Source organism: Labrus bergylta, chromosome 24 (genome assembly GCF_963930695.1).
Source record: "Labrus bergylta chromosome 24, fLabBer1.1, whole genome shotgun sequence".
Lineage (NCBI taxonomy): Eukaryota > Metazoa > Chordata > Actinopteri > Labriformes > Labridae > Labrus > Labrus bergylta.
The window spans coordinates 9,740,293-9,860,861 of record NC_089218.1 but is presented as its reverse complement, the minus strand read 5'-3'; the positions used below and the strand labels follow the sequence as shown (position 1 = coordinate 9,860,861).

Genomic DNA, 120,569 nt, shown 5'->3' with positions numbered 1-120,569 from the left:
CCTTGTAGTAGTTACAAAAAAAGATGTCTTAGCTGCATATTTAATCCACTATTTCAATGTTTCTATATGCATCTGTGTCTGTGAGCGCATGCAAAAAAAATAGGAGCGCTAGAGAGAGGGAGAGAAAAGGCGTTCTTACAGGAAGAAAAGGAGCCAAAGTTCAGGCTGCACATGTTTCTGGGTCGACCTCTCCTCTGTGTAAGCGGCGAAAGACGTGACACTCTCACCATTTCCTGCAGCCCGGGCTCACTCCACATCTGTGGAGGTGGTCATTTTTAGCCGGGCTGGTTATTTTCATGTCTGGCATGGAAAGATTTAACAAAGCGAGAAGCTGTGGGTGAAGATATTCAGTTGGCCTTAACACCGTTAAGACAAACACTAAACTACATAAAATACAAAACCAGTGCTCGAGTTTCCATTTTATATACTTCTATTTTTGTGTCTCGGCTTATGAGATTGATATCTTTAATGTTTCCCGAGACAATTTCCTGAAAGCCCTAACCTGATCTAACAGTTTGTTTTCAACAAAAAGCCTTTAAATCCAAGTGTTCTCCTATTATTTCTTTAAGGATCAAATTATTTTGGAGCTTTAAAAAAGAATCAACAGCCATGCTAACAGCTTGGTGATGCTATGTTGAGGCAAAGTGGTGTTTTCAGCTAATATGAATAAACACCGTATAATTGTTTTGAGATAAAAGGGACATTAGGGGACGCTGGTTTACAAAAACAGGCCGCATAGCTTTCATAATCCTCCTTCTTATCTCAAGAGAGGAAGAAGTCATCCCTTCTTTCCTGAGGAAATATATGAGCACAAAGGCTGGACACTCCTGTTTCTCTTCCTTTCATCTCCTCCTGCATACATTTAGATTTCTGTATACATGGCTCCACGCACAAGAAATGTGCGTGGAAGAACCTGCTTCACCCAGAGTCTACGACCCTGAGATGACTTAGCAGCGACGCCCAGATCCTGACGGGTGTCTCTTGTTCGCTGAGGAGCCTCGATGAGCTTTCCCAGCTACTCCTTTTCCTTCCTGTTCACCCTCCAACCCCACCTCGCTGACGCCCCCCCCCCCCCCAAAACACTTAAAAACTCTGGTAAAAGATCATGAGAAAGATGCCAACTATTGGCCTTAATTACATACTTAATTAGGTTTTATGGAAATACCCACATAGATACGCCATTTTGAACAATTTACATGTAGATTCAACACTCTTGTGCATCACTGGTTTGTGGATTTAATGAGTGTCTTTGCAAAATATCTGGTCCTGCAAAAGTGGCAACAATTGTCTTGAAGGTAAACTAACCTAGCCTGCAAGCAAATAAATAAAACTCTACTTTAGTCAGTTACAATAACTCCTTAACTTTACTATTTTTCAGGCCCAACACAGTTTCGGCAGGTGTCCGTCGTCATGAGTGATGGGTGGGTGACTGGGGATTGATTGTGTTTAATACAGAACATGATTCAGAAAAATTGATTACATATAAGTTTGCACCAAAAGTCAGTTTTACTTCAGATGGGTGCGACCTTTTTACCTATATACACACACACACACACACTCTTAAACCCACCCATCCTCCATCAGCTAAGGTCGAAGCTGATCGAAAAGGAAATGAGCCGCTTTAACATCCCACCTTTTCCCAGATCCTAAGAGGAGCCTGGGCCTGGTGGCAGCGGGGAGAACAATGGCAGGAAACTGGGAGAGGAGCGAGGGAGTTCCTGTTGGCACGACGATGCTGAAGAAGAGAGCGGCGAAGCACCTCGTACGAGTGGATTCAGGCAAGCCGCCCTGCGCTGTAGGAACTGGGCTCTTTAAAACTCGAATAGACTTATCGTTCGAGAGATTTTCTAGAATTTGGTTCCAAATGTCTGCTGGCTTGTCAAGTACATTTTGTGTTCACACTTTCAAATGGACCATCTTTTCAGCTCTTTAAATTATAATTCTGGTTTAAAAAAAACTTGGATCCATTTTCCAAGGGTTTAATGTTTTTATAGGTAAAGCTGTAAGTAGTTTGAAAGTAGTTTCAACCTTAACACCAGAAAAATTCCTAGAACAGTCTTCAAAAGTTTTCTTTTTAGGGTCATTTTTAGTCATTCATGGTCCCAAGAGGATGAATCCCACTGACTTTGATTTGGTGTCAGTAGCATCATCAGTGTGCAGCTGAGGTTGCCATGGCCGTCAGCAGTGGTGTCCATGTGCATAAGAAAAGAAAGAAAAAAGAGGAGGTATAGAAAAATGTGGACACGGTCATGGTGAGACCAAATTGGGTTGCAAGTGTTGCAAGGTGGGCGTGAGATAAGTTATGTTGGTTTGGACAGCTTTGGTGCCTGTTTTTAGCATATAGCTTAGAAACACCTTTAAAGGCTTAGATGTAAGCCATGGGGGCCCCTACTGGCCCCCCAAGCAGATGCCTCCCTGACCTGGAGGGAGTTCTACAGTCTATCAATCAATCATCAATCAAACTTTATTTATATAGCACCTTTCAGACAAATTAAATTGCAGTTCAAAGTGCTTAACAAGAGTGCAGAAAAGTTATTGACAGAAAGTAGTTTATAAAATCATTGAGAGACCAATGCACACCAATAAGAATTAAAAATAAAATATATGTATAAAAATAAAATACAATAAAATAAAATCAGACACATAAAAGCAACAAGATATTAAAATAAATATATAAGAGGGAAATATTTAAAATTGTAGTAGGATAAAAAGACAATACAGTAATGTTAAGATTTGAATTGATATAAAACACTATATAAAAGCCAGACTGAATAAATGAGTTTTAAGACTGCGTTTAAAAATCTCAATATTCTGGGCTCCTCTCAGACCCTCAGGAAGGTTGTCGAGATGTTTGTTTGCAAAACAGGTAAGCTCCTAAGAAGCGAAAGAGTGCTAAAAATTCAAGCAGTCACTATTTCAAAGTTTGTGTGTGCGAACCCTGGTTGACTATGCTTTTCTTAATTCTGACCTTTTTTCGTTGAGATTATGCCCCAAACTATGGGAATAAGTCCATGTTGTTGTGAATTTTCAGAAACTATAGTGTCTAATTTTCACACTTTGATGTGTTCGTAAACTGGCCCGTGATTCAAGCTGCTCAAGTTCAAGGTTATGACATGTATGATGACCAACTGCTGCAAAGAACAGAAAAAGTGTTGCGGCCCTGTTTAACAGTCTGGAAATTAACTGATGACATCTTCACATATTTGATCATAACATCCACCAAACCACCAACCAGCAACCAGCCAACCAAGTGCTGACATCACTCCGCGATGAGCTGCTCAGATAATTCACGACCCCGCAGCGGTTTAAGAGGGCCGTGCAGCGAGCCGCAGACTTCCTGTGAGCACACCCAGACCCGGGTCACGTCCATACAGCCGGGCCAAATAGCTCACCCCAACCTCTGTACTGTACGCCCTCCACACCCTCGAGCACAGCCAAGAATTCATTCCATTGTTCTCAAGAGTGATACATCCCCACGCACAAGTGGCGGCTCACGCAGAGAGCCAGATGTGATTATTTGCAACACAATGTCTGAATAACCATAAATTTCTGGTTTGCATTGAAGTGAAAATCCTGGAAACGGCTTCAGCTTGTTGTTTGAAGTGTGTTAGTCTTCCCTAGAAGAAGTCAAAGTGCATCAGAATCCACAGACAGAAAGTGATTGTGTGGTGATTGTTCGCTTCGATTTCTAAAAATCACCCGAAAATCAAACCATGTCACATCACTATGACATCTTGTTTCTCAAATTTCCTTTACTAATGGTTTAAACTGAACTGGGGAGGGTCTTTTGCATTCTTAACATTCCACTTCTGTGAATGTGAGCAGCATCTCTTATGCATCATTTTTTCCTGCACTCGTGACGAGTGGGCCTTTCCAAGGAAGGAAAACTCAAATCTCCACGCCCCCCGACCTGGAGTGAATACCTTCTTTAGTGCCATTAGTTAATTTGTTTGTATCACCTGATCTCCCGGTTTTTTTGGCGGGTTTGTTTTTTGTCTAACTAAGAAAATCAAGTTCTCTAATTTAAGTCTGAGTTGTGCTTAATGCTATTGTCAAATTAAGAGTGAAATGTACGTAACAGATTGTACAGTAAATGCATAAATGTTGGCAAGAGTACCAGAAGGAACATAACACAACAGGAAGTGATGGACTTTTTTTTTTTGCAGGCACACACTGAAATTCAAACGGAAAAGATGGGTAAAGTTTTAACACCGCATCACTATCACACATGCTACTTTAAGCTTCGATTAAGAAATATAATGTCAAATAAAATGTCAAATGACAGAAAATGTATACATATGACACTACAAGTATGCACCTTAATGATATTACTACATTTTAAAACTGGCTTGTTATGTTATTTTCTACTGTCATGTCTGCACTCCAACATCTGCAGGAGACACATTCAGTAATATCCTGTGGAAATGTCACTGAAAAATACACAGAGCGGCTATAAACATGCATGTCCTAAACACAAAACATCAGCTAAACGCTTTAAGTTTCAACATGAAGCATGTGGAAGTGAAGGCAGTAAACAAGAGTTAGTCATGAGACAGAGGAAGTGTTTGCTTGCAGCGCACAAGAGCCGGTAGATCAAGAGTTCAATGGCGATTTATTCTTAGAAACAGGAAGCGTGCAATGCATCCACTGCTCTGACTTCTACAGAAGAGGGAGGTGGGACTTTTTACGGGTAGTGTCTTGATTAGAAAACAAAAAAAAATTTTTTTTTCCCCAAAACTGTTTTCACTTTGATGCAACAGGGTGCAACTTACATTTGTTATGTTGTAAAAACATCAGATATTTCATGCACTACATCGCACTTATCATGCATCATCCAAAACCGCATTTACCAGAATTCTTTGTGGACTGAAAGGCAGGCAAAGGGCTCGTAAATATTACTTGCAATGATCAACAGTCACGCACAATGTACACATGCTTCGGATTACCCTGTGCTCTTTTTTTTTTTACAGATCTTTCAAAGATAAATGTTAAATGCTTTTACAGCCTGTGTTTGATGAATGATGCACAGAAAGCACAGATATAGCACTTTTCCGCTGGGACTACCTAATTGCCCCTGGTCGCTTCACGTTTTGGATGAGGAACAGAGAGCAACACGCCCTGCTTTGTCTGGAAACAACATTAATTTTAGTGGGTAGTGTTGTCTAAGGTCATACGAGGAAATCCCACCCTGGATTAAATATCTGGGAAAGAAAATAAACTTACAGATTGTCTTGCATTTGTCTTGGAGGGGAATGAAACATGAACGGAAGACATTAGGGAAAGAAACACAACAACAGCGAATCCTTTCTAGGAACCTCATCTGGAAGCAGCTTGTTTTTATTTACAGCATTTTGTCTTCAGTACAAACAAGCACTGGTGGGAATTGTTGACAAAGCTATGTTACAAAGATGGAAATGAGATTCAGACCCAAGAGAATAATCCTCAAAAACACACATCTGGTTTTAATATGCATCAACTGTTAACATAAAGATTGTTTGTTGTAATGGGAAAATATATTAGAGATAAAATATTTGTGCGTGAGGTTCAATGACGAGATATTTGAAGATATTTTAATTTAATAAGAAGATTGAGATCACTTTTCTATTTGTTCTGTCAAAATGAACTTAACGCCATAGCCAGAAGTTCTTCAGCTTAGCTTACCATAATGACTTGAAAATGGCGGGAAACAACCAGTTAGCTTTAATGCTAAATGCTAATGCTAAAATCAAAATTATACTTATGGACATAATGTGGCAATTGGAGAGCTTTCGAGCCAATCTAGCAATCTTAACAGACAGTGTTTTTTTTCTAAAACTTCCTATTTTTGCTTTAGACATTAATGCTAGCACAAAGAAAAACAAATTTGTCCAGTGTAAGAGAGCACGTACAAAATGATCGTCAGCTTTGTTTGGAGGTAATAGTTAAGGGTTAAGTGCTGTACATAGCAGGAATAGTACGACATTTTTAAAATACTTCACGATATTTTGTGTTTACAAGTAAGCGCAAAGGTTTTTTTTGCACTGACGCAAAGGTTGGCTAGCCGTTCACCGCTGGAGTCTTATGCTAAGCTTTGAGAAGCTCTTGGCTGTAGCTTCAAGTCGAACTATTACTTTACATCAGGGCTGACCGAAAAAACATGCAGTGACATGCAATACAGTTTTTTGATACCATGATAATGAGATGAAGCGAGATAAATAAACTTATACTAAAGAGTCCATGTTAGCTTTAGCTTTAGCAACATGTTTCTCATGAACCTAAAATAAATAAATCATTTTTGTTACCGCTCAATTTGCGACAATCACTCTGAGGGAATCTGGTAGCCTGCTTGAGTTTCGTAAAACTGCATGAATATGTTGAGAGCATGTCAAATGTTCACATGTTGAGTGAGGAAGCAGTGCTTGTTTGCAAAGATACATTTTCTTATTTACTAAATTCAGACCTTTGTGATGTGTTTCTTGTGATAGTGATAATGAGAGATAATGAGGATTTATTTTGCTGCCCCACTTTAAATGTATTTTTTAATTGGTGGATTACATAAAGCCACAGGAAGTTTTTTGTTCCTGAGACGCTGATCTGTAACTCTCTGTTTTTTGAAGCTGAAACCAGCAGCTCTTCACTTATCAGAGTTTGTAACAGGAAATTAAATCTTTAATCTTACTTCAGCAGGGTGTCACGTGGGAGACTATCTTCACTCAAGTTGTGGAGTTCCTGAATTTTACGAAAAAGGGCGCTACTAATGATAATCATAAGTTTCATTTATCAACATGACTCAGTTCCTGCTGAATCTGTTTCCTGGACACCAATATCTTTACAGGATTCATCTCTTAACGTTTAATTAACTATTTTATATGAATAGATAATAATAATGAATGATAATTAACCAGGCTGGATAGCATCGTGTTCTGAATGAAAGCATATACAAAGGCTGTCTAAACACAAAGTTGTATGTATACTTAATGTCTTGATATATGTCGTATTCTTACACAAACAAATATATGTACAAACACACACACACACACATACTTTTCAGTAACAGTTTCCTCTGTGACAATCACATCATCATGTCTCCAGCATTTTTGAACAATATGTTTTAAGGATAAAATAACAGTCAGGCTGAAAAGTGTGTTCACAAGGACTTGAGTATCCCCGATTATATCCCCGGTTTGGATCTTCAGGATATGGTGTTTACATGCACACAGAGAAACCTGATATTCATATCCCTTACATGATAAATAGTAGTATCCATGTTTTTGATTACTGCATGTTTTTTTGTGCAGGTGTCTTTTTTACAACACAAGCCGACATCAACACCACCGTCTGCAGTAGTGGCCAGCGGACAATGGCCAAGCAACTTGCCAAAGATTTAGTTAAATATTAAAGTTGCTGGATCAGAGCCACTTCATTGTTCTGATGTTTGGCCATGAAGTAAAGTGTTTCTTCCGTATTTTCCAACTTGCTCCGCCATACATGTACGTGGGAACCCGGCGTCCTGTAGCCTGTTCTCTACAAACTATGATAGGTAAGCAGTTTGTTGCCTTCTCCCGTCTTATCCAATTATATTAAGTTATACCATGGTCTTGGTGAATACTCGATTCTGATTGGCTGAAGGGTGTCACGTGGGTGTCCATCAACTTTTGTTATTTGGACACCGATGAAAGTAGTTCCAGGTAAACAGTCTGTTCACAGTTCCAAATTAATGCCTCTGCAGAAGGTATCTAAGATGAGTAACCATAGCAACATAACTAGCCTATATCTTTTCTGGCCTATAAAACTCTGCTGGCATTGGCCTCAGCTGGCCACAAACGCTGCACAGGTAATCTGCAGCTGTTACAAACAAGGGTAAGACGTATACATGCCACAGTATCCTGTTTTCTTTTGGAGTTCTCCAGGTAGCAAAAATGGGGATTCTCAAAATCCCATTTCCTGAATTTGTGATATGATGTTTATATGCAAATCAAAAGCAGGATACTCAAGTCTATGTAAGTTTATGTGCCTGAAAACTTTTCACTGTGAACTTCATTATTACTTTTCACTGTAGCTTTATAGAGAACCCTTGTAGGGCGCTTTGAGCCTAAATGTTGAGTTTGCATGTTGCTAAGCAAGAGCAGCACTTAGCATACAGCAAGCTACTGCTCATTTGTATTCACTTGTGTGAGTGTACTAGTTTTACTCACCACAGAAAACATACTTTACGTTCTCTGTAGCTATTTATCACTTCTCAATCTTTACATTTTTTATGTCTTATTCTGGTGACTGACACCTCCTCCTATATTATTTAAGCTAGCAAAGGGCTAACTCTAACTGTAAGTGCCTTTAGTTTTGCTACACATGAGATTTATGTGCCTACAACTAAAACCTGAAATGCATTTTGTTCCAGTGGAAGTTTCAGAAATTTCACTTAATTCTTGTCGAAAAACCCGTTTCAATACCCTTAAAAATATCCAGGAAATCTCCTCGCTCCACACGATCCAATAGCAGTACTTCCTTGTGCTAATGTTTTGCAGTGACACATGTTGCTGACTCAGCGGGTCTTGCCACCAGACATGAGGACACTTAAATATTTGTGGGAAGTAAATAACGATGTAGAAACAGTTTCTTCCATCTTGAGCTCCTCCATTTAGGTTATAGTTGTAGGGAAAAAAATAAAAGGTGTTGTTTTCAGCTGGTAGATGGAAAAACATCAAAAGAAGGAAAGTTTGTTCTTTGTCCTTGGTCAAAGTAATCCAAGAAAACTTTGACTTCAAAACATCTTGGGAAAAGTCAAAGAAGCAGTAAACTCTGAACATCTCTGTCCACCTTCACACGAAAGGGCTTTCCGATCTGAATATGTCCGAGTAGCTCTTTCCGTTCATGTGCTCTGTGTGGCTCTCGATGCTGTAGCAGCGGTGGACCTCTGTGAGCGACGACGCCACGTAGGAGGCCGAGCGGAAGAAGTCGGCGTTGCCGAACGTGCCGGCGAACTGCATCCGCTGCTGATTCCAGTGTCTCCGAAGAACGCTCTGGACCTGAAGGAAGACACAGAAAGAAGAACTCGTCTTTTTGTTGGGTAAACGGCAACTAGAAAGACCAAGGCAGTCATTTTGACAGTTTTTTAATTTTGCAATGTAATAACTTACTTAAAATAAAACCTATGTAACTACAGGACCATGACTTTTCCTAAATGTGTCTATATTTTATTCTAGCATTGTTATTTTATCAAAAACACAAAACACAAAAGAGTTTTGAGTATTTCTACCTTGAAAGTCCATAGCGGTCATATTGACTGCATGCATTATAGCCAGTGTATCATTTCAGTTTTCGCTACTTTTTCCCGCTCTTGAAGGTAGAGGTGGGCGATATGGGAAAAATATCATATCACGATTTTTTTTTGGCAAAATCACGATCACGATTTTATCACAATTTTTTTCATACTGTTCTTTAGACAAATTTGTAAGTTGCTGACCAGTTCAACCAAACTTATTTCCCTGTATAATGATTTTAAATGAACAAAAACTGCGCTGACAAGTTTAATCTATTTGAAAAAAATATTTGTAGGAGGTCTGGAGGTCTCTCACCCAGAACATCTTTAGCATCAGAAATGTCTTTCCCCTGATTAGATCAATATTTATGCACAATTTGAAGGGTTTCCTCCCCACTTTGAAATTATGATTTAGTTATGTGTCATCTTTTTATGTTCATCAGGAACATTTTCACGCAGTGATGCATTCATTTAAAAACATGTAGACTTCGAGTTCTTGTGTTTCTGTTCTATTTTAGCCCTGCAGAGTTCCTACAGCTGTAGCTTCATACAGGCTCTGCAGCCTTTGTTGTTTTTTATGACATCATTTAGTTTAGTTTATATATAATCAAATGTAATACAGAATGTGTTCATTCTGTGACACATGATCAAAGTAAGTTTTACTGAAAGAAGAGTTTAATTCATAGAGGGGGTGGGACATTGTTGATTGACAGACAGACAGTCACCATGGTTACTCACTCTCACCTGCCTGCTGCTTTGTAACATTGTTTAGCCTAATCCCTATAAATTCAGTTATCACAACAGGTGAGCTTCAGGTGGAGAGGCTTGATACTAACTTTTAAAAACTCCCCTGTCTGTCTGAGCTCCGCCCTGTCTGTCTCTGACTGTTAATGTCTCTCCGTGTCGCTATCTGAGATGTAATCTTAACTGTGCACTCAAGGAGGAAAGAAAGTTTACCCGCCTAAAACCATATAGAAAGAATAGAAGACATTCATTTGAATTAATTAACATTGAAAATGCTAAATAGAGTAAATTAGGATCTGATTTAGAACAGAATAGAACGAAATGTCAGGAAGGAGGAGGATTGCTGCCACAGAGGCTTTAGCCCTGCTCCAGAGCCTTGATGAGGCAGAGTCTGATGGAGGCGCAGGTTCGGATACGGAAAGTGATGTCTCCTGGTCTCTCGAAACTTCATCTGACTCTGGCTCTGAGATTGAACCTGAGAATGATACAGAGATCATTCCCATTCGCAACAAGCGCCGGCTGCTGTTCCTGTGGTTGTCGATAAACTATTCAAATTTCAAATTCATTAGAATTTAATGTTTGTGTCCTGAAGTTTATTATACCTTTCACAACATTACAGATCCATTTATTCTTATATTTGATATTGATTATTGAAATGATATGCAAATAATTCGTAAACAGTCAAAATGACCGCTATGGACTTTCTAGTAGTGATAGAATACCGGTCATTCTTGTGTTAAGGAGGCTAAAAGAAAGGTCATGAATAATTGTTTTTTTTTTAATTAAGTGTGTATCTAATTGAGCCTTAATTAGATTTAGAGGGCACTAAATCTAAATGGTCTTCAGTGGAGAGAAGGTCCCTTTGTTCTGACATAAAAATGCTTCCTCCCCCTCAATTTACAGGACCTCAATTAATCTTTGATGTAGTTTTGTGTTTTTATGTTGATATTTTCAGGCCAAATCTGACTAAAAATATACATACAAATCAAAGAGGGGACTAAAATCTATGAAATCACAAGTGAAAAAGTGACTAAGGGCTTCAAAATGAATGATTTTTCTGATTTGTTAGTTGTTCAAATAGGTTGAGAGGGTCTTTCATGGGTATTTGTGGATCAAAAATTGAAAATCCAATCTTAAAATATAAGATGCTGCAAAAAACAATCTGCTATTACTCACCTCCCCGTTGAAGAAGCAGAATATTGTAGAAACCAAGAGACCCTGCACGTGAAAAAAAAAGTTCCATGAGGAAAATAAACAACATTAGGAAATCCTTTAAGTCCAAACAGCTGCATGACAGTGTGTAAAAATATGCCCTATAGCAACACATGTGCATGTTGTTATTGTAGGAATTTTTGTAATTTTAAACCACTGTTGCAAAGTTTTCGAGGATAATGTCATTTGAAAGTTATGCAACCAATCTGTAGCCAAATAAGGTTTAAATATTCTGTTCTGGTGATTCTTGTTTATTGTCATTGCTGGCAGTGCTCACAGACCTGGTAGTGCATGAGGATCTCCATGACGTACAGGTAGATCTCAGAGACCCAGTGGTCCTGGGGTTTGTAGGGCAGCAGGACAAACTGGATGCCGAGCAGAGGGATGAGGATCAGTGTGGCTCTCACCGCCCGCATGTAAAGGCTCGACTCGGCCTGGTGCGTCACCCTCAGCTTGGTGATGAGAACCCGGACGATGTTCAGCAGGAAGAAGAGATTCACCTGGAGTCAAAAAGGGCAAAGGGAAGATAATGCTTACATTGCAACAGTGTGGATCAAGACTGCTTAATCGCCACCAAGATCTCCGTATTTATTCACAAGAATGATTGACATGAAAGAGATGATGGAGTTTTCTTTGCTTACCACTAATGCAGCACAGATAGGTCCGTGGATTATGTACAGCAGGGACGTACCTGAGCTCACCCAACATCTGTGAAAGTAACGATTAGATCATTTCATTATGCAGAAAAGAGACACGTGATTCAGGTGAAGTTACATCTTTACAAAACACTCACTTGTCATTGTAGTAGAAGTGACGTGCTATTGAATGGATCACTGCTGGTATGAGTGGAAATCCTGCAAATCAAAGCAGGATTTCCATGAGAATTAAGTGAAAGAGAGTGAAATGTGCGTCATCAAACATGTTCTTTTCTTACCCCAACCCAGCAGATAATACCACACGAGGTGCTGCTTCTCTGCGAACACCGCCACCACGATCAGAGTGTGCAGGTAGATCCCCTCGCAGAGCATCCAGAAGTAGTTACAGCTCAGCAGGTACAGGTGGACAAACATGAGCAGTTTACAGCTGTCCTGCAAAGACAAGTCACTGTGAGCTGTGATGTGTAAATAGAAATCTTTTCATTCTAACCAGTGTCAGGATAGTTTCACTCACAGAATCGTTGTAAGTGTGTCCCTGTTTTTTTACAACTGTCGTGAGCCAGACGACGGTGATGACTGAGTTCAGCACGAATGAGAGGAAGAGGTTTTTGTGGAGCGTTATTCTCTGGCAGCTCAGACTCCTGAGGGCAGAGGAAGAAAGTTCAGAACGTTAGACACATACAATCTGACCTTTCAATCGTTTAATTCATGAATTTTCCATTAAATCAGCTCAAAATATCGAATATAACGCTGATTCCAAATCTAAAAATTGCATCTGTGCATTGTTAATACAGTGAAGAAATATCTACAAGCCTATAAAGGCAACCAAAGGTCCAAAGACATGACGTATTAATGCTCCATTCTGTAAAAATGCAAAATAAGAGGTCCTTAACATCACTTTCCTACCCTCCCAGTATGGAAGAGAAAATAAAGTATGAAAGAACATCAGAGTAATCGTATTCTCTGACAACTTGTCAATAAAATAACGTCACATTTTATGGATTATTATCTCACCAGTACCCTTCATTATCAATTTTTAAAGCATCTGTTGCTGCAGCAGCCCTTTAAAACACGGTGTGAAAGTGAATACGTCTGGATAAAACATACCTGAAGTTGTTGTTTTTTCTAATCAGTCATCCCTCATAGCTTTATAAATGTTAATTGATTTGATTTCTAAATGAGTCTGCAGTTTATGTTGTGTGCTTTCTCATTATGTCTTGTTGAATAAAACATGTTTCCCTGCAGCTATCGTGGTAATTATGCACAATATCAACACAGATTAATCTCCACTTATCAGCTTAAACATCTTAAACCTCTCAACTTTGTAAAACTCTGCACACCAGGATTTTGTTCCCTCTGATGATTTTGATATCATCCACATTATTTATAGTTTGTTTGAATACAAATGGGAAACAAAGAAGACTGACTTACTTAAAATGGAAGAATATTGTGAGTGATATCAGCAGTGAAACCAGCGACAGGCCGTGACCAATCATCACCATGTAGAAGTGAGTCATCGCCGCCTGTAGTCAGTTAAACAATGTCAGTAAAAGCTGATTGATTAATACTTATAAATGAATAATTAATAAATATTTGACGACTGTTTTTATTCGTCCTTACTGCCCCGTGATGTGTCATGTTTGCTTTGCAGTTTGTGAAGTTTGTCCACGTCCTGTTGCTCTCCGGGTGTCGTCCCCACTCGCCCGTCTCTGAGCACACTTTGGACGCCATCGCTGTTGACAAAAAGTAGGTTTTAACTAAATAGCCTTTGTTGCATCAAAGAAGTACCTCGTACAATACCGCTGCAAAAAAAAAAAGAAAATCGGACCTGTCCTTCTAAGATATTGTTTCTGAACTGAAACAAATGTCTCGTGTTGCAGAAGTTTACCGTTAGGATCAAAGTCTTTGAAGTAGTCTGGACAGCCCTGCACCGTCATCACTCCGGCGACAGTCTCATCCCAGCACAGCCAGCCGTCCCACGTCGTGTTGCACTCTAAACCTGCAGACGACAAAACACACACACACGCTGCTGTCAGAGTGACTTCGTATTACTCCACAAATGTTCAAACGCGGTCTCTTCTCACCTATTGCGTTGCGTTTGCGTTGCGACTGTGTCACGATTCGTTGGAAACATTCGTACTGAGCCGTCGCGATCTGGTTTCGTGTCGCCTGATGTTCACCTTGATGATATAGATGCTCCTGGTAGTTATCTTCATTAGGACTCGCCACCACGAGCAGCTGGGGTTATGGAAATAAAGCATGCAAACACACACAAACATACAAAATCAGATGCGTGATGAAGATAGATAGATACATTTTAGCATTAAACTGTCACTATTATAACGTCTTCTGCAACTGTTTGGAGCTAAAAGCCTGGATCTATCACACAGGTTGACTTGAGATGAGGACAGGAGGCTAAGGAGACACATTCTTCTGTTGCATTATGGGAAATGTAGGATCAAGTTGTGACCCATATCAGGACCTTCAGGTTGGTATATCTCAGCCTTTGCTTCTTCGATTTTGACGATTCTTTTTTTCTTCTGTTTTTCACAAGTCAATCGACTTCCTGGAAGTGTTACAGGAATTGATTTATGTGCAGCTTTAAGGACTGCAACATCAGGGTTCGAGTATTCAACCAATCAAATACAGAGCTCTGTAGAGATTAGGCTGTGGATCAAACTATATAAAACACAAGAGATCAAACACAGATTTAGTGCTTGGATCATATTTGATGTAATGTCACCAGTGTGTGCTCATTATTTCAGGAGTTAAAGAAACATAAATTACAACAACTATTAGATTTGAAATTTAATGATATAAAATAAAAAATGTAGTGGAAAGTTGAAAAAACGTAATCTGTAGTGGTTTCCAACAGTTTATCATGAATTTTGTACTTCTCACTTCAGCTCAGGGACATTTCCGTCAATTCTGATCAAATTAACATGCTTTAAAACTAAAAAAATCACCTTGATATTTAAGTTGAATCGACAAAAGATTCCAAAAAACAACAGCAAAGTAATTCATAAAACACCACCAAAGCTACCTTGTTGAGTGAAATCAGGACCAGGGAAAACATCAAGAAGTGGAGATCCATCTGTCTTCTGATCACCTCCAGTAATCTGAGGGAGGTTGGCAAAACTTTGTTGTTAGATTTCACAGAAGTTATCTTTATGCATTTTGGAGGAACATGTTAAAGTGTTGGCACAGTCCAAAATATTTTCCCTCTGAGCTCAATGATAAAAATGCTTCCTGAGCTGCAGCAGCTGGATACAAACTCTGGTTCACGTGCTCTACACCGCGTCACATACAAGCTATATGTTGCATGTAAATAAAGTGTTTCTTTGTTCTTTTTGTCTTATACTTCATTCCTACTGGAAAACAATGCCCATCCGTGCCCAAAAACCTTTTTAAATAAATAAAAATATATTTTAAACACATTAGAAAAGGCAGCTCTCCCCCTTATTTTAGATGTTGCGGTTACAGATTTGGCCTTTTACTTCCTCTGTTCCCCACAGCTTCTTTCCTGCATGCTTATCATGCATGTTGAGCAAGTTAAACCAAAGATTAGCCAATAAATGCATCAATATGGAAAATGTAGGGAGAGCATGTGCAGCAAACACTCTTATTCACAATAAAGAACTTAAAATCAATGTTAACATAACAATAAAAAGGATGAATGCAACTTCTTTCATTGCAATCTAATTCAATTCATCATAGTAAAAGATAAGCAGTGTTGCAGCATATTTCTGAGGTCATCTTTTCCACAATGATTAGATGTGTGTTTAGTATGTGCAGTGCACAGACTGTGTTAAGAAAGGTGTTCCAGTCATATTGAAAACAGTGGAAAGTATGACAGTTAAGTTATGTTGTAGAAATAGTAAAAGCAGTAAAAGAAAAAGTAGCCGTAGACATCTTGTTTCAGTAGCTCTAGTTTTTGTAAGTACAACAGTTTCAACTTTCCCTGACACATTTTCTGTCATATTCTTTCTGCACAGTCATACTATCCACTGTTGTTAAAGGTACAAGGGATGTACTACAAGGGATGTACTGTAATAGATAAGATTTATTGTGCATGGAAACCTTCCTTTCAAATAGAGTCTAAAGGAAAAGCTGCACAATAATAATGTAATCGATAGAAAATATAAAACATGATGTTTAAATTGACTTCAAATGGAGAGACAAGCAGGTAGTTGTTGCAAGAACATGATCCAAGACGGGATTGTGTTTGTTTGGAAAGGGTAAATATTGACATTTGCTGAAGGAAAAGTTCTTCAAAATATATGATTGTATTTTTTTTTTACATTTAAAAGTATTATAATGTATCTGCATGCCACCTGCCTTAAACAATAGTTTCCATTTCCCATCCTTATTAATTAGGTTATAAGAACTTTACATATAAATCCCTCACAAATTGAAAGACAACCTAAAACGAGGTTTTAAATAAGCACTGATTTAGTCTCAAGTATTTCATATATTTAGTTTGAAATGTCTATAATGATGAACCACCACTACTTATCATTCATCTGTCTCACTTCTTATGAAATATTTTATTCACTGCTTATTCAGGAAATCTTTGTCAGTTTGTTAGATTAACATCTCAAACACCCAAACCCAAATATTGTATCTCCCTGACAGCCTGCAAAGACACTTTATAACTCGAAGGGACATTACTCCCTTGTGTGGGCCATTTGTATGAGAAGAAAAGGATATGCACACTTTAATATGCAAAGTGTTCTTTATTAGAAACACATTGGTCTAGAAAAACACATTAAAACATATCTCATCACCTGCCATGTGAGCAGATTTTGCTGTGAGATGGGACAGAATTGCAGGTGGGATAAGTTTTTTGATAGTATCGAAGAATGCATTTTGAATAAAATCCCTTATTTACTATCTGGACTATTTAGAATCTATAGGAAATCAGAACCCACTGGAAAAAATATTACTTTTTTATGGGATAAAACCCTTGAATTTCACTCAATATAACACATTTGGGTTGATTGTCACCACTTTTGACCCTGCTACAGCAAAGTTAAGATGTCTTCTTTATAATTTTATCAGATACATCTTAACCTATGTGATTCTAACCAATAACATCTTTTGGTTTTCCTTGTATTGCCTTTCAAAATGACATTTTTAAGCATTTTGCATTAAAATAAAATCATTTGAATATGGATCTGTAATCACATTTTTTCATGCTGAAAACAATATTGATACTTACCTTTGCAGGAGCAGAAAACCAACAAACACAGTGTTTGCTTCTTCTTGAAGATTAATCCTCTTCTGAGAGTTTAGAAAAGGACAAAAGAAAATTCTGTTGTTGGGATTTCTTCAAGAGTAGTCCTCCGGAGTGTGTTTCACAGCGGTGTCTGAGGCGATACTGAGCTGTCCTGAGGAAAACTGAAAAAGGCTGGCGATGACGTCACATCACGGAGGGCCATCCTACAATAAAATGGACATCATACCATACTCATATTATTAATAACTTTTAAGTTTCATATTCTATATTATTAATAGTAAAAAAGTACACATACAAATATAATGCTTTTTGTGATAAATATGGCTTTAGGTCGCTATTAATTTTACTAATATTTACTCAAATATTCATGGAAATAGCTGAAAAAAAGACCACAAATAATTCTATGCGATAAATAATTGTACCATACATATAAGTGCTGATTGGCTGTGAAATATATTAGACACATGGAATAAAAGATATCCTTTTTTATCAAAACAGTAAAACGAGAGTTGAGGTAATTTCCATTAGCAATGACGCCCTCTACTGGTCAAAATCTCCTAGGCAACAGGTTACCATGACTACGGTAGCAATTGTCCTGGAGCCTTCCTCTTGTCAAGTATGCTGGTGCAGTAAAAGTTGAGGCTGGTTTTAGGAGAATATGTCGACAAATACCTCTGAGGTAGGTTTTTGAAACGAGTTAAAAGAGTTTTCACTATTTTCAACTCGTGCCTGAATAAATTGAGACATCAAACGAGCACGCTAACGGGAAGTAGTGGCCAGGTGTGTCTACCCTTAATTAGCTGAATGAGCTAATGTTTGGCTAGCTAGCAACGTCAACACTTTTACAGTCTATGGTCCACACCGTCGGTTGCATTCTTTCAAATTGTTTTACATGCGGCTATGTTAAAACCGGGGAGTAAACAAGGTAGAATAAACAAAATACTCCGAGAACAGTTTTATAAATAAGTAAAAATTTGTGCAGTTGTACATTTGTATGCTTAAAACATTATGTGTAGGCTATATCTTGCATTAATGTAACAATTAATTTCATACAATCATATTTATTTTGATGTTGATTTCTGCGTGGAAAGGAAGCTGATGGTTTCACTTTTGTTACTTGTAGCCTGGTAGTCTATATTGCTTTTATTTCAATCCCAATTTAGCGTTAATTAGGATTATTTCACCGGCAAGAAGGCACAGGGGAAAGTTTTTTAGACGCGCTTTTTGTAGTCCATTTACGGAACATTGTAGTTTCAACACGGCGGACCCACGTCATTAACCTCCGCCGGCCCGTCGCATTTAATTAGGTGGCCTAGTGGAAATGTGGTCGGATTGTCAGAGCAACGCGATCGCCTTTCCCTAAGTCCTTTATGAATTCTCCTTACATCTTTCCTTAACCTCATGACGTTTTCCCCGGGGTTAAGGTAAAGTGGATAGTGATAGGAGATAGGAGGGAAAATTCGAACGCACCCTGTCTCGGTTTCCTCTCAAAGTTGGTGAGCACGAAAAAAACACCACTACAAATAAAAGTCCTCGATTAAAAATGTTCCCAGAAGTACTCATTTTGCCATATTGCTCATTTCATAATGTTTACGGTATATATCGTGCAGATTTAAAACTAAGAAAACACGAAAGAGGAATTTAATGTCTTAGTATGTAACACAGTAGAGGGTACATTTGTAATAAAGGACGTATATGATTCTTTTGGAAAGCAAATGTCCTTTACAAAAATGTAAATACTTTAGCGATGAAAAAAAATAATGGAAATTTTCGCTTGAAATTAAGTAAAGTAAAAGTTTTGCCTAGTATAAAATAGAAACACTGTACAAAGAACTGTACTTTTTAACTGTACAAAGTGAAGCATCTGCCACACTAATTGTGTCCGGTGTTATCAATCCATCATCTGCCTACAAGCAGTTCTAGATCATCTGCATCCTGCTTTTCATTATCACATGTTCAATAAATGATGAGCATCTGTATTCTACAGTGACACAATGTTCAGGAAAATCACCTGGAGGAACACAGTTAGCAATGCAGTGAGTTTCCACCAAGACCAAGCCCTGAACACAACTATATTTCTCCTGAAGTCCTTCGGACCTACAGGATTCCTGCTCAGAGAGGAGGGAGAGGCCAAAAACTTCAAGGTGAATCATTCTGTGATTCAGGATGGTCATGATAAAAAAAGAAAAAAATAAAGTTTTGTGTCTTTACTCCAAGATAATATTGTCCTGTTTATGTTTCAGGTGTGCTTGGGTAACCCACATAACTGCACATGTCCTGTGTTTACAAGGGAGCAGGAGCCATGCAAACACATCTGCTGGTACGAATAACGCAGACAGAGACATTTTGTGTAAAATGTATCATTAAGACTAAAGCATGTAAAAACAGCAAAAAAATTAATAAAACTTATCCTTCATCTTCAATCTGACAGTTAATGCACTCGGACAAGCAAGTACAGAAATGTTATTTAATATGATATATTATAACGTGCTAAACCATATGTTCTGGAAAAATATTGATGTTTTTCAGGAATTTGGTTTCTAGTTTCTGTTCAACCTGCACCAAATAGTGTCTGCTGTTCAGGGATTGATACTGAAAAATAATAGTTAGTTAGGGTTTTTGACCTGGTGTACTGTTTAGTTGTTTTGATCTTGGACGTATTTGGTTATAATACAATACGTATTTAAGTTAAGGCAAATACACTTAAAAAGTTACTGAATATAAGATCCTTTTAAAAGACAGAAATTATGTTAATGTGTATGTGATATTAATTTCTAAGCAAGCCATAATAGACCTGGAATGAAAATGTCAATTACATTTTTACAGGGTTTTACTACGGAAATTCAGGCTGCCCAGAGAACATGAATGTGAGTTGCTTTAATGAAGTGAGAAAAAACATTGCATTTTCTTCTTATAGTGCAGCTGCATTATTCAAACTTTGAAAAGAGACTTGAAAAAGTGATTTAGAACTGTATTTGGTTTATTAGAGCTTGTACTTTAAGTTCATTGAAAGTTCCAAAGAACTGACCTTGCCTTGTCCATGTTCTTCTGTTGACATGCAGTCTTAAAAATAACTCTGCTCCAGATTCATTCCAGCCTGGACTTGTGGAGAGACAGATCTTGGAGGTGCTCCATGGTTTACACCAAGCCAAAGCCCACCGGATGGAAAATGATCCGTTTGCTGCTTCGGGAACCCTGAGCCAACCTGCCACGGGCGGGGATGCTGGAAGTGTGTGCCGGAAAGTTATCGAAGGCCAGGATGTGTGTCCTATCTGCCAAGAGGAGCTGCTGGAGAAAAAACAGCCTGTGTGTTACTGCAGGTGTGTGGGCGATTTTGGACGGGGATTTACACTGTCATTGTATTATTTAGTCATTGTTCAGGCTGACATAAGCTGTTTTAGTCAACTTTTGTTGCACTACTGGCCAGAACATAACCTCATAGTATTATGAGTTCCAATAAAGCACATCCAACCGTTGACATACGGCACGTGTTTGAAGGAAAGAACAAGCACAGATTTTCGGATGTTCAAATCTCCTGATATTTAAAAACAGGACATTTCATTCAATAACAAAGTAGTGCTCTGGGCAATGTTTATTTTCAGCATTGTGCAGATGCATTTTTTTTTTGTTTTCCTTGTCTCTCTCAGGTTTGGTTGTGGCAACAACATCCACATCTCCTGCATGAAGGTGTGGGCAGATCACCAGAGACTCTCAGATGAAGAGGAAACAGTGAAGTGCCCGCTGTGCAGGGAGGATTTCAGCTCTTTGAAGCTGCTCCAGGAGCAGGTGAGAAACACAGCCCAGCTCTTCATTGCTGCAGAAAGAGAGAAGCCAGAGAGACACCTGGGAGTTCTCTGTAACAGCTGTCTGGTCTGCCCAGTCATCGGCAAATGTTTCAAGTAAGCAAGTAGCTGCCATAACTCATTTTGTGATAATAAAAATAATAAATAAACTTTCCCTGATAATTTTACTTCATTGTTCATTGTTGCTAGTCCTATGACTGACTTTATTCACAACATTTCAACTTTTCCTTCAAATGCAAAATGAATAAGAAAACCTTTGTGCTCTCCCAATGTCCTATTCCTGTACTCTCCTGTAAATTTCAGTGTATTTTTGTAAGCTGAATATGTGATTAATATAAGTCATATTGGGCTCTAATATCTTCTTTTAATCTTTTATCATTTATCATTATTTCAGATGTACAGTCTGCAGTTACTTCTATCTCTGTGAAGACTGTATAAAGAAGGGCTGTCACCAACAGCATCTATTCACCTCTCGAGCAGTAAGCTTTAAAATAAAACTTGTACAAAATTAACTATTCTCCAAGGCTTCAGTCTTCTGTAGTCTTCTTTGATGATAAACGTAAGTAATAAGGATTCAGATAAGGCTAAACTTTGATGTGATCTTTGTACCACTTGTGGCATTTATTAAACATTCTTTAAGATAAAAACCCTGATTTAACCATAAACAGAAAAGGAAAGAAATGTGGCACCTTGTGGAAGACTTGAGTGACGAACCAACCGGCGCAAGCTGTCCTTCATTAAATGACAGGTAAATTATTAAATACAGATTTAAAATTTCAAAGCTCTGATTCAAAATCTGTTCACTCTTTATACCTTTATAAAAAAAACTCACTGAGTACAGAAAAATTACCATCAGTGTATGCTTCATCCTATCCTCTTACATAGCGTCATCCCAGTAGCTGCGGACCTTCTTCCAGAAAACATCCTGGCCTGTCTTCCTACAGTCAAGGTGAGACCCAGGTCTCGGCTCTTAGATGTAGGGCTGCAGTGTCGCATCTGCCTGCAAGACTTTAACCTGGGCCAGCATGTCCGAACTCTGCCCTGCCATCACAAGGTAAACATACTCTGTTTGTGTTTGAATACACCAAAAGTATAAATGTAAACAATGCTGAAAGTGTTGGTACTAAATCCGAGGATTTGGATTATTTATTTTTTAACATGAGAGAAAAACTTCTGTTCCTTCCAACCTGAACTAAAAAAAACAACAACAACTCAGTCTGAGATGATTAAACATAACAACATAATGATTTAAAGAAATGTGACGCAAATCAGAACCACCTCCTCTCTCACCCCCCCCCCCATGCCTCAGTTTCACATCGATTGTGTGGACAGGATCCTGCTGAAGACCAACTGCTGCCCCTTGGATGGATTTGTCATTTATAATCCTTTGACTTGGAGAAGTAGTGAAAGGAAGACTCCAGCTAAGTTGGCCTCCTGCCTTTACAGTGAGCATGCAAAACCAGCAGAAAATAACTTAAAGGACCTGTTTGTTCCTGGAGTGGCACTTAGAAATTCAAACACCAAAGTCTCTCCTACTCATGGTTCTCTGAACCTAGTGGTGCGTTTACTTACTTTAAACACAACGACACAGAAGGAGTCAATTGACAGAAAAAGTGATTTGCAGAGAAAACAAACTCCTGAGAACAGCCCCTTTTCTGTAGGTAAATGTGACTCAAAATCATCATCAAAAACAAAACACACTCTTGTTTCACCCAATCAGTGTCCTGCAGTGACAAATATCAGAGATCAACCTGGGCCAAACCTTTTTGTAGGATTATGCAGACCAGAGTTAGATCTCACAGCTGCAGTGGGCTCTCCTGCAAGGCGAACGAGGCTGCAGCCCAAAAGGACAAGCGCAGCAAATATTAAAGATACTAACAGGCAAATGTCAGAGCTAAGAATGACTGGAGTCCTGATAAAAACACAGCAGCAATGAAAGACAGAAACATCGTTTTTTTAATGTCTAATCTTGGATAGGAAGAATTTAACGGGTTAAAGCTGCACTGATTTATATATGTAAACATTCATAAAAAATCAATATACATGTGTGACTGTTAATTCAAAAATTTGCAAATCTGTGATATAGATTTTTTTGTGTGAAGTTTGTTGCTAAAATTATATTCTTATGATTCGATACATGAAAGTTGGAAAAATAAAAAAACAACCTCTGATCAATGATTGGTATCAAGTAAGTTTATTAATTCAGTGCACAAAAAGGCAAGACTAATAACACAACTATTGTTACAGAGGTAAACACAAGAGGTGCCCAATTTAAAAGAAACTAAAGCTCATGAGGTTAAATGGCTAGACACAAAAGGAGCACACTATAAAACACATGAAAATCAATACAAATACATTCAGCGATATCACTTTAAAACGGGAGTGGCAGTAGGTTTGAGTTGCTTGTAAAGAGTTATCAGCACAAAGTGTAGCTGGATAAGATGATGCTAAAAAGCAAACTGAATGATTAATTGCTCAAAAATTGTTGCTACATTTAAAACTACAAAGCTCAGGTTTGTTGTACACCCCTTTAAACAGACACTCACTAAATAACATAAAATGTTGCTCTCCTATGTACAGACAAAAGAATGTCAGGTATTGGCTGCAGAATTGAGTCAATAAATACAAAGTAAACTCATTCATGAAACATTTTACAATACATACCATGACGGAAGACTAAACATGGCAAAATTGTTGCTGCAAAATTCAATTTTTATTTTTTGATTTATGGCAACTATTGCTATCTATATTTTGTTTTTGCTGAACTTATTATGGATGACCAATGATACCAGCATCATACTATGTTGTTGCGATTGTTATTTTAGTGTTTATAACCTCAGAAGGTTTGTGGGATTGATGTGTGCCACTGTGACAACAGGGCACATATTAAAGTGTGGCGTGCTTGATTTGACTGAAGTAAAAAGCTGCAAAGTTAATGAGTATGGAACAGACATGAAGAAGAGGCATTCACTCTACTTTGTTCTTTCACATTTTCCTGAAGTAAAATACTTCTGAATACATTTTAAGGTACATTTTAAGGTTGTCAAAATTTTGGATACTTCAAAAATGTTCAATACTGTTTGATACCACATGTTTTAAAACGATACAATGTCCATTATTTCAATGATGGATAGTATCAAAACTACAGACCCTTTATAAAACTACAGATCAGAAAAGCTACCACAAGCCAAAGAGTGTCTAAACTGCACAAATACATTTTGTGCCAGCTTTTACAATTACCCAATATTGTGCAGCCATGACTTTATTTTAGTTGCCGTGGTGTTGAAACAGGTATTGATATCATTTGATTTCTAATAGAATCATATCAAAATTTAAAAATCTGGTATTGTACTAATATGGTGTTATGCAGTATATTGAAAATGGTTAAACCCAGACAAAATTAGGAACCTGCAGTCTTGTTAACCATAAGCTAAATGCTAATGTCTGAAGCTCACTAACATGCTAACAAAAAGTGCTAGCTTGGTGATTTTTAGCAGGTGTAAAGTTGATATTTTTCCCTTTCTTTACTCAGCATGTTAGCATGCTAACACCTACTAATTAGCACTAAAACGAATTACAAAAGTTTACATTTTTGAATTGGTGAAAATGTAAGAGATCACTGATGCTGTTAAAGAGTTGTAGAGATTCACATAAAGCCACGATTATCAATCATATTGTGGAAGAGGGATCACCAAAGTAACAAAGTGTCATCTTGAATAAAATATGGCAGTCCATGTATTTTAGTTTGGATCAAAGTGATGGACCAACATTCAGAATAAGTCGTCAACCAATGATCAACAATCAACGTCGCTACCCCCAGAGCCTTAAGCACTCTGTGTACTATACGTTGAGCACCATTATTGTTATACTTTCATTGAATATCAAATGAAAACTGAATTTCTTTCTCCAATACAAAACAAGTACTAGGTAATTAGTAACAAGTCAATATAGTTTTAAATGTTTTGGAGTAGTTTTGAAATTTTAACTCTTAAGGCACCAAAAAATCTATCTGCAAGAAAAAAGGTTTCTGAATATATTCAAAAATATAAGAAAGCAGCAATAATAAAAACGATGAATCATAACTTCAGGGCCTAGGTAAAAGGGTTTGAACTTCTTAACCTCAAAATACAAATTGTAGTTTTTAACTCCGAGCTGTGCACTTTTAACAACTATACAAACACAATCCGATCAGAAATGTCCTATTCTCAGAGTGTTCAAGTAAGCTGATTTTAACATGGGTCACCCAAATTGTCAAACACTTTCCAGCCACATATAGAAATCAAGTAAAATGATGAAATGATATTAAACCCATGGATGTGGTTTCAAACTGTAGTTACTGGGCCTGCGTAATATGTAATAGTTCCTGAAAGTAGTTATAGTTGGCAGCACAACAGTCTCTGTTCAAGACTAGACAATGAAAGAAATGATTCAGTCAACAAGTAATCTAACAGCTACTATGGCGTTAAGTTAGCTCTAAAGTAAAGCCATTTTCATACACTCAAAGGAAACATTCATTTTCATGCATTCTAAAATTATTGTGGGCTTAAAACCTTAAATATCAGGTCATAACTTGAAAATGTCAGCTTAGTTTTTCAATGTACATCAGTGTTTTTTTCCCCATGTGAAGGAATATTTTGTGTCATGAGATTAAAAGTTGAATTTTTGTGACCAAGCTGCTTCCAATCATAAACCCCAGAGTTTTTTTTACTCAAGTTAAATGATTCAGGATGATCTAAACAAGGTGTCGGGAAAGCTTCTATTTCGTATTTAATTAACAGCAGGCATTTTCGGTGAGGATAAGTGCACTACACATAGACCTGTATCCATGTCCATCCTGTTTTCTCACCCGATTGATCAACAAATGCTGTGCCCTTTGTAATCATAGTGAATAATTACAGGCAGTAAGAAGGCACCCTCTTTAATGCCAGTACTGTGGGATTATGGGATATCGTGTTCACATGGACGTTTTGCTGTGAAGAATCTCGCTGGTGTTCTTCAGATTCAGGAAAAATTCAGCGTGGTGCATGACATGGTGCACAAACGTTTCTACAGTAACAGCAGCTACATGAAGCTTCAACATGACATAGATCCTGCGTTGTTTCTTGAGCTAGCTTAGCATTCTTTGGCAAAGTTGTACAATCACATAAATTAACAACAACGATGCCTGTGTGAGCACAAGTGGTAAAGACTCATTTAAATCAGTCGGCACTGATGACACAATGTGGTGAGGGTAGTTCATTTCACCGTATTCACACGACGACCTTTTTTATCTGACAGTGTGCCAGGGTTGGAAGCTCGAATTCAGTTCTAATGTTTTAGCACTGTATGGTCTTTCTCATTTTGTTATTGATAAAAAACAATTAATAGTGATAATCTCAAGGGACACTTGGCCATATTTGTTTAAAAATGTTAGCTTTCAGTAGCTTCCAAGATTTCCTACATTGATACGACTTATAGTCTGAAACACAGCAGTGTGATTTTAACAGGGATTGAGCTCCACAACCTGAGCGTAATGTCAGAGAAAAATGGCAGCTGTATGAATATAGTTATTGTAGGCTACATGGGTAATGGGACATCAAAATTAAGCACTGATGAAGGAATTTTTGTGTTAGCCGTCCTCTAGTTTCGCTTGGCGAGAGGACGCCCTTCTCGAACATGTTTGGCACTCCTCTTTTCTGTCTTGCCCTTCTCTCTCACCTTCCTGAGGCGCCGTGGAGGTGGCGTTCCTCTTGACTCACTGTCTTCCTGAGCGCTGGACGTATCCATCCCATCTCGCTCTTCAGGAATGTTGGGTATAGCCCCGCTGCTTCCATCTAAAATGTTCCTTAGAGAAGGGTCCTCTGGTGTGCATGTGGCGGTTGTGCCACTCTCGCTACTGCTCAGGTCTTGCTCTTCGACATACCGTCCCCCTCGGCTGTGGTGCGGCAGGGACGAGGCTCGGAATGAACGCCTGTCACGCTCCGTCTCACGCAAACTATGCTGAGGCTCGTTCATGTCCACACCAGAGTCCAGGCTGGTGTCGTTGCTGCTCGGTGGGCGGTGGCGGTTCTGGAGCTCGATGATGGAGTGGCGAACTTGTGCGGCTGGCTTTCCATCCAAGGAGACGAACCAGGCTCTTGGGTGAGATGACAAGGGCTTTCCCCGGGTCAACTCCAACAAGGTACGCTCTGAAATCCCCTGCAGCTCACTGGGTACGCCATGCCCACTGCTGAAGCCCTGCATCCCAGCTGCCTCATTAAGAGTCCCGGGCACGGAGACGGAGGATTCCAGGAGGTTACTGTAACGTCCCCACACGCTGGGGTTTGGGCCTTGGCCTTGGGGAGGAGTCTCCAGAGGCTGTGGCTCATCCTGGCTGCTCTGCTGTGGACTGTTGCCGCTTTGGGAGTGTTTGGGTAGCGTCTGGGTGTAGCTGTCTTTACTAGCTGGTTCTGTGTCATACTCTGCTCCGTTGCGGGGAAAAGTGGCAGACTTACACCCTGACAGTTGCTGCTCTTGATTACTGAAAAGCTCAGACGCCTGAATAATCGCCACTGGCTGGTTGTACAGATGAACCAGCTTATCTTGAAAGAAGTTGTCAGTGTTCATGTTCTTGTTCTGCTCTGACTTCTCTCGAATTCGAGCCACCTCATCATTGTTGATGTAGTGAGACGACTGTTGGGAACCTTTGATTCGATCCAAAGTGATGTTCTCGTAAAAAGGAGCAGCCAGGCAACTCCCTGGATCCTCCACGTAGATGTTGTAGTTGGCCTTGTGACGCGGCGTGGACAAGGGTTCACACTGGACGCTGCAGGAGGCAAGGCTGTTTTCACCGGATCTGAAAAGCAAACCCTCTTCCATATGGGTGGAGGTGGTTTGGTCTTTTTTCACCACGGTGAGTTTGGAGAAGCGTGCTCTCCTCCTCCTGGGTTCTCGGTGAGAAGTTCTGTACACGAAAGAAACAGAAGTGAATCACGATGGAATACAGTCTCATTGGGTTTGTAAAGCCAGAATATGAAACATGGAAACCAGCAAGAGCAAGAGAGAAGGAGAGTCCAACTGGATGAACTTGATTAAACTATTATCAAATAAAATAAAGTTGAAGATTTTGTAATAGCAATATTTTTTATGATCAATTAATTCTTACTAGATCTAAAATAAGCACTGCAGTTAAAAGAATTATGTTCTGTTAACTGTTATTTGATTGTGACTGACGATGTGTCTGAGCAGATTTCTTACCCGCAGTGACACAGCAGCAAGGACAGAATTCCGATCACTACAGCCAGCGTTCCACCCAGAATTCCCACCAACAGGTAAGTGTGGTACGATAAGAAATCCAGAGAGCTACCATGTCCCAGGTAATCTACACGGTCACAATATAGATAGACATTACATTGTTACGAGTACAGAGCCTGTACACCGTTTACATGATTTTAAAGAAGGTAGAAGAGTTGTATACTGTTTGTTGAGGGAAGGGGAGCAGCGATCCAGTGGCCCAGATGTGAAGCGGTGTAGGTCCACACCAACTCATCACTGACTCTTTTCACGATCCCCAGACCCTGATTCTCCCAGGCACCTTCCAACAGAATAAAAATAAGCATCAGTGAATAAATCGATTATTTTGATTCTATTTATTTGCTGTAAAGAGTGGGGCATGTCATCGAAAAAACAACAAGCAGCAGGTAGCTTATTCTTTGAATAATTCTTTGAATAATTCTTCAACAACATGTAAATCTTTATTTTTCCCTAAGTTAAGCATGTGTAAAATTCAGTGATTTCTTACCTGTCTTTATGTTAAAGGCCCAGGCTGGTACTGTATCAGCAGCCCTGAGGTGCGTGTTGTGTCTCAGGGGGAGACTGATCTGAATCGGCCCTCTGACCTGCAGCTCCTCACCACCAGAGTACAGCAGGACGTTAATGGCTGCCACGGCCTTCAGCTCGATGCTCCTGAACACTGCACACACCAGGAGGAATAAATATGTAAGAACTTTAGTGGTTGAAACATTGACTTATAACTATTCTGCAGAAAATTGCCGTAAAACACTAAACTAGCTGCTTTCATTTCTTCCAGTTAGTGTATTTTCAGATATTTATTTCATTAAGATGAGCATGTATGACATATCAGAAGCATTGATCACTCAAGAGTAATTGCAGACTGCTTTAAACATTCATGAGGCCTTATTTAACACTTACCTGATTTGCTGCTGATGATGCCTGGAGTGCAGTTAGCACAGTCTTTAGCTAGGTGGTGCTGTGGTACAGTTAGGTACACCGTCAGTGAGGAGATGTTGCTCTTATCAGACACTGTGAGGAGGTTTTTGGGGAACTTAACCTTAGGTTGAGATGAGCTGTCTGTAAAGACAAGATGACATTTTATTCGTCTTAATCACATACTTATTACTGAGCGCAATGTTTAACACCAGAAGTTGAGGGCTTAGATGTGTTTAATTATTTTAAGGGACAAACTCTCTGCTTTGCTGATTAAATTTATCATGTCAGTCAACCGGGTCTTTAGTCTAAGTTTTAAATTGTGGAATCAAAAACTTAAACTCTACTGAGCTTAATTGGACAAAACTGTCACTTTAAGTTTGGTTAATTCTCGAAAAAAGCATTATTTTTACGTATTGAAATTTAAGATGCAATCTAAAAAGAAAGAGATTTAGGGTGAAAGTTATGCTGTAGTTAATGTATTTCCAATAAAGGTTTACTAAGAAGTGTATAAACTTACCAGGTAGCTTCCCAGTGATGATGACGGAGTCTTCAAACAACCAGATGTTGCCCTGAGTGTGAGGGAGCAGCAGCAGCGTCACAGCCGAGAAAACTGCAGGAAGGCAAAGTTCAGGTAAAAACACCAATCATCATACCTATATATATATATATGTACATATGTGTGTGTTTGTTCTGTTTTTTTGCATATTCCCCAGTTATGGCCCCTGAAAAATTTTCAATTTTCAAATGCACACTAAATAAGAGATTACAGAAATGCCTTATTCTCCTAACAAAACCCTGCTTATGGATTTGTGTAGTTCCACCAGCAGGTGGCATTATTACTTCAAGCCTTCTTTTAGGGTTCAGCTGTCTGGCTCAGCAGCACAAAAGGGAGGCGCCTCTCTTAATGCAGAGCAAAGCAGGTCCCGACAGATGACACTCTGATTTTATCCCTCATGACACCTGCTCCATGTTTGCTTTAAAACACCACCTCCCTGCTTTCATTCACACCAGAGGAAACACATAATAGAGTCAGACCTAAGCCCCATTCCTTTTTTTTTCCTTTTCAACAACATGATACCGCTGTAGCTGAAGAGCCCCCACCCCCCTCTGCATTTGACTCGGTGGAGGACAAAGACAGTTTGCTGAGGCAGGGATATATTTCTCTACGTGTAGCTGCAGGGACAATCAATACATCGAGGATAGGAGATGGCGTTCAGTTACAGAACACTGGGAACATAAAGTGCTTCATCATGAAGACATCGCAGTGACAAGTTGTATGTTGTCGCAGACACTTCATTAATCTGTAATGACTGTAAATAATGCAGGTGTGTGAAGTGAACTGCGTGGTTGGTGTTGTAAAGCAGAAGCATGCTTGATTTCCCCAGTTTATGTAGTCATTTTTAACCTTAACCAGCATCCACATCATAAGTTTCCTTTTTTGTCTTTACGCAGCCAAAACAGTAAATCTATGAAGAAAAATGTGTCTGTAAACATGGCACTGGGTTGGGTGAAGTATGAGCTAAATGTCTTTATTATGTTTGCTCTTTATGCTGCGATCAATCCTTGTTGTTAAATCCTCTTTAGCTTCACTAAAAGGGGAGGTCAGGTTCAGGGTCAGCTGTGACCCTGGAGCAGGTCAGGTGAACATCCAGCAGAGAGGATGTTAACCACAAGATATTTGCTATCCTGCTGTCTGTGAACATGATGAATAGAAACTACTTCTAGCATGTTTATGTCACTTTTTCATTTTGTTTCAGGGTACATCCCTTTGACCAGACAATAAAAAACTTCCTGAGTGATGCAAAGAAGAGCCAGAGGTTGAACTTTACTCTGAAGCTGTCTTTTGTTCAATAGCACATCGATACCGTCTCTCACAGACTTTTTAATTTTGGTAATTCAAATCTAACACAAAAACTGAAAGAACAGAAAGAAACCTAAAAACATCTCTAATTAAATGTTATGGCATATACGGTAGATCTAAAAAAATAAAATAAAATAAAAAAAGCACATGAAAGATGTAGTAGCTACAGAATAGTTTGAATGTTTTACGGTGATGTTTGACACAGACTAAATCAGCAGTCTGCTAAGATGTAAGATTATAAAATGAAATGTAAGTTAAACCTTTTCCCAACCCTTAATTAGTGCATTGAGCATGGCGCATAGATGTCGTGTTTAATTCCCTCAAAAAATGTTGTTCTTGAAAATAATCTAGGTTGTGGTTACATTGAAACCGCAATGTAGCCTTAAAAATAATTTAGATGTTTTACAAATTTAACTTTTAAGATGGCTGCAAGCGCTGTCATAAAAATGAATGCTCAGTTTACAAAATAGTAATTGAAACAAAATGCAATATAATATATATGTTGTCTGTGGTTGTGTAAACTTTTTTAAGAAGTTGTCCTTACATCAGGGAAGCCATGCTTAGGAAATGCAGTTCTAAATAAAGAAAGCTGAGAAAATACATGTTTCCCCTCAACTTTACAGTATATATGGATATATAGACATAAAGCTACAGATAAAGACGTCAGCTGACGAAAAGCTTAAATGTCGTTGTGGTTGTTACTCACGGGGTCTCTTGTTGGTGCTCCAGGGCACAGGGGTGGGGACGTAGCCCTCCATGTTTCCCAGCAGAGTCAAACTGAGACCTGGACTGTAATCCACCCAGAGCAGAACATCACCTGTATCTCCTGTTTGTGCTGAGCTCTTTATTGTGTGGTTTATGTAAACATCCACAGAAGCCCCCTGCAGCGGCTGTCGGGTCACCATGTCTCTCACTAGGACTTTCAGGGCGAACGGGGACTCTGGTGAGAAAACACAATCACAATCATTAAAACACAACCTCTCAATGTCCCAGTTTGTGTTAAAATTTTAAGAAAATCCAACCAAGTGTATTCATCCTCTTATTTCTTTAACCCTCCCTGTATGAAATCACTGTATTACATGTGTCTCTGCATGTGCTTCCTCTCAGCAGTCGTCACTAACCTTTCTCTCACCATGAAAAAGTGATGAGGCATGCACGGCTGAAATCGCTGGCTGAATGAAAAATACATCAAAACAGACTGCAATGTGGCACGTTCCTTCCCCTGCCTTTCATCTAACCCTCCACTTTGACTTACATGCACATTTGAGAATGTTAAAAGGGACACTCTGCACACACAGGCTCATATTTCAGCAACCTTTCCTTCTTATCTTTCAGTAAAAATAAATCCAGATTCATATTTTGCCACTTAAATAAATCGTTTCTAGTCAAACACTTGGAATGAAAAGGCAAGATTTAATGCAATGCTGTATTCCTAGACATTTGTATTTGTTAAAATATATTTATAAACATCCTTTACTCTGGAAATATCAAAGATAAATGCAGCAAAAACAACTGCCATGTTGCACGTTTTACCCTTCATACACAACCTCTACATCTGATTCTGAGTTGGCACAAATGGCGGCTGGACTGGACTTCCTAGCGAGCATTAATATATGCTGTCGATGTTTACTTTGGTGATTACAGTGTGTAAACCCGGCATCCAGAGGCCATTGCTGTAACAGCAACCAAGCTCCACTTTAACACCTCAAATCCCTCAAACCTGCAAATTATACTCCTTAATCCTATTATGGTGTTGGCCAGACTGCTTTTGAATTATAGATTTTTTATAAAACTAGCCGATTAGTCAGACAAATAGCTCAGAGTAATATAAAAGTGGAAGGAAACGGAAATTGCTCATGTTGTAGAAAATGTCCCTTCTAATTTTGGGAAAATAATATATCTAGAATTCTACCTACATGAATATGTCTCTTCATTTAAGTGCAGAAAATGCAAAACTATGTAGTTAAAGATGGAATTTACTTAAATTTGAGCAACATTTCCCTTTTCTCTTCAAGCATATTATATAAATCCTGAAATATGATATGATTATTTACACAGTTTTCATTCAATCTATCATTTTTGAAATGTCAGTTTTATTGCAGCGTTGTATTTTGTTATTTTATTTTGAAATGTATGTTTACATCCATATAGCATGTATATTGTTTAATAAGAAACTGCAGAGAACATCATTTGAATATAGAAATCCTTAATGATAAGGAGATTATACAAGTAATATGGACAGGTTGAGATCAAATTTTATTTAAAATATGTTTAAACCATGTTATGTACAAAGACACATACTTGAACAGCTTCCAGTTTAAATCTTTAATCACTCTATTGAAAATGCTTTTAAGACTCCTAAATACGTTTGCATTCAATCAATCATCTTTGAAGAGTCAGGTTGAATGAAATTGTATTATCTGTGATACAAAAAGAAGGGGTGTGTAAAAATCCAAACAACAGCTAACTTGATTTGATTGTGATGTCCTTAATAACAAGGCACTGTTGTGTACTATGAAGAAAACAAACAATCTATGCCGAGATGAACAGCTACCTTAAAGGTGTAACCTGCACAAAATAGCTCATATTTCAGTTCATATCAATTTGTCCTGTATAAAGAATTTGTTTTTTTTCTTCACTTAAATTATGCATTGTACCAAATTTCTTAACATCATCTAATTAAATGCCCTTCTGATATTTTGTTTGTGTACATTTTGCACTGTAAAGACAGATTTAAAGTGCAGGACCCCTTATTTTATTGTACATATGCACAGGTAATTTACATAGATTATTATGACAAAACAGATGACATCACGTTTTGGCTCCAGCTAAATAAAAACAAAAACATAAGCATGAGATGCTCAGCTACTCTCTTCACTTATGAGTCACAGTGTGTTGCAGCTTATTTCAATTTTCTCAAACAATGACTGACTCTTTCTGTTTTTGTTTACCTGCTGTTACATCGGAGGGGCTCGCAGATCTCCCCGGGGTGGACGGGTCGATGCCGGACTGGTCTCCTACCACGACGTTGAGGCTATTGTCCCCGGGCGACGAGGAGGAAGGCAGGCCGCCGCCCTCCTCCGCTGCTCCCACCGCTCCATCCAGGCACGAAATCAGTAGCAGCGACGGAAGAAAGAGCAGCAGAAGCGGCGGCGGCAGGTGGCGTTCAGCAGAGGGCATGGCGAGAGGGGAAGCAGGCTCAAAGACATACCGGACCAGGGCAGGAGAACGAGGTCCACCGGCGTCAGTCTCTTGATCACGAAGGCCTCGTGCTTTTCATGGTTTCTTGAAACGACGGTGCGCACATAACGGGGGAAAGCCCCGTGAAGAAAGGATGAGCTGGTGCTGAGGCTGGGCGTGTGTAGCCAAAGATCGTGTATAAAAGTAGGATGTGTCACTCACAAATCAGTTTCTTCTCAAAGTCTGGCAACCTTTGTGTTTATCATGAAAGTACAGAGTTTAAAAGGAGTAAAAGCACTGCTGGGTCGTTGATGTAATGAAATGTGCTCTTCTGGCTTGCTCTGCTTAATTAATCTCGTGTAGGGGTAGCATGGGTAAGAAATGCCCCTCAACTAATAATTAAAGGTAAGCTGTGGGATTCATGTAGATTTAAATGCCTTAATATACTCAGGTAAATAAATATATAATTAGAAAATATGTCAGGTTCAGGTGACTTAATTTGTACCAGTAAATAGCCTAGATTTGTTTTGAAGTCAATCAATTATGATACCCAAATTACAAAACAGATGTAACAAGAAACAACACATTAGAAAGAAGGAGAAGTAAAAACCTACTGAAACATGATTAAAAATGGTAGATAAAAATGATAAAAGGGCTAAAGATTCCATACATCACAGGATATAAGCGAAAAATATATATATTTATGTAAAAATATATGCGATGAGTATTTTTTGATATATAATTAATTCTTACATAATTTGTCGAGCAAAACTTAGAAATTAGAAATTAGTCTTTATTTCTCTGCTTTAATGTATTGTAAATATTGCTGGTTAGTATTGCTTCTGGACACTGGATATATTTTCTTTATTTTTTTATCACTAGAAAACAAAACAGAATCAATAATAGGTAATACTTAATCAAAAAACATTTTAAAAAATGACGTGTTTTTTGTTATATAACTCAGAAGATAACAGAGAAAGAGTGGGACGTCTTTCTGTCATGAAGATCTTGGGTTAGATGGGGGACGCTGTTACATCATAGGGGGTCTGCGTGGCCCTCTGTTGGTCAACTGAGATTCCTGCGTGTCTATTTATATCTCCAGTGCTTTGTGGAAATGGGAAAATAAATTTTGCAATTCGCAGTAAGAAAACAATTTTGAATTATTTAAGGAAACGATCTTATTCAAGTTATTGCGTCTTGAATTATGTTTAAAAAAAACACACATTTGTTTGTCCGCGACATGTAAAATAAAAAAAAGACCACCAGTGGGCGCTGTTTCCCCAAAAGCATGCAGAACCACATCCGTATCTCTTCGCCACACACACAATAAGGTTACATTAAGTCAACATTTCTTTAAATATGTGATGCATTCAGGTGCACATGTGTTACTTTTGCTTGATTTAATCATTTGTAGACTCTATGCATCTTTTCCAAAGGTAAGGTGTCATCTCTCAAAACAAACCAGTCCTCTGGCAGAAGAGCTGCAGATCAAGATGGTAAAGATACGTTTTAGGAGAAAGTGTATAAAGTATGCATTTTGAGTTCTGCAGAAACACACAGATTGTTTGCACCAGCATTAAACCAAAACAAACAACAATATGCCCAGATAGGTCGTGCTGTGCTGACTCCAAAACTTTTCACTCAGTATCTGACATTGTCTGATATTTAAATTGAAGAACAGTTTCCTACTCCCTCTCTCTGCAGACAAGCCGCTCTTTCACTCTGTGGAGCCGTACACGAAGAAGGAGCTGTCAGCCGTCTCTCTGCCCGACATCATCTCTACCTACTAAGTGACGGCTGCCGAGAACATCCCTCTCCGCTTCCTCTACCCCAACATCCCAAAAGACAAGGCCTCGGGAAATACTACCCCAAACCCACAGAGAGTAAGTGTTCTGGTTCCACAGTAACACCATATGATCTGTTTATAAAATATGATGCTGTCTTAAATTTCAAAAACTGTGTATTAAGTTTTAATGCTTCTTTTAAGAGTGTTTATTAAACTAACAATCTGCAGGTGCCATAAAAACATTCAACCTTTTATACAAACGAGCTGATGAGAGGTTTTTTATTACCTGTAATTTCAGCAAAGTATCTTATTGCAAACTGTTCGTTTATTTAATGCTTATTGGGGACTAAATGCTGTTAAAGTTGAATCTGTGTTTATTTGACTTTTAGCTCAGGAGCCTATGAATGTGGAGAACAAAGACAGAGAGGAGCGGCTACATGCAGACAGAGCTCATTTCTGTCTCTGAAGTGTGAGCAGAGAATGTCACTTTTTAAACACATGTCAAATATTTTATTGGTAATGCATTGAGCAGATTTAATGTGGATTTGCTTTCTGTTCAGACATCCGTCCAGACTGCAGGACAACATGTTGCCCATGTCTCCTGATGACTACAGAGACATTGATGCTGTAGTGAGTATTTTGATAAGCTGCTGAACTAGCTTCTGTGTGCACCTCTTTAAATACTGCTGTTGACAGTCTGCACAGGTTTTTTTTTTTTACAGGTGAAGATTTCTGTTAATTCATCACCTGTAAAGAAACAACACCTCAGATGAATGTAGACGAGTAAACTGCACGATATGTCCATCTGAGATGAACCAGTAGATGTGTAGAAATTTAAACCCAGCTTTACTCTGTCTGTATTTATCTGTTATTTTGTCCTTATTGATCTTAAATGCAGTTGCTTTAAGTATTGTTGTGTCACAAACCAGTAACCAAAGCTTAAATTTGGAGATGTTTTTATGAGGTTTGGCCAGTAATGGGAGCTAAGTTTTGCTGTGTGTTTTTTCTTCCTCTTGCTCTGCTCAGACCAACAATCTGCTTGGATTTGAAGAGTTTGATGTTCAGGTAGAGGCAGCCTCAGTTTGTTTCTCTACACTGAATAGTGCATCAGCTTAAGAGTCATTTTCTTTATGTGTTGTTGCATGCATGACATCTAACATACAGAGAAAGAAATATGAATCAGAAAGTATAAAAATCTAAACATGTCCTCCAGTTGCATGAATTTAACTGTTCTACATGCAAAGGTGTGGATTTAAGTCGTTTTCACATCTGCACTCCTGAAAATATCTAGATCATTTCAGGAGGACTGCTCCAGAGATTCACCTGATCTGGTTGTTCACATATCCACCTCACAGCTGGGGACTACAACTGTCAGATGGGAGGGGGGGCGGCGAGGGGTCTCCTGAGGTATACGATGCTATAATGAGAATATTTGTCTTTAAATCAATGCTACGTGTAGTTGAACAGAATCACAATGTGAACTAAAGAGTGGAGAAGAACAAACTGGAGAACAGGAAACATGCAGCAGCAGGTTCATTAGAGCACGGAGATGGTAGAGGTGGCGTGCAGACAGTCTGTGGTCGAGCAGCAGTCACAGGATATAAACGTCACTCCCCCTCCCATTGGCCCGAGGTGAATATTCCAGATAATATTCTGCTGCGTTCTCACATCAGCTCACTCTGACTAACTGCTGAAAAGAATACTACAGTAGGGTTCTGGCAGGAGAAACTCCGGGTGAAGTCCAAACGAAAAGTTTGCATTCACACATACAGCTCCTCCTGCAAATATCAGGAGTTTTCTGCAAGTGTGAAACCCCTTTAGTCTGTCTTCTAAAGGGGTCTGTCTAAGACAGACTAAGACAGAATAACCTGTCCTCTGATTGTAAGCAACACTCTCTTTTCTTTTTTTTCTTCTGAAGAAAGCAAATTAATTCTGCTCTGCTTTTCTTCTTTCTGAGTGCAGACTTGGAGTGAGACCAAAACTGTCAACTGAGAAGTTTCTTCATTTCATCCAAGTCTTCTTTCTGTACTCTCTTTCAGTGTCTTTGTTTCGTCAGTGGTTGAACTCTGATGATCATTTTATCTGCTCTTAGAGGTGTGGTAAAAACCCTCACTACTTTTAAGTTAGATACAGGTCAGTGCAGTAACCAGTCACCTTGTAGACACATTTGAGTGATTACATTCACTCTACTTGGAAGTCAAATAATTTATATTTTTGCCCGATAATTACGAGGCAGAAAAGGCTTAAAAAGACGTGGATTCAAAACAAAAACCCTTATCTGCCAGCTGTGTTTTATTTAGTTATAGTAGTTTACAGCTTTCATTGTCTGTTTTCTTTGATTTTGAGGAAACTTGTTTATTGTAGTCTTTAATTATCTACCACTGATAAGAAAATAAGAAAAATATATTGCCTAATATGTCATGGGAACACAACACCTCAGTAGTTGTAATGCTCCAACGTACACAAGAATATGTAATCAATGAAGTTACACTTCAGATTCTTTGAGAGACTAACATGCATGTGTGATTAACAGACAATGGATTTTAATTAACATAAGCAGTAAACAGTTGCTTTTTTATAATTAAAAAAATATTTTATCTGTGATTAAGTCAAGTCACATTTATTTATAAAGAAATAAAACAAAGAAAGCAGTTTGAATTTGTTGTATCTAGAACAAGAAAGGTGAAAAAAACAAAACTTCCAAATGCAGTAATTCACAGAGTGACCACAGGAGGGCGCAGTTTCACCTTTAAACTCCATCTTTACACATTAGTATCTCAAACTAAGTTCGGAGCTTCAGTACAAAGTTTTCACTCATCCCGTGTCTTCATTTATCTGCTTCTTAGACACTTTGGAGAACGACAGGGAGAGGAAGAGAGAAACTGGAGGTAAACATCATTCAGCAGTGAATTTATCTGTGAGTAAGAATTCAGTCAGTGTCCTAAAGACCGGAAAACAGGTTAGCTTCGTCCCCTGCTAACGAATGCAGTTAGTTACCATGGTGACCCGAGTTTGACTTTCTCATGTAATAAAAACAAGTAAATTACATTAATAAATATTTTTTATCAATAAAACATTTGATTTTTGACTTAGTCTTGTTTTTGTGTCCTCTTATTTATAACTTTTTCGTTTCTTCCATAGAAACTTTCTGCGACACTTCCTGTTGGAGCTTCCGGTAATCACGCCCAGGTGTGTTCAGGTGTTCTCGGGTGTATTTATCATTGTTTCGAGCAGGTAAGCGGTGCGGACCTCGGGCAGCCTGGCTGTGGATCAAAGCGGTGGAAGAAGAAGGAGCCGGGGAAGGAGAGATGAAGTCTAGATACTCAGTGAGTCTTTAAAAGTTCAGTTTTGTGTGAAAAGCCTCAAAATAGAAACACGTGGGGCTGTATGCTAATGCTAACACGTGGGCTAATGCTCATGCTAAATGTTTGTTAAGAGGAAACATCGTCAAAGTAAGATGATGATAACATTTATCAACATTATGAAGGTCACTTTTGAACTTGTTTTCTCCTGTTACACTAATTGTTTAAACACCGGGTAAAAGTAAACTTTAAAAACAAAACTTATAATTTAAACTAATATCAGATTGAAGCGTTTAAATAAAACAATAACCTCAATTTAAGTTTATTGACTAATATGTAAATTAGTTAATCCGAGGTAAAATGATTTTCTAAACATTACTGTTCACAAAGCTCAGAGATTAAATGTTCATCTTGATAAAGTAATATGAATAAACTTCTTTATTTAATTTAAAAGTAAAAGCTCTTAATCCAGTTTTCTGTGTTTAATTTACTCAAAGAAACAAAAGTCTGATTAATTTATTTTAAACCTTTAACTTTAATTAGAGTCTTTGTTCTTGTGACAGTTAATGTATGGTAAAGATGTTTCTAAAGACCTTATACTTAATGTTTCTATATTATATTCTACATTTAAACTTTAAATTTAAGTTTGCTTCAGTCTCATCCAAAACCCTTTAAAGTGAAGTTAAACACAGACAATTCACAGTGAATGATGAAACTCAGGTTTATTCCAATCATCGTAATGTTTTATAATCACAAACATTTTGAGTTTTATTAACTTGATGAACTAAAATGTGTTTTTCTTCAACAGGAACTCTGTCGACGTCTTCCAGGAGGATCCCCGGTCGGTGACCGTCTTCCTGCTCAGGTAGGAGACTGAAAGCTTTCTTAATGTTGTTTTATTATGTTCCATGTTTTAGGTCTTATAGATTTTTAGACTCAGTTATTTTAATCATTTCATCCTTTTTGGAGTGGAGGATCATCAGGTGTTTAATGAAATACTACATTTTTATAATCCTTATTTCGTTAAACACCTGATGTTCCTCCACTCCAAAAAGGATCAAATAACTGAGTCTAAACATTTATACGACCTAAACCTGGAACATAATACAACATTAAGAAAGCTTTGAGCTCCTACCCAATGGGGACGCCTGTGACGCCTTATTGTATTGTGCTTATGTAACATGTACAAAAAAAGAGGTTGTCTGGTCAATATTTTAATAAAACTACTGCTGTGTCCATTCTGCATCATCATGACTTCTGTATCTGTGAGGCTCTGGTTATCTGCCAGGTGTGTTTTATTTATTGTAGTCTTCAAACAAATCTAACAGCTCAAGTTCACAGCTGTGAAAGAAGGTAACTACTACAAAACATCTATTAGGAATTAAAGATGCTGACAACACAAACATCAGACAAATTAAGACTTTTTTATCAAAGTGTGTTAACAGAAAACTGCAAATGAAAAAGAAAGAAAACAGACTTTAAACTAAATCTATAGCTTAAAGATAAAAACAGCTAACAAGTTAACTTTAATCTAAAGAAAATCCTTCCAGCTGCAGCACAGATCCTACTCTTCAGAGTTCACACCTGGAATACAAGAAACAAAGACATCAGGGTTGAAAGTTCATTTCAGGTTGCATCTATGGGTAATTTACAGCTAGGATTGTAAAATGTGCCATTCTGATACATTACTAATTTTTAATCATTTAAGTCAAAAGAATCTCTACATCTACATCAGAGAGAGTGTTAAGATTAACATTTAAAAGTTTATAGCATCATGTACATTTTGACAAATAAAATGAAGTACATGACTATATCTGACTCAAACTGTTAAAATAAACTCAAGAGCCAAGAAAAATACTCACCAAATGTTGAAGGCAGCAGGTGAGGCAGCGTGGTGTAGCATACATGTTAACAGCTCTTTGTCTTGTTTTGGTCAGGCTGCCCCTAAAAGTTACAACAACAAAAAAACACATCACAATTAGTTTAAACTTCAAAATGTTTGTTATTGTAAAGTGTTTGGAGACAAGTGAATAAACATGGACTGATTCATGAAAGTTAACATTACTTTTTTTGGAAAGTAACTACTGCGGTGTCCATTCTGCATCACATTGACTTCTGTGTCTGTGGAGGAGAGAGAGATAAAGAGAGAGGTGTTACATCTGTGATCAGGTTCAGCTGTAGTGCATTAGTCCTTAATGTCGTTGGTTATCTGCCAGCTGTGTTTTATTTAGTTATAGTAGTTTACATGTTTATTGTTAGCCAATAAATCTGTCACCCAAAAGGAGAAGTCAATCAAATCCTTTTGAGGACCAAGACCTTGAACCTCGTCATACAGAACACTGATAATAACTTTAATTATCTGTGGTTTTTAACATCCTCTCCCTCTAGAGCTGCTGGTTGAGTGTGTGAAGAACAAGGACTTAAAGAAGGTGAGTGACAGTTTCATCTCTCACTACAGACCTTTGCACCTCATTTCTACATACTCACACGTGTCTTTGAATTGAATCATCAGCTGCAGGAGCCGCACCTGGAGGGAGGGAGCCGCACCTGGAGGGAGCCCCACCTGGAGGGAGCCGCACCTGGAGGGAGCCGCACCTGGAGGGAGCCGACCTCACGTCACTCGACTCGTCCGGCTGCAGGTTACGTCATCACGCTGCCAGTGCAGGAAGCAAAGAGATGGTCCTCTACATCCTCCACAGGTGTGTGTACAGTCCTCCACGTGTTTGGTGCTCGTAGGTTGACAGTCAGACAAACTCCTCTTTTCATTTCTTCACCAGATTGAATAAGGAGTGAAAACTACAAGACACAAGAACATTTAGTTTAGTCATAACCAAAGTTCTACAATGAACAATAAACTAATACACGACAAAAGAAAGCTTAGTTGTTAACTTCAGTCCAGTGAAGAAACTTACATCTCTGTTGCTGCCTGCTGTGTGCAGCCTTGAAGATCAAAGAAGGAACCCTTAACTTCCTGCTTCCTTTATAGGCAGGGCTTGATGAGTCACTTCCTGTAGCAGTCTCTGACAGGCCAACAGGGGGTGCCATTGCACCATGTATAGCTCATTAAAAGAATCCTTAGTAGTTTTTTTTTTTTTTTACCATTAATGAATGTATGTGGGTTCTTTTCCACATAGGTATGTAGTTTGTTTCAAAATAGGAATATGATATTATTCTTATATTCTTTCTTTCTGTATTCTAGTGTTTGAATAAATGGGAAACTTTCAATGACAGGCTTGTAAAACAAAAAGTCAGTTCAATCAATCTTTATTTTGTAGAGCGCCAACTCAATCCAAATGTTATCTCAAGACACAAAAAGCAGGTAAGAGAGAGTCTTGTCTGGGTTAAAGGCAGGGTTGGTCATTTTCTAAAAGTAGCATTCCCTCAGTGCTCTGTCTGCACCCACCCCAGAAGCAGACCTCAGCTCATTGCTGGCATTGTCAGGACCAAAAGACAATTTCAACCACAATCTTAAAAAGTGGATCTGGAGAAAATCACCAACCCGGCCTTTTAAGTAGTTTTTAGTCGCTACAGAAAAACTGCAGTAAGTACAGATTATATTTGTGCTTGAAAACATCTAACATTGAACTGAAACCATGAGGTTTTTAAAATGCTAAACACTTTATTTAAATGTTAACGGAGTGTAGATGATGATGCTTTCAAACTGCCTGTGTCTGTATCTGTGCTCTGATCTCTGTTCAGTCTTTATGTGATGATATATGTGCCATCATAAACACAAGACACCAAAAGAAGCAGCAGGGGGGCCACTGTTGATGTCTGTTCCTCGGGTGATGTTGTCAGATGCTGTAATCTGACTTCTCTCTCTCTCTCTCTCTCTCTCTTCTCTCTCTCTCTCTCTCTCTCTCTCTCTCTCTCTCTCTCTCTCTCTCTCTCTCTCTCTCTCTCTCTCTCTCTCTCTCTCTCTCTCTCTCTCTCTCTCTCTCTCTCTCTCTCTCTCTCTCTCTCTCTCTCTCTCTTCTGTTGACCAGGGGGGGAGACGGTCCTTCACCGAGCTGCGTCCCTGTCTCAAAGAACTATCTGTCATTATCTGGTCCAAGCAGGAGCCTCGCTCATCAAGACAGACCTACAGGTACAGTTCAGCTCGCACCCAAAACAGACGCTAACCTGCAGGTTTTAAAATGGATATCTGCGTCCAATTCTCACCATCAGTGCAGTCTGTGTGTGTTCGCCTCAAACCGGCATCTTCTCTCATTTTGTTCACATTTCCATGGAGGTTTGGAGCCTCACTGGCTGGACTCAGCAATGACCTCGATACAGAGAGAGGAGAGGCAGACAGTGACATTTCTACATAAATAGTTTCTTTCTTGGTGTTCACATATCATGTAAACAGTTCTCTAGTGACTTCACTGATGCTCCATATTTTACTTGAGCTCCTTTTAACTTTGAACCATATTATCCTGATATATGATTGACCATATGTATATATAATAAATAAAATCTTATGTCATGGTGGAAGATCGAGAAACATCCAACGCAAGCAGACAAAATCATTTGAATGATCACCTGTCTGTCCATGTAGCTTTGTTTCTTTTCATCTGAACTCCTCGGTCTTCTTATATCTGTGAATCTGTAGCTCTGGATTTATCAACAGGAAGTGCTCTGGTTATTAACAGGAAGTGCTCTGGATTTATTAACAGGAAGTGCTCTGGATTTATCAACAGGAAGTGCTCTGGTTATTAACAGGAAGTGCTCTGGATTTATTAACAGGAAGTGCTCTGGATTTATCAACAGGAAGTGCTCTGGTTATTAACAGGAAGTGCTTTAGATGTAGCAACAGGAAGTTATAAAGGAAACAGGAAGTTGAGGATTCTTTCTTTAATCTGCACACAGCAGGCAGCAACAGAAATGTAAGTTCCTGTACTGAAGTTAAAGTTTAGCATTAGCATGTAGCTTAGCATTAGCATGTAGCTTAACATTAGCCTTGTTATAATTTGTGATGTATTGCATCTGATGTAGCATACCACGTGGCTTAGCATTAGCATGTAGCTTAGCATTAGCGTGTAGCTTAACATTAGCCTTGTTATAATTTGTGACGTATTGCATCTGATGTAGCATACCACGTGGCTTAGCATTAGCATGTAGCTTAGCATTAGCATGTAGCCGCCGTATCTGTCTTCTCTGCAGCCTTCAGTATTATGAGTTTGGTGAGTCAGAGCGACACACACACACGATGAGTCATGACATGTCAAAGAAGACGATTGAAACAGCTTGAACAACTTAAAAACAGTTTTTATTTCAAGTCAAACATTTTTAACCTTCTCTCTACAGATAGATGAACCAGACCTTTTCATTTCTACTCACATGAGTCATGCTGTGCTCCTCCATGAGGAACCTCTTTGTCTCTGTTAGTCTAAACTAAATGTAAACTTTGTCTTTGTTGGTCTAAACTAAATGTAAACTTTGTCTTTGTTGGTCTAAACTAAATGTAAACTTTGTCTCTGTTAGTCTAAACTAAATGTAAACTTTGTTGGTCTAAACTAAATGTAAACTTTGTTAGTCTAAACTAAATGTAAACTTTGTTAGTCTAAACTAAATGTAAACTTTGTCTTTGTTGGTCTAAACTAAATGTAAACTTTGTCTTTGTTAGTCTAAACTAAATGTAAACTTTGTTAGTCTAAACTAAATGTAAACTTTGTTGGTCTAAACTAAATGTAAACTTTGTCTTTGTTGGTCTAAACTAAATGTAAACTTTGTCTTTGTTGGTCTAAACTAAATGTAAACTTTGTGTTTGAATTGCAGGAGCTGCACCTGAAGGGAGCAAAGAGATGATCTCGTCTTTTCATTTCTTCACCAGATTGAAGGAGTGAAAACTACAAGACACAAGAAGTTTAGTCATTACCAAAGTTCTGTATAAATTCAAACAATAAACTAATACAAGTTGTTGCTAATGCTAAGCTACATGCTAATGCTAAACCTTAACTTCAGTACAGGAACTTACATTTCTGTTGCTGCGTGCTGTGTGCAGATTAGAGAAAGAACCCTGAACTTCCTGTTTCCTTTATAACTTCCTGTTCCCTGAATGATCCATGTAAACAGTGTCTCTAGTGACTTAACTGATGCTCCATATTTTACTTGAGCTCCTTTTAACTTTGAACCATATTATCCTGATATATGATTGACCATATGTATATATAATAAATAAAATCTTATGTCATGGTGGGAACAATGAACCATTAATGAATTTAGGTTAGTACACTATATTTAGTTCAATAAGTCATCCAACACTTTTTAAAAAAAGGCTCTGACATGTTCACAAAACTTCAGACACACTTGATTTTCTTTTTCATAACCCTGTACTTGTGTTACTCATAAAACACCAGGGGGAACTCCAGGTACCATAGAAGCTGGACTTGAACCAGCATGTACTCATTGCTGATGCATGGATGATTCCACTTGGCCACTGGTCCCTTCCCACTTTGAGATGTGTTTCGGGCGTATTTATCATCGTCATTTCAGATTTTCACTTTAAAACTTTTGCCTGATAAGATTCCAGACACAGTGGGATTTGAACCTAGGCCCACCATCTTCAGAGTTTGGCAATCGCAATCTTATCCTCTACGCTACCAATATCTTCACACTATGAGATGTGCTCCGGGCGTATTTATCTTCATCATTTCAGATGTTAGACTTTAAAATTCACTGAGTCCTGATAAGATTTGAACCCACAACCTCCAGACTCCAAGTCCTCCTCCTATCTCTTGAGCCACAGAGACAGATTCTTGACTATGTTTCTCAGATCTCTTGAGTCTTTCCTTTGGACCAACACCTTGAAGATAATGGTGTGTGTCCTGTGGATCCATACTGGCAGGTGCTTCACTGTGTTTCTCCTCTTGAGTCTTTCATTTTGGACCGACACCTTTAAAATTCACTAAATCCTGATAAGATTTGAACCCACGACCTCCAGACTCCAAGTCCTCCTTCTATCTCCTGAGCCACAGAGACAGATGCAGACTGTTCTCCTGCTGGATCTGAGTGTTGTTTTGTTCAAGTCTCAGATTTGTTTTTTAATCTATGTTAAATAAATGATTTATATTTCTATATATTTTGTCCAGACAAGAATAAACAGCAGAATAAACCTACGAAGAGGTATAATTTGTAAGCATCGTGCATTCATGGAACGTGCAACCCAGCTAAATGTGTGAGTAGCACTCTAAAGAAATGTGCCAAAATGGACAGAGCAGTAGTTTTATTACAATAAAATATTGAACAGACGTGATGACCTCTGTGTTTTGAACACGTTACGTCAGCACAATACAATAAGGTGTGACAGGTGAGGGGGTTACATCCAGCCAGTCCCCTTCCCCCCCACTATCCTCCAGCCCCCATTGGGTAGGAGCTCAAAGCTTTCTTAATGTTGTTTTATTATGTTCCAGGTTTTAGGTGGAGTTATGAGTTTTGTATGTTGAGCAGATTTAAGGAGTTATGACCTCCTTTAGACATGGACACACAGCGCTGGTATTACTTCCTGATCGAGGTAGCATCAGTGTCCTGTTAAAAGTTAAACTCTCTTTAACCCTTCAAAGGAGAAGTGATTCAAATCATTTTCAGGGAAAACAGTTAACTGTAACATTCAGGACACTGATGCTACCTTCAGGATAACGTTAGATCAGGAAGTAATACCAGCACTGGATGTCCATGTCTAAAGGAGGTCATAACTCCTTCAATCAGCTTTAACATCAACATACAAAAACACAGAATGCTATGTAGCTGTCGACTAACGATACCTAATAGATATAATAATAATAATGTAGTTTTACATTAAACACCTGAAAATAACTGAGTCTAAACATCTATAAGACCTAAAACCTGGAACACAATAAAACAACATTAAGAAAGCTTTGAGTCTCCTACCTGAGCAGGAAGACGGCCACCGACGAGGGATCCTCCTGGAAAGAAAATGCTCTATACATTTATATATATAATATATATTCAGAGTTGTAATTGATCTGTGATATTATCAATGAACTTAATATAATGGCGCACATAAGGTAGGTGAAGAAGAGTTATGAGCACATGAAAGTTCATAAAATCAAGACAAGGAAGAAGAATTTTAACAACCTTTTTAACTTGTAAATGTTTCATTTTAATTTAAGTGTTTAATCTGAACTATCTCATTGAGCTGTAAGATGTACTCTTATATCAAATATTTGAATCCTAATCAAATAAGCAGATTTAATCAAATTGATCATTTCAATTAAATCAATAAAAAGGTTTTGTGGTATTTTCATTCAGAAAAACTAAAAACTAATTTAATTAACTAAAAGGTAAAAACTCAGCTTTAATATAAATACTTTAGCATACAATGATGTAATCTTAATTATCAAATTACTTTATTGACTTACAAAATGAACTGTCACAAGAACAAAAACTCTAATTAAAGTTAAAGGTTTAAAATAAATGCATTATATCGTTTATAAATCACTTTATATAGAGAGGGCGCCCTCTGGTGGTTAGTTGTTGGTTACTGCACTTAAATAATAAATGAATCAGACTGCTGTTTCTTTGAGTAAATTAAACACAGAAGGCTGGATGAAGAGCTTTTACTTTTTAAATGAAATAAATAAAGTTTATTCATATTACTTTATCAAGATGAACATTTAATCTCTGAGCTCTGTGAACAGTAATGTTTAGAAAATCATTTTACCTCGGAGCTACAGCACAGAGCGAGGAAACACCTGCACACACCTGTACAAAGAAACAAGAAGAAAACCCTGAATGTTGAGTTCAAACAACAACTTTCTCTTCACTTTTGGTTGAATCTCTCAGACACACGATGTTGTTATGGTTCAGTTAGCATTAGCATTAGCATACAAACACGTTTTTTTCTTCTTCTTCGTCTTCAATTCTTCTTTTCGCAGCATTTTCATCCAAACTCGGACACCCGTCATCCGCTCGAGTGGTCCAGGGACGATATTAACTTTGGCACACCTGAGGAGCACACCTGAGCGTGATGCGCAGCAGCGGAAGTGACGTTGTGGTCGTGTCACTCCCAGGTAAAGGTCGTATCGACGTAGAGAACTCATTGTGAATTAGGAGACACAATAAAAATAACAAAATTAAGTAAAACACCAAAAATAAATAAAACATTTATTTTTAGATTTATAATCTGTGGACAGATACTGTTGTTTAAATGATTGATCTATTAGTGAAATTATCCAAACACTCCTGCTTTTATACCAAAGAAAACATTAATATTTTACTGACATTACAAACACATCTTGTGGTAGTTATAGGTGTAGTCACTTTAATTTCCAAACATTTACAAATGATTAAGTCTTTTCATTTAGTTTGTTTTAACATATTCTGAGATAAGTATAAAAGATGGTTGAAAATAATCTGAATTCAAACAATGTTGGTAGGTAAACTACTGTCTGCTATACAGAAGTAACTGCACTATTTCTATTTTTCCACACTTGTATGTGGTGGGAAAAAAGCTGAATCGTTAAAAAGAGGATACATTTCTGTTATAGTGACTGTTGGATGTAATTGTAACCCAGTGCCAGCAGAGGGCAGCAGTGTGATATGAATGCATGATGCAGCGGTTAATTAGACCTGACCTGTTAACCTCCAGGTGAGCTGTGTTGTAATATTTACAGTCTATGGTTGTAAAGTGCAGAAGTTACATTAAAGTCATCTGATTGAAGATAGAACATCTGCCTCTTATTTAACCTACTAATCAATATTAAAGAATTCACAGTTGGAAAACTAGAACAGCAATAATCTTTAAAAGTAACAAAGTGCTTTATAGATAATCAGTTTAAGTAAAATGTGAGAAATATATTCTAAATAAAAGCATTCAGCCTGCAAATAAATAATAATAATTATTTAAAAACATTATTAGATTGTTATAACTTAACATAATTAAATCAAATTGGGCTGCTTTTGGTTTGATATGCTTTGTCTTATTTTGATCCGTATCAGTCGATGTTCATGCAGCCTTCCTGTGAAAAACATTGCTATTACTATTATGAATCAAACTATTTCCACAGCGCGTTGAACCCACGAGTAAAATATTTTAGGTCATACAAATAAAGAGAGTGAAGCAGTAAATAAAAAGTCAGGTCTCTTATCTCAGTATGTTTTATTAAAATGTTCACTCATTCAGTCCATCACGGTAACAAAATTGTCATTGTTTTGTGAAATGTGCAATCGCCACGGGTCAGTTAAAAACACAGGTCACATGTTACAAAACAGAAAGTGCTACATTTTACGCCGTGTCTGTGTTGACGTGAAACTAACGCTTTGATCCCTTAAATCCAGAAACGTAAAAGAAGTGCAAACATTTGTAAACAGAACACAAAGAATCAGAAAGTTTATACAAAGTGCAACAAGAACAGTTTCATTAACGCTCCTTTTTAAGTGTTAATATGTACCAATTTGTGTTGCTATGGTGACACAGTGGTGCAAACACATTCAGATTTTTTCCTTTTGGTCACATTTAAAAGTGAATAATATCGCATCAATAAATATATATATATATATGGACATTAATAATAAGCTTTGAACATAAGTACATACTTTTAATGTTTCGCTTGTAAAAATTTGACCAAATGTGCCCAAACTCTCAGGGACTGATTACATTTTACATTTCACATGCCAGAGGGAAAACACCTGATTAGTCAAAACGTTTTATTCAAAATAAATACCTCAATAAATAAATAAATAAATACAGTGTTGAGGCTCATAAAAACTGGCAGCCCTCTTCAGCAGGTGAGTATTACTGGTAGCCTACAGTCAGTGGCTTATTGCACAAGAGCGACGGGGAACGACTCCCCCTTGGCACGGACCAATGAGATAAAAACAACCCGCCTTCCCCGAAGAAATTCTGCATAGAGCGAGATCAGAGTGGCCCCCTTTTGGATTACATTGAATTATTTTCTCTATGCAGGATCTCAGATTTAAGGTCAACTTTTTGGTTCAAATACCCCCCAAGGAAATTTCTCATGTCGAGGGTGTAGTGGATTACCCCAGCCAGCGGGGCGCCACTGCACCTCTCCTGCACGGTTTCACCTGTTCCATCAGTAGCAGCCGTCTCTCCAGGCGCTGTCACGAAGGGCACTGAGGGTGGACAAGCTCTTTGGAGGAGTCAGCAAACTGCAGGAGGACAATACAAAAAGTGGAAATCATCTTTATTTTTGCAGGTATTTCAACATAAACTCATCAATCACATAACTGCACAGCTTCTCCATGACCCCTTTTCATATTGAACCTGTTATTACCCATGGAGCGAGGGCCTTCAGTATCACAGCCCCCACCCTCTGGAACGACCTCATTCAAAAAGCTCCTCAAAGTAGAAGTAACTGCTTCCCTATTCCACTTCTATTTTCATTGTTTCTGTTACAGCGTGTAACTGTAGCTGGGAATAAACGTGATTCTGATCCTGACGTGTCGGACTAACAGTGAAGTCGAAGCTGCTGATGGCGTGAGTGGAAATGAGGAGAGGGAGGACTGTACATGTGAGCACTGTGGATTATCTGAGTCATAATAATCCACTTAAAAGATGAGATAACTGAAGAAGTGATGGACTCATCGACACACTCACAAGTCTACTCAATGTGTCATTTTTCTGATTGTATTGTAGAAATAAATCAGGTACATAGACGTGCTGATTTTGTTTTTCTTTAAATGCTTCTACAAAGAAACTCTTACAGAGAGCACTTTAAAAGCATGAAGACCGACTAAACACAAATATTCTGATATCTTGAATCTTGCCATGAAGATATGTCTTTGGGGAATGAAAGGAAGTGTACCTTCGTGCTGGTTGGGCCATCTTGCTGCGGGGCGTGGAGCTTGTAGGGCCGATGAAGGAGGCGGGCCGGGGCAGGCCGCTGCGTGCCGCGGTCAGGGTGGAAGTGGACATGGGTTGTTTACTGAGCAGAGGGATCCCGCTGTTAGCCCCCATGCTCGTATTTAGAGACTGGAGGCTGGTGGAGGTGGGCATGGACGGGGAGCCCTTGATGGTGGGGCTGACGTAGGCGGTGGCTTTTAGCGGCTGCCGTGATAAGGAGGTGAAGTTTCCGACGCTCTGGACCCGGTTTTGGAGCTGGCCTGGGGAGGGGACTGGAGAGAGAGAGAGAGAGAGAGAGAGAGAGAGAAACTAGAAAAGCGCACCGTCTTCATATCCAACTCATTTAGAAGAGAACGCCGGTCTTACTTGAGGACTGCAGTCTAGCCAGCCCACTGGACGAATCAAAACTCTGGCTGTTACGAAGCAAAGAAGGGGAAGCGCAAGGATTGGTTGGAACGGGCACACTTGGCATGCTGGGAGTTCTGACGAGGTTAGGCATGCTCCGCCGCAGTTTATCTAAGACACACAGACGGATAGATTTGAAATGATGAATCCGCCCAATTCAGCGGCTTCAATCACAACAGAAAGAAATATGATGGATGCAGAGTTTGCAGTGACAGCTGTTGGTCCGACTCGATCCCTTTAAAAGACAACATGAAGCTGGCTGTGATCTCCTTTACTGTTACCGCCCCCTCGCTCACTCCTAACTCTTAATCCCATCAAACTCTCTCTGCGGCCGTCTCAGAGCTTAAAGAGTTGTACAAGAGGCTTAAGGCAGAGTTATTATTAAGTGCTGAGGACATGGTGCTGGTCAGTGTGTACTGGTAATGCTCCGTTAGTTAGACTCTTACTGAAAGCGACTGAAGAGCACATCTGTTAGTATCAATGGCTTGAGCAGAAACAAGAGTTCAACGTTGTAACATCGTCCACTTACTCTCATATTCGGCTGGGCGCCATGATGGAGTTTCCCCCGAAACAAAACGGCCAACAACAACACACAAATATACAAATACACACGTCAACATGTAAAACAGAGAGATCATCATTAGAAGTGTTGACAGCAATCACACAGGATAACGTCTAAGGTAGCGTTTTTTTTTAATATTTACTATTATAGACGAGCAAGAAGACGCCATTCATTAAGACTGGGGGAGTGGCATCATGGGAAAGTGTAGGCCTTTGGTGTCATCTCTTTTGTCTCTTGTGAATCCACTGACTCAGGTGGAGTAATGTTTCTTTACATCAGATCAGTGATCGTAGTGAGTCCCCTTCTTGTTTTTATTTGGTCTCCTGTGTGTTATATCTGACTGCTAAATGCTACACAAGCTGGCTGCTATGCTAACATTGTTTGATGTCTGGTGGACATGTTTGCGTACGGCAGGAGGAAACTGAACATCAGAAAACTAAGAAAACAAGGAAACTAAACTAAACCAAAACAATGAGCTGCAAGGCTCTAAAACGCTGTAGATAATATGATATTTCTCACACCTAAAAAAAATAATTTTAAGACTTTTTTAAGGCCTTCTTATCATTTAGATACACTTTATTATTTGATCTGCTGGTCATAGACACATATTGATAGTTGCAGCTTTAAAGCTTTGTGGACGTAGGATCTGTCACTTCTCACCTGATCCTGGTCTGAAGCCCTGCGACTCGGCCGTGCAGAGGCTGCCGAGTCCCAGTCCCAGTCCCAGTCCCAGTCCCAGGCCGAGTCCCTGCGGCTGCGTTTGGGGTTGAGCTGGAAAGGCGAACCCAGCGGAGGGGTACGGAGGAGTGGAGGGGGTGGAAGGAGGGGTGCACAGGGAGCTTGTGCTTCTTCGCCAGTCTCGGATGCTGGAGAAGGTGTGGGAGTGCGGGAGGCGGGTGAGGCGCGGCTGCGGCGGCGGCAGGAGGCCGTAGTCTTCGTCGTCCTCCTCCTCGTCTTCCTCCTCCAGGTCGGGCCCGGCGCTGAGCTGGCTGAGCTGGAAGGTGAAGCTCTGGCTGCGGCGGTTGGCGAGCATGCTCGACGTGCTGGCGAAGTCCTGCCTTAGACCTGGGGGGGGGGGCGAGACATGAGGAACGGCGTGCCACACACACACACACACACACACACACACACACACACAGAAACACACAAACATCACCTCCTGGGGTTAATGAAGCTGAAGTAGCGATGAGCTCTGAGATCTGGTGATTGATGTTAAAATATTAGAGAGGAGGGAACGACAGAGTCAGACGTCAATCAACACACAACTAACACAGAAACAATGATTAACACAGAAACAACAGTCAGCCTCATTTAAACCATAACTGAATGTTTCTGCCCGACCAGTTTGGGGAACAATCTCCTCAAAATAAGATCTATCTTCTGGTGAAATGCAGACGGCCAAGTCCTGCACAGTTCGGAACTGAATAACTCCTTTTTCCTCTTTAGACGTGTTCAATCTAAAACAGCTGCTGTGTTCGAATGTAAGCCCAGTCCATAACTTACTCTCCTCCTGCAGTCGGGCCATGACCTGGACGTCTGTGAGGTCCTGCAGCTTGTATCCGAGAGCGATGCAGTCCTCCTCCACCTCGAAGGCGCCGAGGTCGCTGTCTATGGACGACTGAGGACTGAAGGCCATGCGTCGGAGGCTGCGACCTTTGGAAGAAATCAAATAAATCAAGTCATCTATTTTGTATTTGGACAACGTCTCCTTGACGGTGTACTTCTTCCTGCATGATTCAACCCAGACTGAAGAGAAGCACCCTCAACTCCTCTGAGTGTCCTCCACATCAGAATCAAGAAACCTAACGCAGCTCGGAGAATTAGAGCGTTAAGCGCCACTGAAGCAGAAGCATCATCACAGAGGTGACACTCACTTCTCCTGGGTTAATCATATTCCTGATATCTGCTCGCTGAAATAATCCTCTCCATCGTCACTGTCATCATTATTATTAATAAGTACGTCACAGGACGACATCCCTGCAGCTTATTGGTCCTTTAGGAGTCGCTCTTTATGGTTGTTGTAGTTCATTTAAGCTCTGCTGCATTAAAACTCTTTACAGGACAGTTTTTTAGGACCTTCACAGTTATCTGGACCGCCTCTGGACCATAGACTGTAAATAATAACGTTATATATGCCGATGACTATGTTCTGGACAGGCACACTGCTGCTATGAGAAATATCATTGTTAAATATTTGACAGCATGGAGTCTGAAGTCTGAGACTAATCTATCAAATAGTGAACAGGAAGAATCTGGAGGATTAGAAACATCTTTTCTGATAACTCTGGAGACTCAGTTTTACATTTTGTTGCACAAACTTCAACTTAGTAATGTAAGAACTGTTGGGACTCGCTGACACAACCTCTTAGTTTGATCTGTGACCCTGTGGAGGATCTGCCTGTAGCCAAAAATAACTTCAATAACATTTGTGTCACAGAGATTGATATCATTGATTTTTTTTTTAGATTTGAAACAACATGCAGCAGGTCTAAGTGACTTTTTCCACACCAAATTCTCGTTTCAGAGCAGCACCGTCATGGAACTGAGCCTTGAGCGAAACCAGAGATTCCTTGCAGCGCTTCATTTCTGCTGCTGACTCCAGCCCCCCCCCCCCTTCTCTCTCTCACGTTCCCTGCAGCTTTGCCCTCTGCTGAGTCTGGATCATTCGTTTTTTTCCATCCCGAATAATGCACACACACAAAAAAAAAAAAAATCTGTGGCACAGTTTTATATGTGAAACTGAAGCGCTGCTGTAAGCTGCAGAGATAATATATTCTCTTCCTCCCACGACTTATAATAATATCTTACAATCTCGACCCAGTTCTGCACAGAGCGTCTTCACCTGCATCTTAATATTCCTGCAGAAGTCGACGAGTGTTCACTTTATGTTCTGCTCCATACGAGGCAGGGGATCTGATAACTGAAGTTAAGGGTCAGAAGAAGAGATACTGAGGCTTACTGCGGCTGTGGGGGAAGAAGGTGGGAGTCCTCTCAGCTACAGGGGAGAGCTCCTTCCCTACAGGACTCAGGGTCCGGTGCAGGACAGGGTGGAGCGGGGAGGAGAGGGGAGGAGCTAAAGGAAGGAGAGTAGTTTAAAAAATAATAATCTGTCAGAACTGTCAAAACATGCTGCAAAAAGAGTGTATGTTGTGTGTTTACCAGGTCTGTCCAGTGACTGAGGGGTGGAGCAGGGTTTGGCAGAAGGGGGAACACTGATGGGGGACATTCCGGCCACTCGGCTCAGAGGAGGCCCGGGAGAGGAAGTGGAGGAGGAAGGGGAGGGGGTGGAGAGGGAGCTACGCCACCGGGAGACTGAGGAGAGAGAGGGAACAAGCAGAGGGGAAATTACTAACATTTACAGCATCCACACTTCAAAAAGCACATATGAACTATTTAGTCTCAAACATTTTAAATCAGGATTTTTCCTCAGCCGTCTTCACACTTATTTCCCCCTGTGTTAGAATACAAAACAAGTATTAAAATAAGCCTTAAATTGTCCTACAACAGTAACACACACACACACACACACGTTAGAAGAGAGTGCAGCAGTGTGCAGCCGTTACCTCACCAACACTGTGACTGTCACCAAAAGCTCTATTCAGCAGCTCCACAACAAAGCTTTGTTAAACACCACAACAAAGAAGCACACACACACTTCACACTGCAGCTGTACCTGGTGCTCAGTGCTTCAGACACACACTTACACAGTCTCACACACACACACACACACACACACAGTTACTATTCATAGATGTAGTGAAGAAACTGAAGCACCGAGACGATATGCTGGGAACAAAGAGGGACTTCTCTCTGTTACCTGTCAATGCCAATAAAAACCACTTTGATATGAGGGGGGGCTGAGTTCCTTTCATGTAAACTGTAACCATGGCAACAGCTGCTCATTTCACTGTACTCAACCTCAGGAGAAGGGGGAGGGGGGGGGGGGGGGGGGGGGGGGCGACAAAGCGGGGGCCGAGCTGGTGGGAGCATTCCTCCGCCGCTTACAGTTTAATGCTCAGACTTCATATGTGTGAGAGACAGTGAGAGAGAGAGAGAGAGTGGGAGTGAGAGAGAGAGAGAGAGAGAGAGAGAGAGAGAGAGAGAGAGAGAGAGAGAGAGAGAGAGAGAGGCATTACAGCTTGTGATGCAACAAGCTGCACAGCTGCTGTAAGTTCACGGGGCCGAGCCGAGACAAAGCCAGAGGTGGTCTACTTAACCCAGATACTGAGTGAGACCACAGTGTGAAAGCTGAAATGTGGACCCTAGAAGGTCAAATAAGACTGGTTAAGATGGGCTTAAAACTTCAGAAACCTTTCCTCAATGTTGATCGATTTGTGCTGTTTTTTTATTTCATTTATAGTACTTCACTTTGTCCTCGTCATATGGACTGGATCTTCTTCATACTGTCGTGCTGTGATTGGCCATGAAGTTCGGGTTGTCCGTGTTGCCTACTTCATTTTGTGACTTGCATTTGAATCAAAGGACTTTGTATACTCTGCATTAGTTATCATTATAGATCAGACAGCGTTAAAGGCCTTTCTGTCTGACGGTTTTCTGTGAAAGAGAAAAAACGGAAACATGGAGCATCGATGCACCAGTTAGCTAATATTTGTTTTCCTACAAAAAAGGATGACAGCAACTTTTAGAATGAAGTCAATTAATAGACATTAGTGGCCGCTCAGCTAGCAGCCCCCTGACAAAAGCTCATTGGAAATAGACCTTCGCCCTTTTGGTTGTTTTGAACAGCAAACTGCTTCTGTTTCAAAAACAAGGATCACTGAAGGCATCCAAAGACAAAGCTTCTCATATATGTTTCTTTTTTATACCAGAAGTGCCTAAAATGGAGACGCTTTCATGAAGTGGCCTTGTTGCCAATAAAGAAGTGCAGCATGAAATGGCTCATTTTTCAAAGTGTGAGAACAGAAGGAACTCGCCTACGCAGGTGAGTGCAGCCCCATCTCTCTTCTTATTAAAAGCTTCATGGTAAGCTGTCTGTTCTGCTCAGGCCGTGGGAGCTGTTGCCTCAATTCACACGTAACACACGCTGCCTACACACACAGCCCTGTACGCTGCCTACACACATAGCCACACACACACACACACACACACACACACACACACACACACACACACACACACACACACACACACACACACACACACACACACACACACACACACACACACACACACACACACACACACACACACACACACACACACACACACACACACACACACACACACACACACACACACACACACACACACACACACACACACACACACACACACACACACACACACACACACACACACAGAGAAGCCTACAAAGGTTGTCATCGATCAGACGAGGGTTTCTGCAGACAGACATCTTGACACAAACGTGATCGGCTTCATCCAGGTCGCCTGTCGATTGGCTCGAGATTCAAAATCTATTCTTAAAAAGTCAATTCAGGTGCATGAGGTAACCATGGCAACGCTGAACACAAAACCAAATGTCAGATACTCAGTCATAACTTTTTTTTCATGCACTTGTAACCATGGCAGCCGATACTTTTTAAGGACGCTGATCGTCCTCAAAGTGTTTTGTTGTTTCTCTGTATTTCTTGAAACGTCTGTCTTTGGGATTAATTTAAGTGATACGCGTGATCATGGCAGACATTCAGAGGTCGTGTGACCTCGACCAGATCCGCTTAATGCTATTAGAGATGTACAGATTAGCCTGTGTAAATTCTATTGTCCTCATTGAGCCCCATTAGTCACATTGTAGAGATGAAGGTGATCCAACTTCAAACTGCTGCAGAGTCCTGTTTCACAGTCGAACTAGGTCCCTTTATGAAATAAACACTTCACATGAAGCACGACAAATACTCAAGAAGAAGTATGTGAACTGCGGGGACAGACTGGTTCCTCCTCAAGACATCAGGAGGAGCATCTAGCTGTGAATTGAGGATGAGTTGCTCCTGGTGGAGATTTGTTTAGTGTGAGTCAGTGAGCTCCTGTGTTTACACTTTGTGCTTCACTTCAAGATCGCCTGAAGGAGAACTGCACTCTGGAAACTCCTCCGCTGCCTCCGTCTGTAACGTGGGTAGAAGCCACCTGAATGCATGTGGCTTATGAAATAAAGAAGATGACAAACTTATAAACTAAGACAGGAGAGGAAAGACGAGACAAGGGATGGAAGAGTGATGCAGTAAGGGCAGAACGGGCGAGGAGACGGAAACACACCCCAGACTGAACTCCAGCTGAACTCAGGAGAGACGTTTCCAGCATCGTGTATTTGACACTGAGCTCATTTGAGTGAGGCTGAGGCTACTTACAGCTACCGTACCGAATCACCCAAATACTTCGACCTTACTTCTGAGTTAAACAGAAGAAAACGAGCGGATGAACTTCGTCGTCATAAACGCAGGATTTTTCACAATAAAACAATTATTACAGAAAACTGATCTGTCATCTCATACCTTGTTCCAGTCGGAGGGACAGCGACCTCCTGGCGTCCTCCACCTCCGACTTGGGACAGTCCAGAGCTTTCCGGCACCACTGCAGAGGACTGATGGAGTCCTCCGAGGACTCACAGGCTCTTGACGGCGTGTACAACCTGGAGAGAGAGACGCAGATTGAAACGCTGAATGTCCAAAAGTTATCTCTGGTCTCTGCTGTTCTTCAAGTTTTACACAATCTCTTGCGTTTGCAGCATGACCACCCTGAATCCAAGATTTTCCCACCACCAAGTTGGAACCTAATGACGTGACAGTTAATGATAGCTAGCTTGAGCTTCATCTGGCTGCAAAATGGTTTTAAATACAACTAAACATGTTGTTAAAGCATGACCATTAAAGCCACACGTGCATCCAGATCATCAAATCTACAGATCGCAGTCGATTGTGCAGCTCCAATACAACACTGAACTTGAAACATCTTGTTGAACACGATCATTTATTACCTGCATTAAGGTATTCTTATGTTTCCTCTCTAACTGTTGAATGCTGCATTGGATCGTCCTGCTTTAAAGTCACATTCATATCGTTTCAGTGACTAAATGAAAATGGATCCAAAGAGGCGCTGTTTCAGCTTTTGTTGTTTTTGTATTTCAAGAAGAAGAAACTTGACAAAGTCTGATTCTTTTCAGACTCTACTTCCTGTCTGATCACAATCAGGCCGCCATCTTTCCTTTGTGCCTCCAACTCATCACCACAAGTCACAAAAATCTCTCTCTCTCTCTCTCTCTCTCTCTCTCTCTCACGTTCTCTCAAGCCTTGAGATGTGAAAAAGACAAGCTGCTCTGTTCAAACAGAGAGAGAGAGAGAGAGAGAGAGAGAGGATCAGTTTATTCTGAACTCTGAGATTCCTGCTCTGCGGGCAACACGGAGCGATCTGAATTATAGATTATAAAACCTCTGCTGACATCAGGTGAGAGGGGGACCTGAGGGGAGGCGGGGGGTGGGAGGGGGGACACAAACACACACCTCAGATACTATTTTAGACACGGGGAGGGAGGGGACACGGCTGCAGCGTGAAAACGCCAAATAAAAGATGAGTCTGAGTTTGCTGCGGTGCAAAATCAGCTTCATCACATTGAGCATCACTTTGATCTTCTAGTCCGCCCCTCACTGACAGAAAAAAAAAAAAGAGGTAAGAAAACATAAAGCTGCACCGACATGTGTCAGAAAGTTTAAATGAAAAGAAAAATGATTAGAGGTAAAGTTTTTCTTCCAGGTGAACCAGGTCAAATGAAAACCCAGAGAGTCAGTCTCTGCACGTAAACTACAACCACAGACGATGGATTTACAGTGTCACAGTGTGAGTCTATTGATACAAACTAACAGACAATGACAACTGATTGCCAAATGATTGATTATCTGACAGCAAAGTAAAACAGTTCCGATAAAAAAAAAAAAACTGAACAGCAAACATCTGCACAACTTCACCTGATTCAGTTTCTTTTTAATCCCCTCACATGTGATTTTAAAGTTAAACTACATCTTTCTTTCCCACAGAAGAAGAAAAGTTGGCTGTAACAACATGTCCACTTTGGTTTTATATCGCAGCGTTTAAACTCTCGCGGCGGTTTAGGGTTTCGATTTCTCGATCGGCACAGTGGAAAGAGAAACACGATGTAAAAGCAGCCGGTACGGTTCCTGCACAGAGGAGGTTATCATGCTGTGTTATGAACAACGACGAGCGCTGAGAGAATCTGCACAGAAATCTCCCTCAAATGGATTTTGTATTTAGAGCGTGGTCTGCTGTGATTGGTTGGTTAATCAATACGTCTATTGACAGAATAATAACTCAGAGTCATTCACTTAGAAGACAAACCCTGATTACTCCTTTCTTCACATCCCTCTGGATTGATTTATTGGAATGTTTTGGTGACATATTTATAAGTCTGTACTTTGTTTCTGGTGACATCATCAATCTGTTACCCTTTACTCCGGTTTATAGGCGCCTACAACAACGCTCCGCTGTCTTCCTGTTGGTGTCTTTTGCACAAGGTTGGTAGTTTGTGCAGGAATCTGCAGCATCAACTTCTGATTCAGAGTTTGTCTCTGAATAAACACGTCACACTCTGGACAAAGACATATACACGTTTCAAACACTAAACTTCTCTTCCTGATTGTGACTCCGTGTCTTAGCTCAAAGTGTCACTCTCAGCATGTAAACACACTGATAGTAACTGTTTCCAGAGCTGAGATTGAAGTGATTAGTTGTTTCATCAATACGTCTATAACATGATTATTTTACAGCTCATTCATTAAAAGACTGACACTGATTACTCCTCATTTCTCGTCCCCATCGACTGATTATAATGGGACAAAAAAACAGGCCATTTAAAGACTTTGCTTTGGTTCTATTTACATCACCTGTCAGTGCACTTTGGGCGTCGATATGTGTGTGTTTCTTTGTGCTAAGCTGTGTGCACACTTTTTTTTTTACACAACTGAAGTTCCTAACGAATGAATAAAGTTATTTCAAGTTGAAGTTGAACGGACGTATCAAAGGCAACTTATTGATTATCTGTCAATCACTAACATATAACATGAACGAGTGCAGCCTCTGTTTAACTGTTAACTGTTTAAAGTCTGCAAGCTTCCTGTTGCTTTGTTTTCATGAATGATTGGTTGTTGCTGCAATCTTCCTGATTTTAAGCATCTCTTCGCTTTGCAACACATTTCGAAAAGGACTTAAAACTGAAGTTTAAACTACATTTACTCCTCCAGATCGATTTGAGCTCTTTGCATGAAAAGAAAACCACAAAGACTGAAATGTTCATTTTTGAGATGTCCACAGGACGGTTCATTCATGCTGCAAACGTTCACGCCCTGTCGTCAATTTGTATCTTTGCGACCACCAAACAGAAAAAACAATACAAAACATTTTTCCATAATTTCTTCAGTAGAAGACCATGAAAAGAAGTGTGAATGTTTTCTTTACGGGACTGGTTTTTCAGCTACTTTTAGGGGAGAAGTAAAGCAGAAACCTGGCATGAGGGATTAGAAATGTTCCTTGTGTTGCAGTGTGGACAGAGCAATGCAATGTAAAGGCAGCCATGGTGAAATGAATGTGTTCTCCTGCAAAGAGGATCTGAAGAATGACAGCTTAATGCAGGCCTTATAACAAGTATCCTCTCTTCCTCTCTGCTGCCTGCTTCACTGTCCAGGTGTGCTGCTTTGTCTCAGTGTTGGAGGATGCAGGACTAAAAAAAAAAAAACCCCACAAACAATGAGCAGCAGGATCTCTAAATCATACATGTGGCCTCTGTGTGCAACATGTATGCCCTAACACAGAGCAACAAATGGTTGAAAATGAACAGAAAGAGTAGATATTTACCAGGTTTCGTCAGAGTGATCCGAGCAGGACAGAGAGTCCAGGTCCAAAAGTTCCAGCTCGTCCAGAACCGACGGCTCGGATGCTTCCTCCCCATCATCTTCCTCCCAAGCAGCAGCCGCTCCATCCCCGCCTGTGTGAGGGTGGAAGTAGGGTGGAAGCTGGAAAGGCTCCTCCGTGGGCGTGAAGGACCCCGAGGACGGCTGACAGAGCGGTGAAGGCAGTGGGTTGGGCCGGCAGTAGGTCTTGAACGCCGGGGCCGGCGGCAGCGCATGCGGCCCGCCGGTGCAGCCGCTCGCCCGGGTCCGCAGCTGCTCGTTCTGCCGCTCCAGCTTCCGCACCAGCTCCTGCAGCTTCTTCACCTCCAGCTCGGCGTTCAGGGTGTTTCTGTTGCAGTCCACCTCCGGCATTATCGCGGGGTTCAGCACCGCTGCTTCCATTGGAAGGAAGGGAAGAAAAAAAAAAAAAACACACACAATGAAATCACTCCAAATGAGCGCACCTCCAACGTGGAAGAGAAATGGAGGACAGGTAGCTCCACGCTCACCCGACGCCCTCACACTGCCGTCTGTATTCTGGTAGCGGTAGTACTCTGTCTGGTACGTCTGTCTGATCTGGACTAATGAGAGACTGACTCTGACTGTATGACTCCACCCATCCTACACACACACACACACACACACACACACACACACACACACACACACACACACACACACACACACACACACACACACACACACACACACACACACACACAAGCCTCCACCCAATTAACAAAGCTGCTTGATTACAGGTAGATGTGCACCTGTCAGACGAAATTCTGGGCTTGATTCAAAGTTTCAAATTATATTATACATTTATGACAATGTATATCATTTCAATTTCAACTAAAATAATCATTTGAAAGCTGTTTATATAGTACCAGTCATTGTTTATTTATAAATGAACATCCAATTAATTGATAATCTAATTCATTTAAACTGATTAAAGTGTAACATATGGAGCAAAGGCACACCTGGTCTACGTGCATGCACACTTGGCGACATCTTTTGGCCAAAGCTAGTCATTACAGGCAGTGATTCATTTCTTTATTAGACGTTTTCTTAAAATAGAAAGAATAACTATTTCAGATCTTTAATTACAAAATACAACATTCTAAAATAAAACAATAACAATAACTTACACGTCTCTGTTTCTCTGTCCTGGAACATGTAATTTAGCAGCGATAGATCAGACTCCAAATGTTTAGAATTGATTAAAGTGTAGTCAAGCTAGCCGACATGCACGCTGGATATTTGGCGACATCTGGTGGCCAAACCTTGTTATCACAGGCTGCGTAATATTTCTGTTTAGTGCTTAAAATTAACTTTAACAAATCCCTTTCAATTACTTAGAACTTATATCATTGTTTCCTGTAATAGACTGTAGCAGACAGACAGTATTTATATATTAATATCCAATTAATTGATGATTTAATTATTCTAAACTGATTTAATTGAATTATAAATTATTATTATAATGGTAAACGCGTATATATATATATATATATATATATATATATTTGGCGGCATCTTGTGGCCACACTTTGTTATTACAGGCTGTGAACAATTCCTGGGTTAGCTTATTAGTGTTTCATTCAGATCATGATATATTTCAAGATAAAGATAAACTTTATTGAGCCCCCATGGGGGAACTTTTTGCGTTACAGAAGCTCAAGAAAACAGGAAACAGGAATATAATTAATATGTTATAACATATATTTATCAGTTAAATAAAAAAATACAATAATAAACTATTACAAGGTATCTTACACTTCCACTTGTGGAAAGAGTTATTGTTATGAAAAACACACACAGTGTGTAGCATTATTGAAATGAGTCATGAGGTGGTGATGCTGTTTAAGAGTCTGATTAAACAGTCTGACGGCAGATGGGATGAACGACCTGCGGTAGCGCTCTGTCTTTCAGGGTGGGTGTCTCAGTCTGCTGCTGAAGGAGCTGCTCAGAGCCCCCACAGTGTCTACAGGGGGTGAGAGGGGTTGTCCATGATGGATGTCAGCTTCACTAACATCCTCCTCTCACCCACCTCCTCTACAGAGTCCAGAGGACAGTCCAAGACAGAACTGGCCCTCCTGACCAGTCTGTTCAGTCTCTTCCTGTCTCTCTCTGTGCTCCCTCCTCCCCAGCAGACCACTGCATAGAAAAGTGCAGACGCCACCACAGTGTCATAAAAGGTCTGTAGGAGAGTTCTGCACACTCCAAAGGACCTCAGTCGTCTCAGCAGGTGTAGTCGACTTTGGCCCTTGTAATAAAAAATAACCTTATATTTATCTTTTTCAATACAAATACTTTACAAGTAAAAGTCGATTTAAAAGTCAACATTCAATGAATTGACAATCTAATTGATTTAAACTAATTCAAGGGAATCAAAGTTTCCTGTATTTGTCTCCAAACAAACATTGCACAACACATATTTACTTATAAATCAATATGCAATTAATTTATAGTGTGTTAACGGATCTAATGAAAGTCCATTTAAGTAAGCGGAAAAACTTGTGGTCAATAGGTCTTCTACTTGGCGACATCTAGTGGCCAAAGCTGGTCATTAAAGGCAGTGAAACATTTCTATATTATCTGTTTAATGCGTTCATAAATTAGCTATCTATTTTAGATAAAACCCAATTTAATTTCTATATAGAAACAATATTGTTATATTATGTTTATTTGGTCCCGGTGAATAATCCATTAATAGTTTATTTATGAATCATTATCCAATTATTGTCAACATTGATCATCAAATTGTTCTAAATTGATTCTTATTGCGCTCATTTGGCGACATCTTGTGGCCACAAGTCGCTATTACGCCAAAATGTGTAGATCAAGTCAACCAATCGATCTTTATTCATATAGTACCAATTCATAACAAATGTCATCTCAAGACACTTTACAAAAGAGCAGGTAAAATACCTTACTCATTGTTATACTATCTACAAAGAAAGTACGTTCTCTCCTGGTGAAGAGGTTTTTTTAAACACTAAGTTTAACTTAAATTGGGCAGCATTTTTATTTTTTTAAATTTACAGAGAAACACTTAGAACTCGGTTTTTTTATGTCAAAAAGTAATTTTAATGTTTAATACACATAAATATATTCAACTTCATCTGCACACACTGCCCTCTGCTGGCCAAACAGGCTCACTGCAGCCTGTAGAGTCAGCTCCACCTGTAAAGCACGACTTTGTTCTTGTAAGATTATAAATATACGGATGAGGACAGAAGCGGCGTGGCGTAAAGGACAAAGGCGAGGAATCTGCTCAGATGGACTCCAAGTGTCAGTCATGTTTCCACGTCTGAGTTCAGGTGACACCATTTTTCCTGTTCAGCGTTTCTTCCAGGTGAATTTCTTTCGTGCGCCCTCCTGGCCCGGCTTCTTCCTCTCCCTCACTCTGGGGTCTGGAGTCAGCAAACCAGCTGGAAGGAACAGAAACACACGAGTGAAACTCACGAGGGGAAAGGAGAAGTCTCGTCTGGCTCTGTCTCTTAAGTTAACATCTGAACCTTTTGAGGTTTTAACTAAATCACCATCTTTACCTCTATTAAAGAGACATAAGTGAATAAATAAAATCAACCATCTCTATATTTTTAAGAGCTTTAACAGAAGATTTATGCATCTGTAATAAAGCGTAATAACTCACAATTTCCTGAAATCTGCTACTTTTAGCTCAAAGGAAACAAGGATGTATAAGTGTAGCTGTGAAGACCAACATGTTGTCCACACAGCTAGTTCATCAAAATGTAGAGCGTGAATCAAATGACATAAAAATCCCTCCAAATGTGTTAATTTTAGGGAGAATTAATCCTGCAGTGATATCTTAATGACGTTTCTGCTTTTGCATTAAATTCACTACAGGCCTCTAGTTTTAAAAAAACACTCTCTGTGGTGCATTCAGGTGCTTAGGAGAAAGCACGGGTATCTTAAGTGTTAATGATCGGCCGTCCTCACGAGCTACTTCTGTCTTAAATCAAATCATGAAATAAATTAAACATACATACAAAAAGCGCAAGTTATGTATTACAAGTATTTGAATGAAAGGACAAATTCTCTCCCACCTTGTCTCATGGTCTCCACCTCTCCCTCCGACAGGAAGCTGCACATCGCTCTGGCCACGGCGAGCCGCAGCGCCCCCGCCTGGCTCGACCGTCCTCCTCCGCTGACGCTGCACTCCAGGTCGAAGCGTCCCAGCATTCCCATGAACTGCAGCGGGAACATCAGCTGCTCTCTGAGGGGTGAGGACGCAAGAAAAGAGTGCAGAAGAAGAAGAAGAAGAAAGTGACGCAGAGATAATGAGAGAAAGAAACGCAGGCCGAGTGTTCGTGCGAGCAAACAGATAGTCGTATCACAGCGCAGGAGGAGCAAATTTAATGTCTGCATGAGCGACTTTTCAGACGAGTAGAGACGATCCTCACGCCGTGAAAGCTTTTATTCCACAATCTCACCGCCACATATTACAGAGGAAACTTCTGACTCAGCAGGAGCGGGATAAAACGTGTGTGTGTGTGTGTGTGTGTGTGTGTGTGTGTGTGTGTGTGTGTGTGTGTGTGAGGGTAAGAAAAGAAAGTGTGTGTTCTGGATGGCGTCTCAGCCTGAATGACCTGCGGCTGCTGACAGAGTCAATTGTCACCTCTGTGCTCCAATTACAGCCCGTCTTCAGACTGCGTGACAACACCAGCTCAGGACATTTAGCGCGCACACACACACACACACACACACACGCACACAGTGCAGCCACACACACACACACGACCACTGAACTGTGTAATTAACTCACAACAAGGAGATAAATAAAAAAAGAGGGGATGCTGTGAAGAGTGAAAAAGCTGCTTTTTAATTTATTTTTTTTTCCCCCTAAGAGGACGGAGTGAAACACATGAGGCCGTGCATTTTAAAGGAGAGTGTTTCTGTGAATGGAGCAGCAGAGAGAGAGGGAGAGAGGGAGAGAGAGAGGGAGAGAGCGAGAGAGTACCTGTCCTGAAGGACGGTGAGGTAGTGCAGGTAATCCTGACCGTTGATGCTGACTCGTCCTGAGCCACAGTCTCGTAGAACAACAGACGACTCTGATGTTTTTCTCCGGCCTGACAGAGAGAGAAAAAAACATTTATTTGATTTAATATCTGTGGAGATATTTGTGAGATGTTTGGATCTTTTATATTGACTGCCACAGCTTCATGAAGATCAAAGTTACATGTTTATGATTCATTTAAAAGACTTAAAGTTATATTAATAAATCCTGCAGTGTTCTGGCTCCATCTGTCTAGAATGACTCAAAATAAGCCACAAAGTCAGAAAAGTTGCAGACTTGACCGCGCCTCCCTTTTCTATTTTTAGATTCAGCCTGTCTTGTAAACTAAGCACGCTTCATAATAACTTAAAGCCATGTATGTGTTGTATTGCGGCCTTAGTCCTGGAGCAGTGTGAGTGCAGGCAAGCGGGGGAATGGGGAGGGGGGACTGCAGTGCTTCAGCACGGTGCGGGACAAGCCCTAAATCTTCTGTCATATGATCTCTTTTGAGACCTTTATGTGATGGACAGACGATGATTTGGCCGAGCAGCATTAAAGTCACTCACAGATATTAAAGAGGAATTATTGGGGAGATCATTAAAGATGAGACATGTTACCACGATGACCAAATTTACCCTCTGCTGTGCTGAAGGCCACGCCTCTTTCATCCTTCTCCAGGGGCGGCACCATTTGCTTCCTGGACTGAGCCTCCAGTTGCCGTCGGTAACGCAGGACGAACTCCTCCTCTGTGGCGCAGTACGGCATCGATAGCAGCCGCTCCATCAGCTTAACGAGGCGGTCGTACTGGAACAAAACAAATAATTATCAAAATCTGCAAAAACCTCCGCCAGAAGTAGTCTGTAGACGTGTCAGCTGTGATCAGAGGAGGAGAGGACGTCCTTACATCATGAGGGGAGATGGTCTCCACCAGCAGAGATTCTAGTTCCTCCTTTGTGAGCCATCGACTCGTTCCAAAAGAGCTGATGGAGACACACAAATCAGGTGGTTCATTTGTAATATCAAAGACAGATAAAGAGTGACATTAAAGTGTTGAGTTTCACAAACATCTGCCGTTTAAACCTCGTGTTTGTCTACTCACATGTGCTTGACGTCCTGGCTGAAGAGTCCCTTTGCTCTCAGACGATCCTGGTACTTCTCTATGCTCAGGATTTTGCCGTATATTTCCTAAAAAGCATGAAAAAGAAGACAGTATTCAGGATAATGAATTAACAGCCTAAAGACCAGTTAGGGTTGATTTGTGTTGCTGTGTGATTCAAGGGTTTTAAATGGTTAGTTTGCATCTATCAAATGATTTCCTTTAAAAAAAAAAAAAAAAGCTCGCTGATCATGAGGTGATAAAGCAGCAGATCATCTGTGAGGTGAGGTGAAATCACTGTTTTTGGAGTGAGGTGGCTTTAAAAAAAAGTGACTCAACATTGGCTTCTGGTTTTCATCTTATTCTTCAATCGAATGAATCGGGCCGGACACCTGAGCATGAATGTGACGTGTAGTGAAAGCGTGAAACTAAAATAAATTAGTTTATAAAAAAAAAAATAGAGCCAGCAGGCCCCAGTTTTGGGCCCGCTGGCTCTATTTTTAGGAAAAGAGAGGATGGTAGAGACGGAAACAGACGGGTGGAAGGATGGATAGATGGATGGGTAGAGGGAAGGTGGGCATGCCGGTCACGTCCCTGAGGCAGAAGACAACCCCCCTCCCTCCTCAGCCTCCCAGCAGCCCGGGGTGAGAACTCATTTCCCCGTCAATTATTCACCAGATGTTTGTTTAATTCCTTCTTGATAGAGTGTGCCTAATCCGCTGCCACTCCGACCGGCGACAGAGGGGTACCGGGGGGGGGGGGGGGTGTAACGGGAGGAGGAGGGGGGATCGGGATGTGTGGAGAAAAAAAAAAGCAAACATGAAGCAAAAACCAATTTTCTTTAAAAAAAAAAAGAGGAGTAATAGAAAATCAGAAAAATAGACGACAGGAGGAGAAGGGGAAGGTTTGAGCTACATGTTTGCTAACACTTCGCACGACAATAGTGAGGAATAAATCACATGGGTGAAAGACAAGAAAGAGAGGGATATGTTCAAGGCAGGGAGAGAGCATGACTTTCACATTTACTATTCAATACGTGGCGTCTAAACGCATCACGAGGCCTTTAAGTTAAACTCTGAAGCGATGAGAGTTGAACTGAAGCGAAATAAGCTCTGAAGTGGGATCTGATTATTGTGATGCTTTTGGTTTATAAAGGGTTAAAGTGAAGGGGAAAAGGTGTGTGAGTGGTGCGTTCAGGTTCCCCCTGGGTTGCAGAGAAACAGAGGGCTCAGTGGAACAGCAGGCGGGTTAATGTAGCCGCCGACAACAGCAAGAGGAGAGAGGCTGCTTTACACATGCCCCCTCCTGGACACACTCATGAGGTCTGTGTGTGTGTGTGTGTGTGTGTGTGTGTGTGTGTGTGTGTGTGTGTGTGTGTGTGTGTGTGTGTGTGTGTGTGTGAGAGAGAGATTATTGTTGATAAAATAAAAACACATTCAAAAAATAATTGGTATAGACAGAAGACAAGAAAGGTGGGAAAACAAGCGGAGAAATTTGAGGAGAAAAGGGGAGAGAAAGCTCTGAGACATGTCTGACACACCCTCTTAAAGAAACAGCAGGGGGTGAGGAGTGTGTCTGCAGGGCATAGTGTGCGTGCGTGTGTGTATTTGTGTGTTTTTAAGAAACACGCCGCACATACGTCTTTGAACAAGGTCAGCGACAAAAGACGGAGGAAGAAAGAGGAGGTGCTCAGAGGTGAGGAGGGGTATGGATGGTGTTGCAGCCTCCTCCTCCTCCTCCTCCTCACATGCTCCACCCCACCCTACTCTCCCCTCCAAATCCCCACGGAGGACTCGCTCCCCGTGGCGGGACAAAAGCCTGACGAGCCAGACGCGCCACACCTCAAACAGGATTTTGAACCTCATGCACAGAATCACTCAGATGCTTATTTTTGATCCGTCTCCCGCGACACCTGAATGTTTTGAATATTTAGATTCAACATGACTTCAATTGTTGCCTCATTTATATCTGAAAACAGCTAAATTAAACATCCATTCATGTTCTCATCACGCTGCAGGGCCCCAATCCAGACGCAGTTTGGTGCCCCCTTCTGGTTATTTGGATTTTTCGACAAAATCTTTTAGGAAACATCTAAATTATTCGATTTTATTTATTTTACATCTTTTCTTTGCAGCCCTTTTTTCCTTTTCTCACTTCTATCTCATACATCAACATTTATGTGTCTAATATTCTTAATAAAGGTGTTTCCAGTGTTTTGCTTTGTTTCCTTCTTTCTAATCCACAAAGGAAACATTCTGATTTCACTGATTTCTTCATGCTAAAAATGTAAAGGGAGGAAAAAGCCCGTGGCAAAATTTGGTTGTTTGATTTCTTGTGCGTGTGTGAAAACATCAACACAGGAATTGGAAACAAGCACAAATGTAAAGCATGCAGGGTCAACTGTGTCCATGAACATTTCTGGTAAAGTATCCAAGATAATGATTCTGGGTAAATTAAACAGGAATGAGTGTTTTTGTTTGAGCTAAATAAACCCTTGAATGAATTTATATTTAACCAGGTAATTAACCCTTTGAGATCAAGATCTCTTTCACAAATGACAGAGACAAAAAGGTAAAGCTTAACTATCCCACTGAGGATATCAGAGTTATATATAAACTTTAATTTTGAACAAACTTTGTCTCCAGTTAAATGTTTGTTTGGAAACTGAAATGCAAACAGCCAAACGTTTGGACAGTAAGGAGCCTGTTCTTTGTTGTGGTTGGTCCGTTATCCTAAAACAAAAAAGAAAGGCAGGGAGAGAATGAGCAATATCAGCTGGCTGTTAACCCACTGTGAAGCACAGGTGGATGCAGGTATCTCTCAGGACTACCTCTGACCCTCTACCCTCCCTCTCTTTTATCTCGCCCCTCTACGCTCAGATGGGTCTCTCTCACTGTGTGTGTGTGTGAAAGAGGATCTGACGTCTCCTCTCCTCGGGGGACTACGCGCCTCCTCCCGACTCTGTCTGAATCAGATATGACCCGAGGGTGCAGGAGGCAGACGAGGGGAGGTGGGGAAACCGGGGATTTGAGGTGGATGAAGATTTACCTCCACCTCCTCAGATAAAGAACTGACAGCCGCCTGCAGTACTCACATGCATCAGGGAGTAGTAGGACTGTTTGCCCGTGTAGAAGAGAGAGTGGAACGGCCGACCGTCCTCTCCCCACTGCACGGCTGTCTGCTTCGGGAAGATTTCCTCAGGATGCTAGAAAACAGCGGATTTGGTTTTAAATCAGGTCAAACATCAACAACAGACAAATAGAAATGTCATAAAATGTGCTGAGGGCTATTTTGGGGATATTTGCTCATCTTTGAACAGAAAACAATGAAAGGTTATGTTTATATGAGTGTGAGCTGCACAGTCGTACCTTCATGAGGGGCCGTGCTCTCTTCTCAAACAGGCCGGAGGGGAAGAGGTAGGTGATGCTCCTCTGTGTGTGTGAGAGAAGAGGAAGAAAAAAAAAGAAAAGAAAAAAAGTTAAATGACAAAAAGAGAGCGAGAGGACAAGTTGGAGAGATGACGGCAGATCATGACGAACGCCGACACGTCGCAACAACAGAGGTCACACCGGCTGACGACAGCGAGAAGTGACAGAGGCGGAGGCACAAGCTGCTGCCGGGTTCAAGGAAAGGCGAGCATGACGTGTGTGTGTGTGTGTGTGCGTGTGGTTGAGTGTTTTTCGAGGAGAAACAAGCAGTAAAAGGTCCAAGCTTTTGGCTCGGCTGACAGCGAGCAGAGGACATGGTGGACGTCCAACAGTTCACTCCAAGTTCATCCTCGCTCCCCGTGTGTGTGAGCGTGTTTGTGAGTTATTAGCAGGGCTACAGATGGCGCTGGAAACGTGTGTGTATGTGAGAGAAAGGAGACAGAAAGTGTGTTGGCCCCGCCACACGCATCAAGACAGTCTGTTCACATCTTCCTCCTCCTCCTCCTCCTCTTCCTCTTCGTCGGTTCAATTAGCGAGGCAGCAGGTGCAGCCGGAGCGAGCAGGTTTCCGCCTTCAAAACGACGGATAGCAGAGAGAAAAAGAGCGGTCCAGAAGAGTGTGTGTGTGTGTGTGTGTGTGTAGAGTGTGTGTGTGTGTGTGTGTGTGTGTATAGAGTGTGAGAGACAGGAAAAGGCAGACAGTTGTGGGGAAGTTAAAGGGGGAGGAAGAAAAGAGGGGACGAGACAGACAGGCAGGTAACAGATGAAGACACACCTGTGTGTCCCATGAGCCTCAGCACACAATGGTGAATATCCCTGAGGAGGAATGACTGAGTGACACCTGTACACCTGAGCATGAGAAGTACTTTATATTATTCTGATTTATTTTTCAGCCTTGCAGAGTTTGAGCCTTTTTTGTTGGAAGTCTAAATCCAAAAAGTACACTTTGATATTTGTTTTTAAGCCTGTTCTGTACGTAATAATTGAAGGATTATGATGACTTTGTGAAAATAATCGGCTAAACTTTAACAAGCATGCAGAAAAAAAACTAAGTAGAAGGCCGTCTACTGCTGCATCTCATAACACAGGAAGTGTGAAAACTTCAGACAACTTCTAGGAGTGCTGAAAGAAGCCTTGATTAATCCATAACTTACAAATATTTTCAAGCAATAAGCCAAACAACATGGGCCTCCAGCTTCTTGATTATGACAAAAGCAAAATCTTCTCCTGCCGTTTGGGTTGTTTTCTTTAGTAGTCAACTTGAAACAATCATTTTATACTTGAACTTGTTGACAATGGATTTAATTCGTTCCACAGTTCTAGTCTGAGGAAGAGCATGTTGGCTCGAAAAGAGTAATTTGTCAAGAAATCCTTTAAACGAGAGCTCCTTGGTGTGCAGATCTTTTTTTGCTTGTTTTTACCTTTTGTTTTTTCAGATCCATCACCCTTTTAGAGATGTGCGTGTCTCTATTGATTTCTGATTTCTCTAGTAACTAATACAATTATTGCAAAGGTCATTACGCACTAAATTTAATTTTTCAGTTTTGGGCATCAAGAAAACAAATTATTTGGTTTAATGGGATCTCAATGAAACAACTTTTTTACTTATTTCTAATAATAGATAAATTAAAGTATATTATAACACTTTCAGTGCAAACAGGAAGTCAAACAGAAGGTTGAAAATAAATTTAGTGTACGAGCAGAAAGGGATTTATGAGATAAAATATTAAAGCTTAACAGGAGATTTCTGTGTATTTGTTGCAGGAGTTAATTTCTCCTCCTCGCTGTTAAAGTCAGTTTTTATCACGTTTCCACCTGACAAGACTTGACTCCTCACTGAGCGGAGGGATTTATTAGCTGCCTCTCTGCAGTCCTCCCAAATGTTCCTCTTTTTCCTCCACACGTCGGAGTCCGGGCTGCTAGCCGTCGCTTTGCCTTTCACAGTCTGACTCTAACAGCTCTCTTCATTATTTGTGAGGGACGCTGGGGACGGGATGAGGGGAGGTGGTTAATCAAACTAAATGGTCGCAGCAGAGAGGACCAATGTTTGCCAAAAATCTGGCATCAGCGTGTGTGTATTTGAGGGCGTTGCTAATGCCCCTGATGCAGTGAATTAACCAGAGGTGGCCCCGCCTGCCTGCGGCTGGCCGAGCACTGATGTGAAAAATGATGACGCTGATGTGACGAGACCACGGAGATTAAAAACACTTGGCCTTCCGTGACTGAACTGTTGAAACAAATAATCGTTAAAATGCTTTAGACTTTTTGAATCCTGGAGATGCCGGCTGTCTAGAAGTTAGAATTATTGTCCCTGTTGGTCACAATTGTAAGCAAACTTTTAAGTCAAAAATAAAGATAAGGGGCGCTGGTGGCTCCATGTATGGAGGCAGTAGTCCTCAACGCGGGCGGCCCGGGTTCGAATCCAGCCTGTGGCTCCTTTCCCGCATGTCAATCCCCACTCTCTCTCTCTCTCTCTCTCTCTCTCTCCCTGATTTCCAACTCTATCCACTGTCCTATCCTAATCTGAGCAAAGTCTCGCCAGATTGTGTCAGAAGTGGAGTACTGTCACCAGAAGAGGATTGTACATCGAGGCTTGAAGGCCGAGAACCTGCTGCTGGACGCCGACATGAACATCAAAAATCGCCGTCATCATAAAAATGACATTTTTGGGTCTTGTTACACCGTTACAAAAAAGCACACTTGTCACAATGACTTTGAATCCGAATTAAAAAGGCACAAAAAGCCCAAAAATAAATCTTTAAAAATAAAGATAAGATACAATCCAGGATAAACATCCTCAAATAAAAAAACAACATTTCTTGGTTAAAAAAATGAGCCATTTGGAAAGACAGTATGTCAATGTGGTTTAGTTGAAGTCTGCAGTGTGCAGCTCCCCTAGTTTTGGCTTATTTCACTCAGATTTTTGCTCATACAGCCAAAAGGGTTGGCAAACTCTATGCATTGAATGTAAAACCTCCAAAGCAGATTTACACAAAGCATGTGGATAACGTGAACACTCATTGATGATGTGAAGCATAATGACTGCACAGTGTTTCTTACATCTATGTCCTCCTGGGTGAAGTTCTCGGGGTCTTCTCCCATCATGTTAGCTAGGTGTCGTTTCCCCACGTTGTACTCCTCCACCTGCTTCTGGATGAACTCCAGGGTGAATTTTTCCGGCCCTGCAGCCGCCAGGTTCTTTCTGTGGAGGGCAGAGCTCACACATATCTGCCTGCTCAAGACCTGGGGATGAGGACAGACGTGTACTGTTATTTTATTGACTAACCAAACTGTGCTAATGTGCTCAATATCTGCAGCATAACAAATCCACAGCTACCAAAATGCAAGCCGAACTCTTGTTAAGAATCATATCTACCAAACGAAATTATCCAGCAGTCTTTCAAGCCCGGTTTCATAGAATACAGCGTCGGTAAAGGTATTTTTCTAACATCCGTGAAGCAAGTTCCGGCTAATGCTAGCATGCTAACTCAAGGACATCAGTGCTCGTGCATTTTAGTACATTTCTATGATATTTTCATTAATTTAAGATACGCGAATGTTTATTCTCTAAAAGACAAACGCGTTGTTTTACCTGTCGGCTCAACTGCGACGTCACGGTGTTAAAATTCGCGCTGCAATTCCCACATTTCCCGAGAAAAGCTCCCACGGTGCGCACACAGGACGTCGCCATGACAGCAGGCAGCTGTGACGTCACGGCGGAAGTTGTTATCCGTCAGAGACAAGTTGAGAAAAAAAAACCGCAAATGGCATTATTTATTTATTTAAATATATTTTTAACTAAAAACACTTTATGGTATTAATACCATAATTTTTCATTAAATTATTAGTCATTTTTTAATTGTTTTAAAATTGTTATATTAAAGCTGATGGCCTTCAGACCTAAATAAAAACACCCAAAAGGCATTATTAGAAGATAAGATAAGATATACTTTATTCATCCCAGCAGGGAAATTTAGGTGTTCCAGCAGCCAGCATACATACAAACACACAACACAACACATACATACATATCCCACCCATACAAAAAAACATGAGCCCACAATACAGTTTGATATATGATATATGCAACTCAGGCTAAAGTTTAAAAGTTTAAATGTCTTCTGTCCTTACTTAAAGGGGAGTCGTTATAAAGTGCAATTGCAGTAGGTAAAAAAGTATTTTTAAATCTGTCCTTTTTGCAGTTCAGCTGCTGTAGCCTCCCACTAAAAACACTCTTTTGTTCACACACGAGATTGTGTAAGGGGTGCATGTTATTGTCCATAATATTCAACAGTTTCTGTATCATCCTTCTCCCCATCACCACCTCCAGGGGCTCCACAGCAGATTTCAGATTTAGTGGCTGTCCTTTTAATTCCTTTTTTTGTATTAATTTAAAAAAATCTATGAACTTTTACGTCTGGCTGACCATTTAGATATCAATAAAAAGAACATACACTTTTATCTAACCCTCATCCATTATAAATAAAGACTGTGAAGTTTATTTTTATTTATTTATTTATTTATTTATTAAGTATTTAAACGAGGAAAAGTTACATCAATTACAGATTAAACTGTAAAATATTGAGATAAAAAAACCTGTCAGAATTAAAAAACAAATGTTGACATGTGATCTCTTAAATGAATTTAGAAATATGTTGTAAAGTATAGCTTTTCATAGAGCAAAATAACAACAAAGTGAAACATTTTAAAGAAAAATAAAGTGGATAATCCAAGCCACATGACACCACTCCACAAGGTTTCATAATCTGTCAGAAATGACAAAGAGGCTTTTAAAATGTGTAAATCCAAACAAGGACAGAAACTTTTAGAACAATGGAGTGTACTGATGCAGACTTGCTGCTTCAATTACACAACTTTTTTGTTTTGTTTGTTTTTATCTCTAAGCATCAGAACACATCACATCAGTGTCACATCTCATTGAAATCTGATGTTGTCAGTGCGATCATGCAAATTCAAAACATGACGGCCACATGCTGCAGCTGAAAGCAAAGTCTGAAGTGACTGAGGACATTAAAACCTTTCCTTCTGTCCTTTTGTGAGGCTCTAAAATAACAACAGATATTGCATGGAATTTAAAATGTTAAACAGGTCAAAACTGCCTTTACTTTAATGTAACAGGTCATGCACAAGTGTTTTGCATGCAAGAAATAGTTACTCACACACAACTTTCTGCAGACCCTGGAGACCCTCTCACTTTGCACTCGTAAGGCTCCGCTGCCCTGTCCGGTTTGCATGCGAGCACCATCTGTCCTCCATGTAAAATCAATGACAATAGGAGAGGCTGCTGTAAATGTCACGCCACAGGATTTAAAGCAGCCGATCCACATGACTTATCAGAAATAACACAATAAAAAATGCTCAGTCTCAGTCTGCCAAACACGCTGGCAAGGCTACACATAAAACAGATTGTTTTGCATATGTGGTGCATTCGGTGCCGGGCAGCGCAGAAATGGATTAACACGACGTTTGTGAGGATTTCTTGAATAGATGAGCACAAGCTGCCACCTTAGACAAACTTCATGGAAAGATTAGGAAAATAATCTTTATTCCTCATGCAGAAATCACTGAGAGCTATTTGGAACAGCAACTGTATTTTTAATATTTAGTTATTGAGCTGCAGGAGGTCAAATGCCAAACGCAACAGTTTGAAATTACTGAAAGCCTTAGTTCTAGGAGTAAGTGATAGCCTTACTAGCATATTTTGAATTATCTCATTATTATGTCCTGTTTTATTGAGACTACTGGTCAAACATGAAACCAACAGTCCCAGAGATATTAAGGTTGAATCAGTTTGATCGTTACCAAGGACAAGCAGTGGCTGTAAAGTAAACACAGCTTTTGGCTTGGTTTCACACACAAGAAATGAAACCTCATGAACCTCACAAAGTCCAAAGGACCAGGCTCATAGATAAACAAGAACAAATAAACCATTTGGACTGGGTTCATTTGTACCAGACTATTAGTTATGTAAGTCTACAGAACACCTGGTGGCAGCAGTGAAAATAACGATATTCAAATCATATTTTTGCTGGCTTTTATTTGTCACATAGACCCATTGGTATTGATTTCAGTCTGTTTTATTACCCGATTCACACTGACAGTGTTAGGAGGGTTAGGGCAGAGCAACCTTCCTGCTGATTGTGAAGTAGTCTCTAAGCAAGAGACAAAAACATAACCTATGAATGGGCCGTTTTGGTTTTATTTGGATTCATTATTTGTGAGTTTCAGTATAAATGGAACAATCATACACTTTGACTGTAATGACACACAAACAGTCAGACTATCAGATATTTGGTTAACATGAGACTATTATTAAAAAGAAAAACTCCGCCCCTCTGCTTTCACATGTGTGTTAGTTATCCCTTTTTTTCAGTCATGAATAACGCTCAGAGCCTGTTCAGTCCTGTTTCAGAGTTCAGTGCAGAACTGCAGGGTGGGGTCCTTCATCTTTTTCTTGTAGACTTCATCAAACTCTTCGTTCTGGGCCACAGTGAAATGGTTCTTCCAGTCACCAACCTTTCCTGCAGAACAACAGAGAACTTGTAAATACTTGAGCTCAAAATGTGACGTCACATGTTTTTCATATTATGACTCTCCTGTACCTTTTCTCATGAAGGGTGAAATGTTTACATCCATTACGCGAAATGATGAATGGTTGACCATTTTGTTCGTTTTCATTTCTTCAAAATGCACTTGGTTCATTATTCTTTCCTTTTCCTCAACCGAAGGAGACAAACCAAGAAAGTGGCAGAGTTTGTCGATTTCCAGTCCAGTGTCCTGTCAGCAATTGGTGAAATGATCACTTTCACACGATTGCAGCCAATGCAAATTTAGACAAGAAAACATCACATAAAAGACATGTAGATTACCTCAATCAGATCCTCATAGAACATGTGATGGAGTTGTGAATGAGTCTGCTTCTTCTTCCACCAGCCGGTGACATGGTCATACCATGATCCAAACACCACTGAGACCACAGAAAGGAAACATGAAGCAGCTCATTGGTGTTTCTTTGGACTTCAGTAAATATTTGTACAACTGAAAACAAACTTTTCTATAGAATGAGCACGTACTCTTTTCGTCCATGAACCTTTGGAGGTAGCTGCTCCAGTCTCCAGGCTCTGGATTCAATATGGTCATGCGTTCATAGTGGAAGTAAGACACCACGCTGTCTTTGGCATTGCGACTTATGTAGATGATCTACTTAGGGGAAAAAAAACACTTGACTTATCAAGAAGCGTGATATAAATTTCATTCATGGTCAATTGACGTTATAACAGACTTCAGCAGCTTGGTCTGGAAATGCAGCAGTCTATTAAAGGTTTAAAAGAGGACATATTATACCCCTCTTCCACCTTTTCAAACAGTCCCCTGTGGTCTAAATGAAACATCTGTGCTGTGCTTTGGTCAAAGTATAACATGAATCAAGCACCAGAGGAGGTTTGTGACCCTGTATAAACCAGCTCTCTCAGAACGCTCCGTTTTGGTGTGTGTGTCTCTTTAAATGTAATGATCCCCCCCTGAGTTTTCACAGTAGACATCACTCCTCTATAGCGAGAATAAACATGGTGGACATGCGCTAAAGTTTTGCTCTAGGCTGGGGGTGGAGTCCATGGGCGGAGATACCAGAATCCCACTGTGACATCACAAGAAGAGCAAATTTGAAACAGAGCATTTTTCTCTGTGTTGTAAGACTTATACAAACCCACAAACAAAGGACTGAATGGATTTATTTCACATTTTGTGGGTCAGTAGACACTCAGGTTACACAAATATATGTTCAAAAACACTGTACAAGTGGATTTTTCATAATATGTCCCCTTTAAAATGTAACAATACAGTATAACTGAACGTTCCCATCAATGTTAGCCTCTAGGTTGTAATTGTCTGAATCACCTTGCAGTTTTGCTCCAAAAAGGACTTTGGCAGAAACTGGATTGGAAGATGAGTCCTGATCAGTCGAGGGGAGTTTTTGAGGTTGTTTACCGTCTCCGTTCCATTAAAACGTTTCGGAGGTGGACCTGTTCCTGGAGATGAATCGAGTAGGTTACATGTTGGTGAATCATACAGTGCTCTTTCTAAATAAAAACAGTTGGTGCCTTGCTCAGGGGATCCTCTGCAGTACTCGAAAGGAGACTAGACCAACTTAAATATTCTCGGCTGGGACTTGAACAGTGACCCTCCAGTCCCCAACCCAAGTCCATACAGGTTTAGCTACTGCCACCCCCTTTAATGGCCTAGCATTAAATACACTCAATTATACTCATTCAATTTAGTTAGTTTTTTACCTGGCACCACAAAACTGGCCTCCAAGTGGGGCACTCTTAAATGGAGTTGAAGGGATTTTTCACGCTCTGGAGACGTCTGGCGAAAATACAGTAGGTCAGCGATGTGGCAGAGCCAAGTGCTCCCTAAAAAAGAGATAAAAATGATTACACATTATACACACACACACACACATCTCTGTAAGAGGAACGACATATCCAGTTCATGGTTTTCTACAGACCGGCTTTGGGATATGATGCAATAAGCACATCATCCGGCCTGGCCTGAAAGTTTTGAATGTTCTCCCAGTTTTCAGTGAAACTGGGAATCATCGAGACTCCGTGGAAATCAAACAATTCAGGTCGAGAAAATGAATCCATCTACAGATAAAAAGTACATGTGAATCATGGGATCACAATGTTGAAAGAATAAATAAATAGAAGCTAGAAAGTCCATTTATATACAGTATATGTAGCTGCTGTATCCCCACAGTAACATATGCTTGTCTCAAATATTAGACATTGCAAGTTGCAGTACACGTAGTTGGTACAATGAAATTGAAAATGGCTCATTAGATCAGTACAATAATGTTGTCTTTGAGGTTGACATTTTATTCAGCTTGATACTTAGATTAAAGCCTCCATCAATACCAGCAGGAACAGAAAATATGTAAAAAGAATCTGTTAAAAAATAGTTCTTCTAACTTCATAAACAGCAATAAACTCATCATAGTTTCAAGGATAGCAGATTTTTCTAAACACAAAATAAATTAAAACAATCTATCCATGTTCCCTTCTTTAAAAATCTTTAAAGAAGCCTCCTCCAAACTCACCCTGATGCGCAGCTTTCTGTCTGGATTGTCCGCAGTAAAGAAGTCAGTTTGTCTACCTGTGAAACTCTCACTTTGGCGCAACGCCTTCAAATAGGGAAAGGAAAAAGATGCATCAGCTTTAAGTGTGACAATGGTCAAACATTAAACCACCATTTCTAGAGATTTCAATGTGACATTTCAATCATTGAGTTGTTACTTTTATCAATTTGATGTTTAACAAGATGTGACTGTACAGTAAATCCAGATCTTGAACCACAAAGTCCAAAAAAACAGGCTCATAGCTTCAAGGAGGCAAGAACCGGTAAACTCCCTCCCCCTCCCCTGCACCTTTATATCCTGTATTTAATAAGTTGATTGTGAGTAGCCTACCTGTGTTCAAATGTTAACATTTACCTTAAAGACAGTTCAAACTGTGAGCAAACCTTATTTAAATATATCAGGTGTTATAGGTTGGTTGTGTGTGTGTGTGTGTGTGTGTGTGTGTGTGTGTGTGTGTGTGTGTGTGTGTGTGTTTCGGGTACAGTGCTATGCTGTGTTTACAGATCAATGCAGTGTGTCTTCACTTAGATCACTTTGATAGAGTTGGAACAGGAACACGGGGAGATTAATCAAAGTGAAGGGGCACTGACTCCCGGCCCGTGCCAGTCGATATGGCTGTGTGGTTAATTTGCCCCGAGGTGGGCTGTCGTCGGGCGGATGATAAACAGTGTTTGCCCCGTTTTTTAGCCACGAGCGTGCTCTTGCTCACCAAGAAAAATAGTTTCGACCCGTGGTCTCTAATTTACAGTGGGGGGTGATAGGTGGGACATTAATCATGCTTCTGCTGAGGCCCGTCTCTGACAGGCGGAGCCACCGTGGGTGTGCAGTGGAGATATTCATTTGGCACTCACCGTGGACTTAGGTAAACCCTGCAACTTAGTGAAGCAACTTAAAATGTAACGACTGCAAAGTGGTGCATTAACTCATTTCTGAAGCCATATAATGTTATTCACAGGTTAAACCTTCTTTATATCAGGGTCTGGGTGAATACTCAAATCTGATTGGCTGCAGGGTGTGAATGAATTCTTGATGGACACCTTCCAAGTAGTTCTTGTTAAACTGTTAGCTGGTCCAAATGGGCGTGGTGTGTGTGTGTGTGTGTGGGGGGGGGTCTCTTAAGCTTTGAGTAACCGTAAGAGTCAAACAATAAAAAAAAAGATTCATCTCATCACAACTTCCAGACTTTCCCAGAAGACGACCGCTTAGATTATTTGGATGCAGCAAAAAAAAAAAGAGAGCAACTTTTTGTGCAGTTCCTCAGTCAAATACTTCATCAAATTTGGCAAGTACCAACTTTATGATCATTAGAAAGCCCTCTGTGGCGTCCATGATCCAAAATGAATGAACTCCGAGGAAGCAACAGTTCATAAATTCCTAAAAAATACTCACACAGTTGGGCTGACTTAATGAGAAGCAAACACTTGACAGTTTCTGTGAAAACGGTTATGTTACAGTGCAAACATTTGCTGTGACGTGAACATAAAAGGATTTCATTTGGGGAACCTTATGGGCGTCTGTTTTCATGTTTGGCATGTGCCATCAGTGCTTCATACGATGCTCGAGCTCCCTGCCAAGCAATAAACAACTGCCAAGCCTGAAAAGCGCTTTCTAAAATAAATGTTTTATTACTATTATTATTATTGGAGACTTGGCTCTCCTCCAGCTCCTCCAACAGATCTCCATATGGACTACAAGGAATCCTGCGCCGCCTTGAGAGGGAAACACCACAATAGGCGACACTGACCTGCGTTACATTTGCCCCGTCCCCAGATTGGGTGACATCCTTTTAATTGTACAGCTAAAACAGAGATGGCGCAAAGAAATAAAGGAGGACATCACACCGTGGAGCTATGCCAAGTCCGCTCCTTCCCCCTCTCCTCCCGAGGATGGAGCGCTGCAGAAATGAGGGCTTATAATACCATCGAGCTGAGGCTTTGCTCCAGTCATCATTTCCATGCTGCTTTACGCTGATTCCCTAATATCCTTAGCGCCGTGCGTAGGGATAAGCCCATCGTGCCGAAACATGGCTGTCATGCCTATAAACCGTTCACGGCTCTAAAGAATCCATTATGGCTGCTCCACAAACATGCAGACTCAAAGGGCCACTTTGCTCAAGCTCATTTACTCTTTTAAAGCGTATTTATTTACCCTTAGTGCTGCTGTGAGGGATCTCCAGTACATCACAAAGCATCACAGCAGGCTGCAGAAACGTCTTATTTAAGTGTAAAGCGGTCATTTATCACAGCTCTAAGATCCTCAGCTGCATATCCAGGACAGTTAAGTCCAGACACAGCACGGGCAGATGTCCCTTTGGGCAGTCTGTGAGTTTTGGCATCCTGTCCTGTACACGATGCCTGAGTGTGAATCACATGTATAGGGATGGTCGACCAACTTTTTGTTTTGAACATTATATAATAATCTTTGTCCACATTCCTGTTTATCATATCTATTCTTTTGCAATGCTTTCGTTATTCTATTTTCCTTAACCTTTTATTCATTTCAATCTTCATCCCAATATCATATTCTTTTACGATGTGTGTTGTTTCTATATCCTGTGGTGCTTTCACGACCAGCAGTATTTATACAAAGTGAATGACGCACCTGCAGCAGATACGGTCCAGTGTGTCGTGTCAACAGTCACAGTTGTCTTTGTGTGAGGTAAACCCTGTTATATGCTGCGGATCAGAGCCCTGCACACACACACACACACACACACACACACACACACACACACACGCACACACGCACACAGCTTATCAACAAGTATGGTCATTGAGTGGAAATTAATTTGCCACTAGTAATGGATAGAGACATTTTGCTGAGATGCGTAAAAGCAGCTGAACTGCCAGCGATTACCTGCTGGAATCAGCCTTCATCAATATCAGGATAATTACAAAGCACTTCTGGCAGCGCGTGAAGTGAACGGAGCGTGCAGCAGATTGGGCGGTGGCCATAGATGTCTGCAGATATTAGTGGTCCTCCTCAGAGCGGCTCCACAGGGGAGGAAGAGACCTGAACAGACTGGAGCTGCTGCTGCTGCTTCTGTTGCTCCAGCAGGTTCAGGAGGCGATCTGAAACTGATTCATATTAAAACTGAAAAAGGAAATCAGGTAGATTAGAGCAGAGCTGACTGTGACTGAATCGATCACACAGGCTTGAATGGAAATAAAAGGAGCACACATTTAGATAGAAAAGCACTCAATTAAAAACAGTAATGCAGAGAGAAATGTAGAGCAGAAATGACTCTGAGAGAAAACTGAATGAGACATGAATAGAATACAAGGATGAAACTAAAGAAAAGTTTACCATGCAGAAGAGCATCAGCAAATAAAAGGACAGAGCAGAGAGGACAGAAAAGAAACTTAAGGGCAGTACTGATAAGGGTAATTGAAATCTTAAGTTCTCAAAGGAAACCAAAAGAAAGCAGCAGAAGCTGTAATCTCCGTCAGTGCTGATAGTTTACAGGATTGACCAAGTCCAAAATCAAGGATGGGACTCTGGGGACCACTGTAAGGTGGTTTGAGCTGGAAAGAGGGGGAGTAAAGGGCAGGGAGTGTTCAGGGTGTCGATCTCTGCCGTTCCCAGACTTCCCTTCCTTCTCTCACATGGAACCACTTTGGCCCCCCCGTGCCCTCTCCTCTCTGCGCTCTCAGACATCGAGCTGGAGGCAGTATTGGGTTTCCTCTCCAGCTGAAGGGTTACTTCAGTCCATCCCTGGGATGAAAAGATGACTATTTCCCTCCGCTGTCTTCCCTCCAACTCTTTTTTCAGGTGAGAGGCTCGGGGAGGAAGGAAACTATTATGCGGGGGTGAGAAGGGGCCTGGAGACGCAACTGCCTGCCTTCCCCCGGCCTGTCGGGGGAGGAAGAGGATCTGAATACAAAACTGGACGGGGAGAAACTCGAGATCTCTGGAAACGGCTGGGAATGACCCAAGAAAAACTTCCGCCGCCCCTCCACCATCCTCGTCCTGTCCTGTGCTGTCCGAAAGTGTTTCCCATAATGACTTCAGTCTATGAAGAAAGCAGGAGGGGGTTCCTTAAAGGCCCATACCCTCAAACAAGCATGTGTGAAAGCTTGGAAACACAGAATCCACCAATGGGAACGCAAAAAAAGTGGAATTACTACTCTTCTGTTTTCAGAACACACTGAGGTTATTCCAAATAAAATATTTTAAACTATGAGCTTATATTTTCTAGCAGGAATAAAGGTTTATGTAAATTTGTCTTGCGGTGTTTTCGTCTCCTCAGCTCTCTGTTTTGGCTGATCTGACACCTACGAGTTTCCAAAGACTGATCCAAACCAGGCACAGCTGTTCAGCTCACACGGACGCACATTTACATATCTGGGTGAATTTCTCAAATGCCGACTTCATCTAAGAAGTCGGCGGGAAATTCCATCCTTCAGAGAGTGTTTTCATATTGTTTCCATTTGTCTGGCCGAACGCTTCCAGCAACTCTTCAGCAACAGTCGCACATCAATCATCGCCTTATTACAGAGAGGGATTTGGCTGAAAATAATGCTTTTTATCCGAGGTTTGGGGATTGTATAATTGCTGCTTGTTTGACCTTGAATTGGGATCAGGGTGCGGAATGCTCGGCAGCTTGATGACATCTATGCCCTGCTGATTTGTCTGGGATTTGTCGATCTCTATCTGCTGCAGAGGAGGAATCTTTCCTCTGCGTGAAATTAGAAGACTAAAGGAAAAATAAGGATCTCACTTGTTCTTGGAAAAGTGGCTGCAATCAAAATTTCACCACAGAAGTCTTGGCAAGTTGGTTTGCAAACTATTTCGGGTTGATGTTATAATTTGAGAAGAGCAAAGGAATCTAATGATACAAGTGCTGTTTTCGCCACAAAGGACACAATTATATCTATTTCTGCACAATGATTATCTGCCAGAGGGGGGAAAAGTACTCACACACAGATACTTGCAGCCCTGATTTAACTCCTTCATCAAAGAACTTGCAGTGTAAGGATGAAACGTAGAGGTTGTGTTTTGGGGCTTTTAGCCAAATTCGAGAGGACAGTGAATAGAGCAGGAAGTTTCCTAGGGAAGGGGAGAGTAGGAAGGGGGGGGGGAGAGTTGAATGACATGCAGTAAAGGAGCCACAGGTCAGATTTGAACCCGGGCCGTCCGCTTGGAGGACTAAAGCCTTCGAACATGGGGCGTGACCGAACTGCTAGGAACATCTTAGTCCCCTACAGAAAGACTCAGGAGATCCCCCAACCAAATTAAAGCCAAGTCTGTTTTTAAAATGTGAGGAGTAGGAAGTGAAGACGCGGGTAAAAAGATATGACTACTCACGGGTCATTCATATAACGGAGGATTGTATGAAAGTAGTACTGGTGCATTTGTTCTTTGCTCCTTTCCCACTTGTCATCTGCAACAACATTCGGGGCATTTGTAAATTACAGTATTTCCCAAACGCTCTGAGGGGTAGACCTGTTCAAGTTGTCGTGTTCCCACCGGGTGACAAATTGCTGGAGTGATTGAACAGAGGGACTACTTTGCTAGGTTAATATCTACCATTGATCTTCTGCATTGATCATTCGTCCTCTCACTAATGTCTGTGACTGGAGTGATTTTAAATAATACGTCTCACTTGTAACCTGACATCAGAGGCGGGGATAAGGATCGCAGAACGACTGTTTCTCGGGGAAGGAAAAGAAAATCAGCTTGAGAAGGCCGAAGGAAATTGAGACGATATTAAAAAGAAAAAGGTTCAATCTGCAAGTTCCCCCCCTCCCCCCCGCTGATCAGAAGGGCTGTGGACTACCGCTGGGCTCCTTAACATCTGGTCGGGCAATTTACTCAGCTCCGACGACTGGAAAGGTTAAACCACTAAAAATCTAATATTTGCCCAGAGGGGGTCAAGGCACTGCAATTACAAGGTACAATCGGCAGGGCTAATCAGCTGGTAGCGCGTACCAGGGGCTCGGCTGGGCAAATAAGCCCTGATCAGAAGCGCTGTTCCCTGCCTCTCCTGTTTACTTATTAAACCCTGTTCTCATGTTCAAGGGCCCTGTCGCAGCCTCTGGCCCCCACATACCCTGAGGCACAGGGGAGTAAATTTAGCTCCTGACGGGTTTTCAAATGGGACCCACGGCACTTGGCTAGAAAGTATCCCCCCCCCGTGTTAATCAGTATCTGCGGCCTTTGTTGCGAAATGATCTCAAATGACTTTCCTCCAATCTGGCAGGCATTAACACCTCGAGAAGGGGACGGGATAGGTAGGGATTTGTACCCTGAGGAGGAAAACAAAGTGCAGAGCGCTGAGACAGATGTGTGTGTGTGTGTGTGTGTGTGTGTGTGTGTGTGTGTGTGGACACTAGTGATGAAGTCTGTGGCGTCTCAGAAGAACGTGTGTGTTCCTGAATGTTGTTTACATGATGGCTCTTTGACACACATTTCCTAATTGACTGAGTATCAAGTGCAGGATTAGTGTATAATATATCAGAACTGTGTGGCGTGCAACACTTTTGAACAAGGCTCGGGGAACAATTACTGGTAATTAAATATGTGCCAGTTACTGGAAAAGATAATTATGTCCTTGGTGTATAACACCAATTAATTACTTTTATTTCAGCGAGCAAAGCTTTTAAACGGCGGGAGAAGCCATTCGATCGACACCCGTGTTTGAGTGGAAGCAACCTCTGTGTGTGTGCTCATGTGTACGTCGAGGGCTATCAGAGCAGAGAGAGAGCGTGGAGTTTATTTATGTTGCTCTTTTCACAAGGACAAGTCATTAAGTGCCGAACAAGCACATTAAATAACATACAGGAATGACACCCTGTCAGATAAAGATAAGGGTGATGTTTCCTGAAAACACCAGTCCATCAGAAGTTTCCTGTTGGACGTTAATCTCCCTTAACCGGTCAATAATGTGTAGTTTTAGTTCAAAAATCTAATTCATGTCCTTAAAATTGCTCGGAAATTGGATTCCCCCAAAACATACAAATCACATTGGAGTGAATAGTGCGCTATTTGTGGTACTATTTTCTTCAGAGGACGGATACACATTTTGCGACCTTGTGAGTTTCTTTATCTTTATCTAGAATGTACAATAAAGCACCAAAAGATGCACCCTTTCCCCGTGTCTCGCGATCACACCTGAGTCTATCAAATCTTCCAAAAGCAGGTCACGCACATGTAGAATAAAGTTTTCTGATAACTTGGAAAACAAGAGCTATTCTCATCAGAGGATTTCTACACGGCAGCTGGACTTTAATAAGTGTTTATTAACTCAAAACAAATACAGTTACTTGTATTTAGAACATATTAAAGGTGAATATATATTTTTGATGTCAGCACAATGATGCAACTCGTTTTACTTTGCTGAGAAGCTCGCATGCACAGTGAAAGACAGGAAATAGCAGCAGATTCAGATGTTGTTGTAGTCCCAACAAAAACAGCTGTGAGAATCAAACCTGCTCTGCCAAGGCCCCTGTCATGATATTTTTACCTTTCCCCGCCTTCTTCAGGCATTAAACATTGCCATAATAGGTTGAATGCAAACGAGACTTCTCAGAGGGAGCAAGGCGCTAAGAGGATTGGTCAGATTGTATATCCTCACACCTTCTCCTTCTGTACCTACGACGCTGAGATAGCAGCAGCAGATTAGCTGTAAACCTTCCCCTCCCCTATAGAGCACTCACTGAATCCAAACATGTATACTCTGCTCTTATTCCTATCCAATGTGCGGATTAGCAAATGATCTCATTTTGGGCACCTGCGTCTAATGTCTAACTTGGAAATACCTGTGGCCGATCATTAGTAATCTATTAAATCCACGGCCTAGAAATGGTTACACTGCACCCCCTCCCTTCTGAGCCAAAACGTGGCTGTTGCTGCTTTTCCAATCCCCCTTTTCGCTTTGGTTAATGAGATACGGAGTCAGACGGCCTGAGTGTGCTTTCTCTTCGTTCATCTCGCTCTCTTTCTCTCTTTCTCTCTGGCCCTGCTGCACACAGAACTGTAATTTTTTTTATTATCTGCAAGCTCGCTCTCCACTCGTGCACCGGCAGCTTAATCCACGCAGCCGTGCAGCGTCCTCAAACAAGAAGCCTGTCAGGCACCTGTGTGTGTGTGTGTGTGTGTGTGTGTGTGTGTGTGTGTGTGTGTGTGTGTGTGTGTTCATGCAAATTTAGAAAGGAGGTTTTATGTTTTTCTTTGTGCAACTAAAACCACAACAAAATATCAATTTCTATGAAGGTCTACTTTTGAGAGTAAAGAGTGTTTCTAGGCCAATAAAGTATGTGTGTCTGCAGGTGGATCTGTTGCACCCACAGGGAGAGGACCCTGAAATAAAAAGAGGTCCACACATGACCCACCGACACATTTTAGGTTGAGCACAACAGCTGTGTCTTTATTTCATACCATATGATGTAATATGTTTTAGTAAATGTTAATGTGCGTTTACAGGTGGACCTGTTACGTCTACTTAATGAGTACCTGGAAAATACAGGTCCCCACATGGTCAGCTCTTAAAAGGTGTGTCTTAACATCATACTTAATGTTTTACTACAGGAATGGGCAAAGATCTGTAAAGTAGATTTTAGGGAATTTCTTTGAAAAGTTAAAAAAAAAACTTTGTCGTGTGTAACGTGTCAGTTATTTTGTCCCTTTTCCAGTGTGAACACTCAAACCCTGCTTACATGCTTGGGATGCGTCTTTGGTTGTTGGTGAATGTTAGGGTAAGATTCATTCTAGGGTAATAAGGGTGGTGTGAGGCAGTGGTTTTGGTTTGCCTTATTGTTGGTCCCTAGGGAATGGATTTAAATGAATGCATGTGATTAGTCGCATGACTTTCTTGTCTTTCTGTTAAAAATGTGAATCTATGGACGTAAACAAGACCACCACAGAGTCGGTCTCAGTGCATGCTGCTGTGTGTGTACGTCCTTTAGCATGAGGGGTGCTCTTACAGGACACTTGCAGGAAGGTTTACTGAACACAATCTAGGGACTCGCCTACCATTTAAGAACATCAACTGGTTCCCACGGTTAAAAACCATTAAGACGTAGAGGCAGGTTAAGGTGACAGTTTGGGTTAGGCAGGAAATAGTTAGGGTTAATTTCTTCAAAATGTGGTTTTTGAAACTATTTGTCTACGTGTATTTGTTTTCCTGTAAATAAGAAATGTTTTTGTGTTTCTTTTTTGCACAAATGTGAACATGCTGATAGGACAAGAAGACCACAACACGCTATTCTTCTGTATGAAGAATGATGTGCAATTATATGATGTGTATAGCTAGCTGAAAAATACTTATACTCACAGGCAGAATGCTTTTGTTTTTATTTGTGCATGTGTTGGAGTTCACATGCAAAGTTAGATTTTAGGAAACTTTATGTCTGAAGGAAATGAATTGAAGTCCATGCAATATCATTCTAATTGATTAGTGTGGAAAAAAGTGAATGATTGTGAACAAGTGTTTGGGATTTATTTCCCGTCTTTCTTGCATCTTTGTGATTGATTCAAAACCATGGTTCACATTCTGCTGAATGTGTGTGTGAGCGTTTCTAAGCCAAAAAGCACAGACACGTTTCACATATTTTTGGCCTTCTTGTTTGTATTTATGCTTTGTGTGTGTGTGTGTGTGTTTGTGTGTGTGTGTGCTAGCTCTCTGGAGGGGCCGAGTGTGTGTCACTTCGGGCCCGGCTCCCCTTGGATCTAAGCAGTATTGACAAACCCATCAGAGCTGGTGATGCATCGGGCTCCCTGCTCGCTCACCCTCCCGCCCTCAAGTGAGCGCTGCGGGGCTGTGCTGACATGCTGTCACCTTGGTAACTGCTGCCAGAGAGAATGGCCTGCTGGGATGGCTGACCCGGGCTGGCGGCCGGCCGGCGTGCTGCAGCAGGAGATGTCACAGTGGGACCCCTGGGGACCGAGCGACCCCTGCCTCTGTACCCCCCCCCCGACCATCGATCCGTCTGCTGCTGAGATCCGTCACCACCTGGGACGCTCGCTGGATACACATAGTGAAGAAAACCCACAAAGAGATACAGAAGCTCGCACATACAAAAAAAATCAAACCCAACAGCAACTCCTACAGAATCTGTTTAATAGACAAGAAAAAACACACACGACTTTACACACACATTACTCCCTGCAGTCATGAACTGTATGCGGTGATTGATGGAGAAACATGTCTCAGATCACATTGAATGTCTTATTTTCTTAAGTTTAAGCAAATTTTAGAAACTCACCAAGCAAGAATGTAAGTAGGTAACTAAGTAGTTAAGCATTCAGGAGAGTATGTAAGTATTCATGTAAATAGTTAAGTATGTTAGTAAGTAAATAAACAAGTATGCACATACAGTATGTAAGTAGATAAACAAGTACAAAAGTACAAAGTATGTAAGTGTGTATACTGTCTGAGTACTAAAGTGAGAATGTAAGAAGGTATGTCAGTAACTATGTCAGTATTTAAGTATGTAAATAAAGTACAAGTATTACAGTTTGTAGGTATCAAAGTAAGAACTGTGCGAGTACATAAGTACGTTTGTAAGTATTAAAGGGAGTATATAACTCACTCAGCTTTTACACTGAGGTCACACCGACACGTTCACACACTGCTGGCAGAGGTTGTCCATCAGTATGACCTCGTCCATTCATTCACATTGAAGCGCCCGGAAGTGGAAGCAACCTGGGGTCAATCGGACATCAGGAGCCAGGGCTCAAACCCTCGGCCGACTCCACCATCTGAGCCACAGTCCCATTGAAACAACCTGCTGTACGCATGTTAGTTAGGTAAGTGTGGTAGTAACTAAGTATGTGAGTAAGTCACTATTTGAGCAGGTATAGAAGTAGACGTGATTAAAGTCTGTTAGTGAGAATATAAGAACGCATGTAAGGAGGGAAGTAGGTTAGTAACTAAGTATTTACTGATGTGTTTGAGCAGGTATAGAAGTGTGTTAGTAAGACAGTAGTGTAAGTAATGCTCCATCTATCTGTTCTCTAATGAAACACCTGCTTCTACAGAGAATATCTATCTCTGATCAAGTAAGAAGTTTGGGAAAGAAACCCTGGCACGTGTTCAGAGTATTCTTTCTCCTTTTTTTTTTTTTTCCTCGAGGTAACCCAGTCATTCCTTGGCATCTTCTGAATCCCCTCTCTCTGTACGATCCGTCGACGAGCCAACACAAACAGCGGCTGTTGGCTCCATGATGGTTTCTGAACGTTCTCGAGTCCTTTGAAACGCTGACCGGCTTTCTGACCCGACGCTTTTGGAAGCCACTGAGCTCACGCTGTGACACGCTGAGCCCGGCTGGATTGCTGGACGAAATCCGGGGTTCAATTCTCGGTTGAGAAGGATTATGGGTAGGGACCAAGAAGTTTGACATCATACTCTTACGCCGCAATTTGTTCAAAGATGACTTTGTGGACAGATGCCACTCAAGACTCCTGATCCTGTGGGAAGCTTCCTTTCAATGAACCTTTCTCTAGACTGTTTTTAAAGAAAATGTTGCATCTTATCAACTGTGACACCTTAAAACGTTCACTTAAAAGAAAAACTTGACAAAACAAAAGGACGTCATTTCATCCTTAACAAACGTTCAGCATGCAAGCCTTAACAATCCCTTAAAGCCACACAACACCCATGGGAGTCATTATTGAAACCAAAAGTTTCACTCCCACGCCTAACCCCTCAATAATCCTCAGAAGTGTATTACGTCCCTGTACGGAGATGCTTTCTAACACGTGACACACAAAGGAACAACAGGAGAGCACTGACTGAGCGGCCTGGTTTGACGTGGCTGAAACATGACACTGTACGGTTGAGAGTGAATGACACAGAAAAGTTGAGCGTAACAGAGTCCTGAAGCCAGGAGGACATTTGAGATGTAACGCGACCTCGGACTTTATGCATGTGAGAGACTTCTGAGTTTGGAAAGTTTGCCGTCGCTGTCCAGGAAGAAGACTTTCAACTCCAAAATATCAACTTTTCAGCTTCGTAATGATGCAATTTTCTCAACCAATGACGGCTGTTTCCCCTTTAGACAACTACAAAGATACTTACCTATAATTAATGTATTGCAGAAAAGCGTTCATATGTCTAAAATAAGCATTAAGTTTGAACTGATTATACGCTGTAATACTCCTACAGATATTTCCTCATGTGATGCAGACTCTTTGCAGCTCATATCATCACAAGACTTTAAAAAGAACTTTGCATGACTTGACTCACAGCATCATTTTCACGCCCTCCAGCCTCAGTCACCTTCACAGCAACAAACCAGGAGAGACACGTCTGTTCTTCCACCCTCTTCTTCTTCTTCTTCTCTGGACTTAATGTGGGTCACTTCTACACAGACGGACATTGAGATAGTTACACGTACATAAAGTTTATGTAAGAGTACATTTATCTTAAAATGCATCAAGACCAATAGAAAGGATTTGCAGCATGTTGTAATTAATCGTATTATTTTTAAAGTTTTAATTTGCTTGTTTTAGGACAAAATGTGAAAAGCAGGTACTTCTTCATTTGATTCATTTGAAGTGGTGTATAAATGTATAGATTACATGTTTTGAAATGTGTTTAAAACACATCTCAGATGATCTAAACTTATCAAATAGCTGTAAACACATCATGTCTATACACACATTTCTATGCACCATGAATGATACTGATACAGCTGAAGTGATAAAAAAATGATCCAAATATATGCAAGACATGCATTTTATACTCTCAGAGAAAGAAAGGAAGCTGCATTGTTAACATATATTTCTTTAAAGTGTAACATTGCACATGGAAACACTAATACAATATTAGATTTTCTTGCTTTGTCATGCAGGATTAATTCTTTTAAGAAAAAAAATAACAACGTTCTGTAAATTTCTGCTCATAGGCTTTAAAGTCTCACATGGTATAATAAAACATTTGAAGTGGCTGAATTCATCTTTAATATCCTCTTCATTAATATCCCGTGGTCGTTACACTTGGTTATACAATGGTTCAAATAATTCTGTCAGGAGTGATTCATTTGTGGATTCAGCTCAAACGGCCACAGGGTGGCGCTGTAAGGTCAGAGAAGCTGCAGAGGGAAGCTGTCTGCATTACATTATAAAGGAGACAGGGTTTTTTTTAAAAATAATGAATAAGGATTATTATCAGTATTAGAACAGGGTATTTTATTTTGTTAATAATATATTTAAGAATAATTCTTGAAAAACTACAGAAATAATCTACTTTATTGTATTTCAGTCTAATTCTTAGTTTGTTTTATACAAGGAAGAAAGAAAAACAAATAATACAAAGAAGTGTTTTATAAGAAACTCATAGTACGATAATTTGAGTTTATTGAAGTAATTTAAATACACTAGACAACATTTTTTTAAGGCTGTAGCCTCTGTGAGGGAATGTTCAATCCTGCTGCAACTTTTCCTCCACAGAAAACATGAAAACTTCCCTCAACATGAATTTGAACTCAGACAAATAAAGGATGTAACTGGACCACTCACGACCTGCTAAAACACATATTTAATTAAGCACCTGATTTTTTTTTAATGCTTTTATTAATCCGTTGAGCGGGAGTGTGTGTGTGTATGAGTGTTTGTGTGTGTGTGTGTGTGTGTGTGTGTGTGTGGACTGACCTGCAGCACAGACTCAACTGGGATTATGTCTGCGGCCTGAAAACTTCTTTCACATAATTTATAGAGAAACAGAGCGCGCGTTAAGACAGGAAGAAATGAAGGGTTAATAACGCTGCTTAGAGAAATGATGATGGATTCATAGATAGTAGAAATAAAAGTATTTATTGTGTAGAGCCATTGTGGACTTCAAAAATAAATGTCGAAAATGTAAGTATAGCCTACTTTACGGTTTAGATCATATTGAATGCATCTTCCTTATTGGACTATACAGAGGAAATGATTTTGAAATGATTTTCTTTTAAAATTAATATTAATACATTTTTTTCTAGGCGAAATGTCACTGCAAACGTATGCAGGAGTTAAACATATATTTTAATATTATTAAATTAAATACAGGACTTTACAAGAATAACTTTATCAACAGTTATATGTTTATTAAACTGGGTTTCAGCCTATTGAACAAAGCTTAGGCTTTTTGCTGTAAATTGTAGGGGCATGTTTTAGGCTAAAGCCTTTGTTAATTGGAAATTATCAATACTTTAATAAATACGAGTGTTTGTCTTGTTCGTTGTAAATCCAGCAGAATCACTCTTGTTGAATTAAAAGCGTTACATCCGGGTTTTGAATGGAAAGAACAGACGTGACACAGGAGTGTGTTTAGCAATGCAGACAGGCAGTACATTACCTTCTTCACACCGCGTGCATCCACCCCTCCTCTTCCTCTTTATACCTCCACCTTTCCATCCATCCTGCTGCTCACACAACCATGACCTTCACAATTTATGGAGAGGAAACCCCGGAGAGTCACGTCACGCTTTCAAAACGTCCTCCTCTTCTTCTACTACTTTCTTTTCTGCTGCTAAAAAACGATTTAATTTCAAAACGTTACATGTAAATCCTCTTATTATTATTATTATTATTATTATATATCCCATGTGTTTTTATCGTCCAGTAGTTGTATGCATAATAATTATTATTATATATGATAATAATCACTTCCTAGTTTTTAAAATGTTTAACTTCCCTGAATGAACAATTTGTGTTTATGCACTAACTCTATAACAAAAAATAGCTTAACAAATAATTAATTATATAATAAAAACTAATTGAATTTACCCGTAAATTAAGCCAATAATTGTGGTTCTTACTGTTTGAAATTAATGACGTAATGAGAGATTAAAATAATGTCAATAAAGCCGGAAAAGTGAAAAGGAGACTTTTTCTATTTCTCGAGCTACAAACAAAGGAATAAAAACACAGAAATAAGCGTTGATATGCTACTCACTGTAAAGTATCAGAAACAATAGTGATCAAAAGTCAGCAGCAGACAGGAAGACATTTTCTCCTGCAGCCCATAAATCCACGAGGAAGAAGAAGAAGAAGAGGAAGACTCCCTGTGGAGAGCAGCTCACTATAATCCATATTCATGCGCTCGACACGTGGAGTAAATACAGTATGAGGAGGGGAGACCACTGTGTGTGTGTGTGTGTGTGTGTGTGTGCATACACGTATTTACCAGGTTATAGACTGAGACTGTGACACCAATCATTAAGTCTAAGTCCACCTAAAAACTGTGTGCATGTTATATTTCAGATTGTACCTTATAAAAAAAAAGCACAGACCGAATTATTTAAGCGCATTTAACCCTTTTGAAAAGCACATGCGCACAAAATTGTAAAATTAAAGCCGTTTTAACGTGAATGTGTAATCAAAAAGTGAATTGTAGTGTGTTTATTTTGCGGAAAATAAACAAGACACAATGTATGATACTGACAACAAACATAAACACTTCCAAAGCCCCCCCCAAAAAAAGCCTACAAAAACATTTAAGTTAGTGCTAAAGCTCTCAGTGTATTATTATGTGATGCAGAAAATCCGTGTAGGCCTATTTGTTTTGATCAGATTTTTTGTAAATGTATTCGCTGTTTGGCTCTCCTTGTTGAAATGAACGTCAAACATTGACAACAAATGAAAGCCTACAAAGTTCCTTCTTATGGGACAAAAGTGAGGCTCAAATCTTTGCTTTAAAGAGCAGCTACAACGCGCCAGACTGACATCCTGAATCAATAAGCAATGTATTCCTCAGGCCTGGACGTATCCACACACACACACACACACACACACACACACACACACACAAACACACACACATGTTTCTACTGCCAACATGGTTTTGAAGACCCATGGAAAAGCCAAAGCTGCTGCAGAATAGGCGAACCAAAGCACATTATGAGATTTAAACTCTTTTTGTGTCGCCTTTAGTTAGAAAAGAAATCCCTATTTTTCTGCACGAGCATCCTTTTAAAAAGGTGATTTTTTTTTGGTTTGTTGTTGTTGCAGGATGCACATTGTAAAGCGTCAACTTATTCTTAGTGTCCCTCTCTGTGGTGAAGGTCTTGTTCTGTTGGGGAGCTTATCTTTGCACGTCATGTGACTCTGCATTGGATTTTATAGCAGAGGAGCACGGGGGCTGCATGCTCAATGAGCTCGTGCTTTATTTTTAAATCTTTTATGAACGAATGAATGTGCCAATAATTGTTGTAGAGTTTTAACAGTTAAATAAGCTTCAGGAAATAGGTCTGTAACGTTTGAAATACCTGTAACATATTTATAATGAAATAACACAGTATAAAGTTTTAAAGGCTGCACACACAGCGTGTCTGTGCTGCCACTTTTACTAATGGAGACAAAGAAAAATGATGCCCACTCCTCTATATCATTGAATTCAGTTGCTAAGCAACTAGTATGGGAAATCATCCGCGAAATTCAAATCCTGCAGCGCGAGGACACGTTTTGTTGAGTTTTGCTGAATAGGCGAAGAAGAAAAGAAACTTTTTTTTTTTTTTTTTGGGAGGGGGGGGCGGGGGGGGCACGATCGCCTCTTGCAGCCGTGACGAGAAATAGTCCCCTGTTGAAACACAGTTAAAACACTAACTGAATTATTTGATAGGCCTGTGAGTAGCCTATATATTAAGAATGATTAGCCTACAAACTGAACATTACGAACACTTCGGGATTATTATTCCTGTTTTAAACTTTTCAAAAAATCCAAACAACCACCCTGATATCACTCTGCATTCATGTCCCATGTGTCACCCAGCATTCCCCGCATGGAGGCCGCTCAGCTCCGGACAGACACAATCAATAACCCCCTCTCTGACCCACTGCCCCGCTTCCTAAAACAACTCAACGCTTGCGCCTGACCTTCCTCTCTACCTGGCGCGACACACCTGCAAGAGCTGCAGTGCGCATGCGTGTGCTTGCCTCCATTCATAATCTATGTAAATCAGCCATGCAGCCACAGTACGTGTACAATTCTGCTGTTTGGATGAATGCAAATCAATTATTTTGCAGATTAGAGCTTTTGTTGCATTAATCAGGCGCTCATAATGACGGGTTTGTGAGTATTATGGGATGCAGGACTGTGAGCTGCAACGTAAACATTACATAACACAAACACACTCACACACACACAGACGCCATGTACACCAACACCACCACATGGATTCCTCTATGAGGGAGATTCATTTTCTACCTCTAATAATTCTAGATTCTGCCTATTTAAAAAATATATCTATCTGGATTCAGGCTTCCGTGCTTTCTCAGAAAGAGGTTAAAGCTGTGTTATTTTTGCCCAAGGCCTCAGGAGCAGCAGATGTAAACAAACAGACGAGCCATTCATGCAGCTGACCGCGATGTTTCAGTGGAAACGGACAGAACAAACGCTGCTGGACATGTGTTTAAACTGAGCAATAACTCTTGATAAATGCGATTCTTAAAGGACGCTCAGGCGACACTAGAACGCGTATTCTGCTTTTTCTATTTCTAAAAGTGTAGAGGCTGCTTTATTCTAATTGAGGTTATTATTAGATTCTGCAGCTTCATCTGAGACAAAAAAATACACCCTTAATATCACGAGATTCTGCAGCTGTATATGCATTTAGAAATAAATAAATACAAACACCTCATTGCCAAAAAAAAAAAAGCAGCAGCATTCCCTTTAGCATAAATCTAAAAGCACGATGTAAGAATATAGATGTCAAAAACACAAGGTGATTGCATTTCATTCTAACAAATTTATTGTGTCTCAATCAGCTCGTACGGAACCACTACTGAAATTAAATTACAATCAAATGATCACATCAAAAATGTACCCTTATTACCTAACAACGGTCAGCTTTATGATGATTTGTGCTCCTTTAGAAATACAAAAGAATAACAAAAATAAGGGCAACAACAAAAATAGAGGAAAAATATTGAAACGAAAGAAGAAGAAGAAAAAAAAAAAGGGGGAAGCATCTTACACAAGTTTCCTGGATAGGAAGAGGGGAAAATAAATTACCGTTTGGAATAATTCATACGTATTCCGAATAAAATATTAAAACAAGTAATTCTGATGAAAAATATAAAGTAAATAAGTCAGATCAGTATCTGATCTAGTGATCTATATTGCCGGCTTTACAGAGTTTCTTGTTTATTAAAACCTACCAAAGAACACTGCTTAGAAAGGGCAGCATTAATAGAATATCCACAGCACCCACTCAGTCACACTTGGCAACAGATTTTTTTTGTTCTTCCTCAAATAAGTGCAGTTTGAAGTCTTTTTGCAAATGTCTTATGCTCTTTTTGTTGAGAAAAAAAGGAGAAGAATCCACTCACGCTGTCAAAGTCCTTTAAATAATAATAATATTTAAAAAAAAAAAAAAAAAGGGGGGGGTGATCTTTTTAAGATCAGGCAGTTTTTTGAAGGGGACAGTCCTGCTTTCTCTTTTCTCTCTGGATCTGGAGATGGGACAAAAAGAAGAATAATCCTCCTCCTGGTGTGTGTGTTGGGGGTGAAAACATGCAGTCCACGTGAGGGGGTGGGGGGGGAGAGAGAACAAATTTGCAGGGAAATGATGGTGGAAGCGTCGTGGATGTCACTCTTGTTCATATTGTTGCCCCCCTTCTGTTATTGTCAGGCGAGGAAGAAGGGGAGGGAAGGCGGTTCAGTCCTAAATATACAAAATGTCTGCTCCTTTGTTTCTTCAATCAAACAGGATAAAGAAGGAGGGAATTTCTTTTTTATGGGAGAGAAAAATATTTCAAAAAAAAAAAAAAAAACAATGCTTGGTTTCCTCTTGGTGTGGTTTAATGCGCCAAAATTACCTGGTGGAATGAACTTGTGGTTGTCACCCTCTGGTCGCTCGCTTCATCTTTTAAGTAATCTACTAAAAAATGCCCCTGAAAGAAAAAAGCAGAAGGAACCTTTTAGGTTAAGACATTTTTGAGGGCCTGGAAGAAGGTGCGTTTTTTTCAGAAAAGGGGGAGGTTTTTGGGGAGGAAAAAGGGTGATTTGTTTCTGGTGAAAAATATAAACACAATTTGCAGTCTCATTCATATTCCCTCACAATCACAGTATCAAAAAATGTGGCTATCCTGGAGATAGTCTGTATGTTTTTAAGCAGTTTTAAATTCATATAAAATATTCTGGTGTGCTGTTCTATGTTTCACTGAACATTCTTTTGCAGTCCATGGAGGGGGGCGGTGTTTCTGCACTCACATTGCCGACCTGAGAGTACACATCCTCCGGCGTCTGAGCCACTCCTGGGGGCGTCATCCGTTTTTCCTTCTGTCTCCTATTGCAAAACCACACTCTAACCACCTCCTTCTCCAGCTGCAAGTTGTCCGCCAGGGAGGTGATCTCCTGCGCCGAAGGTTTGGGGCATTTTAGGAAGTGGCTCTCCAAAGCTCCCTTGACGCTCACCTCGATGGAAGTGCGCTTCTTTCGCTTCCTTCCCTGCGCCGCGATCTTGTCGATGCTGGTGGGGCTGCCGGTGGACGAGTCGGCCTCCTCCAGCCACTTGTTTAACAAAGGCTTCAGCTTGCACATGTTCTTGAAGCTGAGCTGCAGAGCCTCGAATCTGCAAATGGTGGTCTGAGAGAAAACGTTCCCGTACAGGGTGCCCAACGCCAAGCCGACATCCGCCTGCGTAAAGCCCAGTTTGATCCTCCGCTGCTTGAACTGCTTGGCGAACTGCTCCAGGTCGTCCGACGTCGGCGTGTCGTCGTCCGAGTGCGGGTCGTGGCTGTTGACGCCTTGGTGGTGCTGGTGGTGCTGATGCTGGTGGTGATGGTGGTGGTGGTGGTTGCCGTGGTCCAGATCCGGGGTGTCCCCCCTCACCAAGCCCGGGTGCACCAGGCTCTGGCTCCCCGGGCTCAGCATCCCGTTCACTGTGAACCCCCCGGGCTGGGAGTAGATGAGCGACTGCTGCTGCTGCTGTCCCCCGGATATTGAGTTAATGTGCGCGGCAGTCGTGCTCCCCCAAGCCCCGGCGTGAGTCTGGTGGGGGGCTAAGTGAGGGGGCCTGTGGTGCAGCGCGGTGCCAGTGTGCAGATCGTCTCTGCCGGAGTTTTTCACGTCCTGCTGCTGCGGGCTGCCTGTCATCCCGACGGGACTCGACGACCACGGCGATCCGGCTTCAGCTGCAGCCACCGCGGCTGCTGCTGCGGCTGCTGCGGCGTGCGGCAGCGATGTCACCCATTGATGGGCATGGCTCAGCATGTGTCCCCCGTTGCTGGCTGCCATTGCGTTTTGCATAAAGTCACTCTGCACCATCTTGACCGAGGGGTCTCCCCTGTAACCCCCAGACCCCGAGGTAACCGCAGCGCTGCCCGGCTGCATGCCACCACCTCCGGAGTCAGAGTGCACGATGGAGCCGGACGATAAGATGCTATTGCTGGCCAGATAAGGATTGGAAGCCGCGGTGGCCATTCCGTCAACCCTTATGAATATGTTTGTGGATAACCCCCCTCCCTTTTACAGTCACTTCTTTCGAGCAGGCAAATTGTATCTCATGAATTATTCAAACTTTAAAAGTATGGGGAGCTTTTTGGTGATACCATCGACGTGCGTAAAAACGCAAAAAAAGCTTCAAAAACAGCCGCAGAAAACTGGATAAAATCCGCATGAATTTACAGCATTCGACTTCAAACTGTGCATGGAAATCGGCGATAAATCCCAGGTTTTTCAAAAGCCCTTTGAAACCATGTGCAGTCCGTTTGGAAAGTTTTGCACTGGGATGGAATTGGGCGCATTAAAATTAAAATATACAGCTGGAAAAGCGTCGTCCCAAACAAACTTTTGCTGCTCGCTGAAACAAAAAAAGCCTTGCAAATTCTCCACAATGTCCAAAGTCCCAGTTTATGTCCCCTTTGGATGAGAAAAACATTAGCAGAGAGTCCTCACTTCTTTTGTAATTCAGTTTCAGAGATTTCTCCCTCGCTTTATTCTTTTCACTCTCTTCTTTTATAGCTCTGTAGAGCCTCTCTTTGTTCTGTTTTGATGTATATAAACCTGCCAAACCGCAAACTCCCGTTGAAGTACAATCCCAGTATAACAGTGCACGGCGCTGCTCGCGAGCCTCTTCTCTCATTCGCTTGTTCTCTCTCTCCACCTCTCTCTCTATATCTCTCGCTCTCTCTCTCTCCCTGACAGGCCCGCGTAGTCCCGCCCCTCGCCAAAACCCCGTCTTTACGCACGGATGTTTACCCCCGTACGTCCTCGCTCATTGGCTACCAACGGTTGTGATTGGCAGCCCCTCGCCAGCCCTTGCTCCGGGGCGCACGAGCCCTCCTTCCGGCTGTTCCGATTGGCTGGTTTTTAATTGCAGTCCAAACAAAACGGGGGAACACAACTCAGTAGTAAACAGCGCTGAGATATTAGTACACAAACAGGGGTGAAGGGGTAAACAAAAAGGTCGATAAAGTGTGACCTCTGCTTTGAGATCATCAAGATAAACTTCCAAAGTTTCTCACATTGAACTTCAATATGCCCTTTGTTCTTTATTTAATAAAATGGGTCTGTTTAAAGCGTCAACATTAAGATAAACACATTTTATTAAGATGACTTAATATGGATAAATCCAAATGAGAAAATCACAATTCTGCAAACTCCATGTAAGTAGTTTAGTATTCTGCTTTTCTTTGTATAACACATTTCCAGGACTAATTCAAGGCTTGGGAGTTATAAGATGCATTTTGTTGCGTTTATTATTGACTGGTTTTGTCATAGAATAAGGCCCAGCAAGTGACCCATGAAAAATATTTATTTAAAATATATATACAATAAAAGGCAGGTAGACTAAATGTTGCATACTTTACTTAGTGGTTATCATTTCAATCTGTTTTGGTGAAATTTAAGAGCTCAAATAAATTGTTAATAACTGTTTAAAAGTAGAAAGGAAAGTCTTCCAGGATCATGACTGCAAATAAGAAACCATGACACTGCACCCTGAATTACCCCAGAGCATGCAGTGTATATATATATATGTTCAAGAGAGAGGATGTGCACGTCATGATTCGTAGAATTAAAAAGGGGGCTCTGCAGCTCTGGCATCCTCAGAAGGCTCCTCAGGAGTTCACGCACAAAGGTTATGGTGACGCTTCCACGCGTGAACGCCGTAAAGAGAAAGTGGCAACCAAAACAAGAGCAAATTGAGCAGTTCCTTTGGGGATTTGCGCCGTGAAAACACAGCCAGAGATACAGCGCAGCATCCCTTTAGATGGCCACATAACCCCGCACATGAATGGAGCCTTTGTTTGGATCCTTTGCGCCTATATTCACGCACCCATGGGTCTGATTGTGTGTGTCCAAGTGCACCCATAGTTTGAGCTGAGGGTGCCTGTAGCCTGTTGAGACCACCTGGCTGAAACGAGGCCTTCAGCAGGTGATGTTCTGACAGGATTAACTCTACTGTGCTCAAAGGTTAGAGCTGCATGTCGTGCGTTAACCTAACTCCAAAGATGACGCTCAGATTGTAAAAGGAGGATTTCAGGGCAGAGGAGTAGTTGTGTTTTCCATGCCAGTTCCCCCCTCCTCCTCTACTTCTTCTCATCCCAGTAGATTTAATTTGGCTCCAAATCGAGTGAGCCTCGTGGATTTGTTTACATTGAATAGGCAGGCTAGGGGCCAGAAGCATGGGGGCCCTTCTATTCATTAATATACAGTGAGGATTTCGCTCTAAATTACTGCTGTTCAATCCGCGCTGCACGCTTTGAAAGGGCGTCTCAGGCGGCCAGCAGAAACGTGACACCAAGGGTGCAGAGAAGCTAGATAACCCCTGAAAATGGGAAAAAAAAAATAATACAACATATATAAAAGGAGAGTCAAAAGGCAGCACAGAAAGGCTCCAAGAAATCACTACGCCGCGTTGAAAAAAGCACTCCTCTCTGATATATGATGTGTTTATTATTTATTTGCTTATTATAAAAAAAAAAGGTCCCCAAGTTTCCTGCTGGGGGAGTTCATTTATTTTGTATGCAAAAAGGAAAGAAAGAAAGAAAGGGGGAGAGGAAAAAAAATCATCCCCAAGTATAACAAGAGACGAACAGTTAGTGCTGATTTTCATTTGCATAAATTTTCATATATTTTAGTGAAAATAATAGCGCGAGCCGAGGAGTGCTCCTGCTCAGTTGAGGCAGAGGAAAGAAAATCTTAGGGAGCACCGAGTCGTAGGAAAGGGAGATAACCATTTGCAGGCTGCGGCGTGAACAATGTGAAGCTATTTACTCTTCTTTTTCTCTGCTCGGACACAAGGTAAGTCAACAATCATCTGTTCGGATTTCTGCTTTTACGCGTCAGGAATGTTGCAGTTTATCGCGCATTGCTCGCTGCGCCTGCTACGCGCTTCCCTCGTAGTCTCCTCGCTGCTTTAAATCACATTTCTGCATACGCCTTTGCATGCACTCCTATATCTCTTGAACTTGTATTAAAAACAGGAATTGCAAATCTCTCCATCTCCGCCATAGAATGCGTAAAAATCAATATTGCGCCGTGTGCTTCGGCGCCCAAATGTCTTCTTTTATTCTCGTGCGTTTTTTTTTTTTTTTTTTTAGATAAAAAGCGGGCAGATGGATAAGCTGTGCTGTTTTGTAGTGAATGTCCACCGGAGAAAAGTACAATCAATCACATTTAAAGCAGGCAGAGAAGGGAGAGGGAGCGAGAGAGAGGGAAAATGAGAGGGAGAGAGAGAGAGAGAGAGAGAGGGAGAGAGAGAGAGACCCCTCGGTTTGAATCCTCCAGAGGGATCGCGTAGGCAAGTGCAATATGAAATCGTTTAATAAAAATCGATCGCCTCGCTGGAAAGTTTGTTTAAAGTTTACATGCGCCAGCCTGTAGGTCCTAAACTGCACTTATCGACACCGACACAGCTCGTTATGTTTGCTAATGAATAGCCGGATATTTCAGTGAATTCCTTTTTTTTTTTTTTTTTTAACTATTATTGTTTTAGTTTTGCAGATTGAAGGAGGAAAAGTCAAGAAAACTCAAAAAACGACTGATTTTCTTTTTTTTTCTTTTTTTCTTTTTTTTTTTTTTAAAGAAAACTGCTCCAATGCGGATAACTTTCTGCGACCTCTCAAAGTCCAACACTCAGTTGAATCTATCACACATTAACTCCAATTTGTGCAGAAGTCGCCTAGTTTCTGCAGCTGAGGCTTATTTCTGGTGCCTTTTCTCACGGGTTAACTCCTCTCCCTGCATTGAAGGCAGAGCGCATTTCTGAGCCCAGCCCTCGGTAGCCATGGTGAGCCCCATAAAAGGGGGAAACACTAGTCGCATTAAGCTGTATGTTTGTGCACTGGAGTCGAGATGAAAAAAGAGGCTCGGTGTGTCCCGGGCCAGCGAGGAGGCAAGCACTGGTAACGCGTTACAGTAACGAAATCAACACATATCCAGCAACAACAAAACAGGACTTTTTAAACTGGCTTTGGTACCTTTTTGTAATTTTATGTATAATTAAGATAAAGTCATGTAGAAGTGTTAGTTTGAATCATAAATTATTCTAAAAATATAAAAAATACTTCCTAAAAAGTGTTTTGGTCTTTAGAATTTGGTTTCATAACGATTTACAAGTTCAAAAGCATTTTGTGATGCATAAACTTCCTGTAAAAATATTTTTTTATATATTTGAAACATTTATACATGAAGTTTCTGAACTGAATGAATCACGTCATTTTCTGTTAAACTTCAGTGACTGGTGTTGATTGAGTCAGGGGGGGTGGAGGTGAAACATTTAGGCTCCAACAGAGATTTACAAATTTAATCACAACTACCACCAGGGGTCGCGCTAATTCATAATGCAAAATTCTCAAGATTATACTGCTAAAATAATCGATTTAAGTTTCATTTTTGCTTTGAATGACACGTTTTAGGGAGTTCTTTATTAGCATTTTACACATTCTGATTGGCTGGTTCCACATGAGTCCCTCCTAACAAACCTCTCTCTGCAGCTTGTGGGCCTATACGTGCATTCTTGGAATTGAATGGCCACCGTTTCTAGGACAGACACGACAAAATTGATAGCCTCATGACACGATTGGCAATTAAGATATCCCTGCAGAAAACAGCGTCACATACTGACGCTGCACGTAAACGGTTAGTGCACTAATCCCTGCTGATGCACAATAAACCAAATCAAAGCAACAAACGCCCAATAAAAACAGGGCTCTGACTATATTCTGGTTCATCTCTCAATCCCAGAGGCAATTAAACCACCTTAATTTAATTATCCACATTTTTAGGACACAAACGCAGATTTTATTCCACATAAATGATTATTTTTAGCAGAAGAACCCTGCTTGTATTGATCAGCGTGCGCAGGCCTGTGACAGCCTATCAGTGGCAGCCCTCGTTGATATGCAAATATCCTGTGATTAGATAGACCCTGCACGCTTTAAGCCAGTCTCCATCTGCAGCAGCAGCAGCCCATAAGTGTGAGCCATGCAGCAGCTCTTTGTGGGGAAACGTATGACTAACCTGGAGAATTATTTAGCAAACGAGTCGTGAATCAGCCCGGGAATTAGTGCACTGCTTGACCGGCCATTTGCACTATTTCTCCTTCATCATCCTCATCATCAGAGGCACTAAAACCTGCAGCACTGCGCCCTATTGCTCCGCATTATGCAGCCATTCTGTCATGCTGCACAATGACGCTCATTGGGAGCAGGAGGCCGTTTATTTACTCCTGCGCCGAGCAGATTGTCTAATTTATCAAGATGCTTCCATGATCTTGGATTCATTTTCCCACATAAACAGATTTTAATAATACAAAACAGAACTATTAGAACATGGGGAGTGTTTTTCTCTGCTGTTTTTAGAGGTGATTCAATGAAAAAAACATGTTAAAATGTGACTTTTAGAGGAGGATAAAAAGCATCCAATGTGCGTAAAGAGCGCCTTCATCGTTCCTCTCTCCCCCATAAAGCATCCTCACAGTCTCATCTCTTTGATTCATGAATTTATGACACCTGACGTGCAGATTTATGTCAGCCTCACGAGGTGTCTAAACCCCGCGTACGGTCTGCTAGGTGACAATATTCAGATTAAATTGGTGCAATTCCTGCCGTTTTAATTATGGCCCTACTTAAGTTGCCTATGGGGCTTTATAATTTATTTTCTCTCCCCCCCCCCCACTACTCCTCCTCCTCCCCCTTTTTGGTCCAGCCGCTAATCCAAAACGACATACGTTGAGTGCGTCTGCACGTCAGGCCAAACGTTGATTTAAAGCCGAATCCAACTCGGAGCACTTAATGATAATGTAGCTACTATAGCGTTAATTAAATGGGCCACACTGAACACCAGTGTAAGCATTAAACATGCCTTCAATTTCTTTTTTTCCTTAACCCATTCAAACGAGACAGAGGCTCTTTATTAATATTCTATTAATAAAAGCCATGTATGGAGTCATATACACACCTCTTACTGTGGGGTTAGTAATTGGCCTGTATTAGACACAGCGTGTCAATGGGCTGATAAGCAGCTAGATGATATGTTTAGTGTTCTCACAGGACGCTCCTGTGCAGTCATGACTCACACGTGCTGCTATTGATTCTGGATTGGGGATCAATATGGGTGTCATAATTTGGCACAAAAGAGGGACATAAGGTGCAAACCCCCCCCCCCCCCCCCCCAAAAAAAAAAACCAAAAATAAAAGCATAGCTGTTGTTTGGCTTTGTTTATAAGGAGATTCTGTTATAATTGATATTTTTTAAATTAAGCTGATCATTTCAGTGTTTTAATTAGTCCAAATTAATTAAGCTTGTATTGTTGGCAGAGACAATGAGCAATAAAAATACAACGGCAAACCCTAAAAAAGTTAGGACATCCCATAAAAACACAATGTGATGATCTGACGCCCCCAAATTCAACTGAAAACATCACAAATAGTAGAGACTGAGAAAGGTCATTGTTTTCATTATATGCCTATGTTTGAATCTCATGGCAACAGCATGTTTCAAAGAGTTGGGAGAGTGGCAAAGAGAGGCTGGATGAGGTGCTAAAATGAAACACATCTCACAGCTGACGAGGTTAAAAGGCAACAGGTTAGCAACATGAGCGGAGTGTGTCTGAAGTAAAGACGAGGAGGTGCTCACCACTCTGTGAAACACTGAGCAGGACACGAGAGAAACCATTCAAGAAAAATGTTAACCCATGTAAAACTGCAGAGTGTGGTGATTTCATCGTCTACAGAACAAAATGTCCATGTTTTACAAATCACCACATTCATCTTTTTATTTACAGCTTTAAGGGGTTAGGGTGGAGGTGTGAATTAATTCAAGAAAGAAGGTCAAAAGTTTCACAGAGGTTTGGTCCTTAAAGGAGGAAAAGATACAAACAACAGTGTCAGCCTGGTTAGATGCAGGTGCTTATGACACACACACACACACACACACACACACACACACACACACACACACACACACACACACACACACACACACACACACACACACACACACACACACACACACACACACACACACACACACACACACACACACACACACACACACACACACACAAACACAAACACACAAACAGAAAAAAAAAGCCCGGCTGTTGAGGAGGTGAGTGACGGGGCGACAGATCTGCAAAGATAAGATGAAGTGCAGCTTTCTGAGTCAAAGGAGAAAGAGAGAGAGAGAGAGAGAGAGAGAGAGAGAGAGAGCTAGAGAGAGGAATAAAGGTGTGTGTGTGTGCTTTATCTGTCAGTCTTCAGCTTCACCCCACCCCCACCTTCGTTGGCCACATCCCTCTTCCCCTCACACACATGCAGATGTGAAACACATCACCGTGGACACACAACACCCCCACTTCCTCTTCCAGCAGCATCAAAACAAACCGTTATTGTGTATGCAAATGAGAGGACGGACACGCTGCTATTTTTCTATTCTATTAGCCGGTATTACACATGCTAATCAAGACTGATATTGTGTTATTAAGCGGAGTAATTAATAAATAAACTAAATCCGCAGGAAATCTAAACAAGTGTGCAGCCGGCTTGGTTTGCATGTCCCCACAAAGTCGATGCCTTTTTTTGTTTTTGTTTGTTAAACAGTGGCGTTCCCCGAGGATACAGGGGGGGCTTTGTGGCACCTCCCTGCCCAGGATTACATTAATCAAAGTATTTATTTCCCTCGGGGAGCTGGGCGCAAATCACTCCAAATCCCAGTAAAATTGGATAACAGAAGAACGGGCGCATCTAGGGTAACCCTCCTGTGCTTTTTAAACTTAATGGATCTCGTTCTATCTAACTTTGTGGAGCGGCGTGTTGGGAGGGAGGAGGGAGTGCAAAGCTAGAGGTATTGAGGCCTTTGAGAAGACAAACAACATAATTGGATGGAAGCGAGCGCTCAGGTAGAGAAAAAACAACACTAACCACATCCCCGATAGGAGCGACTCTGGGTATAGAGCTGTACAAATAACAGCCATTCTCTGATTCCCTGTCGAGGCTCTATAGTAGGCACGTCTGGGTCCCAGCCAGCAGCGAGGGGGGGGGGGGGGGGGGGAGAAAAAAACTAGCCTCTAAGATCCTCCATCTGCAACAGCAAAGCTGCCTGCTTTTCTCTCCGCTAAGTCTGGTCAATCCATCGCAAAACCCACAACACGACAAAAACTCCCGATTCCATCTTTGCTCTATTTGCAGAGTAATTACGTGTGATGTTTGGGCAAAGCCTGGGCGGCTAATAAATCAGCTAATGTTTACAGCAGAGCTGCTGCACATAAGGCAATAAATACAGCACCCAATGTGCGGCCTATTACAGGTAATGCAAATAAAATAATAGGGCTGTAATTTTTCCTTATGTGGTGCTGCCCTCGTCTTTGATATTCATGAGGGAAACGGAGAGGAAACGTCGTCTCTCCATCTTTACGGCCGCAAATTCAACGCGGCTGCCTTCGTACCAATCAGGGGGCAAATGATTGCCTCGTTGTGCGGCGTTGGAGGCAACCACGCCACCCCAAAACACACACACACACACACACACACACACACACACACACGGGTTCTGTAATGCATGTTTGAAGACACATGCTGTGGCTGCCATGTTTGCTAGGGGATATGAGCGGGCATGGAGTCGCCTTTGGGGTCCTGACGCTGAGCCAGGCCTCTCAGGGAGCCTCTGTGGTGTTTAAAACATGCTCTCTGTGTGTTCATGTGTGGGAAAGTTCCACTTGTAGAGCACAGAAAGATGCACATTTGGCCTCTATAGCATCGGAGCTTTACACCGCGCGACATCCCGATTTCACTCTACAGAGCTGCAAAGTTCACTGTGTGTATGTTTGTTTGTGTTGTTTACTGAGGGGATGGCAGCATACATGGTCTGTTAGCACATGCAGGAGTCAGTCTGATGATCCATGATGCTCAGCAAATGAGCAGAAAATCTACAGCAGCTCTATTGGGACCAGCGCAGGCTGAGTGGAGGGCGAAGTAGAGGATGTAAATGGTCAAAAACGATACACTTATTATTGCATCGCAATAACATCATCCTGGGGAACACGGACATTATTAACAAGTAACAAGATTTGAAAAATGCATTTAAAAAATGTGCCAGTTGGTGCGTTAACGAATTGAAACCTATGACTGCTGTAAATAACGTGGTGAATATGCGGAAACACAGCAACATGAGCAGCGCAATTATTTCAAAAATAAATCCATTGACTTCCATTTTTCAAAGAAATGCATGAAAATCATTGGCTGCTTGCATTGGTTGACGAAGGGGATTTTAAAACTATTCATTTGACAAAAGCCGAAGACGTCGACATGAATTTGAAGTAAAGTGACTAAAACCTGCAAACACAAATGCAGTATATGGACCTTTAAATAGAGTCTAGAAGGCCCCTGTTGGTCCTCCGGCCACGCTTTGAGACCCCTGCTTTTAGCCATGTATTATACTGTCTCCATCACACACACAGTGAACACATATGACTGGCTTTGCGTTGCTCGTAGCAGCAGCAGCAGCTCTAAGGCGTCTATAATAATGATCAGTGGCTCTAAACTCCAGAATGGGGCTTTGCTGTCGGGGTCGCCGACTGTTGTTGATGATATGCGGCCGCGGGTGACATGTGCTATTCATACGCGAGCTTGTGTGGTCACGTTCTGCAGCCGGGGAAGTCTTGATTCATGCGGGCATTATGCAAGCCGGACGCTTATGGCACCTCTCCCTGTTGCCGTGCAGTCAGGCCCATTTGTTTGGAAATGGGTTTACATACATCTTCTTCCAAATGACTCCCCCTCTCCCTCCCTCTCTCCCTCCCTCTCTCCCTCCCTAGGCTTACAGCTCTCACACACACACAAACATACAGTCAGGGTAAACTGGAAGCCGCAAACATGCAGCTATATCAGCTGTCAGGGCGTTAAGGTGACGCAATCCAACCTCAGTGCTGCATGTTGGACTTCTAAACAAGGGCCTTTGAACTCGGGTAGACTTAAAATCACATTTTCATTTAAAAATATTCTTCTTTTTGAGCTTTAAAACCATCAACAGTTGGTCTGTATTGGTGCACCAGCTAGCTTTTAGCCTGTTTGCATTAGCTTCCAGTTGATGTTTGTGGTTTTACTTCCTAAAAGAACTCACTCAATAAGCAGCAAACTTCTGCACCCCAGTTACTCTCACCGAAAGATCCTGCTCCAAACGTCTGCAAGCCTTGTCCTGGTCCAGACTTAAAGGTGCAGACAACATTTTTTATTTTCTATACAAGCATCTTTAATTAGCTTTTTTTTTTTTCTCACATGAGCGCACTATCATCTGATCAACGCAGAACCTTTTGGGTGTTTAGACAATGTTCTGTACTTGGGGTTATTTTGCTTTCTTAACAACTATAAACCCTCTGCAGCTGTATGATTGTCCACACTTATAGGCCCACTCTCTCTCCTGCTTCACAGAGCTGCTGCTGCTAGCCCCCCCCCACCCCCTAAAATCACCCACACACCTCCTCCCTCTTTCTTCACTCGGGCCTGGTGTGAGCGTTCAAGCCAAGCAGCATCACAAAAGCTGCTTTGAGGGGGGATTGCACGCTGCCCGCCGACCCCTCCGAGCTCACAGCCGCCGCACAAAAAAAAACGCACGAATAACCCCGAGTTCTGACTGCTAGGAAGAAGCAGAGCTGGAGGCTAAACCCCTTCCTCTGTTTTTGTTGCAGAGTTCTGTTTTACCTCGATGGGGAATCTCTAGCGTTAAATGCCGAGTTGTTAAACAATGCAGCACAGAGTCGAGCACAATGGAACTTTGTTGGTCAACCATGTTGGTAAATTGCCTCAGCATGGACTGTCAAGTCAAATATCCCTCTTGGTTTCTGGCGTTCTGACGAGCACACTCAGCTTGTTGTTCGAGGAGGTGATGTTGAGTGTGCAGAAACGGTTGTGTTTTCAGAAATATGAGCAGGATGGAATTTAAGAGATCTATTTTGTGCCTTGAAATGAAGAGGCATTCATTTGAGGTAGTTTGAACAGATTGATCGCTTCATGTGATTTGTAACAAATCGCCTGATTTTGCTACTTCGTGAAGCTGAATATGCAGAACATTGCTGCTCGCGTAGATGTCTTCATTGTCAAAGTATGGAAAAAAAGAAGGCTGAAAGGTTGCATTCCCCCTCCCCCCCCCCCCCCCCTTCAACCTCCAAATGAAGGTCTTCCAGGGACGCCGCCTTTGTATGACTGAACGTGAGATAATTCAGGGTGTCATGCGAAATGAAAATGACATGCGGAGCGTCGCTCTCTCCTCTGCACCGCGCTCTCCTCTCACACTCTAACCTTCATATTGTGGGTTGTGAGACGAAAGCTTAGCAAAGCATGGCCGATTCTGAGCGGTTACGCCTCGTGTTTGGAGCGAGTGTGTTCTAAACCCAGTCCTCCCTTCTGTGTGTGTGTGTGTGTGTGTGTAGACCTCTTGGATTAGCCGTCAACAACAACGACGAGCGCATGTCTTCGATATCAGCCACAGAAACTCTCTTTAGCCTACATTCGCACAACCTGTGAGCTGAAAGTCTCAATGACACAGTTATGTAACGGCGCTCTCAGTAATCTCACTGTACGTCTGTGAGTCTTCAATGCAGGAAAAGCTGCACCCAAAGGAGTCTGTGGCAGAGCTGTGATCCGTATTCTGATGTTTAAATGACACCTTATGTGGGAAATATTTGAAGGAACAGCTGAGCTCAAGGTGAGGCAGCTGTCAACCTTCCTTTTTGCACAAGTTGAGCTTTTGTTTTAACTCAGTTGGGACTAGAGGAGTCAAGATTAGATCACAGAGTGCATACAAGAGTGAAGTGTGACATCACAGATTTGATTCGATGGCCTGCGCTTCGCTTAGACGGCGGTTGCGAGTAGCTGTTGATTTCGCAACTGTGCAAGATTTCATTTTTATTTCGGTGAAATTTGTGGCCTTACAGCGAAGACTTAATCACAGTGGATACAGGAAGTGGGCGGAGCTGCTGTGACATCACAGACTTTAATTTGAAGGCCTAAATGTTGCATGTCAGTGGTTGCCATCTTGTTTTTTTGGATGCCAGGTGCCACAGCTTCTAAATTCTGATTTACGCCTGAATTTCGCATTTAAAAGTTCCCTTTTAAAACCAAAAGGCTACATCAGAGTCTTATAGTTCCCAGAGAGAGACTAGACTAGATTCAGAAAATAGTTCCACTTGTTCCAGAGAGTTTCTAGAAAAATAAAAGACTCCAATCATTAAAAAAAAAAAAAAATACTCTTAAAACAAAGCCGTTAGTGAAAAAAGAAATCAACATAATGTATTTATCTTAAACGTGTGTCACCGTCTCTCATGGCTCACTGCTGTGCACTCTCCAGGAATCACCTGTCAATCAAACAGTGTAGGCGGCTCTGCTTGGTCCTTTCACATACATTTTCTCTCATTGACATTTGAGTTTCTCTTCGCTGTGTCCCCCCCCCCCACCACCCCACCCCCCTCCCTCTCAGTTAGCAGGGGCAGCGCTGCTTATGCTAACTAGCCTGTTCTCCTTCTTCTGCTTACTCCAAACAAACTGAAAACACATCATGTTCCCAGTGAAGAGCTGCCAGACACAAACTGTTCAGAGCTGCAGAAAGGGAAAGCTTTCATGGACTCGCTATAGGCCTGGTGGATGTCAGCAAATATTTGCACAAATCCTTTTTTTTTTTTTTTGGGGGGGGGGGGGGACAAATCGAAGCTCGTATAAAGCGTGAGGAAAATGTCAGAGCTTACGAGTTCAGGTCTCAGAAGTGAGCGGCTCTGTTTGCAAATGTTCGTGTGTAGTTTTGTACAGTGGGGGAGAAACTTTCCTTGAATAAAAGTAGCTCAGGGCAGGAAAACAAGTAGAAGCCCTCTGATGTGCTGCATGCGATGTTCGATATAAAAAGCATTCAAAGTGATTAACTTAAAATATGCCTTTTTGAAAGACGTATTTTCTTACAGCAAACTGTACACAGATGTAGGTTAGTAAAATAATTGAAAATGCAACAGTCTTCAGGACACAGACCTAAACACAAAGACTCCACTGATTCAGAATCAATTTGCTGCGTGAAGGACCAATCAGAGAGCAGGGATCTCATAGTCTCTGAGGCGTGCTTCTACGATAAACACAGGATTGTTATTCTTCACAATGATGTGTGCTGAGTCATGTTTCCTGACAGAGACATGACCTTTGTGTTGTTTTGTGTCATATGTGTTTATTCATGATCATACTTATTGACAAAGCACATTTAAACCAACAGCATGATGTTCAATTACTCACCGCGTTAGGACCAATAAGAGGGAAAAGGAAAACAAAAACATTAAGGAATAAAAGTGTGAGGGGACGACCGCACGTGATGTGGAGGCAGAGTGGAGCTGGAACACTTAACATAACTTCATATTCATAATTCATATTTGAGCTACAAGTACAAGTTATTGCATTGTTGTTGCCGTTTTTGAATTAATTTGACGTAGAGGCGACTTTGAATCCCTTTGCCCAGAGTAATGATTCATAAAGTTGAACTGTGAATCATCCAAAAGGAGAACACGTTTCTGTTTTTCCTTTTCTTTTGTGTGCAAAACCTTACATTACTAACGTGAGCAGGTAGATGAAGAGCGCTACATTATTTACAGTTGAAATGGTGTTTCAACGAAGTAACCACTTCTGGAACAAGTAGTCGGATCCATTGTACCAACACACAAGTGCAAAATCAAACTCTGAGAGTATTGTAAGTGCAAGAAAAAGTCCTGAAAATCCTCAATCAACAATCACAGTTTGATGTAAATCTGAAACATGTCTGTATCTGCTGGTTGAGGAGCTGAAGTGACACATGTAGTGCAGTCAAAGGTTAAATATGTGCCTTGGGAGTGTTTCTTTAAAGGAGCATCAAATGGAGATACTTGTTGTTGTTGTACAACTTATTCTGCACAAGAGTAAATATACGCTGTGACTTTCCTCTGCTGGCTTCCTGTATTTGATGTCAATTATTTGACTTTTTAAGAGTGCACCAATCTGATTCTAATGTCTGTTTTTCTCTTTGTCTCTTCCTCTTCCAGGAGAGCCACGGTCCCCTGGCATGACAACACACACGCATGCACACAAGACACGCACACACACACACACACACACACACACACACACACTCTGCAAAACTTTGGTCCTCCCAATGACTCCCCTCCTTGTCCTCCCTTTCCTCCCCCCTGATGCACAACCTCTGGAGGTAAGGGCCTTAGCTTGTGTGCATGTGTAAGTGTGCAAGTGTGTGTGTGTATGTGTGTGTGTGTGTACTTGCACGCTCTCTCTCTCTCTCTCTATCCCCCAGCAAAAGCGGACGCTCCGTCTCCCCAGCTTCCGTTTTTCCTGTGCACGCCCGCTTGCTGGAGTATTCACGCTCCGGGCTGTTTTCTTTGAGAGAGAGAGAGAGAGAGAAAGAGAGAGAGAGAGAGAGAGAGAGAGAGTATAAAAATATGCAAATGCTTTTGTTGAAGCACAGAACGAAGAGTGGGGTGGGGGGCAGTGGGGGGTGACTCCTTTTTTTTTTTTTTCTACAACCCCTCACCTCCCCGCTGCCACCTCCATCCATCCATCCTTCATCTATACGTGGAGACAAACACACCAGAAGAGAGAGACACCCATGCAGCCACTGAGATAATAAAATCCGTCACATAAACCACAAGACTGGACCTACAGCTGTTCCTACATAGAGGTGGAAAAAGTGCGGAATACTCCTTTATTTTGTACTCTTTCTTGCACATATTGTTGGTACACTGTTATTGCATGTGTATCTACAGCTCCGACAACAAATCAAGCTGAACTGTATCTTTGTGAAGGAAAGAGGGACAGACTCATATTCTGTTTTCTTAAAGGGCCGGTGCACCAAAGCTTGTGAAGATCCATTTAGCTGCGTCACGGTTAGGGTCGTCGTATTCCTGCACAAATCAACTTCGTGCTCGTGCCATTTTGTAACATGTAGAGGCAACACTTTCGGATGGCTTTTTAAGATGGAAGTCATAGCAATCGATCACCTGCAGGTCCAGTCAGCTGTTTTGATTCAGAACGCTGTTGTTCACCTGTGTTACATTAGAAAAACAACAAACTGGAGAAGCACACTCATATAGGAGCCAAAGTTCGAGCTAAAGAACACACTTTCCCACAGTGCAATAGGTCAAATTAAAAAGGCATTGAGGAGATACGCAGACAGTGTCAGTCAGTATCACCTCTTGATTTGATAGTGAGCACTACGTTGGCTTTAAGGAGGCTTATCGTCATAAATGTGTGTCATCATCACTAACAGCTGCAGCATTTTCACATGTCTACAGAGCTGCACGTTGCATTGTGGGATTTAGAGTAGGAAGTGTTATGTACGTCTTTGTTCCATTGTGGGAAATCTTTTGACCTCCTGGAGATTAATTTTCTAACAAACAGAAGATGTTAAATACAATGATTTACTTACGACCAGGATTATGATTTCAAACGGAGCTGAAATATCTAAACCGTCTCTACATTGATCAATCTCTTCATGGGAATTCTGTTCTGCTATACTAACTTACGCCCCTAATAAAATGCCAAAGAAATCACTATTTCTGGTATATAAGTGAACTTCAAAGTGACATTCAGGCTAATCTACACAGAAAGATGATGGAGAACTCACGATATGTTGATATTTCTAATCATTTTTTCTGACTTTTGTCCCCCCACAGAGAGATTTCAGTCGAGTAGATAAGTGTTGTATGTATTTTTCTGCGTCCATGTGGAGGAGAAAAATCACAGATATATTCTGAAGTCGCACTAAAACACACACACTCACACGTTGCACGTACAGACAGTGAGAGTGTGGGTCTGTGATAGTGAGCAGCCCATTTGTAAAGCCCTCACGCTCTCTGGAAGACTTTTTGAAGTGATTATGAAGACAGTTCAGATCAAAGGATTTGACAAGTCTGAGTGTGCGCCAAATTCGCGGCCGGGTAATCACACTGGAGCCCCTCCGTACACGATGGCAGTGGCCCCCCCCCCCCCCCCCTCCCAGCTGCTTTGCAAATGTAATGTGACACTTACGGATAAACAGATTATCAAGGGGAGAAAAAAAGAAGGGGTGGGGCCCGGGTGAACAGGGACCTGAAAAATCTCCACAACTTGTGGATATTATTTAATGAACTCTGTGGACAGCCAGTGTCAGGAAAGGATGATTAATTTCTCCGACGTCTAAACGATATAATTTGGGAATATTAGAGGGGACATTAGATGAGGAGGCACTATTTCTCGTCGACTCCAGGCTCTGCAGACTGCTTCCTTCCCGTCCTTTTCTCTTTTTCTTCACTAGTTATTATAGATTAATCCATAATCCTCACCACCTAAAGACATTTTTGTCAGTGAAGCTCAGGGATAGAGCCGGTAGAATTTCTTCTTCTTTTTTTTTTTTTTTTGGATATATCTCCTCTGGTGCTCATTTCCCCTCAGCATGATGTCACATTGTCAAGTCTCCTACTGAAAATACTCTATCGCCAGCTTTTGCAGATATACGGTTTCATAAGGTTCTTTTGGCAGAGCCGATGTGGGACTCTATCAGTTTATGTAACCAGGAATTTTCTACAACATTTACACTGTTTCATGTCTGTAACCTGATGTAAAATGGGATGTCCTGTGTTCCTTAAACAGCAGAGAACGCTCAAACTGTCAATTTGAATGTTTCTTATGAATAAAATCAAGTAAGGACGTGTCGTGTAAAGCAAAAATGCATCAGAGTTAACATCAATTTAAATTACACAACCGTAATGCATTGAAGGATTTCTTGCAGCTGAAACATGTTGAGTTATTTTCTCCAGTACCAAACCTCATTAAGAAAAGTCTCGTTTTTCACTGTTTTCTACATTTGTCTTCAAAGTATTATAGTGTCTTTTTATAACACTAAACTGTGAATGAAGCGAAAGTGCTGTTTTGAATTACACATGCTGCCACACATCAGGTGCATTAGATGTTATTTTTGTCCTGGGGAAACCATGTATCTCCACATATGGTGTTCATAAGTTTCCCAGAAAGTGTTGAGGAGATTCAGTTCATTTTAAGACAAGAAAAGCTACACAGTACGTTTATGTCACCAGGAATGCTTTTATGTTTGTAACCTAAGGCTGAATGGGATGTTCTGTGCACAGAAAATAAAAGATTTCAATATGAATGTTTTTCTTTGTATTTGTTCATTGCTCTAATGTAATCAACTGGTGAATAAAGAGTGAAAGACTGAAGCAGTTTTCTGCGTCTCATTCGTCCTTTAAGTGTCTCTAAAGTCTCTGCCATCATCAAAGTCATCCTGAAGTGCCTCGCTCAGAGTCAGCGAGTGTCCATTTGTCCAGTCACAAGAGCGTGTGCGTCCTTCTGTCTTTATCTGCATGCTCGTGTGTGTGTGTGTGTGTTCTGAATGACCCTTGTGGAGGGAGGAAGGACAAATGTCCCTTTGAGAGCGCGCGGACAGATGGACGAACGGGGCGACTCAGCGACAGACACAGAGGACTGAGGCTCCAGTGTCGACGTCGCCACGTGGGCTTGTTCTCCCCCCCTCCCCCCCCCTTCATCTCTAAAACTTTTGCCACTTCCGTCCCGCTTTTGCTTCGCCAAAAAAAAAAAAAAAAAAATCACACAGATTTAAGGACAGGATTGGCGACAAGATTTCAAACAGCTCCTGGACTTCTTTACGGAGAAATATTTTTTGATATTTTCAGTTTTGGCTTATTTGCAAATGCCAAAATTTGACAGGAGCACACAGGAGAAGAGGCAGGAATACAAACTGTGCGGATGTGAGACAGAAACCCCATGGAGCTGATAAAAATATCTCACCCCGAAGAGAAAAGAGGGAGCAAAAAAAAAAAAAAACATGCTCACCTGCAGAGACACAGGTGAAATTGTCACAGAGAGAAAATAGTGCCAAACTGATAGAAAGTGGCATTGTGGTGCAGTTAGTTTCTGCACAACAAATAGACCAAAAAACATTCATTACTTTATGAAAAAAACATTTTCTTTGATCTGGTTTGATATTTTGGACATCATTTTCTATTTTTATCGCTCTTTCACCTGAAAATGTTCTACAAAATTCATCAACAATGCCTCCCACGTGTCCTTAAACGCACCACAAACCAAATATAACTGTGAAACTTTCCCTCTCCGACATAATCAAACACAGAACAGCTACAACTTCCTCTCCCCCTTCCTCCGGGTTCGATATGTCAACAAGAGACGTCAATGTGATTGGTCGGCTCTGAGGGCAGGCGCTTATTGATTGGCCGGTGATTAGGAGCGAGCGGCCCTGCGGGAGTATCAGCGCTGACACCGTTAACACTGACCGACTGACTGCTCTTTAACGAACGGCCATCAAGCGAGCGAGACCCGGGCCATTGACCCACCGGCTCCACGCCGCCCCTCGCTGCCAGGCCCGAGTGTGAGTAAAGGCCGGTGGCGTGTGTGTGTGTGTGTGTAGTGGTATTGATCCAAGCAGGAGACACACTGGGGGAACTGTATCGGAGACAAGTTTTTTATCGGCTTGGAAGCGATTTTTAACTCCCTGGAAGGTTTGTCAATGACAGTCTCCTTAGGAATTCAAGAAAATAAGAAAAATGCGTTCCAACGGTCACTTCTTGAACCTTCAGCGGCCATTACAAGCTGTTCTGGTGCTGGAGTGTGTATTTATGTTACTTCTACAGTCTGCTTCACACCACTTTGTCCTCTGACTCCGTTTGTTTGGACTCCATGAAGATTTAAAGAAACGAAACACAACCCTAAAATATGCTGCAGCAACTGTTGTGCTGCCTGCAACCAACTGGAACAAGCGGAGACGGAATCTGGCCAGAATGTGCGAGAAAATCTTCCAGTGCAAAAAAAAAAAAAAAAAAGATTATAACAGGAAACAACTGGAGTGTTTTATCCCTGAAAGAAACGTTTGTATGTCCGAGAGGAATGTCCACGAGAAGGTTTCTGTTTCACAGTGGAGGAACAGAGGTTTGAGCTTTAGAGTTAAGGGGAGCAAAGCCTTTCGATAAAACTACAAACGTTCAAAGACTGGATGTTCATATAACAGAGATACAACAATGAGCTAATGGTTGTGCAATATCCTGGACGCTTGTTGTGCTTAAATTAACACATTTTTTCAGGAAATGTTTTTTTTTAAAAAAGGGCCAGAAATCCAATATTTCTGCAAAATCATCTCCATTTTAGATGTCAAAACACAGAAAATAAAGATTTTAGTTTACTGCAGGAAGTATGCTTCACCAAAAACTAAAACATCCACCTGTTTGTTGAAGGTAAAATGAACCATGTATCTCATTGTTGCTCTCTCTTTGTATGCAGACCTCCAGCAGACTTGCATTAACATTATTAACTAAACTCACTTTATGTACTTGAACCTTTATATTTTTCTTAAAAAAACAATTGTTACTTCAGTTATCACGTGGAGAAAATATTTCATGGGTGCGATGAAAGATTTTGCAGAATTGCGCAACATTGACAATCTTCGCTGACTACTCGAAACACCATTTCAGATATATGCCTGCATGCTTTTCCAATTCTGCTCAGAGATTCACAAGATCACATTTCTTGCAAACATGCAACATCTCTATGTAGGTATCAGAGGGTTGTTTTAACGATCGGATGTTTTAGAATCGAACGGCTTCTTTAAG

General features: G+C 41.0%; 7 protein-coding genes and 4 long non-coding RNA genes across 15 annotated transcripts; 2 read left to right on the top strand and 9 right to left on the bottom strand.

Annotated features, from left to right (window-relative positions):
* Positions 1-5,301: 5,301 nt before the first annotated feature.
* Positions 5,302-17,229, bottom strand: calcrlb (calcitonin receptor-like b). The gene is made up of 13 exons (XM_020634164.3): positions 17,072-17,229; positions 14,894-14,969; positions 13,935-14,088; positions 13,739-13,849; positions 13,471-13,583; positions 13,282-13,373; positions 12,365-12,491; positions 12,129-12,282; positions 11,988-12,048; positions 11,836-11,902; positions 11,476-11,694; positions 11,159-11,200; positions 5,302-9,005 (listed from the first exon to the last, which is right to left on the bottom strand). Exons 2-13 carry the CDS (start codon positions 14,942-14,944, stop codon positions 8,799-8,801), a joined length of 1,398 nt encoding a protein of 465 aa, XP_020489820.2. The 5' UTR covers positions 14,945-14,969; positions 17,072-17,229; the 3' UTR covers positions 5,302-8,798.
* A 450-nt stretch (positions 17,230-17,679) lies between these two features.
* zswim2 (zinc finger, SWIM-type containing 2) lies at positions 17,680-22,938 on the top strand. The gene is made up of 10 exons (XM_020634182.3): positions 17,680-17,768; positions 19,077-19,233; positions 19,333-19,409; positions 19,916-19,956; positions 20,175-20,409; positions 20,737-20,988; positions 21,287-21,371; positions 21,561-21,640; positions 21,778-21,946; positions 22,202-22,938. Exons 2-10 carry the CDS (start codon positions 19,084-19,086, stop codon positions 22,826-22,828), a joined length of 1,716 nt encoding a protein of 571 aa, XP_020489838.2. The 5' UTR covers positions 17,680-17,768; positions 19,077-19,083; the 3' UTR covers positions 22,829-22,938.
* A 132-nt stretch (positions 22,939-23,070) lies between these two features.
* Positions 23,071-34,315, bottom strand: fam171b (family with sequence similarity 171 member B). The gene is made up of 8 exons (XM_020634211.3): positions 33,892-34,315; positions 31,647-31,880; positions 29,597-29,689; positions 29,062-29,220; positions 28,652-28,822; positions 28,328-28,444; positions 28,108-28,231; positions 23,071-27,814 (listed from the first exon to the last, which is right to left on the bottom strand). Exons 1-8 carry the CDS (start codon positions 34,118-34,120, stop codon positions 26,512-26,514), a joined length of 2,430 nt encoding a protein of 809 aa, XP_020489867.2. The 5' UTR covers positions 34,121-34,315; the 3' UTR covers positions 23,071-26,511.
* Positions 34,316-39,904: 5,589 nt separating this feature from the next.
* Positions 39,905-45,189, bottom strand: LOC109984181 (uncharacterized). 2 transcript variants are annotated; one of them, XR_010665581.1, is made up of 5 exons: positions 45,165-45,189; positions 41,696-42,004; positions 41,274-41,329; positions 41,071-41,152; positions 39,905-40,792 (listed from the first exon to the last, which is right to left on the bottom strand). It is a non-coding gene; the product is annotated as an uncharacterized lncRNA (long non-coding RNA). The 2 variants fall into 2 exon arrangements; XR_010665580.1 differs by lacking the exon at positions 45,165-45,189 and adding an exon at positions 42,121-42,182.
* LOC109984182 (uncharacterized) lies at positions 43,126-44,069 on the bottom strand. The gene is made up of 3 exons (XR_010665582.1): positions 43,730-44,069; positions 43,370-43,473; positions 43,126-43,226 (listed from the first exon to the last, which is right to left on the bottom strand). It is a non-coding gene; the product is annotated as an uncharacterized lncRNA (long non-coding RNA).
* Positions 45,190-45,509: 320 nt separating the features above from the next.
* LOC136178184 (uncharacterized) lies at positions 45,510-48,159 on the bottom strand. Its single transcript, XR_010665583.1, has 3 exons — positions 48,038-48,159; positions 47,871-47,911; positions 45,510-47,112 (listed from the first exon to the last, which is right to left on the bottom strand). It is a non-coding gene; the product is annotated as an uncharacterized lncRNA (long non-coding RNA).
* Positions 48,160-49,290: 1,131 nt separating this feature from the next.
* Positions 49,291-62,440, bottom strand: LOC109984178 (SLAIN motif-containing protein 1). Of its 3 annotated transcripts, XM_020634212.3 has the most exons (10): positions 61,816-62,440; positions 58,449-58,585; positions 55,141-55,293; positions 54,941-55,054; positions 53,485-53,634; positions 52,642-53,046; positions 51,949-51,960; positions 51,381-51,530; positions 50,977-51,286; positions 49,291-50,320 (listed from the first exon to the last, which is right to left on the bottom strand). In XM_020634212.3, exons 1-10 carry the CDS (start codon positions 62,250-62,252, stop codon positions 50,245-50,247), a joined length of 1,944 nt encoding a protein of 647 aa, XP_020489868.2. In that variant the 5' UTR covers positions 62,253-62,440; the 3' UTR covers positions 49,291-50,244. The 3 variants fall into 3 exon arrangements, with proteins under 3 accessions (XP_020489868.2, XP_029133254.2, XP_065808156.1); XM_029277421.2 differs by lacking the exon at positions 51,949-51,960; XM_065952084.1 differs by lacking the exons at positions 54,941-55,054; positions 55,141-55,293.
* A 2,476-nt stretch (positions 62,441-64,916) lies between these two features.
* mrps9 (mitochondrial ribosomal protein S9) lies at positions 64,917-76,666 on the bottom strand. Its single transcript, XM_020634181.3, has 11 exons — positions 76,577-76,666; positions 74,989-75,099; positions 74,457-74,639; positions 71,338-71,400; positions 71,064-71,174; positions 67,973-68,058; positions 67,778-67,853; positions 67,509-67,677; positions 66,838-66,946; positions 65,924-66,093; positions 64,917-65,284 (listed from the first exon to the last, which is right to left on the bottom strand). The coding sequence occupies exons 1-11, from the start codon at positions 76,649-76,651 to the stop codon at positions 65,193-65,195; spliced, it is 1,245 nt and encodes a 414-aa protein (XP_020489837.2). The 5' UTR covers positions 76,652-76,666; the 3' UTR covers positions 64,917-65,192.
* A 771-nt stretch (positions 76,667-77,437) lies between these two features.
* On the bottom strand, positions 77,438-83,549 carry LOC109984193 (cytosolic sulfotransferase 1). Of its 2 annotated transcripts, XM_020634231.3 has the most exons (10): positions 83,410-83,549; positions 83,155-83,243; positions 80,515-80,598; positions 79,924-80,062; positions 79,706-79,828; positions 79,314-79,444; positions 78,491-78,617; positions 78,287-78,384; positions 78,020-78,194; positions 77,438-77,938 (listed from the first exon to the last, which is right to left on the bottom strand). In XM_020634231.3, the coding sequence occupies exons 4-10, from the start codon at positions 80,060-80,062 to the stop codon at positions 77,826-77,828; spliced, it is 906 nt and encodes a 301-aa protein (XP_020489887.1). In that variant the 5' UTR covers positions 80,515-80,598; positions 83,155-83,243; positions 83,410-83,549; the 3' UTR covers positions 77,438-77,825. The 2 variants fall into 2 exon arrangements, with proteins under 2 accessions (XP_020489887.1, XP_065808108.1); XM_065952036.1 differs by lacking the exons at positions 83,155-83,243; positions 83,410-83,549 and having other exon boundaries at positions 79,924-80,023; positions 80,517-80,598.
* Positions 83,550-98,202: 14,653 nt separating this feature from the next.
* On the bottom strand, positions 98,203-101,517 carry pou3f3b (POU class 3 homeobox 3b). The gene is made up of 2 exons (XM_065951933.1): positions 99,689-101,517; positions 98,203-99,369 (listed from the first exon to the last, which is right to left on the bottom strand). Exons 1-2 carry the CDS (start codon positions 100,898-100,900, stop codon positions 99,277-99,279), a joined length of 1,305 nt encoding a protein of 434 aa, XP_065808005.1. The 5' UTR covers positions 100,901-101,517; the 3' UTR covers positions 98,203-99,276.
* Positions 101,518-101,724: 207 nt separating this feature from the next.
* Positions 101,725-120,056, top strand: LOC136178155 (uncharacterized). Its single transcript, XR_010665531.1, has 2 exons — positions 101,725-103,723; positions 114,966-120,056. It is a non-coding gene; the product is annotated as an uncharacterized lncRNA (long non-coding RNA).
* Positions 120,057-120,569: the final 513 nt, after the last annotated feature.

Coding starts and splice junctions, on each gene's coding strand:
- LOC109984193 (XM_020634231.3), bottom strand. CDS start 80,062: ATGGATTCATTTTCTCGACCTGAATTGTTTGATTTCCACGGAGTCTCG. Junction 79,445..79,705: donor GGCCAGTTTTGTGGTGCCAG/GTAAAAAACTAA, acceptor ATTCATCTCCAG/GAACAGGTCCACCTCCGAAA. Junction 78,385..78,490: donor AAGGTTCATGGACGAAAAGA/GTACGTGCTCAT, acceptor CTGTGGTCTCAG/TGGTGTTTGGATCATGGTAT.
- pou3f3b (XM_065951933.1), bottom strand. CDS start 100,900: ATGGCCACCGCGGCTTCCAATCCTTATCTGGCCAGCAATAGCATCTTA. Junction 99,370..99,688: donor TGTACTCTCAGGTCGGCAAT/GTGAGTGCAGAA, acceptor TTTTTCTTTCAG/GGGCATTTTTTAGTAGATTA.
- calcrlb (XM_020634164.3), bottom strand. CDS start 14,944: ATGGATCTCCACTTCTTGATGTTTTCCCTGGTCCTGATTTCACTCAAC. Junction 14,089..14,893: donor TCCTGATTTCACTCAACAAG/GTAGCTTTGGTG, acceptor CCATAACCCCAG/CTGCTCGTGGTGGCGAGTCC. Junction 11,695..11,835: donor CTATCTGTGCTGCATTAGTG/GTAAGCAAAGAA, acceptor TTTTGACTCCAG/GTGAATCTCTTCTTCCTGCT.
- fam171b (XM_020634211.3), bottom strand. CDS start 34,120: ATGCCCTCTGCTGAACGCCACCTGCCGCCGCCGCTTCTGCTGCTCTTT. Junction 29,221..29,596: donor CATCACTGGGAAGCTACCTG/GTAAGTTTATAC, acceptor TTGTCTTTACAG/ACAGCTCATCTCAACCTAAG. Junction 28,232..28,327: donor TCCCCTTCCCTCAACAAACA/GTATACAACTCT, acceptor GTGACCGTGTAG/ATTACCTGGGACATGGTAGC.
- zswim2 (XM_020634182.3), top strand. CDS start 19,084: ATGTTCAGGAAAATCACCTGGAGGAACACAGTTAGCAATGCAGTGAGT. Junction 19,234..19,332: donor GAGAGGCCAAAAACTTCAAG/GTGAATCATTCT, acceptor TTTATGTTTCAG/GTGTGCTTGGGTAACCCACA. Junction 21,372..21,560: donor ATCTATTCACCTCTCGAGCA/GTAAGCTTTAAA, acceptor AACCATAAACAG/AAAAGGAAAGAAATGTGGCA.
- mrps9 (XM_020634181.3), bottom strand. CDS start 76,651: ATGCAAACCGGACAGGGCAGCGGAGCCTTACGAGTGCAAAGTGAGAGG. Junction 74,640..74,988: donor CGTCGCAGTTGAGCCGACAG/GTAAAACAACGC, acceptor CCTCATCCCCAG/GTCTTGAGCAGGCAGATATG. Junction 66,947..67,508: donor GGCCTTCAGCACAGCAGAGG/GTAAATTTGGTC, acceptor TCTCTCTGTCAG/GCCGGAGAAAAACATCAGAG.
- LOC109984178 (XM_020634212.3), bottom strand. CDS start 62,252: ATGGAAGCAGCGGTGCTGAACCCCGCGATAATGCCGGAGGTGGACTGC. Junction 55,294..58,448: donor GTCCCTCCGACTGGAACAAG/GTATGAGATGAC, acceptor CTCTCTCCTCAG/TCTCCCGGTGGCGTAGCTCC. Junction 53,047..53,484: donor GGCCCGACTGCAGGAGGAGA/GTAAGTTATGGA, acceptor CCCCCCCCCCAG/GTCTAAGGCAGGACTTCGCC.